At 41.4% G+C, this 121,896-nt stretch overlaps 6 protein-coding genes across 8 annotated transcripts; 1 reads left to right on the top strand and 5 right to left on the bottom strand.

Annotated features, from left to right (window-relative positions):
- Positions 1-505: 505 nt before the first annotated feature.
- chd5 (chromodomain helicase DNA binding protein 5) lies at positions 506-48,511 on the bottom strand. Its single transcript, XM_073468409.1, has 40 exons — positions 48,445-48,511; positions 38,442-38,590; positions 31,416-31,634; positions 29,822-29,940; positions 29,050-29,291; positions 28,847-28,959; positions 28,544-28,670; positions 28,062-28,228; positions 26,227-26,445; positions 25,923-26,129; positions 25,228-25,439; positions 23,755-23,886; positions 23,448-23,556; positions 23,093-23,284; positions 22,774-22,974; positions 22,515-22,652; positions 22,148-22,269; positions 21,806-21,979; positions 20,498-20,639; positions 20,141-20,272; positions 19,770-19,887; positions 19,527-19,651; positions 19,168-19,414; positions 18,512-18,684; positions 17,165-17,339; positions 14,764-14,850; positions 14,058-14,146; positions 13,018-13,151; positions 12,089-12,233; positions 11,159-11,318; positions 10,964-11,043; positions 10,551-10,746; positions 10,373-10,462; positions 10,142-10,285; positions 8,841-8,949; positions 8,502-8,634; positions 8,164-8,359; positions 6,213-6,376; positions 4,391-4,517; positions 506-3,357 (listed from the first exon to the last, which is right to left on the bottom strand). Exons 1-40 carry the CDS (start codon positions 48,509-48,511, stop codon positions 3,230-3,232), a joined length of 6,003 nt encoding a protein of 2,000 aa, XP_073324510.1. The 3' UTR covers positions 506-3,229.
- A 1,550-nt stretch (positions 48,512-50,061) lies between these two features.
- On the bottom strand, positions 50,062-53,203 carry rpl22 (ribosomal protein L22). 2 transcript variants are annotated; one of them, XM_073469191.1, is made up of 4 exons: positions 53,151-53,203; positions 52,630-52,740; positions 52,254-52,378; positions 50,062-50,245 (listed from the first exon to the last, which is right to left on the bottom strand). In XM_073469191.1, exons 1-4 carry the CDS (start codon positions 53,160-53,162, stop codon positions 50,104-50,106), a joined length of 390 nt encoding a protein of 129 aa, XP_073325292.1. In that variant the 5' UTR covers positions 53,163-53,203; the 3' UTR covers positions 50,062-50,103. The 2 variants fall into 2 exon arrangements, with proteins under 2 accessions (XP_073325292.1, XP_073325291.1); XM_073469190.1 differs by lacking the exon at positions 53,151-53,203 and adding an exon at positions 53,040-53,069.
- Positions 53,204-54,401: 1,198 nt separating this feature from the next.
- Positions 54,402-78,454, top strand: rnf207a (ring finger protein 207a). Its single transcript, XM_073469069.1, has 19 exons — positions 54,402-54,485; positions 54,628-54,656; positions 54,879-55,069; positions 62,363-62,495; positions 62,886-63,030; positions 63,243-63,324; positions 63,415-63,490; positions 63,937-64,062; positions 66,058-66,104; positions 67,843-67,915; positions 69,095-69,163; positions 69,533-69,601; positions 70,034-70,140; positions 73,160-73,337; positions 74,788-74,973; positions 75,261-75,312; positions 75,405-75,522; positions 76,443-76,535; positions 77,978-78,454. Exons 3-19 carry the CDS (start codon positions 54,879-54,881, stop codon positions 78,129-78,131), a joined length of 1,899 nt encoding a protein of 632 aa, XP_073325170.1. The 5' UTR covers positions 54,402-54,485; positions 54,628-54,656; the 3' UTR covers positions 78,132-78,454.
- On the bottom strand, positions 59,536-61,317 carry zpr1 (ZPR1 zinc finger). The gene has a single exon (XM_073468225.1). It carries the CDS (start codon positions 61,156-61,158, stop codon positions 59,821-59,823), a length of 1,338 nt encoding a protein of 445 aa, XP_073324326.1. The 5' UTR covers positions 61,159-61,317; the 3' UTR covers positions 59,536-59,820.
- Positions 78,455-87,829: 9,375 nt separating the features above from the next.
- agtrap (angiotensin II receptor-associated protein) lies at positions 87,830-101,619 on the bottom strand. Of its 2 annotated transcripts, none has more exons than XM_073467477.1 (5): positions 101,509-101,619; positions 99,994-100,028; positions 99,720-99,828; positions 95,667-95,877; positions 87,830-89,305 (listed from the first exon to the last, which is right to left on the bottom strand). In XM_073467477.1, exons 1-5 carry the CDS (start codon positions 101,533-101,535, stop codon positions 89,181-89,183), a joined length of 507 nt encoding a protein of 168 aa, XP_073323578.1. In that variant the 5' UTR covers positions 101,536-101,619; the 3' UTR covers positions 87,830-89,180. The 2 variants fall into 2 exon arrangements, with proteins under 2 accessions (XP_073323578.1, XP_073323579.1); XM_073467478.1 differs by lacking the exon at positions 87,830-89,305 and adding an exon at positions 91,642-91,791.
- Positions 101,620-108,222: 6,603 nt separating this feature from the next.
- Positions 108,223-118,243, bottom strand: draxina (dorsal inhibitory axon guidance protein a). Its single transcript, XM_073468653.1, has 6 exons — positions 117,728-118,243; positions 116,591-116,811; positions 111,895-112,015; positions 111,645-111,737; positions 111,243-111,332; positions 108,223-109,887 (listed from the first exon to the last, which is right to left on the bottom strand). The coding sequence occupies exons 1-6, from the start codon at positions 118,221-118,223 to the stop codon at positions 109,775-109,777; spliced, it is 1,134 nt and encodes a 377-aa protein (XP_073324754.1). The 5' UTR covers positions 118,224-118,243; the 3' UTR covers positions 108,223-109,774.
- Between the last annotated feature and the right edge of the window lie 3,653 nt (positions 118,244-121,896).

Genomic DNA, 121,896 nt, shown 5'->3' with positions numbered 1-121,896 from the left:
GCTGACTTGGGTTGTTAAATGCTTTGAGTGGTCAGTAAGACAAGAAAAGTGCATCAGATTCATCAGATCTGAGGATTCAGGCATTCACAGGCTTTATTTTCAAATGCTTAAAAAAGAAAGGACGATAGAAAATATAGACTCACATTCACATACATTCATACATACCGAGGGGGACAAGACAGAATGAGAGTTTCATCCATAATTTAAGTATGTTTTAATATGTTTGAATCGCACTGGGACTACTTTGTGAATGGCCTCAGTCTGCTATTTCTGCCCCCTCAGGACTACAACAGTGTTTCTATTTCTGTCTCTAATCACATTTACAGTACCGCAGGCTCATGCAGATTGTGACGCGCAGCGCCGGAAGACACACTTGAACAACAAGGTAATGTGTGAGGTCAAGAAAGTCAATTAAAGTTAATTAAATCTGAAGTCCTCCTCAGCTTAGCTCAATTATTCACATGTGCGCTTCCTCGCTCACACACAAAAACTCACACAGCGTCACTGTTGTCCAGAAGATTTATTAAAACACATTGAACAAATACACAGAATACAAATAAAAAGATGACAATTCACTTTTTCATTCAATTGCTATACAGCACAAATATCAGAACCATAACACTGCTTGGAGCTCATTGTCTGTAAATGCTAGATACACTACCGCCTCCCCCAAAGTGAACCGTCATATCAAACGCTTCACATGCTGTGCATTCACTGCAACAAAGGTGCCTTTTATCAGGGTCTTTTGGTAGCTTTTGAAGCCATGTTAATAAGCATGTACATACATTGTTAACATATTTATAATATTAGACTGAAGCCTTTTTTTTCTAACAGACATTACATTCATACTGACTTCAGTTTGATTGCATTTCATTGGAGTACTGTGTTTTTGACGTCATCTCGTGGTCGTCACTCCAGAGGGAAAAGGACATGATTTTGCACACTGCAGTTCTATGGCAACACCATCCAGCAGACATTCATCTTTTTTTTTTTCAGTTTGATACATAAATCTGTGTGAGATGGACTTATCTCTGAAAAATCTTTCAAGTATATTTACATGTTTCTGAGGTTCTATCTGTCGAGCAACCTAATACATGTCATGGTCAAGTAATTGATGGCCTGAACGGAAACACGATGAACAAAACAGCACTGATTAACACTGACGAAGAAGAGCGCGGAAAAAAGATGATGCACTTCAAGGTTTTCGTTGGATGTTTTTGAATTTTTGTTTGGAAGTTAAAGCGAGTCGTCTGAGAAATGATGGGGCGAGGAGGCTGCAGTAAGAAAATACACTCACCAACTCTGTACACCGCCTCTTCAGTTTAGATTAGTCCAATCACGATCGGCATCCCAACAATGTCAAATAAGTGCTGTGGCAATGTCAATTAATAATAATACAAACAGGTAATGCCACTGGTCTTTGGAAAAAAAAAAAAAAAAAAAAGAAACATGTCAATAACAATTTGCACTTTGAATCCAAACATTCGAGCAATGCCTTCATAGAAAAGGAAATATAGTACGCTTGAATTTATAAAAGATTGTTTTTACTCAGTGGACAGTCACTTTAGCACATAATAGTAGGAGAGGGAATGGACGAGATATGTAGCTATACCATGCTAACGTGTCCTCACACCAGGTAAAGCAATAGGCAGCAAGATACACTCTTGAAAGAACCAAAACAAAACTGGAAGTGAAGACATTATCTAATGTAATGTAATGCTGTGCAACATTGGTCCTTATAGAAGCTGATACACAGAGAGAATCCCCTCAAATGTAGGTTTAGGTTTTAGTCTTCACCTCAGTGGAGGAAAAATACACTGCATCAAAGAACAAATCATACTGGATCATCTTCTTTAATGGCACCAAAGTGACCAAATACGTCTTATTTTTATCTTAACGTAAAGAGAAGCAAACAAAAGCGCAATTTTTTTGCGACAAATACTAGACTTAAGGTGACGTTGCGCCAAAAGCACACATGTTCTTATTCAGTTCTAACAATGACAGGGAACTGGGGAAAGTCCCGAAGAGGAAAAAAAAAAAGCCACACTCCACTCAGGGCCGTGTTCTCAGTTAGGCCTGAACATTAAAGCCCTGTCTGTGGATGTAGACCAGATGAGTTCCTGTTTATAGTGCAGTCCCACTGGTCGTGGCCCCAGGGTTAAGCTCTACAGCCACTACTAACATTCAAATATAATAAGAATCACAAATATCGTACCATACACAGAAATACTCAGTCTTCTCTGAAATGTGTTAAAAATCATTTTTGCCAGCTTTTTCTTCTCTGCGTGATCTTCATGTTTCGACGCCAAAGCCAGGCCTCTGATTTCATCCATGTTTGTATACATATTTTTCACTATGATTAGACCTATGTGAGGTAAAATAAACAGCAGTCTCTGAGTATGTACAGTACAAGAAGCCAACCCCTCACAGGATACTGGTACTGCAGTAAACTGTATCTGCAGGCTTGGCAGAGATTACTTTCTCCAAATTACCAGCGGGTGGCAGTCTTTAGAGGATTCAGACAGACTGTGTCCAGCTACTGCATACATGAGAATAGTTTTTGATGCTTTTCAAATCAATAATTTATCCACTGGTTACTACGTGAATGACAAAACACATATTCATTTTAAAGTAACAATATCGGCCCTCAGGAAAACAGCCTCCTATCAAACTATGACTGAAGACTCGACTCCTTCCTTCACAGGAAACAAGCTCCAGCGTGGGCACAGTCACAGTGTACAGAGAATAGGCAGATGGGTAAAAGCAACAGGGGGCACGCAGAATGAAAAAGTCGAGGCTGGCACGAAGAAAAAAACACACATTCCAAGATTAGAACGAGCCCCAATCAAGAGCATCAGAAACTCAGTCATGCCGACTTGCTTGAGTTCCTCCTCGTAGTGCAGGGCAAAAAACAAAATATCCTCTGTCAGAAAAGCTGCTTCCTTTTTCCCTCCTCGTCCTCAGCTCTCCAGCACAGGTTAACAAAAGCAAATACCTATTGAAATACTTCTATAGAATCCTTGAAAGATTAAAAGTGCAATCGTTAAGATAGATACATCTGCATTAATCAAAAAGTTAATCGCCTTATCCGGAGACAGAGAGCTCGATTTTTGTAGATTTGAAGTCAGGAGAAAAGAGGAGGATGTGGCGGAAGGAGATGGGCAGCTGTCATCCATACAGAATCCATCCCTGGGAGTTTCTGACCTCAGGTCAGTGTTACAGAGCTGGTCTAGTCCTCAATGCAGATGACATCACTAGGTTTGCCCGACTTGAGGTCAGGCGTAGCCACGTCTCTCAAGGAGTCAAGTGACTTCTTGTCCAGATGGCTTGTAGGGGGTGGAGGGCCGTTAGTGGACACTGAGGAGGAAGAGAGTTCAGATGTTTCAGTTTTTGCTGTTAGGGTGAGAATTATGGGCTATAAAATGAATTGATGTGGTAGTTTTCAAACAGAACAAGCACAGTAGCTTCATCAAAACTGGAAGTGAGCATAATCAAACCCTCACAGTGTGTGCAACTAAAGCAGACAGGTCAAAGTTGGATTAGGACGTCAGTGATGGATGTTTACAACAAAGTGTAATAACTTTAATTTCTTTGTTTTCTCCTCCAAATTAGTCTGGCACCCCTTCAAAACATGTCTGACTGTCTGAATGCTCATGATCTTTACCCTATCTGACTTATTTGAAGGTGTGATACAGATGTGAAAACAGTCAGACAGTGTTTTACATGTTCCAGATCTCAGCAGCTAACTTGGTGAATGCAGTCTCACTATTACAAATAGAAATGATAGAAATGTAATAAAACATAATTATAATTTCATTTCATTGCACCTCACATCAATGTAATTTAGCAACCATTCACAAAAGTTAACAAAGGGGCCTCATCCATTACATAAAATGGCAAAAAATTTCCAGAAATGTCTTCTAAATATTATAAAAAGATCTAATTTGCAGTCTGTTAATCTGGTTAATATTGAAACATCTTTAGACATTTGCCTATAAAATACCAAAATGGTTCCTTCTCATCCACTTTTTTCTTAAACCTCGCCCTTCGTTTACATATTTTAGCATGTAAATGATTCATACTTACCATAAGCGTTGGAGTTGGTACAGTAGATCGCCTTTCCTTCGGAAAGGATTAAGTTGGAGTCATTGTAGCCATGTCCTGGCTGCCAGCTGAGGTGATCTACTGGACCAATTCCAAATATTTAGGTGAGTATAAATCATTTGCACACCAAAACATGCAAATATAGGACCCGGGTTTAAAAATACAGGAATTCCTCTTTAATTTCAGTTAATTCAATAGCATAATCTAAGTTGCATGAACAACCTCCAGTCCCAGATGAGTTATGTCACCTATGATACAACATCCCGCTGTAGCTGTTGGTCCTTACCGCTGACGTAGGGTCCCAGAGGCATCTGACTGTAGTTGACCATCGGCTGTCCACCCGGTCCTCTAAACCCTCCGCCAAAGCTGCTGCTGTACATCTGAGAGCAGCCAAACCCACCCTGACTAAAAGGCTGAGAAACAAACACAAGACAGGAGTTATAAAGACGTAACATAGATAGAATAATAACGAGAGAGTGATGCTGTTTATGATGTCTTCTGCACAACATTTGGCAGGTTTTTAGTAGCTCTGCAGGGAACTAAAGTAAGCAGATAAAACAAAAAAAAAACAAAGGGGAAGTCAAATTGTGGGCTGTTTCCTTGGTTACAACAAAAAGACCAAAAAACATTCAGAGCGCATGACCAATCTGCTGCTTGGCTGAAATGGTCTGTTGTATAACAGAATAAAAAACACACACATTCAACTGTGGTAAACAGGTGCAGGAGAGATGAAAGTAATGAGACAGAATACAGCCTTTGTTAAATCCTCCGGGACTGAAACATGGAGCTCAGTGGTGAAAGTAAACAACTTAAGGGAGAGGCTTTTTTTCCCCATTACACCAGGGGAAACTCCTCCATGGGGGATAGGAAGTCTGAGTCTCCACAGGTTTTTGAAGGAATAATGTGGCTGCTGAGTCGTGACTACAGAGTACTTCAAAGTTTTTGGGCCACAGGAATTTATTTCTTACATTTTTTCAGCCGACTGCACATTTTAGTGAGCCTTATTTCCTCTGCTTCCAATGCATAATTCAAGCCAAGTCTGAACTATTAACTCCTGCTGTGACCTCCGGGAGAAGGTTAGGCTGGTGCAGTGTGCTTCCACAGGGTTTTTCATCTGAGTTCACTTTTATTTGTTACAGTCAAAAAAATACTGAAATGTTACATTTAATGCAAAGTTTTTCTATAATGTTGAGTCAGTGTGCGTGAGTTAAATAACCAGAGGTGTGATGTATTACAGGAGATGGGAAAAGAATTTCTCCTTAAATTTATATGTATTAATAAAGTTATTAGTTAGTTAGTATTTGTTACGTATTTATGTTTAGTTCACGTATACGTTTGCATTAATGTAATTTATTCACACTGACTCAAGAATGATAGAAAGACTTATGTAATGAAATTAAATGGAAAATGTACATGTAATTAAAATACTTAAAGTCAAGTCTTTATTGTAAATCACTTCTTAACTCATTTTTATACAAAAGCATTCTCTCAACTCTTATTTTATGACTGTTTTATATTGTTTTATTTCACTTATGTAACTATTTTTAAGCTGTTTGTGTCATTGTTCATCTTCTATTTTTATTTTGTCCTTTGAAAGACTTTGTAACTTAGTTTTGTAAGGTGTTATATAAATAATATTCCATCTTATAATGCTATCTCAAAACAAACGAGTCCTCGGTATCTCACGCCTTATTAAACCTCAAATTCAAGGACTTTTCATGGACTTTTCAGGCCTAATTTCCTCAAATTCAAGGACCCAACAAGGCAAAGTATGAGACCCAGATCAAGGTTGATTACTGTTACAACACAGTGATGGCAGATAAATGCAGCAGACAGACATATTGGGAAGTGGCCTATTAAGTTTAGCTAAGAAAAAGACAAAACAAAAGAACTTAAATGTCTCTTCTTGCATAAAAATATAAACTGATGCACGCTTTTCACAAACTTCAAGGATTCCAAGGACCCATGAGAGCTCTACTCCTCTTATTAAGGAAATCAAACAGAAGTGGCTTATATTTGACTGTATTTGCACAAATGAATGAATGACTTGTTAAAGAGAGTTTTTCTGAATTCACTCTGACCTTCTCGACCACAGCAGCCCATCTCACCTGCTGTGGTGGAGGCTCGCTCCCTCGGCTGGTGAGGCGACTCAGGATGCTCCTCTCAGACATCTGCAGACGGGCCGACACCGGCGGGATCCTGGACAGCATGTTGGGCAGTCGTGTGACATCTGCTTTCATGTCACTCAGAAGTTCCTCGAGCTGGTTCAGCACTGTAAGAGCATGACACACAAACACACACACGTTAGCAGAAAAATGGGCTTGATTTTTATTAACACTAATATAATGCTTGCACATGTAGCATCGTTTAGTGAGGAAAAGATCAATGAGAAAAGGAGCTTGAAAATGATTTTAAAACATCACACTTCAAAAAGAGCGTGGGTAACCTTGAATCATTCAATAAAGCAATTTAATTGCGTGATCCAGGGCCTGAAATTAACAGGTGCCCTGAAGTAAATAACATTTTTCATTGACAGATGAATCAATAAGGTTCACAGAGAACAACATTTGGAGCAATAACATTTTAACAAATCATTTTCATGCAGTCTTGGGGCTTGGCTTTTCCCCAAACTTTCATCCTACTCATTACTGTCAGCATGTTGAGACAGAAAACGAAGCCACTGTGTCAAACAGGATCCACCTGTTAGGTGCTTTCATGTCATGGTTGTGGGTTTTAGTTGGTTATTTCCTGTTTTATTTTGTAGTTACGTCCTCTTGTGTCTAGTTGTCACTTTCTATTTCCTGCTGTTCCCAGTGTTCTGCTTCCCTCCCGTGTTCCCAGCCTGATTTCCCCCCACAGCTGTCTCACATTAGCCTTGTTAGCCCTGTCCTGTCCCCAGTGTCTCTCCACCTGCACCTCATCCCCTCATTAGTATAGTTTGTATTTAAGCCCGTGTTGTTCCCTCACTCTTTGTTGGTTCATCTGTATTTGTCCACACGTCTCCTGTGCTCCTTGTGTTCCTATGTTGTTCCCAGTTTTTTGTATTTCTTTTATCTGCCTTTTTGTTGCTTGTTGTTTTACTGTTCGCACTTTTGGACTTTTCTTGTTACAGTTACACAGAAACAACCCAAATACAAGACACATAGGCGGGCTTTAATGAGCTGAATGTCCAGAATCCAAAGGTGCGAACAATAAAAAGGCAGGCAAAGGAAGATACCATAGCAATACAAAAACTGAGGACAAACCACAAAACCACAGGGAACAAATCAGGAACTCAGGAAACACACAAGAACTGGGAACCAAACACAGGAGATGTGTGGAGGAAAACACACGAACCAATAAAGAGTGAAGGAACAACGCAAGCTAAACTAACGAGGGGATGAGGTGCAGGCGGAGAGACACTGGAAACAGGACAGTGCTAACGAGGCTGATGTGAGAAAGGTGTAGGGGGGAGGATCAGAACACCAGGAACACAGGTGAGCAGGAGGCAGACAGTGACAACAAGACATAAGAGAATAAAACTACAAAATAAAACCAGAAATAACACACAAAACACAACCATGACACTTCATGCACTTCATTTACTGTCTGGAAGGGTGGATGAACCTGATCCCAATTTAAATTATCTTGTTTTAAGGAAATATTATAATTAAGTGAGTGAGGCAGGTCAGCTGTGATAAAAAGATAACAGTTATCTATCTAATGGATTATATTCTAATGGTGCAGCAGATGAAACGGCACCAGTAAAATATGTTTTCTGAATACAGTCAAAGTAACATTTGGTTAATTCTGTAGAGAAATTAAACTTAATTTTTTTTTGCACCACCCTCTTTCATGAATGTTTCATGAACAACCGGATTTTACACACACACACACGCACACACACAGCACAGATGGCCTGTGGGCTGACAAATGTCTCATGAAAAATGTATGTCAGTAATTCTGCCCTGTAAAAGTCATTTGTGCAGGATTATTTTTCCGACTTCACCAGCACTCGGAAGGTGATGCAAAAATTCTGACAATAGCGACTGTGGCTATTTTTGTAGCTGGACCGCAGACCTTTGTGCAGCACGGCATTGGCGGGCTTGTTCCCGGCCAGAGATTCTTTGGACAGGTGCTGGTGGGACTCCGCCAGACATTCCACCTCAGTGAAGCGAGTGTTTAGAGCCATGGCCGGGTGACTGGGGTCCTGGGTCATATTCAGGTACGCTGCCCTCCTCAACTGCTCCTCAATCACCAGAGCCTGCTCCAACAGCTACAGAGAGACAGAGAGAGGGAGGGGAAAAAGAGAGTGACAGGCACAGGGAGATACAAATTGAGAGACAGTTTGTTTCAGTTTTGCATCCAGACATAACAAATCCTTTAATCCTTATTTAGTTAAAAAACACTCAGATTGCCTTGAAGCGGCGAGCCAGGAACTTGTTCTTCATCTCTAGGTAGTTGCCCTTATGCATCTCCGTTTTGAAGGGCTCATTCAGAATAGCATAGCGTGGGTCATTCTGAATGTCTTGCCAGCGAGCATAGCCATGTCTGAGATAGATTCCCAGTCAAGGAAAAACAAATGTGAGCACAGAACCTCATAAAATTCTTCAAATAAAAACCGGAGACAGGTTTGCGTAGTTTTATATCACTCCTCACAGTTTGTAAATATCAGTCCTTCGACTGCAGCTCCCGCCGGTCGTGAGTAGTTAAATTACTTTTCCAGAGCTTCTCGCTCCATCTGGGAAAAAGGATACGTTACGATGCCAGCCAACAGCCAGTAGTCATGGCGACGGTGCCAGATGTCATGCATCTTTCCAGAAGACAGCGCCGCTCGCTCTTCAGTTTGCCACAGGGTGTGCAGCTCTGATGGGGGAAAGTACGAGTTCAAAACAGTTTTTTTACAAAAATGTAAAAGTAATATTGAAGATGTGAGAGCACATAAAACTCACAAACAAGTTTCATGACAAAACAAATCAACTTCATAACGGCACCAGAAATAAACAACCATTAACAAGACACAAGTTGAAAGAAATGTAGGTCTACAAGCACTAGAGCTGCAACAATTAATCTGATGTGCTGTTAACTATTAAATTACTTGCTAACTGTATCGAAAATCAATTAATAAAGTGGGTTTTTTTTGTTTTATTGGACAGTACAGCTGAAGAGTAACAGGAAAGGGGGATGACATGCAGCAAAGGTCAGACTTGAACATCGTTGTGACAAGGACACAGCCTCTGTACATGGAGCACACAATCTATCAACTGAGCTACTGGGGTGAGTCAGGTCGGAGTGATTTTTGAAAGATAAAAAAACAAAAAACATTTTATTCCAGCTTCTTAAATGTCACTATTTTCTGGTTTCTTTACTCGTCTATGACAGTCTATCTTTGAAAAACAAGACTTTTCAGGACGCCATCGTGACCTAACAGCACCCTTTTTTTTACGAGATGTTATTTGGTGTTACTTTTTTCCAGTTGTCTGTGAGCTGACGACTTTAAAACAGTTTTATTTGAATGTAGACCTTCCAAGCACTGAGACAGAAAATATAACCATTTCATGCTGCCCTGACAAGTTGTTTCATTATTCACAGTGTATTCATTCGTCTCCAGATAACACCACAACAGTCATGTTTCCCTGCTGCTTCTCTCTTTCTTCGTTCGAATCTACAAATTAAGACTGAGCGTCACAATATTACAAAGCAATATTATGGAAATGAGTCAGCGGCATTTAATTGCATATTTCTTCACAATGTGAGTGTTTTAGTCGTCTTTTAGACCACTGACAAATGCGTCCTGCTGACAAGTATAATACAGTGGGACTAAATAAGCACACTGCAGCCATCTAGTGTGTCTTTAATGGATTCATAACATAATGTGCATTCAGATTTGGGTTGCATATAAAAACTATGAAACTTCTACTCACTTTCGACAATATATATACTTTCCAACAGCCATATTTCATTCCTCTAACACGTGTGAAGTATTTTGCTGTGAGTCACAGTTCTACTTTGGTTAATTCTGGCTGATTGAGGTTAAAAAAGTCACTCTTATTCTTACCTGTAAAACCTCCATCAGCGATATTAAACATGAACTTGGCTTTGTATCCATTTTTGTCCTCCTTCCTGCTCTCATCCATCTCATCCAAAGTGTCTTTGTCTCCATTCAGTCGACCCTCTAACGCATCCTCGCTCTTCATGTCATCTGCAACAGCAACATATATTGTGTGAATTGAATATCTATATAATGGACTCCAGTTATTGTAGCTTTGTCACTGCATGTGCTGTATACCTGGCTTGTTTTCCTTGTCTTCAGTTTTTGCCTGAGGAGAATCAGTATCTCCTTTTTCTGAGGACTTCTCTGTTTCTTTGCAGGGCTCCACTGTTGATCACAAAAAAGGACCCAATTTAAAACAGTACAACCTTGCAGAGAAATCAAATTTGCAGCACGAGGTTCATACATCACTCACTTTTAGGTGAGGTTTGACTAGATGACAGCTCTGTCTGTTTCAAAGCGGACTCTTTTGGGTTGGCAGATGGTTCTGTCTTTGTGGAAGGTGACTCGGTTCTGTCCCTCTCATCTCCTGTTTTCTCCTCTGAGCTGGCCTTGCTCTCCTCACTGTCAGCTGCCTTCTCAGGTACAGATGCTGGCTCCGCACTGGAGGTCTGCCGAGGGAATAACAGACAGGGCAATCGGAGGAGAAAGAAGAAAGTTGATAGAGGGCAGAGAGACAAGTTAAAAGGTGTCTAAGTTTGACAGAAGTGTCTTCTGAGGATGATGCGATGAGTGCGGTTAAAGTGTGATGAACCACGAGAAGATGGACAAGAAGATAAAGGAGAGTAGAATGAAAGTGATGGATCGTGGAAGAATAAAAGGACTCACTTCCTGCTCTGTCAGTTTCTTGTTATCTTGCTCTGTGGTCTCCTTGTCCTCAGCGGTGCCCAAGAGAGACTCAGTCTTCTCTACAATTTAGAAAACAACAACAACTCAAAAACTTTTTTTTTTCTAAGCACGAACTTCACCTTTCAGTCAGGGGGAAAAACAAAACTTGATCAGCGCAGACACTTTTGTTTTGACCTGGAGGGATGGGAGTGCCGGGCTGTGTAGCGACAGGGCTGGCTGGCACCGGGGTGTTGGGATCAGAAGATAAACTCTCAGTCAGCTTCTTCAGCTCCATGCCGATAGGAATCAGATCTGGAGAACTCAGCTTTCCATTTACATGCTCGAACTCTTGCACCTACAAAAAAAAAAAGAGAGTTGTTCGACTGTAATAAAATGAAAATCCGACTCTGTCACGATGGCTTACTTTCCTCAAATAAGGGATTAGGTAGAGCTCCAGTGTAAAATGCATGCGGCATACTGAACCAGCAGTTTAGTTAAAATGTACCCGTATCAGGTTGCACCGGCTTCAATTCAAACTTAGCCTAGTTATAATGTGAATTTTTCAATTTTCTAAATGTATTTGTCAGGGGCCATTTACAGGATATATAGTGAGGAAGGTGAGCCATTAGTCAAGGTTTCCTTACTTTCCTACATGCCTGCATTTACAACGGAAAGGATTCATAGTCGCTGAGCCCCCTAAAATGTTTTGGGTTGAGACCAATTATGCTAACGTTACAGTTTGTGATGCTACTGACTTCCTGTTTTTAATTGGACTGCGCTGCGAGTATTCTTAGCAACCAATATACACATTTCTGACATTTTAATGGTGCAACCAGATTCAGTAAATCATTTTTTTAAGGTTACTAAGAACTTAAAAGGACTTAATGCTCCAAAAAACACTTCCCACTTCTCTTTCTTTACCCAGGCGTATACATGACAAACAAAGCTAACAAAACATATACATTTGTGGTGTCGATGATGTGTATACCCACAGAGCCCCCTCTTCATCTTGTCTGCATTTGCCTCTGCCTGAACAGTTTGACCTACTTTCTCTAATCTCACAGTGCTCCAGCTGAACACTTGGTATTCTGCTTTAAAAGATGTCTCTGGATGGACAACCAGTACCTTTTTCCTGACAAGGGACATGACCCCGATCCTGGTGAGAACATGCTGACGAGACAGTCCCTCTCGTGGGACTCCGTCGGCGAAGGTCTCTGCTCCGTCCGCCCCCGGCTCACATAGATGTCTCATGAACAGAGACACATATGCCCTAATGAAAAAATAAAACACTTTACAGGACATGTGACGAGAGTTATTCCTCTGAGGATACCAGCACCGTATTTTAACTAGCACTAGAAGCACTTGTACTATTAGTAGAGGACTTTGAAAGTATATAAATGTAAATATTGATGTTTTTCCTTTTGTTTTATGTGTAAAATGAAGAAGTATTGTTACAGTAGTTATTGGTGTATGATATATATCTTGTAATCACAATCAGAGAAATAAAAACTAGTAGCTGAGGCAGAAGTAGTTGTAGAAAGAGAAATAACTGATTGTTGTACTGTAGTATTAGTAATTGTAATAGTAAGAGAAGTAATTGTAGTAGAGGTGGCATGATAGTAACTAAACTAATATTTTAATGTAGCAGTCATAGTACTAGTCATATTATTGACATTATAGTCATATTAAAAGCAAGAAAATAGCACGAACACAGTCTTAAGAGAAATGGTAGTAATAGAAGACAATAAAAAATACGTAAAAAGTATAAATCCAGCTTTAGTAGCAATGACAGCTGCAGCAGAGGTAGTATCAGTACTTGTCGGCAGTAACTGAGTGCAGTTGCTTTACTTTAGAAATAAAAACACAAGTCACAGTCTGAATATTTATATATGTAATAAATGACTCTGGTGCATTCGGAGGAGAAGTAACCCTGAAAATTGTGAGCCGTGAATAAATAGCCCAGAGCTAGCAGCCCTTGACAAATTGCACTTAGTTTGATGAAAAACCACACCACTTATCCCAGTTTAAATATAAAACAATATTAGGAGAATTACCTGAACTCGCGCTCGCTCTTCCCTCTCAGGTCCCGAACCAGCCAATGGGAGTTGAAGGCGTCCTGAGGTGGCATGCCCCAGCGCATGATGGCATTGAGGAAGGCTTTCCTCTGGCGAGCGTTGAAACCCAGGACCTTGTGATGAGAAGACAACGCTTTAGACAGGAAATAAACGTAAGTGAAAGAGAAGATTTTAAACCACCACATTCTGCATGCAATCAGGGAGACTTTATTCACTCATAAATGAATTTTAGCAGAAATACAGAACATGAAGCAGCTTGCTGTCTGTTTTATTCTGTGACCCTGACCATGAATTTATTCTAACTCTGTCCTCGCTGGCTCCGTTCCACAGAGTGGTGAGCAAGGGCACCGGATCAGCTGCAGGATCAGTTGATCAGATGCTTGCTGACATGTTGGACTTAAAGATAAACTCTTTTGGGTTCATTATGGTCCCGCTCTTTTCCCAAAACTTTCTTCTAATGAGCAAAATTTACAGAGTAGAATGATCCCCTTGATAACTTAAGTTATGCTGCAAAAATACTTTTACCAGTCGCTCCAAACAGTGTTTATACAGACGAGGGGACAAATTAAAGGCAGAACCTGAATAGAAGAGTGGAGAAACGTATTACATGCAAATGCTTCTGTGCACCAGAGCTCACTGATTATGAACGAGTATGAAAATGATGTGAATTTATAGTCACCAGCTCTTAACCCAGTTGAAAACCAGTGGAGGATTTTGGACCAAGATGTGTAAACACCATCTCCGTAAGACCAAATGATTGTCTTTGATGCTATATGTCCTTTTGTTATGTCTGTCTATGTTCGTTTTCCTTTCCCTCTGCTTAACTCAGGTCTCTCTTGCAAAATAGATCCTAACTCCAATAAAGTTACCTGATTTAATAAAGGCCGTATATCTTCTGGTGGTATTATGGTGTTCCACTGACTTGGCACGGACCATTTAAGCTGTTCATGGTGTAACAAGACACGTAATGTTAGTTTTTCCTTTAAGGACGGACCTACAGTACAAACTGTAATTCATACCTCAATGCTGCCCCCGACTCGCGCCAGTAAGGGCGGCAGAGGTTTGTCTTTCTCACTCTTCAGCTGCCGGCGAGAATGTCTGCGTCCACCTACAGAAAACATGAAGACAAATGCAGTGTCAGAAGGGCGTCCTTACAATGTCTGAGCATAGATACAGTTAGCAGAGAGAAATACAACAATTCTTTTTATATCTTTATCTATAATCTATCTTGGGAGTTGGGGGCTGATTAGTTTCTGTCAGTCAAAGTGACTATTGAGGAAACAGTCATGCGATGTGCAACTGGGGGACATGAACAGTTAGACTCTGTGAAGTTCTTTCAGATGACAGTAAGACTTGGCCTTTAGCAGATGCCCTTTTCAAGAGCGATAATGAAGAAGTGCAGTGGAGAAAGTACATCTCTAAGATGTCCAACTTTACAAGAAACCAGTGCAAAAGACACAGGACAGTACCATTACAGCAAAGTATGATACAGCACAAAATAGTCGAAGAGAAAGGAGACTGTGATTGTTGCACAGTTTTCTTTTAAAGTTTAAATATGGGGATAGAAATGTGTCTTATTTGAGAATAAAATGACGTTATATTTCTCTGCCAGGCAAAAATACTAATAAGAAAATACTCATGTAAATACATGCAACCACTGGTCTACCTAAAGAGCTCAATAGTTATGTAATAATGTAGTAATAATATGTTGTTTTTATCTTTTACCTTCTGGTCTCTCCTCGAAATCTTCGTCCTCGTCTTCGGACCCCACCGAGTACTCCGATTGATTGTCTGAAAGATCATCCTGCCATTCTGAGCCACACATCAAAGAGAAACAGTACATTGCATTCGCTTCTGTTGGTGGCCACCTGATGGCGCCATGGCACTGCAGATTACTACAGACCACTACAGCAGGGCATGCACAGATTGTAGCACTTCTGTCCTCTGGAAGAGAGGTGAGGGTTGACTACTCTGCCAGGCAATCACTTTAAACTTAGAGTGTACTCTAAGCCGTGATGGGCTGGGAAATCTTTACACTTCCACAGTCAACTGCTGTTGAACTGTGGCAGTCAGGGCCTCTGAGCCACTCGGAAAAGTACAGCTATAGGATATATATCTCTAGCAACTGCAACAGAAACTGTTGAACTGTTGAGAAGAAGTGCTTCAAAACCCACTGAGACGACTATATAAATGCACGAGATACAAGAGAGCTTTAGGCCAGTGTAACACACTCTGAGGCAGATTTAATGGAGGTCAACGGCTCTTGTTGAGACTTACAACCTAAGAGGATTTAATAAACATGGTGATTAATTTCTGCGCCGTTCTTGCCTGATCCGATACACCCAAATTATTCTGTGCTGAGATAATGTCACCTTGTTAGCTCACTAATGAAGCCGAGCACGTGAAGCTCGGGCAGCAGCTTGAGCAGCGCTTCTGTTGTTAGGGTTGTTAGCTACATGTCGGAGTCAATCACCATGTTTATGTTGCAACAGGAGCTGCTGACCTGCACTAAAGCCAGCAGAGAGGGTGTGACGCTGGCCTATACAGTTATTATCATGAGCTAAATACAGAAACGTGTCAGCTATTTCATCATAATGCCACTCACACACAACAAACTGGCCATTCATTATTTAGATTCAGCAAAGATGTGTCATGAGTTTGGTGATCTCCAGCCCCTCAACCAACCAGCCTCCTGAGCCAAGACGTTCCCAGGACCCCGTCTACTCTCTGGTAACCCTGCCAGCCACTACGCTTCTCTGCACACTCTGGAGCTTAATGACCTCAAGTGACCCCTCTCCTCACGGAGCCGTCTTCACCTGCTTCAACGGGCTGCCCCTCAACTGCACTATCATCCCTCTGATTGTTGAATAAATCACCTTATAACCTTAACCTGTAAGTCCTGATTGTCCTGTTTGGCTTTCTTAAATGGTAACTCCACCAATTTTACACATTAAAGTGTGTTTACGGGTCTTGAGGACTGACACTGCATATGTGGAAAAAGTAGTATAAATAAAGCCTTCTGTGTCTCCAGAGGAAGCTGCACTCAGATAAGCTTTAATCTGATAAATTGTCTCCAGCTCCCAGTCCGAACATATTGCACCTTTTTAACCAGAAAGGAAAAATCTTCATTTATTGATTTTCACGACTGAATATACTTAATAAACACAATTTCATACTGTTTTACTTTGCTTATATTTGTAGGACCCTTCTAAGTAGCCACCTTTCTAGCTTCAGACCTAATGCTTCCTGTGGACAGCTTGTTTATTCAATTTACGGAAAATCAAATAAATATTTGATATACATGTTTATTTGATAAATACATGTAATATTTGATTTTTATTATTGCCTTGTTATGATTATAAATGTTGTCTGAGTTTGAATTTCATCTCAACTCCAACTACAAAATGCACCTTTAACCTCTAACAGTGCTATAGGAGTGCAATGCTCGACCAGTGGACTGCTTTTCAAAACCTGGTGCCTACATTACCCACAATGCAGCCACTGAGTGACATCACTGGAGGCAATTTATCAGATCACCAAGACCTGTAAACACACTTTAATGTATACAGTTGGTGAAGTTGCCCTTTAAGCAGAACAAATACAGTGTTAATCTTTAGCCTGAGCAGTGATTGCTGAGCTAATGTGTGTTTTCATAATGGGCAACAGCTCCCACAATGCCACTCACAACATTTAGTATTGACTGTCTTGCAAACTGCTGGAAAATCATTTGGAGAAGACAAGAAACAGATCTATTCAATAAAGCCCAAACAGAGCCCTGCTGAGCGCTTTATTTTAGAAAATAATGCCTCTTTCTTCTTAGAAATATGCTTTCGACTCGCCTGCCACCTGACCACGAGCCAGCGGGTGAGCCGTTGGCTAACAAGCCAAAAAAACTCTCCTCTCATTCTGCGTCCCCTGTGCTCTGGTGTATCTCTTCTCAGATTTTACTATGAGCAGGAAAACAAAATTCTGGCACCGATATGTAAAAATTAAAAGTGGTAAAAATAGAACGTGGCTGTTGCTTCCAAGATGCAGCCAATAAGTAACTTTCCACGATAATATTAAAGGTTAATACTTTAGGAAAGTGAGCGTCCTGTTGAAAGCGTAGACACTGGAAAGAGCCTACCTTGGTCCTCCTGGGTCGTGTCGTTGTAGTTGACCTGCTTTCGGATGCGTTTGCCTTTGCCGAGGTTGCGGGCCAGATCCTCCTGCTGCTGCTCGTAGTGGTGGCGGAGGAGTTTTTCCCAGTAGTCCGGATCCACGTTCTCCTCCTGCTTGATGATCTCCCGCTCCACCTCCTCCTGCACGCGGGAATAGTCGATACAAATACTTTGATTAATGTTTGAGCATGAACACACTATACATCCGTGACAAATCTTTCTGAAATGGTATCAAACTCATGGTATTTTACATATCTGTGACTATGCTGATACAAGAGATGCACCGATTTCTGAGCTGAACATTGGTATCTGCCTATCAGCAAATAAGATTGCGTTCAATAGCAGTGGCCGATGTTTTTCTGCTGTATTGCATCAACTTTTGTGCTGGCACATTCATGAGCCTGGCTGGTGACCTCCGATTGAGCACAAGCTGTATAGAAGGCTGAAAAGGCTTCGCAGCAGTTGCTTCTCAAATGTGAAACAAGGTCATACTGAAGGCTGTTTTATAAATTTGTAAAAATCAGATTTCTACTCTTTCAAAGATAGGGTAGTGAAGGGCCGAATGACCTTAAAACGGTTGCTTCTTATAATGAGGATTTCTTTGTTTCCCCGGCACAAAAGGGGGAATAAACAACAACAAATAAATAATAAACAACAACAAAAACTCATCAGTATCAGCATTGACCCTGAATTTCACAACTGAAACAACTGCTCGTCTCTCAGTGTACAGTGTGCCTCCGTGTCTCTCCTTACTTTGCACCTTTTGTGTCAATATTTTATCGTATAATTATGTTGCAATGTACCAAAACCAAGTTACAAGGCCCAGATTCCTGGTGGACCAGCTGTGAATTTAAAAGTACCCTGTGAACACTTCTTTCAACACCCAGCTTTACACACCACGTGTCGATCCCCAAGGCCCAACAAAAATGTTTAAAGCATTTTCTACATCATTAAACATTTAGCGATCTCTGTATTTGAAAGCTTTTTTTTGAAAGTTTGCCTGATGCTCGTCGCTTTATTTGTCTACCGATGCTGTTTAAAATAATCCTGGCCCTCTAAAGTCAGCACAAATTTGAAGCCACGCAGAGAGGCGCTCGGCGTATATGTGCATCCGGTAAAAACAGGCATGAAAAACAATGCAAGGAACTTCGAAGCTAAACGTAACACTATCAGGCAAAACCACCAGTTATGCAGCAGAATCTGCAAAAAGCTGAATAACCATCTAATGAGAGCTCTTCTCTGAGGTCTCCATTTGTGCTGACCCCACTCATCCACAGTCCGTGGGCTGCAGAACATCTTTATTGCATTCTCACCTCTCCGTCCTCTTCCTTCACCACATACTGAGCCACCTTGAAGGAGCTCAGGTACTCGTTCATGTTCTGAATCTCGGTGTCTTCGGTGGCGTCCTGGCTGCGGTCCAGCAGCTTGGAGATGGCGTCGTCATCGTAGTGAATCACATTGCCCTCTTCGCCATCTTTGTTGTCGCCTGTCGATGGGAAGCTCCTAGTCAACGTCTTTCTGGAGCAGCCGTGGATTTGACCTTAAAAGGAAAAACTTATGAGTGACTAGACAGCACATATTTATATGAATACACCGATTTTTTGTCGTTTTGTCTCGTTTTTTAAACCCTTTGGAGCCTTTTCTGAGATCGGCAGCCTCTACTCGTCTCCACGCTGAGTTTTACCTTGTGAGTCGCTGACTTTTGTGGAAATATGGATCTGCAGGAGTATTTTTAAGGCACGACATGAGAATGCTTTTAAAGAAACGGTTACCGATACTCCCACCTATTCCTGCACAAACAGAGCAAGAGGAAACACCATCTCTGCATTTCAAAGTCGCAGGATAAATGGAAACTTTTTATGGAGAAACACTAGAAAATAACAAAACCGCCAACTGTGTCATAAGTTCTCATTTTTAAGTACAAAAAACCTTCCTCTAAGCGAGAGTAAAGTCTGCTGCAGAAACGTACCCATGGTTCGTGCTGCCTCCATTTCATCCTTGAAAAGCTCCTCAGTGCCAAACTTGAGGATGTCGTCCAGTTCTTGTTTGGACATGGAGCCAGTTTTGGAGCCCAGGCCGGGCCGCACCACCAGGTGGGTCAGCATCATCTTCCTCTTCGCCACCTGAGTGATTCGCTCCTCCACTGAGCCACGCGTCACGAAGCGGTAGATCATCACCTTCCTGTTTTGGCCTATACGATGGGCTCTGCTGAACGCCTGGGGGGATGGAAAGGTGGGACAGAAACAGGGGGTGACATGAGATTTTACCAAAGATCCGCTGGTTTAAAAGCTACAACAAAAGCACGCAAAGTAGAAGAAGCATCTGTACTTGGATGTCATTGTGAGGATTCCAGTCCGAGTCGTAGATGATGACAGTGTCTGCACTCGCCAGGTTGATGCCGAGACCTCCGGCTCGAGTTGAAAGCAGGAAGCAGAACTGCTGAGCGCCCGGTGCTGCGACAAAAAGCAAAGCAGAGAGTCGGTCAGTTTGTGTGTGAGAGTAAAAGCTATGTAGAAGGAAACATGCATCGATACAAACTCACACAGACAGATTCTGGATCGACAAACTCACCGTTGAAGCGGTCGATGGCCTCCTGCCTCAGGCCTCCAGTAATCCCTCCATCGATACGTTCATATTTATAACCCTCGAACTCCAGAAAATCCTCCAGCAGATCCAACATCTTTGTCATCTGTGAAAGAAAAGACAAGTTTATACAGCTAGGATCAAACCAAATGGACTCGCTCAAACTAAGAGAAGTCAGAGTTTTCACTTTAAAATGGTCTTTGATCAAGTGTCTCACATTTGAGCTGACTACCACCAACAACTGACGCTGGCACTGGAGTGGCAACAAATATGGATGACTGGTTTTTCAGTGCTTCACGGCCACCGATCAATGAAAGCGATGGCTTCAAGCCGAGACGCAATATCCATTCGAGTGTTACCTGAGAGAAAATGAGAACTCTGTGTCCTTCATCTTTGAGTTTCTTCAGCATTTTCTGAAGCAGCGTCAGTTTTCCTGAGGACTTCACCAGTAGGTTGCCATCGTATGAGCCGTTGGGTAACACAGGAGCTTCCTGCAGAGGCAAGAATCAAATCCAGACGTCAGCTGGAGAATTATATGGACACGTGGTGAGTATAATTAGTGGTTTGAAGCCACAGGACTACAAATGCTATAATTTGTGGCATACAGGTGTGGTGCCATCTCCCCACATGCACTCTTTCCATGCCATCATCATTGGATTTCATCATTTTCGACTCAACATTGAGATCAAATATTTTAATCTAAATTGCTGGCTCACCACAGCAGCCACGGGGAACAGGTAGGGATGGTTGCAGCACTTCTTCAGGTCCATCATAATGTTGAGCAGAGACACTTGGTTCCCTCCACCTTTGGAGTTCAGAGCCTCAAAGTTTCGCGTCAAAATAAACTTGTAATATTTCCTGCAGGACAAAAGATCATGAGTCAGATTGAGGAGCCAGGAGGGGAGATGAAAGTGAAAACCACAATCAGTTACTTCCACTCTTCAAAAACTTCGCCTGCCACTTTTGGCTAAAAAAACTCTTTGAAACTTGATCTTGTGATTAAAGGCCTTGAATAATTAATTCACACCATAATTTATCATATCAGTGCAGGCGATATTCCAACAGCGAGGTGGAGATTATGAGGCAGTGTCAACCGAAATGACGTTGCATTGAGACTTTAAAGCAACAAAATGTTACTTGCTGGAGAAAGATAGTGGATTGCTGAGTCTTATCCCCAGGCCTTCAGATATTGACGCTTGGGGTCAGTATTTGACAACTTAACTTTTACTCTATAGTGTTGAGTAAGTTATATGATTGTTTGGGCATTTATAACCTGTTTTATCGCTGCATAATTTAGAAACTCTACTTTATGAAGAGTAACTTAAGAAGAGCCTCCATTTTTGAACACTATACAGAATGTTTTAAGGCCCCGACACAGCAGACTGCCTGTCGGGTTTCGTCAGGGCAGTCAGTGATTGTTCGGGGCTCTAGCTGATGCGGTGTGTCCCGCTGGACGGCCCTTGTTCGGAGGCTTTTTGGCTGATTCAGTATGTAGAATTGGTTTTGGCTCGTAGGTGATAGAAATCACTCTGATTGGCTGTTCAGGCAAGGGGATCAGTGCAGAAAAGAGAAACAGAAAAAGAAAGGGAAAGTCCCTTGAGTCTGTCGCTTTAGATTCCATGATTTCACCCATTTAGTGCAGTTTATCCTTATTTTTCTCCTCCTCCTCTTCGCCAGCGACATTTGCAACTTTTTATTAGACATGTTCTCAACTAGAAGAGGCGTGGTGTCAGGTATTTTCTTTATTTAGGTATTAAGGTACTGTATTTCCTTTCACGCTGGTGCAGAACGTACCAACTTGTTGGCCGCCGGCTGTAGTCTTTGTGGTGTGTTCAAGTGCAGCTTTTTGGCTGAGATAAAGGAGACGTGTCTCTCTGTTGCAGCTAGTTTGATGTCATTTACTTTGTACTTTGTACATTTACATGTACTTTGATGTCAGTCTGGTGTGTAGGGGCCTTTAGACAGCAGTCGTACACAGTCTAAACTCCTACTTCTTCCCTTTTTTTCTAAACCCAGGTGCTTACTTCTGCATGGGGCTGAGCTCCACTCTGACAATCAACTCTGTCTTTGCAGGCATGTTCTTGAACACATCAGCTTTCAGCCTTCTGAGCATGTGAGGGCCGAGCAGGTCGTGGAGCTTCTTGATCTGGTCCTCCTTCGAAATGTCAGCAAACTCCTCCAGGAAGCCTTCCAGGTTACTGCACAGATCGCAGGTCATGAAATACAGTTTTAAACTGATATTTGATACAAACGATGCATCCAAACAGCACAAGCTCTATCCATTTATCAGTCTGAGGAGGGACCTATTTGATGCACCGGCTAGCAGATAGTGGTAAGACAGAGAAACATAGAAAGGAAGGACTTACTTGAAGCGCTCTGGGGTGAGGAAGTTAAGCAGGTGGAACAGCTCTTCCAGGTTGTTCTGAAGAGGAGTCCCAGTGAGCAGCAGCTTGTAGTAGATCTTATACCCGTTGAGAATCCTGAAAAACTGCACATTGAACAAGATATATGACACACATGCCTCCGAAAAGAATGCAATGACGCATGTAAAACTTCCTGAATGTGACGCTGTGATCATACCTTCAAAGTCACTCATTTTATTTCATGGATAAGTTCATGCACAAACATTTCCTCCTCATATCGCTCTGTGTTCCTGCTCCTTTCCTGTTTTGTTGTGTGTTGTGTCCCTGCTTCTGGAACAATCTGCCGTCAGTGCCAGAAATGCCGTCTTACCTTTGATTGGTTGTTCTTCAGTCTGTGGGCCTCGTCGACCACCAGGCAGGCCCACGTGATGGAGCCAAGGATGGCTTGATCTATAGTGATCAGCTCGTAGGACGTCAGCAGCACGTGGAACTTGATAGGAGTGTCTTTCTGCGAGTGGACGGAAGGAGGAACGTCAACAAAATATATCTTTCCCTTCACCTTCGCCTCGTCACCTTACTAGAGATAGGTAATAAAATCGTATCAACTCCCGTCCCGACACCTTGCGTACCTTCATGCGAAACACCTTGCGTCCTGATTTCACTGCGCTGTCCTCAAAGGTGAACTCGTTCTCCCTGATGATCGCCCGGCTGTCTTTGTCTCCAGTGTATGTCACCACGTAGAAGTCTGGAGCCCACATCTCAAACTCCCTCTCCCAGTTGATGATAGTGGAGAGGGGAGCACTAACCAAGAAGGGACCCTTAGAGTGACCCTGAGAGAGGAGGAAAGACTCATCAGCTGTCACATTACAGGAAGAAGATGCAGACTGCTGGTCTGGTCTCAGAGATGATGTTATGCAATATGGCCAGGGGACATTCCTCCACTCTCACCTCCTTGTAGAGCGAGTAGAGAAACACTATCGTCTGCACCGTCTTCCCGAGGCCCATCTCGTCAGCCAGGATGGTGTCTGTGCCCTGAGCCCAGGAGAACCTCAACCAGTTCAGGCCTTCCAGCTGGTACGGGTGCAGTGTTCCCCCGGTGGCGTTAATGTACCACGGCTGGTGCTCAAACTTGATGGTTGGCTGGTGAAACGAGTAAATTACATGTGCTTATCGTGCAAAATCTGATAGTTAGTGGCTTTAAACTGAAATAATAATGCAGCGTTGTACTTTCATAAAATAAAATCATGACTCAGACGACTGTTTGGACTTCTGTGACCAAAAACATCTAAATTTCCAAACTTACATCTATGATGGGAGCATCAGGAGGGACCTCCCTCTTTGGATGGTCATCTTTGAGCTTCTTTCCTTTCCTCACCACCAGAGGGCGTTGGTCCTCCCCGAGTATTTGTTCCCTGGCAAGTAATTGCAGCAGTATGATGAGCCAAACAGCTCGAACAGGGGCATCACAGATAGAGGGCAGGGCAGAGGGGAAACAGCAGCATTGGCCTTGTTTATCTTTTTAGTGCTCCAGATTCATTCTAGTCATCCTCACCATCATTTCCATAATATTAACAACAGCTGTGGCTCAGAGTAACCTGCTGTAAACCAACCTGTGGTCCCAGTAGGAAGCTTTGTGACTGTCATATTCTGGGACGTCAAAGTCATCCACCTCCCAGGTGCACTGGTCGTAGGGCATGTCTCTCCACTTGATCAGGTAATGCACATCGCCATCCTTATCAAAACTGGGGAGAATAAACATAAACAAAACACATATTACTAATAAAACCAGATGAAAGTCAGGTATTGTTCTTTCTGTAATTATATCTGCTAAAACATGGTCGATGATTGTCGATGATTGTCGATGATTTTAAAGGGACAGTTCACCCCAAAATCAAAAATAGTTCATTTTCCTCTGTAGTGCTTTCATTTATTCATCAAGATTATTTTGATAAGCAGTAGAGATGTCTGCCATCTCATGTACTGTACATTAAGAAACTAGATGGCACTCAGCTTAGGGTTCCCAAAAACTACATGTGAAAAACTCAACAGTCAGACATCATGAACTCAAGACAATCCACAGACCTTGTTGTGAGCGCTTTCATGTTGGAACTATTTTCTTTTTTACCAAACTACAACCGTCAACCGAATCACCGCACAGAAAGGAACGTGCATCTACTCATAGACAAGAGGCTGATGATGGGTGTAAACATTAATGGTGCCCTCCACTACTTTATGAAGAGTAACTTAAGAAGAGCCTTTTGAACAGTATACAGCATGTTTTAAGGCCCTGACATATCAGGCTGACGGCAAGCTGTCGGGCATTGTCAGGGTCATTTTGGTTTCGCCCAATTCAGCATGTAGAATCGGCCGCGGCTCATCGGTGGGAGAAATCACTCTGATTGGCTGTCCGGGTAAACCAATCAGTGCGTGAGAAGGGAAACGTAAAAAGGAAGGGAAAGTCCTTTGAGTCTGTCACTACAGTATCCATAATTTCACCCATATTTCGCCCCTTGTGATCTGTAACATTTTATGAGACATAACCTCAAGGAGCGACCATATTAGCAAGAGTGGTATCAAAAAAATGACGCTTAACCATAGCAGTGGTTTGTATATCAGCAGAGAGGTATTTCCTTTCAAGCAGGGGCAGAACATAAGAGCTTGTTGGCTGCCAGCTGTAGTCTTTTTGGTGCGTTCAAGTGCAGCTTTTTGGCTGAGACACATGTGACATGAGGCGACACTAGCTCTTTGACGTCAGTTTGGTGTGTCAGGGCCTGTATACTGGAGAGAAGGTAGACATCTCTGTGGCCAATATCTCTTACATCACACCAAAACAACAAAAAAAGGTAAGAGAACTATATGTATTTATGATTTTGAGGTGAACACCCAGCATCTCCCATATTCTGAAATATGCAGTGCTGTGAACAATAATCTCCACTTATAAAGTGATATTACAGAAGAAGATGTCAGCAACCATACACCAAAATGAGTGCTAGCTTAATATCACGAATTTCCAGTCTGTAAAACGACTCAGTGTCTGCGCCCTCATATAAGATGTAAGACTTTGTGTAAGTGTGAGCAGCCACCTGTGGTTGAGTATCCGGTGGATAACCATCCACTCTGGTTTAATGCCGTAGCGGTAGAAGCGCTCCTCCATCACAGCGTACTGGGGGTCTTTGCTCTTCCTCTTCTCGCTGTTGAGCTCCTCCTCCCCGGAGCCGTAGTCGTACGGCGGCGGCTCGTCCATGTCGTTCTTACGCTGGTAGTTCCGATACATGACGGTGTGATACAGCTCCAACTGCACGACCACGGAAAAGTCAGAACAATCAATGCTGCGAAGTTTCATTCAGCACCACCTCTGTCAAAGAGCTTCCCTTTGACAAGGCTGCAACATATAATCCATCAGAGGTATTGAGACTAATTTGATTAACTACTTCAAGTTAATGAAGGGAAGACTGATACAAAATAAATTAAGAACGCTTTCGTGTTTGCTTCTAACCAAGCAATCGTTAAGACGTTCAATTGAACACTAAATTAAGTGTCAGCTAGGTTTGAGTGCTCTGAATTGCTTAGTCATTGTGTTTGGATGATTTGACTCGTGAAACAATGTGTCTTCATATACACATGCGTCTTTAACACCGAAGGAACAGACATTATCACTTTGGATACAACTGCATTTGGAGATGCTCCGGTGAAAACTCTCTTGGCTCGTCATGTGTGTTCTGCAGCCAGAGAGAGCAGAAATGTTAATTAGAGACTGGACCTACTTCTGGTAACTCACCTGCAGCTCGCTGACCCAGGAGCAGTGCCAGTACGAAAGGCCAGCCCACTTCACGAAGAACTCCCTCTCCGGGTGGCCCTTGAGCGGAGGCTTGGTCAGCGGATCACTTGGCTTGCCGTCAGGGCCTGCAGGCAGTTCAGCCGGTAACGGAGGCTCTCCCCATGTCCAGTGGAGAATCTTTTGGACCTTACCTTTGAGGGGAGGACACTAAGAAAAAAAAAAAGGAAAAGAGAGGTGCTGTGATTAGGACTGCAACTAACGGTTATTGTCATGAGATAGTCTTGGGACTGAACTGTGAGCTCACCATGCAGCGAGGACACAACCACTCCCCGTTGGGTATCTCGGGGAGAGGCGGGTTGAGGCAGTGGATGTGGTAGGAAGATGGACAGGTGTCACAACACAGCAGCTCTCCTCCGTCTTTACACACTCTGCAGAACTCCATGTGGTCGTCCTCTTCCTCGCCCGGTGCCTCTTCCTCCTCCTCCTCCTCATCCTTGGCCTCCCACTGGATGCCCTCTTTCTCCTGAGGGACAGAGGCGGCAGGGAGTTAAATACTGCTGATTTAAATTCACCCATCATGCTGTTTGTAAAACAGAAACCCAAGTTTTTTTTGTCTTTTTACAGAGACAGCCACACTAACATATTGGGAGACAAAAGGATGCGTGATCACAGCTTTGTTGTGTGTTAGTTAGTTATCAACTCTGCACAGTACATTTGTGAAAAGCATGAACCTTTCAAACACTGACCAAAACTGGCTTTCGCATATGCACTGTTAATAACCAGATAGTCCAGAGTGAAAAAGGAACAGGACATTTAGTCCAGCAAAATCTGAGATCAGTGTTTCCCAATTTGGGAATAGGGAGCCGCTAAACGCTCACAAGATACATCCGAGATGTCACGAGACAAGGAGAAAGTTAATGTAGGCAGTCTCTCACAACCAGGGTGGTAATGGATTACAAGTAATCTGGATTATTATGCACTGTGCTTGCCAAGATTTAAATAAAAAATTAGATTAATTAATTATCTTGTTTGTAATTTATTTTCGAGTTTCTATCATTGAATCTAAAATATACTCTTAAATTGATCTTGAAAATGTGTTTCATGTCAGGGAGTGTTCAAGCTGAGTAATTAACTGGTAGAACAAGGTCAATTAGAGACATATTGTTCTCTTTCATTAAAAAAAATGCTTCAAGTAACAGAATAATCAAACTACAAGTGATTTTTTTAACCTAAATTAGAGATTTCTTTCTTGTTCTTTCCTTTTTTTCCGAGTGCTAAAATTAAGAATGCAAAAAGTCGAGTAAATGAAGAATTATCTGCTGATATTCAGTGTATTTCACTTATCAGTGTTGCTGAAGCGAGCTAGATCTCAAGTAATTTCATCTAAAAACCAGCATGATCTACTTAATTCACACATTTAAACACTTATCTGAGACTAATTATTTCCCAGCGGAAACTGATTTTGTGTCAGGTAAAATTATCTTGCTGCGTGAACAGATCATTTCACGAGTTTTAAGTCATTTTCTCCTCAAATTTAGTGTTAATTTATTATATTCTAACTTTAATTTCTGTCTATCCCAGTGCACATGTGCTGTTTGAACAGAATATCAAGAGTATCGCCATTAAACACGTGTGAATCTGAAGAACATGACATACAGTATGTGGTGTTACGTGTCTCCATAAATCCTCACAGAGTAACACTTTAGCAAGTTGTTAGAATACATTAAAATATAAAACTTCATAAATATCACTGTTGTAAAAAGCCGCCAAAAGTAAAGATTGCAGGTCCTACCTAAATTGACCCAATTTTCCTTTGAGCACAGTTTTATTTATTTTATTGTAAGATATAGGCCTATCTTTCCTCTGACTGCCAAAACCACATACTAAATACTTTAGGTATCAAAAGTATAAGTAAAATTATTCGTTTATTTACAGATACCCATATTTCTGATAATTGGAATCAGTGTTTTGTTGTGGTTTTTACCCAGATTGCTGGTTAAATAAATTAATTGAAACGTGCACTGATGCAGCATGTAATCTACAAAGTAACTAGTCACTAAAGTTAAAATAAATGTAATAAATACATTTACTCGGTTAAATTCCATCACTGCTGAATATATTTTAAACAAATCTGCTCACACAGTGTGGACAGCTCCATTTGCCCTCGGGGGCCTTCTCCAGCTCAGGGTCCAGACACACCAGGTGGTACGCTCTGGGACAGGTGTCACACAGGATGATCTCTCCGCCCTGCTGGCAAACCTCACAGTAGTCCTGGTGGTCCGTCTCGTAACCGTCGCCATCTTCCTCTGGAGGAGGTGAAGGAGGAACGCAAACATGAGTCCAACGGACATAAATTCACCTGAACTCAGTTGTTATTGAAAGAATAAGATTTAAACAATACTCTTCATCTGCATGAGACTGTGCGAGTGTGAGGGAAATAGCTGCCGAGAACGAGCATCTGCCTTCGGAAAACATTCCCAAAACAAATAAAACTTAAATAAAATACATTTTAATTTCCTCGCAACCCATAATCAAACAGTCTGGTTCTGTGGGATTTCACTGGGATTTTGGAGGGAGAAAAACACACTGCAGAGCATGGCGAGTGCAGACAGTAAACATACTTTTCCTTTTTTTCCGCCCACGTCGCGCCTTTTTCTTGGTGGCCGCCCCCGAGGTATCAGAAAGCACAGAGGCACTGTGGATGCTGATGTCATCAAAGTCCGACTCCTCCAGGAAGTCCTCCTCGCTCTGGAACAGCACACACACACACACACACACACACACAAACTAAAGCGCTCAGAGCAAAGAATTAAACTAAACCAGCTTTCAAAGTCTGCACAGTAAACAGTCTGGTCACTTTGATGCCATTGAAAATATCGAGTAGAGGAGAAGCTCAGAGGATGAATAAGCGAAACCAGACGTACCGAGGATGCTTTCTTCTTCTTCCCACTTTGGCCCGACTTTGATTTGGTCTTCTTCGGCTTGGGTTTCTTTTTCACCTCCTTCACAGCCTTACTTCTCTTTCTAACTCCTGGTCCTGAGACACACAGGCCGAGACATCAGACGTGCTATTCCTCGCTATCATTGCTAAAAATATGCTTTCTGTCACGGTTCACTGGGCTCTTACCCTTTCCCTCTTTGGTTTTGGCTTTTTTGATTGGCCCCAGCTGAGAGCTCGGCTGGCTGCTGCTGACAGACGTCGGTTGTGCCACGGTAACCGTTTCCACTGCGGCAGCCACAGCGGCGGCCACAGCGGTGGCAGATGCGCCTTTGAACGGGTTGTTGGCACTGAACTCTCGCCACTTGGCCCCTAACACTGTCATCATCTTTGACATGGGAATCTTCGGGTTCTTCTTGGCGATGAGAGGCCTGAGGGGGGAGAGGAGAAAACAACGGCAGCTTTATTATGTCACTCTTCATTCCTGTTGATGTAATTTCTACTTCCCTCAACACTGGAGGGAGCTGGGTCTTGATTTGCTGACACCCCAGTGCCCCTTAAGTTTTGCTCTCCCTGCTTTGCTGTGTGTATGTCATGTTTATGATTTGTCAGGCAACAGCTTGAGGTTTGGCACGCTGGCCTGTGAACGATAGTGGGTCAGAGCACTGAGTCCCAGAGCCTCCCGGCTGTCACAGGCATCCAGTAAGCAGCTGACTACTCACTGGGGGCACCGCAGGAGCTCATGCTCCACTTTGTCGGAGCAGAGGCTTAGCCGAGCCAGACAGCCCCAGGTGAGACAGACTCTTTATACCAACAGCCGAGCTTTCTAGCTCAAACAAAAAGAGCTGTGTTTGCTCGTAACGTCTCGCTCCGGTCTCACTGTGGAGTTCTTGTTGGAAGTGTCAGTTAGGGTCTCTGACAGTCCACTGAAATAGAACAGTTAACAAAATGAGATGCTTGCCTGAGGAACTGGCTGAAAGCCTTGTAGTTGGTGATGGTTTTATAGTCGTCCTCAGTAAAGCCATACTGAACGTCTTCGAGACCCCACTCCTGCATCAGCTGGCTGGATGACTTGGGCTCCTGGGGAAAAACAGGAACAAATTATTCTAAATGCTGTATCGTAGGCAACTGGACTTGTTTCACCTCATCCAAGAGGCTCCTTCAGTTCTGAGAAGCCTCTTGGATAAGAGGTGAAACAAGTCAAGCAGCCTACGATACAGCATTTAATATTACCATGACCTGGATGACTGAGAACCTTCACGGACAAGACAAATAAATGAGTTTGGTCGGGGGTGAAAGTAGTCCCCCTCCAGACAGAAAACTTGTTCCTTGACTGTGATGTTTGAGCTTCAGAAAGCACTGAAGTTTCTCCGTGCTCACCTTAAATCTTGAATCTAAATTACAGCTGGTTTGGAGGCTAATCATGATCCAGTATGCAGAGAGTGAAGACCTAAAGCCTGCAGTGCTCGTTCACTGAGAATGGATTTTGAAGTGAAGTAGGAGACGGTAAAAGTGAAACTCTGCCACAGGAACACGACTTAAATACAAGTCTTAAAGTATCTGATATAAACTGTACTTAATTATCAAAAGTACAAATAAATTAAACATACTTTTCCCTTTATGTATATACTTTATACGAGGGGTCGACTGATTATTGACCTGGGCATCAAGTAGCAGAAAAATAAAATACTCAAGTACCTCAAAATTGTGCTTAAGAGAAAAAATACTTGTGTCTCATATTGCTAGCAGCGATGGAATGTAACTAAGTACATTTACTCAAGTACTCTACTTAAATCTTAAAGAATGTGTTGCGGGATCTTCTCCTATATTCAGCTGGCAATTTGAGGGAGGTCGAGGGGGGATGCGTCCCCCTCGTTAACATGCCATCCCCACTCTCCATCCCCTCATAGCAGGGAGACTCACTGAGCCTTTATACAGTGCTGCGGTAAAGAGTTCCCTCGTCTCTAAGTCAATGGTTTATCTGAATGGGGTACGGTTGGAGGCCTGAAATAAAGATCTGTGGTTAACACAATCTTAAGAGATTTTCATGCTTTGTTCTAAGGCATAAAATATGTCAGTGTCGCAAAAACTGCGGTTGCTAACAAGTGGCTAAATGAGACCACAGATAGAAAAGAACTGGGTCCATCCCCCTGTCAAAAATGAACACATCACCTGCTGACTACCACAAATATACAGTGTGTGTTGTGAAAGGTTAATTAATCTGATCACGAATCATGAATTTGATCATCAGTAAATGATCATTTGAGGCTCCAAAACACATTTCCTTCCCCGATTTGTAATTCCATCTGTGTTTTTAGATTCAGACTTCTCCCTTGAGCCGGGCTCATTATTCATTTTCTGCTAGCTGTTCTTCTGTCAAATGTCCCTGGAGTATGTGAAAAGCACTTCAAATCCAATTTGTTATTATTATTATTAGATTATCATATCAAGAGATGATAAATTGAATGTGATTCTTTAGACCTTCTGTCGAAATTAGCTTCACCGAAAATACAGAATCCAGCAGAACACAAGGTGGACCGAAGTCTCAGACTCACCTTCAAGTTCCCATCATCATCGTCGTCGTCGTCATCTTCCTCATCTCTCTTCTTCTTCCTGGGCTTCTTCTCTTTCTTCTCCTTCGGTTTCTTCTTCTTCTTTTTGGTCGGGCCGTACGTGCTGCTCTCGCTCTCCGAGCCTATTTCTGGACGTTCACGTTCCTCCTCCACCTCTGAGGTCTCCTCGAGGTCGCTCTCCACTCTCGGCTGGATTCCTCCCTGAGGCATTTGACACGGACACATGAACGCTGTTAAATATAGGTTACGTGGTGGTCGATAGCAGAACGTAAGGAAAAGTCAGGTTCAGGTGGCCTTCACTGATCTCTCTCATCCTCCAGCAGATAAAGATGTGTCTCATTACCTCTTCAGAGAACTTTTATTTGTGAGCGTGGACATGGGAAGTACTGTAGGGGTGCTGAGGGGGCTGCAGCACTAAAACAAAGTGCTGTAAAAACCACTAATTGATTAATAAAAAATGCAGTGATGCAGGGAGTCCACAACAATATCATAAACTTTCTTTCCCTTCAATTCTGTGGTTTATCGGTCAAGTATATGAATTATACTGCAGATTGGAGCCTATATTAACAGTGACAAACAGGCCAATCTGTAGTATATATGTTAGTCTGTATATTCACCATGCTGCATTATTCTAAACAATGAAGCTGTTTATTAACATGCGTCTTTGGTGATCAGATCACAATCAGACAGCTCCAGGTCCAACCATTTGTGACCAGAGCTCACTTTTCTGCTCTATACGTAAATAAACACACAACACAGAAAAAACTTAATATATAACATATGCCGAATTAACAAGAAGGCCCGAATACTTCAGAATTTTTCATAGACAGCCTTTTACAACGTTGATAAAGTCGCCCCTCAATCAAATATTCACAAAATTGAGCAATTTCATAAGGGAGTCTGGGGAATTAGTCTCCCCTTTCTTCCCCTGGCTGTTGTTGACGTGTATAGCATGTTGGTTTTCACGTTTTCAGTCAGGATTGTACATAGATGTTGTTAGATGTTAGATATAAGTTAACCTGGTCATTCAGATAAATGCAAAATACATGCACCATTTACTATGACGTCATATAGACTGACCTCGCAGCACCCCCAACTGTAACCGACTTCCAGCATCCCTGCTTGTGAGAGAGATTTCACCCAAGCCACCTTCATGTTTCTTTGAAACAGTCAAGAGCTCCTGCCACACAGCTATTTTTGTAAATGTAAACAGGTACAATCTGACTTTGAATCTCGCTTTAGCTCTCAGCCTCAAGACGTGACTGACTCAAACTGGCATCAAAAGCCAGATTACTTAGTCACAACTGAATTCAAGGTCTGAATTTTTACCACTGGCACGACAAAGGAAATCAATCTCCAGTCGAGACAGAATTTCAAATCTAGTGATAGAAAAGGCAGCATAATTAAAATATGAAACTCAGTGATGGGGCAAACAAGCACAGCATTAATTTAGCCAGGGTGAGGGATTAGAGCTCCCACAGAGGCCACCCACGCTTACAAAAATGAGCTGTCAGTGTACGATGAAGCACTCTGGATAAAAGCTTCTTTTTGATGGTATTTACATAAATTAAATTACATCATTCCAAAGTGTCACCGCTGTGCTAATAATTATAATTCTTTCTGTCCGTGCTGGAATTCATAAATGATGACATTACGATGAGGAGTCACGTCAGGAGCACGTTCACCTTTTCCAGATGCTTCGACAACAGGAAAGAACAAGGAAACCGAAGAGCCAATCGGTACCCTGAGCCGAAATCCTGCCTGTTTAATATGAGACATCTGGAGGGCTGTATGGATTTAACAGTTAACAGGTGTTGTTTGTGTGATCAGGAGTGTTGCATATGAGCAAACTCACTGGTGCGCCAGTGACAGTGTATGTGTGTGTTCGTGAGGGGAGTGAGGAGAGTATCTGGTGTTTCTCTCTGTATGCACCTCTTACCTAATTACTTGTGTGTGTGTGTGTGTGATTGTGTGTGACTGTGTGTGTGTTTCACTTCCTCTGATCTAAAGAATCATTTTTGTCGTTCATGTTTGTGCACGTGACTGGATGTGTTTGTCTTTTTTTGTGTTTGTGTGCCTTTTCTGTCCGCGTTCGTGTGCTGTCACGCTTGTGTACGTGTATCCTCGGTAGGTAGGTGTTTGTGTGTGTGTGTGTGTGTGTGTGCGTGTGTGTGCGTGTGCACGTGTTACGGAGTGAACGAGTGCACAGCAGCTTTGTGCTCTGCTCGCTGCCTGTTGCTCAGCAGGCCTGTGTGGCTCCATGGAGAGACTTACAGGCGTTTTGCTCTGTAGCGCAGTGGAAAGGCTCACGTTGCCGCAGAGCCCGCCAACCCTACCAGCAGCCTGGCTGTGTTGCCATGGCGACCAAATTTGAGCAGTGTCTGGCTCTAGCTCTCTCTCTCTCTCTCGCTCGCTAGCTCTCTCTTCCTCATAGCTCACCCCCCCCCCCGCACGCCTTCCTTTTTCTCTCACTTTCTCTCTTTCACATCTCGCAGCCCCCCCTCCCTCATTATTTTTCTCTCACTCTCTCTCTCTCTCTCTTAACAGCTCCCCCCTTTCTTTTTCTCTCTCACTCTTTCTTTCTTTCTATCCTGCCACTCACTCCCCCCCCCCCCACCCCAACACCACCACCACCACCACCACCACCCTCACCCAACACACACACACACTCTATCACAGTGGCAGCCAATGGAACGGCGCCATCCAATCAGACACGTTTGCATAACGAGCTTGTTATGCAGAGGCCTGTGGTTGCAGAGCTGGTGCTCCAGCACCCGTCTAGACAAATCTCATTTATGCATAAGAAGAGAGAGAGAGAGAGAGAGAGAGAGAGAGAGAAAGAGTAAATTGAAGATTGTGGATGGGGGATGGGAGTGGGGGTGGAGATGGAGGAGGGAAAAGCAAAGAAGCAGAACCACTGTTCGGAGCAACTGCAAAGACAAGGTGGAATTGTGCAACAACCTCTCCGTGGCCCAGAGTTCAATGTTACACACACATCACAGGACCGAAGAGGACACTGGCAGCAGCTAAAGAGGGTGTCTCTACTTTCAGAGGGAAGAAAATCAGATAAGCGCTGATAACGTAATCAAATTAGATGCTTCCCCATAATGGCTCAGCCTCGGGGAGATCGCAGAGGATGCCACAGAAAATATCAAACGAGCAGCGGAGACGTGGATATTCAATAAAAATCCAGCTCTACAATAAAAAAAAAAAAACTGCTGTAAAAACACTTTACGGCTCCCAAACAACAGTCTTTTCTTTCTCAGAAAATCGGCAACAGCTCTCTGTTGACTCACAGTCCCTGAGAGGATACTGAACTTATAAAAACAAGACGGAGGCTCATCTCCAACCGACTGTATTTCAGCGAGATGTAAGAGCTCGCTCGCAGCTTCGTGGAGGTTTTATTGTGGCCGAGCTGCAGCCTTTTCTTTTCCCAATAAAATTAACTGCCGTCTATAAACTCAGATTCCATTGATTTAGCAGATTTTCTACAGTAAAAGGGACACAAAACGTCTCTTCATGTGTACATAGTTCATTTGTTCCACTGCAGACGAGCGACCATTTGTCCCGCCAGTGGCTCTGACCTGAGACCGGGATGTGCCACTGACAGTCTCTGACCCCAATTGACTTGTGGCCCCTGTCTGACACCAGCCTTTGGGGAGTGATTGGAAGTGAATTACAGCAGCAGCAACTCCTCAGTGGGAGGGCAAGGGAGAAATAAATAATGGGCTGGGTGGAAAGAAAGAAAGAGAAGAAGAGAAGAAGAAAAGGAAGAGAGAAAGAGAGGAAGGTTTGCAGCTCCTATGATGCAAAGGCAGTAACAAAAGCAGTGGCGTCACGATCAAGGCGAAGTGAGGTGATGCGTGTGAGAGACGAGAGGAGAGGGAAGAAAGAGGAGAATACAGAGCAGTGTGTGTGTCTGTGTGTGTGTGTGTGTGTGTGTGTGTGTGTGTGTGTGTCAGAGGGAGTCCCCCCCTCATTAGCTCAGTGAGACCCAGAGCTCAGTGTTTACCACAAGCAGCCAAAGGGCCGGGTGGCAGCCCGGCCAGCCAAGCTCCTCACAGCACTGCTGGCATCTCCAGCCAGCAGAGGGAAACATCCTGGCTATGTCACTGACACTGTTAAAGCCACGGCCAACCCAGCCGGGAACGCACTGGGAATACAGTGAATTCCTGTAAATCGCTGAATAAAACATTCTTACAGTTTATTGTCAGGAAAACGTTAAGGTGGTGATGTTGTCTTTGTTTGGCAAATTAGCCTTAAAGCTGTTTATTTTTAAATGGTGAAACAAATTGGCATGTGTAATGTAAAAGGTGTTGTTCAGCTCAGCGTCTTGGTTTTTATGGTGTTACACCGAGTTCTGCAACTCCTCAAATTCTGTGACCCGATTAGGAAGTTTTGTCTTGACAGGATGTCTTGTGACAAAGTCAGATTCGCCCTGGAGGTTGGGGCTTCAGTTCAGATGAGTTGGAGGGATGGTTGCGGGGTAATTTGTCACAGAATTTAGTGTAACGCCGGCCTACAAATCCTGCTCGCATTATCCTTATTTCCAGCCATAGTAGGGAGATGTTTCTGGTCTCTGGTCAACCCACTATACGCCACTTTAACACCACCAGACAGTACACAGACAAAGTTGTAAACTAGCTGGTGAAGACATGGGTGAAGTGGATGGAGACCAAGCTGCCCTGCTATTGTTGCTACCAAACATTATTCCAAATATCCCAAAAGAGAGCCGAAGTCACAACCCCTTCAGTTTTGCTCCATGGGACCTTATTTCAGAAAAGCTTTGTACGGTAGCTAACACTGTAGAGCTGGTCTCGTACATTAGCAGCTCACAGAACTACACTTTCACATAACTACAGTTGTCAATACGATCAGATTTATTGTGATTTTCACCTTTTTTTAGTACCTTTTTTGTGCCTAGCTGGCGGCCATGTTGTTGTTGGTGATGTGTGTTGAGTGAGACGATGTAGTTCACTGAGCAGTTAAACACAAAACTACATGATATTTTACTTTACTACTACAAACTATCTATTACTACAAACTGCGACTTTCATGACTTGAAAAATGATCTTCTAAATTGACAAACATCATATGTGTAGTTCATGGCACAATTCAAGCAGGATCAAAAGTTTATTTGTCTCTCTCCATTCACCACCATACAAAGTTTATCTGAATTAATGTCCCATGGGGTTGACTGGAAGGGGCGTGACTTGGGCTCTCTATAGTTTCACTGGACCAAAAGCTCACGTGTCAGCCTGTTATTCTGAAAACAAACGGCCAATGCCCCAGACTTCACTGGTGTAACTAATATATGTATTTTAACCGAAACCATTTGCTGAAGCTAACCGAGCAGCTTTGGTGTCTAAACCTAACCAGACTGCAACCGTTTCACAACCTTAACCCAAGGCTCAACAACAAGTAAAAATGCCAGGTTCAGTTAGTGAGTTAGTAAAGTGAGCCATCTTGATTCCTCCTGTAGAGAGTTGCGCATGTGCAGTTCTCACGAGGAAATGGGGGCAAGGAAAGATGCTGATGAACTGAAGTGCAATGGAAGTTAAAATGTTCAATATGCGAAGATGTTAGCTGTCCTCTTTGACACACCGTGTCCTTGTTTTGAATTTACTTTAAATTTTAATTTCTGTGTAGGAATACGGACGTTGTGCGGTTGAGGGAATGTAGTGCCAAAGGAAAAGACAGTTTGACGGCAACATAAAGGGCCAAAAAATGTTTAAAACATAGCGTACACTTAAATGGAAATATACAGTATGTGCTCAGGTGGGACTTATTTTACGTGGCTTAAATATATCTTGCTGCTTCCTGCCGGCTCTGTGTGCTGCCTCTCCATGACAGCGGAGAGCTGACGGTCATCTACTGCAGGTAACACACAGACAACCCCAAGTCAAAAGACCCGAACTATCTCTTTAACGTTGAACCCTGTAACCACATGTTTATTACTGTTACCATGACAATGAAGGTCACCCGACAAAATGGGCTTTTAGTGTAATGGGACGTATTCCAACCATTGCAGTTTCAAAACAAATGACCTTTGGAGCCACGGGCAGTCCCAAAGACCAAAAGAGCTACGAAAAAAGTGAATATTGGTTTTGCTAGGTGGCCAGAAAAACACACAACTCTGACTCAAACTGCTAATGATGCTTTGTGTCTTCTGGATGTAAAACAGAAAAATATCTTGCACATGTATTTCAGTTGCATGTACCTGCGTTTACATTACTTGACCTTCATCAGGCGAATATTTTTTGCCATGTTAAATAGGGAGTGGCTGTAAGTCTGCAACCTATGTGGGGAATGTGATTGGTTACTGACCTGCAGCCACTCCTTATAGATATGAGATGGCTTCTCATTGTAATAAACTATCTGCCTGATGAAGATCTAGTACAGAAACATATAAATAAAGTATTATTGCATGTCAGACCGTGTGCAGGAGTTTGCTTAATAATCACTTTTATTCAGTGGCCACTGTTGATAAAAGCATTATTTAGCTAATTTGAATTATCGGTGATCACACCATAAGTAATGAATGAAGTGACTAGTGTGAGTGCTGAGAGCAGCTCAAACCTGTTGTCTAAATGTTGGTGACTGAAGGCTCCAGAAACTCAACTGTCAAAACCGCTCTGTCACATCTCTGACTCCCACTGCTTGCTTGGCACAATCACTGTACTTCTGACCTGCAGTCCCTGCCATCAGCACCGGCGCCACAGGCACAAATCTACACTCTAAACTGGCCCTTCTTGCCCGCAGCTTACACTGGCAATGACGGAGACACTGCTGCCAACCTCCCTAAGCCTGAGACAGTCCACTGCCTCTCATTTAGATCACAGGGGCCGTCCGGCAGCCAAAACACACCTTTGATCCGATCGCAGAGACATCAAAAGAGCGATGGTTTGCGAAATAGAGAATTGCAGGGTACAGCTCGAGCCAAAACGCCTGCCAAGCTGTTGTGTCCGAGGTCATGACAGATGGCGTTGAGTGCGAATTACAGCTTACCTCCTTTTTCCTCTTCTTAACTTTGGGCATTTTCCCCTCTTTCATCTTTTTGGGCTTCTTCTTCTTTTGTTGTTTGAGGGAGTCGTCGGAGAAGAAGCTGTCGAGGGGCGTGAGGGGAACAGTGTTGCGCTCACCTTCATCATCCTCGTCTAGACACAGAAAGCAGAAACATTATCCGATTAGAAACATAAAGTAGTTCCTGTACATTGTGTGTGTCGACTCCAATTCAGCGTGTATGAGCCTGCATCTTTAAATGGACAATAGAGCTGCAACGTTGAGTCAATTAGTCCAATGAAAGTCAGCTATTTAGATGATCAATTAATGGCTTTAGTCATTTTTCAATCAAACATTTGCTGGTTCAAGCTTCTTAAATATAATATTTTTCCGTCTTTTCATTATTTCTGATAATAAATGAAGAGTTTTTTGGATATTTAACTGTTAGTTGGATAAAAGAAGCAATTAGAAGACACTTTTTTATTTATTTTTTTTATTTTATAGGCTAAACAATCAATAATCAGCAGATTGTATGATAATGTACATAACTGCTACTTGCAGCCCTATCATATTGTGCTATGTGTTCCCAAATTCTGATCAGCATTTTCTACAGTTTTTCAACATTTCATTGATGAAACAATAAATTGATTAATGAAATTAGTGAAAATAATCTGCAGATTAATTGATAATTAATTGAAAATAATCATTAGTTGCAGCCCTGATTGGCAAATGCACGGTGGCTGGTACCCTGTAGTGTTGAGACAAAACAAGCAAGTCATCACCTTTGCCTCTGCGAGGGTGATGATTTTGTTACAATTAACAACAATTAATCAATTATTTGCGTACTATTAATTTGAACGATTTATTGGTTTGAGTAATTTTTAAGAAAACAAACATCTTAATTATCTGATTCCAGCTTCTTAAATGTGAATATTTTCTGGTGTCTTTGCTCTTCTATGACAATAATCTGAATATCCTCCAAGACATTTAAGGATGTCACTATGTACTAAAAGTCATACTTGAGTAAAAGTAAAAGATGTCATGTTAAAATGTTACTTCTGCCAAAGTGAAAGTCACCCATTAGAATAGTACTTGAGTAAAAGTCTTTAAGTATCTAAATGTACTTAATTACATCCGATCACTGGCTTCAGCAAACGCTGATTGACATTTTTCACCATTTTCTGACATTTTATGTCAAACAACCACTTGATTAATTGAGAAAATAATTGTTAGTTGCAGCTCTTGTAAAAATGAGAAAACACAGCAAACTGTAAAAGTCCGTCTGGCTGTTTTGGAAAATAAAAACGATGATTCAATGCCAGACCAACAGGAGCACTTGGCAAAATAAAGCTCATAATCACACATCATTGAGTGTGGATCAACTTTACCCGTCAAAGCACAAATAGATGGAGTGCCTGCCCTGCCGGCAAATGGGAACTCCCTGGAGGACCACTGAGGTATACTGAGCATATCTTCCGCTTTTAATGCGTGCTGGGACCAAAGCGACCTGCTGCTGGTTGTCAGCTGTACTGTCTCAGAGCTGCTGTGTACAAACGTGCTGACTGCTGAGCGCAGCAGACTCCACTGATGCCACAGTGGGTCACAGAGGAGTAAGTAAGGAAGAGAGACAGTCCCACACAATACATCACAATAAAGAGACACACGGGGGAAACACACATGGGATGCAACCCTCCTGTAAAGGTCGATCTGATCTCGTTCTGTTGCTCCCTCTGCGTCTGCGACCGTCTCTCCGTCTCTTACAGTCTATCTACCCGCGTGTCTCCCTCGCTCTCTGCGTCTCATGCAGACAGACTGGAGGGCATGAAATATGCAGCACATGTATCAGAGTCAATCAGCCGACACTAGCCCTGCAGTCTACCACTCCCCTGGGTAGCTGGAGTGAGAGATTGGGGAGGAGGGATTCCTGTGTAGTAGACACACAAACCTCACCAACCACTTATCCTCTATTTAGCAAAGCTAGCAGGAGGTAACCCACGCACACACACGCACACACAGCACACACACAGCATACACACACCAGTGATTTTTTGAAAAGCTTTAATCAGTGGCCACGTCAGGCTCTTTGTGTTTCCTTTGACCGCCAAATGAAATGTGTCACCCCCTTTTTTGGCGCTAATCGGGGGTAACTTGTGATTTATGTGCCCAATATTTTTATAGAGAGGCTGATGGCAATTTTCTCTGGTAGTGATTATTTAAAAATCTGAATGCAAGCTGTGTTTATCGCACGAAAACACAGACGTCTATCTATCTATCTATCTATCTATCTATCTATCTATCTATCTATCTATCTATCTATCTATATTCTTTGTTTTCTGCTTTGTCTTCTCATTCTCTGCCTCACACACACACAGACTCACGTGCTTTATCTCTGCTTTATCTTTCTCTTTCTAAATAAAGCCTTGAGTTTGTGCGTCCAGGATCTCAAACAGGGAGCTGTTTTATGTCTCAGATGTATGTTAGCCGCCTGCCAGGCAAGTCACGATGGCAACACAGCAAAGTCTTACATCTCTCTTAGACGCACAGATGATGACACGGCTCAGATGCAGATTGAAACCGTCTTGGATTACACAGCGAGCGCGCAAGTCCATCACTCGGTTACCCTTTTTCCTTTTCTCTGAGTGAACTGTGACTGACAGGCTGACCACACATCACTGATTAGATACAGCAGAGGATGCTGGACTGTGTGTCCCTTGATCTGCTTTCTGTACAATAAATCACTGAAACTTGACAGTGGTGTTACTGATGTAGGTTTGATTATACGCATGAGTCATGCTAGTGAACGAGGATGGGCAGCTGCTGGATGGACTGCCATGAGGCTTTCATGGTCCCCGGAGGATATGTACTGGTTTTGATGACTCTCTTGACTTTCCCGCATCACCGGCGGGTCACATTTTTCACTTATCCTGTGAAATATGTCAACATCTATTGGATGGATTGGGACAACATAACCTTGAGCGTCCTGTGAGGAACTACTGGCAGCTACGGGCGTGGTTTAGGTGTGATGACCAGCAGAAGAAGCGACTATAATAGCTGTCCCTTAAGAGGTTAGGTTACCTGTATCTTTTCCTCTAGTGCCACCACGAGGTTGACATTAGTTTTGAGTGAATCATCTCAACAAATATTAAACGGATTGTCGTGAAACTTGGTCCACACGTTCATGTCCCCTGTAAGATGAGCTGTAATTACTTTGGTGATCCTCTGACTTTTTCTTCATCACCATAATTAGTAACGCTTCAGATAAAAATCACAGACGGGCTGTCTTGCCTGCGGGAAGTGGGAATGGGGTCAAAAAACCTGTGTAAACCCGCTAATTTTGGTGGAAGAGCGGCGATACGCTCGTGATCACTCTGATCTGAAGATCTGAAGGTCGATTGTGAAGCTATTCTGTAAATGTTTTCAAATAAATATAAAAAAAATAGCTAATTCTGATAAATCCATGTCAATTTCATCCATACATTTCTAGTTTAAGCACCACAGAGTAAAGCTTTTGCACACCTGTGGATCGACAGGTTAAGCACCACCCACTTTCAGGTTAAGCCACACCCACTCTGAGTACAGATGTGCATACAGATCATTTAGTTGGTGGAACAGATACATGTAATAGAGTACTCTGCCATCCCTCATGCTAACACACTAAACCTAGACGGTGAACAGACGCTAAACATGAGCATGTCATTGTATGTTAGCATGCTGAATATTAGCCTTTAGCTCAGAGCACAGCTGTGCCCTAAGTCCAGCCTCACAGGTGTAACAGACTTGTTAAAAATCAGACAAAAATACTAAGTATATAGTACACAAATAGTCTCTCAGTATTGTATCTCTTTTATAGGACGAATGAGTGCCAGCAATAGAATATATTGACAAAAGAAAGATGTCAGTGTTTTAGCTGAGAAGTGCCGACAGTAAATGGCCTGTGAAGTCCCCAAAGGGAAACCCATCAGGGGAATGATAATCTTTCTGCTCGCTGAGTGGACCGGGTTGTGCCAGGTGTTGGAAGGGGGGGAAGGTCGCTCAGTCATGTGGCACAGGGAAGTCTGGCACCAGATTCTGTTAGAAAGAGGACCAAAGCTCCTCTTGGCAAACGAGCCTTCTGTAAAGTGTGCACGGATGGCACAGACACAGTCCTGACCTTCCTGCAAGGGCTTGGCCGCCGGACTGACCCATTAGAAGGGAGATTCACGAGCGACTCCCTAGTGAGGAGGCTCGAGTTTACTGGAAAGCACATTAGCCCTTTCTCTGTTGGCCCCCGTGTGGAAATGCCCACTTAATGTTGCCCAGCATCGCCTCGCCACGAAGGAGGACGAAACAGAGCCATAGCTTCCTCTCTCCATTGATTAAGTGCTTATAACTGAGGCCTCAAACGCCTTCAGACAAAGACATCCACGGACTATTATTAGGAAACGTTACCATCAAAGTGATGGAGGGATGAAGCCTAAATAGCATCATTAAAATCATATCTATTGTAGACGATATATGCAGCGGATTGTAATGTGTGCAGTCTAAAAAACCGACTGGAACGCTGCAGCGCTCATCTGCAAACACACATTTAAAAAAAAAGCATCTTTCATGCGCAGGCTTCGTGCACGCGCAGCAGGAAAAAATGGTGTCAACTTTCACAGTGAGGGATCCAAAAATAGACCCCTTTCCAATTGGGGATAACATTTGTAGGCACACAAAAGCCCATGATAATCTTTCAATTTTAGGGAAGAACAAAACAATTAAAACAGAAAACACAATGGAACAATCTGTGACAGTGTAAGCACCCGCAGTGAGACAAAGGGAATTAGGACACTTTATGTGCCACAACAAATAAAGGCTGTGATAGGATAGCATTTCAGGGTCTGAAGTCCCCCCAGGACATGCTTCTACACTGTTGCGTTTTAATTAGATGGAAGCATCTTGATGCCGGGAAAAAAAATCTGATTCCTGTGACCTTGTCTGTCACTTTGACGCACGTTGACGGAGGTCGTAAACTGTCTGAAAACTGCTTCCTGTTTCGGCAGCGTAACAAAGGATTTGACTCTATCACGGTTACGTCTCAGAGTACCAGAGCAGATCACATGTAATATATGCATACAATCTGTTTTTATTGTTTTACTGCGTCACTGCACATCATGTTTATACATTTTACTATTTGACTCTATTGTTCTATTTTTCAATTGTATTCTATTGTATTTTAGCTGCTGCACTATTTAATGTCTTGATTCAAATAAGATTTTGTTGTACTTGTGCGATTTTTCTTTGTTCCTGTTTGTTTGTTGGTTGGTTTGTCAGCAGGGTTACGCAAAGACCACTGGATGGATTTCCACGATATTTGGATGGAGGATGGGTCGTGGTCCAGAATAGACCCCATTACCTTTAGGAGCAGATCCAGATAAAAGGAACAGATTTTTTCTTTAAAGGAGAGCTATTATGCTTTTTGTTTTTTCCTCAAAGTCTGCACCAACAGAAGCTCCTCTCTCCCACAGAAAACACTGCTCCTGAAACGCCTCATCAGTAGTCCCGCCTTTAATTTACGTGACTTAGTGACATCACACTATGTTACAGAGTCGCACATTTGCATAATTTATGCCTAGTGGCTAGTTTGGCACGTAAAGATTGATTTAGCACAGCTGCTCTGTTGTTGTTAGTGGTGCTGGCTCAGGCATGTGTGAGCTGACCAACCGGAGGAGACTGGATATTTTTTTAAAGAGACAGGAGCTCTAGATGGAGCCTTTCAGACGGAGGGGGGATACAATGCTGCAGCACCCGACAGTATGAGACAACTGATGTGTTTTGTAGCATTAAAGCATGTTAATATATTCTAGTAGTAACACAAAATACAATTATGAACCTTAAAATGAGCATAATATGTCTATATTTTTGACATTTTCGTTAATTTCACAGGGAATAATGAAAATCTCGGATCAGGGTTGATTGAACTAAAGGGGAGTGTTGGGCCTTGGTGGAGGTATACACTCTACTGAGTGCCGTTATTATATATCTGTAAGAGCACAGATGGAGGCAACCTGAGATCTAAGAATTCCAACGACTGCTTCATTGTGTTTGTGTACATGACAACCAAAGAAGATTACATTGTCAGTGATATAAGATACATTTTAAAAAGACAGCAAAGACGTGATCATCTTATAAATTATGGTGTTTTATGTTGGTGGATCAATTGATTTTCAACACATGTACCCTTCACTACAATATATCTCTCAGCACAGTGTGTCGTATCAAAGGGACTCCATAAGTCAGAAATGTACAATCCCTTTGATATGTTTACAGACGACAACATAAAAATACTAAATTATATCAAGTCAGACGCAGCGTAATTTTGACTGACACATGAAAACGTTTTGATTTTTCAGACTGGATTACCGCTCGAACATCTTCACTCACCTGCCATAATCAATTGCACCTCACCCTTTCTCATACATGTTTAACCAACTACTGGGTTATTGGGGACACACATCAGTGCTCGTGTTCTCCCTCAGGCTATGGCTGGCAGTCATAGATGATGCCTCAACCGCTCAACACACTCCTCTCCCTGTCTGTCTTTTTTCTCTCCCTGCTGTTCAACCTTCCAATGCAAGGCTGCTCGTATAAGTCTGGCTTATCGAAAAAATTGTGTATATACGGGATAAAATGTTGGTTTGTTATGCACGGCGTCGTCATGAATACTGTTCATTCCACAACGCTCAGTCCGTATTTGCGAAGAAAAAGGCAGTTTCCAAAATCTATCTCTTTTGTTGTGACAACGAATATACCAGCTTCTGAGGTTCAAGACCTTAAGCATGAAAAATGACAAAGAAACGCACCATGGCAACTGTGTTGTGTGAAAATGATTCATTAACTTTGATCGTTTTCTCACTAAATGTCTTGTACCTTTTCAGCGGACAGCCTCGGGCTGCAACTGCTGATTATTTTCTTTGTTGATTACTTTGTTGATTAACTGATTAGTTGTTTGGTTTATGAAATGCCAGAAAATGGTGATCATTGTTTCCCAAAGCCCAAGATGACGTCCTCAAAATGTCTTGTTTTGTCTACAACCCAAAGATATGCAGTTCACTGTCACGGAGGAGTAAATAAGACAGAAAATATTCACATTTAAGACGCTGGAATCAGAATTTTTAGTGATTAATCATTGCAGCTCTAGCTGAGATACAGGCGGTATATATCAATGCACAGAAAATCTGGTGAAGATAAGGGAGAAGTACATTATTGGGGTCACCACATGGATCCTTCAGACAGGTTGAGGAAGCTCATCAGTAAATTAAGCCTCCACCTCCTTAAAAACCACACTTGGAGTCTTAGTGTATGTTGAAATAGAAAATATTCACATCTAAGAAACTGGAATTATCTTAAAAATGTGCTCAAACCCATCAGTTAGTAAAATAGCTGGCGATTGTTGTAATATTTGTCAACTAATGGATGAATCATTGCAGCTGTTACCTTCTCTCAAACCAGAAAGTATCTTCATTTTCGACAAAAGACTTCAAGTATCACTCGTTAGCAATTAAAGAGAAGCGGGCCTATGGCTAGAGACAACACCGCAATGGATTTTCACACTTTCAACTCTTCTTTCACACTCAATCTATTGTTAGAACCATCCAACTTCCCCTCAATGTGATGTGAAAAGGGAGACGAGGGCAAAGTAGCATCTTTAAAGTCCTGCCCCAGACATCAAACCATCGAATCATCTGATGCTCAAAGCCAAAAGAAGAAAGAAAAATGAATCTTTTGGCCGCACTGGCCAAACAGACACCATGGCATACAGATGTCTGGCTGCTCTCGGACCCTTCATCAACTCAGCCTCTGACACAGGACCAGGAAACAGATCCTGAGCACTTTTCAGAGCTTGGCTCGACTCAGACAGATGTAGATTTCAATGAGGTCGGCCTCCGACTATGAGCATGGCGGCTATACCCTACAGCCAATACCACCACTCATTTATCGGATCACCACCAGACTAACAGAAGTCACAATGCACCAGTCAAGAAAATAATGAATCTTACACTAGGGAAAGACAATTTTAAGGAAACTTAACACTAGGGTTGGGATAAGGGCTGTAACAATATCAGAAATTCAGCTTTTACTACCTTTAACTTTATCGTTTACTGTGTTTTCACTGTTTCCTTTATGGCAAATGCATTAGACTCAAGATATGAGTGGAGAGTGAGTGTACAAAGTAGGCTTGGGCGATATCCAAAATGTTATTTTACATTATTGTTCCATATAAATATTGCGATAGACGATATCATCAGCAAGGGCGGGAGGGATTATTTTAATGTTTCAGGTTTTGTTTTTTTACATATATAATAAAGGTATTTTATTTGTTTTTTATGTTAAATAGTAGTATAGTATGAATAAATAAAGGACTGAGAGAGACTGAGATGCTATTCACTTGTTTACTTTTCCCAAAATGTTAAATAATGCAAAGGATGAATGTCAAACATGTTAGAATAGCCTGCAATGTTATGAGCAGCTACTCTGTTACTGTTACTGGTTCCTTTCCCTCTAAATTCAAGAGGAGCAGCCAGATGACGAACAAAACTGTAATAAATTCAAATTAAAAATTAAAACACAGTCAGAGCAGTCCCTCTGAGGTGAACAATCAGATTATTCAATATTTGTTATTGTGAACAATATTGCACGGGGCGGCAAATATCACAATACTCGATAATATCTAATATCAGCCCAAGCCGAGGACAAAGTTAGCATGTACACTTGAATAGTGAAAAGGCAGTGATGAACAAAAGATCCACGAGGAAGAACACACTATATTGTCATATTATCACCATGATATTAATATCTATTTTTATAATATCTCAGTTATCATCAATACCAGCATACTGTGACACCGCTAACCGGGATTTCCCAAACTAATCAGGTGCTTGATCTGCTTCACCATCACAGTTTTTAAGTCCAGAAAATCACAGGGTGCAGGGACAGATTCAACAGCCACCAGAACACAAAATGACCATCATTTGCAGGTCATTAATTAGCAAGATCTTTACACCCCCCTGCGCCTTGATTAGTCCTTAACAGTTTAAGAAGCGAAAATGTAATTTATAGTACCTTTGGTCCATTGCCAGACTGGTTGACAGATTCATTTTACAGCCAGGAGAAATATTACACAGATTTGGCTTGTGTGAAGCCTGCATGAGAAAGCATAGGCTGCATGTCAAGAATGTGGGTTACTGTTAATTTGAGTTAGTGCACGACCCACAGCTGAAGGGGGTGTTGGTGACCTAACAGTGGCCGTCAACAGCGGTGCACACGACCCCCACCTCCCTCCCTCCCCTCCCCAAAAAATAAGGCACCAGGACACACTTGATAAGCAGTGTTTACTGTAGCCTACACGTGGCTTTCACACCTCTGCGGCCATGCAGAGCCAGAAAAACATTTAAAGTTGGAGCAGCCCTCCTGATCACAAGTGGAAACAGCAGCAGCAGCAGCATCCTCCAGAACAAAAACCAACACGGATGTTGTCACTGTAGCCCATTTCTACTTAAAAGCATATGCACACGTTATCACAGCGCACGCAAACACACCACCGACCACACTGTCATCGGTTTAAAACAGCACTCCTGACACCAAACTTGTGGGGTTTTTTTGCACTTAAGGTGAAGCCATTCACTTGTACTTGTACACGCATGCAGCCTGAAAAAAAACACAAAAAAAAAAAACACCAGCCTGGAGATTCATGCAGCAGGGTTTTCATCATGCACCCCCCCTCCAAAAAAAAAAAAAAAAACCCAGGCTGGATGTGAGGACAGCCGGAGGCACATCCAAAAAAAAAATAATACCCCCGTTCCCACCTTTAAGACACTAGGTCGTGCAAAAAATAATAGCATGACTCTGCTTATTGCACCCCACCCCTCCTCCTCCTCCTCTTCCTCTCTGGTCTCAGGAACGCAGGACAAGCCCTTTTCCCCGCATTCAAGGCGTAGCGGCGCAAAAATAATCTGAAGGACACCCCGCCTCCCCCCTTTTCCCTCACCTGGCATATCGTCTTCAAAATCCATGTCGTCTTGTCCCTCGTCTTCATTACTCAGCGACCCCGGCATCTTTATCTCATAGCCCCCCAAAAACCCCCTTTTAGGCTGAGAATACTGAAAGTTAACCCTCCAGACGCCGCAGCCCAGTCTCTTTCTTCACCCAAAAAGAAATGTATTCGTCGCTCTGGTGAAATTAAAAAAAAAAAAAAAAAAAAAAAAAAAATTAAAATATATATATATATTTTGCAGCGACTCTGGGGCTTTCTCTCCAGGAGTTACAAAAAAATAAATAAATAAAACAAAAACATTTATCTTTTTTTTTTTTTTTTCCACTGATCTCTATCCAGGTCTTCCAGTCTGAAAAATAAGAAAGACAAAAATGGAACACACATGCCCAGATTGTGACGTCTGGTCTGTTGCCATGACGATGCATCCCATAATTTCACCCACAACTAGTTAGTCATGCTCTCCTTAGTTACCCACTTTAACTAGTAGTGAGGAAGAAAGGAGAGAGAGAGAGAGAGAAAAAAAAAAAATAGAAACCCCGCACAACACACACGCACACCGCGCGGTAACGCCATGTGCCGCTAACAGGCGGGTGCTCTTCTCCCGCGCCGCCGTCGCCTGCACATTTTCCCTTTCTGGAGGTCCGGAGACAGAAACTTCTGCTGCTTTCAGGCACAGCTGCTCCACTGCTCACTCACAACCTTTACTCTAAATGTGAAGCCAGGCTGAAGGGAAGGAAATATCCCTTCTGATGTGGAGAAATAGAATAATTGGAGGGGTTGTTTTTTTTTTTTAATTTACCGCTCAGAGCTTTATGTATAAACACAAAATATGTTTCTTAATTTCCCAAACTTCCACTTTTTTTTTTTTTAACCCAAGACAAAAAAAATAATGTGCATCCTGATGTCTGCATGCTGACTGCCAGTGGTCTCGCTGTTGTCAAGGTTACCGCAGCTGTAACACAGGATGCCCCACAGAGAGAACACGAGTTCACTCAATGTTATCAAAATACACAAATCAGAGAGCTCAAGTGTCCCGACTGCACATGAATGCCGCAGGGGGATCTTTTTTTTTTTTTTTTTTTTCCAATTCTTCACATTTTATCTAATAAAAATAATCAGAGGCAGCTTATTTATTTTAGCCCTTTTCTCCCTCTCTCTTTTAACATTATGTAATTATCTTTTAAATGTTGTGTTCGTGTAATTAGCTTTGCTGGCACTGATTTCTGCACACAGAGCACCAAAGCACACATTCAAAATAAAAATACCCCAAAAAAACTAAAATATCCTTCAAATGGCTGGTTTAAAGGTGCTATTTGTAGGAAAAAAAATATTTTTGAGTCTCATTCCCAACCTGTCAAATACTGACCCATTGGGATTGTAGGTCGGGCCGGCTGCCATCCCAAAGCGTCTGTATTTGAGCCTCAAAAATCAACTTTTCTTACAAATAGGACCTTTAAATGCAACATTAGCTGCACTCTTCATTTGGATTATTCTAATTATGCATCTAAAACGTAATGATATAAAAATATATGTGTATACATCACAACAAAGCAAAACACACAGTGTTATATTCATCATTCTGGTTTAAACATCAAAAAGACAACACAGACGTTCTTCTCTCTTTTGAACTTTTTATTAAAAGTGGTGTCAGGTTTAATCTTCCTCCTCCTCCTCTTCGTCCTGGTTGATCTGGAAGTAGCGCAGCTCGTAGCTCTCCTTGGTGTTGGCCACCACCCGCAGCCAGTCCCTGAGGTTGTTCTTCTTCAGATACTTCTTGGTCAGATATTTCAGATACCTGAAAGAGATGAGGATGAGGAGGGAAAACATCAGCGCTTCGCTTGTATTTATCATAGCTTATTCCTATTCACTTTGAACCTGGAGCAGAGAGTTTGCAGGACCAAACTCTTCTGATGTACTTGGACGAAACTTGTGACAGTTAAGACAAGTCTGTTAAGCTTCTAGTAGCATTAATTTAACGTTAAATACGAGACATTTTAATTACAAAACAGGGAAAAGCCAAGTGCCTTGACTCATCACTTGCACACAGCTAGTTTCAAATAATGAAAGCCGTTTCTAAATCCTCGGTTCATATAACTTCAAAGTTTGGGACAAGATTGTAGGGATGACTGTTGGTGCCTTCACAAAATATTAACCCAATGTGATTTTTGATAATCATCAGTAATGTGGATGTAATGACTAAGTGGGTAAAGACAAGTATTAGAGCAAATAAAACAGTCTGGTAAGTTCACAAAATGACATCACATTACTGTAATACAACCTTTAAAACAAGGAAAAGACAACATATCACAATATATTATTAAAAATCTAAGAATTTACAGTCTCATAACACGATAATGATATAATAGATATATTGCCCGGCCCTGGCAGATCTATCTAACACAGAAGTTACACACAATTATATTACATATGCTAAGGGCAACATCTCCCAGTGACTTCACCATCACAGTCATAATATCAGGTGCCGAGTTAAAGGATTAAAGTGGTGGAGTCACCCTCTGCTGGTCGTGATGTCCCAAGCTCAGACTGAAATCATTTTTTATGACATCATGCAGTATTAATGTTTATGTGTATACTTTAAATTCGTTTTGGGAAATATTGACAAATATAACGTTTTCTTTAATGTACACAGTTCATTGTTCATGGGAAAATTGGCAGAAAATTGTCTGAGGTGTGCAAACAAAGTAAGACGTTTATTTTTTCCAACAAAAAAAAAAAAAAGCCCCAGAAACTCCTGATAATCCACAGACTGAGCTGGGAACAAGCCTTTTCCAAAGAAGACATATTAACATGCAACTGTAGGAAAACACAAGCGTAAACAATAAAAGTTAATGATGGCTGAATTTCATTTTGCTGCTCTGGCGCCGCGGTCCTGATATCGTGCGTGCTGATATATTACTGTCACAGCTTTCTGGTACATCTGAATAAAAAAAGAGCCATCATTGATTTATGAACAACACCTGTGCTTTTCCCACTATGACGAGTCGAAATGTCAATGTGAGAAAAGGCCTGTGTATTTTCCCCACCTTTGACTATTCCTTCAATATCAAGTGGTTTTTGAGCTACGGCACAATCGGCACAATCTTCTGCAGCAAAGATCTCAGAAAACATCTTCAGATAAAACCAGAATCAACTGTGTGGCTCGGCACCACTGTGAAGGGAAGCTGCCAAAACGGTCTGGTGTTCATTACATCTCTGAAAATTGATTAAAACTCTTTAAAAAGGGAAAATAAAACCCTGGCATGGGGCGATCCATACTGCTGACCACATCGGGCCATTAATAATTCGTATCAGTCCAATCAGTCCATTCGCAAATGCACTCCTCGGTACTGTGATGTGTGTATCTCCCCTTCGTTACCTCCATATAGACTTTGCATTTAAAACTTCCACAAAGCTTCAGTCAAAAACTCATCGACACAATATTGTTCAGAGTAGCTGCTAACTGTATTTATGGAAGACCCTTTAGGGTAAGGTCACCCGGTGAGGGACATCAACATCATGACTGTGGGCTGAGCAGGATGTGAGGCACACAGAACTCGCACACGCCTTTGCAATCGGTTGTGGTTGCAACTTTACCGGTCAAACTTCACCCAAGTTGAGCTCCACACGAAGCCAGGACGCCTGATCACATTTGTGGTGAAGGCAAAACTCAAATACATTCAGTTAAGGATGTTGAATCGTACATTTCAAAGCTCAGGTCTCAACTTCTCCCGCAGTAGTGCACGATGATCGAGAAAATAGCTGAGGAAAACACATTTCTAGATGGAGATGCGTTGTGTTTTTACCTCTTTGAGAAGGGAACTTCAGAGTTCACTGCAATTTTACTCTTGCTCCTCTCAATGGACACCACGCCTCCGCCCAGGTTTCCAGCTTTGCCGTTCACCTTGATGCGCTCCTGCAGAAACTGCTCCTGCAGGTGCAGAGGACACAGCAGGTCACACAACAGCAAGTGTGGTTAAAAACTTCACTGCAAGCACTGACAGGTGACACGTTGTGGTCGACATCTTTGTTAGTCTCACTGGATTATGTGCCAATGCTCTGAAGTGACTGTAGCATCATATTTGGGATTGATCCCACTGGTATCACAGCAGTGTTTTGACACTCAGGGGTCAGTTTCTGACAGCTGCTGCACCACAAGATGTCTGAACTGGGTCTACTCACAAAGTTGGCAGCATCCATGATGCCATCCTCTACAGGGTGAGTGCAGTCCAGGGTGAACTTCAGGATCTGCTTCTTCCTCTTCCCACCCTGCTTCCTGACCACCTGCTTCTTCTAGCACAGAAACAAAAGTTGCAGAGGGTCACTCAAACTCATCCATCATAGCATATGTTACTTTAAAACAGCATAAGCAAGTATCTAATGTTTATAATATATAATACAGATAGTGTCGAAGTATCATAAGTGATTAGCTATCGTGTTTCCAAGCCACTTTAGTAAAAACATTCAGATTTCGTGCTACCCCATAGCTGCTGATGCTTCCCGTTAGCTACTGCTAGCTTTCGTTAGCATTCGTCAGCCCAACGTGGTGTTAGCTTACACAGTAAACACAGGCTAAACAAACATGCTAACACCTCCGTGGCAGCCATGTTGCGGAGCACAGATAACAATCAATCCCCCGACTGCAGACGACAAGCTAAAATACATCGTCTGTACGCAGTTTATTTGATCATGTTGCTACTCACTATCGGGGCCATGGCTGACACATTCAGCAAAAGGAAGGAGCGAAGGCTGCGCAGGAAGTTTAACACCCCGCCGAGAAATCGATCGCATCGATTTATCTGGAATCGATTAAGGAAAAAGTGTGTGTGCTGTGAATATGATAACGAGCTGAGCTAGCTTAATGCTATAGCTACGTTCGTGCTAAATATGTCTTTTTAAATAACAAACATTGTTAATATCTCTTACAGAAATATATAAATAAGGTGCCAACTATTGAAAGAGCTCAGACAGGATTTATTTACTTGCCAACTATTTAGTTTTTAATTAGCAGTAACATTAAGCTAATTAAGCTTCCCCCCAAAATTAGCCTAGCTTAGTAAGCTGATCATTTAGCAATCATGTTGTTAAATGTCTGGTTGCTTAATAAAAAAACACAGTGCACAGAAGTTCAGCTGAATATTACAAAAAAAAAATGTGTTAACAAGTCAATAAACAATTCAACAAACATGGAAAATAAAGTTTTTCCCATAATACTTGACTAATGAATGAATATTGTATTGATTTTTTAAAAGTTCAGTGTTTGATTTGGCCCCAAATGTTTCTAATGAAAAAAAGAAAATTAATTAATCTAACAATATCCGAGCACAGCAGGCATTTCTTTTTTCATCTATTTTTATTTAATACAAAATTACATAATTTATAAAGTGAACTTTCATGGAAATTAGTTGGAAATTCAAAGAAATTATTGAACAATAATAATAATAATGGATTTTATTTATAAGCATCTTTCAAGTTTACCCAAGGACATTTTACAAACCAGATAAAAACAATAATTAATAATATTTTAAAGATATTACCCATTATTTATCATAATTTGCATTGCATTAAACATGCTCACTGTTTTGCTCTTGAATTAGAGCGGCTGATGCCTCTAATTGTATTTAGAAAGTGATGTTATTGGAACATGACGGTGTCGAGCTTCATTTATGTGGCACCCTTCTGAAACAAAGTTTACAAAGTGCCTAGAAGGCATAAAAATAGTGCTTTATGTGACAAGTTCTCCTCTTTAAGTGTTGCACCAGATTGAATTACTTGCAATGCTGTAATATTCACTCCTCACCCCGCTGTTCACCCTGCCTTAGAGTCCAACAGTGTGACATTAGAAATAGGACAACTGTATTTTTAATCTGTATGGAACAGCAATATTAAATGTCCCTTTTGCACTTTGGCAACACTTGGGGGCTGGCATGAGGTGTGTGCTGTCAGCTGCCTGGCGGAGGGACCCCATCGGCCTACTATTGAAGAGTTTCTGCATTGCTGTCATTCCTGCCGTGGGTAGCTGATAGCAGCACCGAGAGGTAAGACAGTGGCTCTCTGTGCTGTCTGCGGACCAGCCTACGGCATTTACAGTAGGATTTGTAAGCTGGATATAATGTTGGTGTTGACAATGTGTTTGATGTTATTCATTTGCCATCTTTTGATTGCCTGTTGCCACTGAAGTCAGGGACGGTCATCACACGTCTGACAAGGTAAGAGAGAAAGAAAAAACAAATCCTTTTGTTTAGATTCATTAAAATCTGACTCTCTTGTCTTTTATATCATAGTCAGCTTAGCCTCTCTCATAATAACTGGACTATTTTGACAATAACACACACTGAAATGTTCTTTTTTAGTGATGTGGTGATGTGACTTTTTATCAATCAAGTGATACTCTCACAGTTTTTTTCATTGCTCACTTACTCTGTTTGCAGATGGCAGGAGGAATCTTCACAAACCTGGACAACCTTTGTAATGTGGATTGTAGTAATGTCCACCCCCTGGTGTGTCACCTGTGCCACGAGCAGTACCAGACGCCCTGTTTGTTGGACTGCTACCACATCTTCTGTGCCCGCTGTCTAAGCGGCCGGACCAATGACAGCCGTCTCAGCTGCCCCCTCTGTGGGTAAGAGACGTGAGCACTGTGACGTTGAGCGGAGTCGATGTAGATGATCAATCTTGAAAGCGATGGAAAGTCTGTGTTCTACGTTCTTTATTCTCCACACTAAGATTGCATTTAAACAGAGGCACATCTCTGACACTTCCTCAAATACATTTTTAACTTACCTTAACTTTACCTTATACTGTATATTAACAATAATGGAAAGAAAAGGTTTAAATAAAGTTCCTGAGCAAGAAAATCAGGGCTGCACAATTAATCAATATGGCCAAGTGCAACATCCAAATCACAGGAGCTGCAACTTTTTTTTGATAAATGCAAAATGTGTCACAGCATACTCATCATTAATGAAGCACTGTGATGCGACAGAGACGCCCGGCCTACATTTCATGTTCTCCAGATACAATGGAACAATCTTGTGAGGTGCAGAACTGCAAAAATCATGTCATTTTTATGTTTTCTTCAGTGAAAATGAAATGCAAAAATTAGAACAAGAGGATTTGTTTGGTTTATTGTTCAGCCATACTAGAAATGGACGTTGAACACAGTGGTTGCTTTGCCCCAAAGCATTTAATCAGAATATGAGTGGTGTAGACCTTTGAACGGGTTATCAAAGGTTTACACCACCTGCCTCGAGCTGACTGAAAATACATTCAGATGGGGACGGATCTCTTCTGATTGAGGTGTTTACATGAGGCATTTTTATCCTGATTGGGCGTTTATTCTGATTATTGGTGGGATATTAGGGTCCATGTAAGCGCAGCTAGTGATTTAGCGTCTGCTTATGATATCAAAGCCTGGATATCACACCTACAGTCCTAAGCCTTAAAGTCCAAAACAAACTAAGTATTGAGGCCAAAGGTGAAGGACTGCCTGTTTTGGTGTCCTACTCAGTTTGGATTACAACCTCACACGGCTTGTGTCATGATATAATGTGTCGATGTAACGACCAGGTGATCTCCAACGTCTCAAACATGATTAAGCTGTTTCGTTTCCAAGAGGAAAATATAATATTGCCCCCTGAGTCCCTGTGGAGGGTCAGACGTTTTATGTGAAAAGCCAAATTTTTCCCACAGGCCCCAGTTTTGGGCAGCATTGCTCAAAGGGATTCGTTCCACATAAGTTGATTAGTAGATTGGTTTGGTTCATGCAGGAGATTTGAGGGGAATCCCATTGGTTTCAGAGAGCATCAAGTCTTGTCTGTTTTGGTTTGAGGGTGCTGCTCAGCGAGTGACCCGTTGCTGGCCTGGTGTGGGTAGAGCAGGCCTGAGTGGCTGGAGCAGCTGCAGGGTCATCCCGGTCTCTGATTTAGTCCTTGGCCCCGGCGCTCAGCGGGGCCGGCAAGTTCTTCTAAGACCAGTCACACAGCAAACAAAGCATACTGGTATTTGGCAGCGGTGCCAGCAGCTTAGGGCAATCAAAAGCAGTCACATGATACCAATCCATTTCATCCCCTATTAAGGAATGACACGTGGTTAACAGTCACCTTCAAGTCTGCAGTGTTAACTTTCCCCCCATCAGAGCACACGGGGATGTACAGTATAGAACAGGATGTCTAATGCAAGTTGATTTCGCCAGGAATCTTCTCTTCTGGGTCAGACGCAGCTTGACCCAGATTCCTCTTGTGGGTGGATGAAGAAAGTCAAACAGTCATGCTGAGTTTCAAGGAAAACAAGGATGCAAAACACGAAATGCCAATATGAATGAATACAAACAAAACCATTAAAGGGACGATAAAAAGAAAACACCACATAAGAGGCACTAGAGACAAAAAGAACAAGAACAGTGAAAAGAATAAAAGGATAGAAAGACTGAAAGGAATTAAAAAATACGACTCCACACATAAAAGCAAGCCTATAAAAGTCAGTTTTACGAGGGGATTTAAAAGAAATTATTGATTCTCGGAGTCTTATCTCTGCAGGTAGGTTGTTCCCAAGCTGAGGGGCCCTGATGGCAAAAGAACAGTCGCCTTTAGATTATAGGCTCGACTTAGGGACGACCAGAAGGGCCTCACCTGAGGATCTGTGTCTGCACACAGGCTCTAACAGGGTCAGCATTTCTGCTGTGTATTGCTTAATAATGCTCGCACAGCCTTTCAAAGTGCAATTAACCTTTTAATTCTCAAGAATATTCAGACAGATCTGGACAATATCTGAGGTGTCAAACAACCTGATGAAGGTCTGAAGGTCCGAAACAAACTCGGACGTGGTCACTGTGAGCTACAGTTGCTTCACACATCACAATGGCTTTTTTATGCACTTATTACCTCCAACAAGGAGGATAAACGAGCAGATCCAGGAATTATTTCTCACATTCTTTAACATTGTGAGAAAGACATTTTTGTTAGCTTCTCAGGGATTGATGCATAGATATTGACGAAAAAATCTGGTGTATTTAGGTGGCTGGTATCTGTGAGTGAGGACAATTTGATGCAGATCCAAATAAAAATCCAGATATAGAGGATTTAAATATGTTTTATTTGATATTAGATCAGGCATGATTGAATTGAAGGGGACTGTTGGGCCTTGGTGAAGGTATGCACTCCACAGTCTGTTTGCTACTGTGATTTGATGTTGTTGTCCTGTCAGGTGCTAGATAATGCTATTCAGCTGTGGCTGGGTCTGACTTATTATCAGTGTGACTTCCTAGTTGAATAAAGATTTTCTATACATTTTTTTTTTTAAATCATCCCTGAAGAGCAGCTCCTGGGTTCTGATTCTGCTCAGTCACACGTATGTCTTCTTAAAAATAAGTGTTTCTGCTGAGGCGTGTATGTTTGAATTCATATTTAACTCAGATTAAATATACTGTGAGCTAATTATCGTGCATTAAATAGAATAAAATTAGAGACAAACTGGCTGAACCTCAGGCGACTTCCACATTCATCTGCCTCATAGCTGTTCGATATGACCCTATGTTGAGGTAGATAATGCATAGCTGTGTAAATCAAAGTAAAACCAACAGCAGTGCTTTTAATCAGGATACAAGGTGCTGAGAACTGAGGTGGGGAAACCCAGGAAATCACGAGTTTTCTATTGAAATAACCCTGTGGGCACCGAGCCACTGTGCTCTGCTGTCTGGTCTCAGGCTACAGGGGCCCGCTGCTACTATTTCTATCAGCAGCAGCAGCAGCTAACAGCTGCTCACTCAAGAACCATGTAATCTAGGAATCCACTACTCTGCTATTAGTAGAACACAATAGATCCCTGTTGCTATGAAAACCAGATAAAAACATTCACAGCAGACAGGAGAGAGGAACGTTTGTGTCACTGCAGCTGAATGAGAATGAGGCAAACAGCTTTATGTTTAAATCTAACAGGCCTGTGTAAATGAGGTTAATGTGACGGAAACTGGACCTGGCAGCTGCCCCTGTTCTTTTCTAGCTGACATTTAATGGACCTCAAGAGGGATTTTTAACTCTTTGGGTTAACAAGAACTGGCTTATCAAAATCTAGACTTAGTTAAGCTTTTGTCTAATAAACAGAAAGTTAATAGGCAACTGTTTTATTTTTCAGTCAAGCAATGTAGCTTTTGTTCTCTGGTTTCAGACTCTCAAATGTTTTGCTGTTTTCTTGTTATTTTATTCTTTTATTGTATGTTTGGGTTTTAGATTGATGGTAAGATGATACATCTCCTTCAGCCTGTGTATTTAATATATACAAAGTTGTCATTATTATAGTTTTATGTACTTTTTTTTTTTTTATTTCATAGTACTTTATATACTTCATTCTGACTTACTCTTGTCATATTATCTTTCTCTATTTAAATCTTGTTCATATCTACAGTGTAATATTTCTATAATAGAAGGAGCAACTCCCCCACAGGGATCGTTAAAATACTTCTGATTCTGAATTTGTCACATTGAGCTCTGGTACATCATACTAAAGCTGGAATGACTGATTTATTAGTTTTCAGCAATTAAATTAATTGCCAGCGATTTTGATAATCAGTTAATCAGTTTGAGTCATTTTCTGAGGAATAAAAGTTAAAATTCTCTGATTACAGCTACTTAAATGTGAATATTTTCTGGTTTCTCTAAGACATTAAACCGAATATCTTTAGGTTGTGGATAAAACAAGATATTTGAGGAATTACTTGCAGCCCCCCTAAATCTGGCTCCAGGCTTTTTCCACTACTTTCTGACAACAAAATGATCAACTGATAAAGGAAATAATTCGTTTAGTCGCAGCCCAAATATATAATTATATAAAGATGATCCTGCAGATACACACAGACTTTTGAATAATCTTAATAAGTCTTTGTTAAAAAAAATTCTGGCTATTCCTCAAGTTAATTATAAAAGATACAACCAGAAAATTCCTATCTGAAATTAATCTTTAATACAACATTAAACATTCTCTCTCAACATCTGCCAATTCAAAAGAGCAGAGCTAAACTATCAGAGATAACACTTTATTGAGATGATGTTATGCTAACAGGTGTATAAAAAGATTAATTTGTCACACAGTATGTGGTCTTCTGAGAGAAAAGAAACCTTTTAATCAGAGATAACAGAGCGCCATCTTCTGGGAAGTTGCAAGAATGCAACAATGAGGATTTAGCATCCATGTGAACAAATAAAGTTACATTTAAACAACTTAGAATCCCCGTCACCAATAATATACTGATGGAAACAACCAGTCACCCAGTTTTTAAACTTAAAATGTCTGAAAATATGACAAAATATGGAGCAATGTAATGAGACTGGGTTTCTGACAAGACATCGTCGACATATCGACTCATTTAGTCCTTTCAGCTCACTTTTCCTCCTCATATCCCTCAGTCTTCATGTCATTCAGGCCGAGGTCTTCGTTCTGCTCAAATGTGCGGGTGTACTTCTCCGTAGTCATCTCAGGATCTTCTTCTGGGGCGTACACATTCTGCAGATAGCTGTTCCCTGCCGGGTCGTCCAGGACGAAGTGCACATCCATTTCTCCAGCCATAATTTTGTCTATCTTCTCCCCAAACTCCCTCAGCTTCTGCATCCGGTCTGTAGTGCTGCTGTCACCGCAGACGAAGGGGTTTTTGGAGACGATCAGATCTTTGATGTCCTTCAGCAGCCCCTCCAGGGTGGTGAACTTCCCACCCACGGCTGCCATCCCCAGCTCGAACTCCAGCTCCGGGATAAAGATGGAGCACGTCTCGGACTTGAGCACGTCTCGGGTCATGTCCGAAGGGTCAGTGATGTGCAGGGTGATTTTGGTGCCCAGCTCTTCTGTGGCTCCACCTGATTTCACCTCATTGGTCCTGTGGCCACAGCTGTCGCAGTTTGTGGCCATGATGATGACCTCCTTGAAGTGAGGGATCTGGACGAGCTTCATGTTGGTGGAGGCTGGCGCGTTGCAATTTGGGCAGTTGGTGTCGAAGACCAAAACCTCACTTCTCATGGCCTCCAGGTCGTTGCCAGCAGGTTCCTCGTCCTCGCCCAAGTCATCCTCAGCCTTCAGTCCCAGCTTGATGTCCTGCTCCACCGTCCGCTTGAACCTGGACACGGCGAGAGCCTCGTCTTTCTGAGGGGCCACTGGATTTTCCACAAAACTGTTGCCGGATGGATCCTCAATCACAACGGTGAACTCGTTTTCAACCTCTTTTAACTTCTTGAGCTTCTGGATGAATTCATCTATTTTGTCAGCCACCTCTGGGTGAGTGGCTCGCCTGACAGGTTGTTCCTGTTCCAACCCTGCAACCGCTCGGTCCAAGAGACCCTCGATGGTGGACAGTGCACCTTTCTGAGTGAAGGGTGGGATTTCAAAATCCAGTTCAGGGATCCTGGTGGTCGCGCTGTCTGCTTTCACAACCTCACGGTTCAAGTCCTTTCTTGTCTTGACTTTCAGGGTGTAACAAATGCCCTGATCCTGAATCCGGCCTGCGGACTGGATTTCCGTGTTGGACCAGTGGCAGTGAGGGCAGCTGAACGAGCTGACGATTATCTCTTTGAAGAAAGGGATTTTGGTCAGAAGTAAACGCGTCGTACCGTTCTTGTAGCAGTTCATACACAGGCTCTCGATCTCGGTGGGCTCCCAGTCGTCGTTATCGGCGCTTATATCCGTGAACAGGCTCCCGCCGCGCACACCGTCCTCGGAGATAACAGACATTTTTTTTTGGACGTCGTAAGTGTTTTTCTCGGTGGACAAACTCTTTAATGAAGTCCCGCTTCTTGCTCTGAGGTGTGTTCTGCTGGAAGTTTCCAGATGACAGCTCGTTCAGACTTGCCCTGACGCTTTTACACACGCTTGTCCTGTCGAGCTTCACAGCCACTTCCGCCTTCCGCCTCCTCTTCTTCTACGGTGGAGGTGTCACGGACGTCTCTGCTGCCCCCCTCAGGTTCTCTGCAGTACTACAGCTGAGTCTCTGCAGCAGACAGGGCAGTCAGACAAGTTTTAAAACTAATTTAACCTGTTTGGGAGGTTATTTATTCGATATTTGCACTACACTGGAGATAAACTGCAACTTTCTTCTATTTGTTATGTTTTTGCACAATTTCTATTTATATGTATCTTTGTATATCGCCTTTACATGTGATTAGGGTTGAAACAGTATGAGACTTTCACTGTACGACAGTGATCTCAGAAAATATCACGTTTTCAAGATATCATAGTAAATGGTGTTACTTATTATGATTATTATTATGATTATTATTATTAGTCAAAGTGACCCTGAGTCAGTAAAATAATGTATTTGTTATATAATTTTACAAAATATTATGTCCTGACAGACACAAAATATGTTGTATATATTTTTAATAACACTAATATGATAGATAAGCAATGTACACGGTATGATAACCGTCAGTTTCCACAACACGTTCTACCTTGAAATTGGTATATCGCAGCAACCCTACTCATGTTGATCACTTTTGTTTTTTCTTTTTCTTGTTTTTCCTTAAACTTTGCTTGGCAACGGTCTCAGTGTTGCTGGATTACTCAGGAACTCTGAACTCTTGAAATACAGAGTATAAAATATGAACTATCCATAAATAAAAGAGATACATTTTAAAGCTCTTCCAGACATGTTCTAAGGTGTAGACAAATATTCAGATGTAATATTTTGTTTCCTGCTTGTATGTACACACCTTAAACTCAGATTTAAGGTGAGCACAGAGACACAGTATTGCATCTGCGGATGAATGAACAGCCTATTAATGTCAAACTTTGTGCATTCATCACTCTACACAGCGCAGGTCAAAAATCCAAGTGAAGTAACAAGAAAAAAAGTGCCAGTCGAACTAATTTGGTGCGTAATGTCATGATTTTCTCTGAACAATCACTCAGGCTCTCTGAATGTCTGTCTTTGCCACAGTTACCCATCCGTAGTAAAAGGGAATAGCACCCTCCCTCCAGAGGACCGTCTGCTGAAGTTTCTGGTGGACAACAACGGAGACGCTGAGGAGATGGTGCAGTGTGCCAACTGTGACCAAGAGAGTAATAACAAGGTACAACCTGACAGACAGACAGACCCACAGACATTAGAAATACATAGGACCAGGGTATGTAGTACCAGGGAACATAGGACCTTGGGAATATTGATATGCTCCCAGTATTGTATGTGGCTGATACTCAAAGATTTTGTAATTTGTTGGTTGTTATAGCATCTTTAATAAATGAGACAGTCCTGGTGGACATTGGTGTATCATACTACCACTGGGGAGCGCTAAAATCAGAACATTTAAACTACACACACATTGGCTTCATTGCAGGTATGTTTTTAATCAAATATTGCAACAGAGAACATGTGTAGCCTTAAAAAAACATAAAATAACAAAACTATCTTCCCACTCTGCCTTTCAGCTGCATTGTTTATGCTTTTTTTTCCTCTCATACAGGACACAGGGGTGATGTACTTCTGCAACACTTGTAGCCAGCCACTGTGCGGCACCTGCAGGGAGCTGACTCACAAGGCCAGAATGTTTTCCCACCACGAGATTGTATCCCTCGCCAAACGCACCAAAGCTAAACACAGGGATTGCTGTGAGTGCCACCTGTAATTAACTCCAGGTGTAAAAGCATGTTGCTCACGACAGGTGTAGTCCCTCTTTTGCTTTTTTAAGGATTTCTTAACAAAGCGGTATGAAAGGCAACTTGTGTTTGTATTCTGAAAAAAATCCAAATTTTGAAAACACAGAATACACTAGGAATACACTCCTGTGGATTGAAGTTAAAAGGCGCCTCTGTCTCCGCAGCTCTCCACGAGGAGCCCTACATCCTGTTCTCAACAGAGAATCAGTCTATGCTTTGCATCAAGTGCTTCAGAGACATGCAAGTGTGAGTGAATACGCTACACAGAATTTACGACTGTCGGCAGTCCTCTCATCTTCTCTTCTACACGTTAAATAAGCTGTTTGTTTACCACAGGGAGAGTCGGACTCACTGCATTGATATTGAAACAGCTTACATGCAGGGCTGCGAGATGCTGGATCAGGCTGTGCTGGTGAGAGACTCCTGTCTGTTCATCTACACATTTGGCATCATGAATAATTCAAGCACTCAGCAGTGGTGATGATATTGTGAGATGTGGTGCAGGTGTGCTTTGAATTTGTGCAGCTCCTCACCTGCAATTTGTATAAACAAACATATAAATGAGGATTGTTTTTAACAATGTTTTGATCACTGCTGAATCAACTGGAGTCAAATACAAATATTTAGTATAATTTCACTGCTCATTTTTGTTTTATACCATTGCTGCTTTGGGTTGTCCTGAAGCTTACATTGATCTTTGATTGTATATCTGACCAGCAAAATAGCTTCAACTCTGCTTGCTTGTTTCGACTTGAAGTTCTGATTATCGTTCTCATGACAAATGTGCAGCAGTGCCATTGACAACGTGGCCTTTAAATGACAGTGAGCCTCCTCCTCCTCCTCCTCCTCCATCTGTAGGTGGTGAAGGAGCTGCAGACTTCAGCTCGAGAGGCAATCGTTCTGCTGAGAGCGATGATAGGAGAAGTGTGCCTGAATGTGGAGGAAGAAGAGAGTGCAATCTGTACTCTGTTCAACAGCTTGCAGGTTATATAATGATCCTGATGTGATGTATTTTCACAACTGTTGTTTTTCATTTAATTAAAAGAATAACTGCTGCATGCTTACTTAAAAACCACACATTTCTTTAAATGGACAATAATTTGAAAGGGCAGAAAGAGACAAATACCTTTAGTCAGTTTAATAAGAATATAAGAAATGACCAGTCAAAATAATTTGGAAGCAGAGCATCGAGCTCTTTGCAGATTTAAATAGGAACAGGTTCAAGTTCAGTGTCAAGTGCAAAATAATGTTGATAACAAGCTGGAATTAACAGCCCACTGAGCAAAACACATCCAAAAGACGTCAATTTCACGTCTTTGTCAAACGTTCAAATGACGTCCACTGACGAGCCAGAATAAAAGTTTTTGCATTGTTTTTTTTAAAAGTCTTTTTCACTTTCACTATCGACATCCTTACAGGGTGCCCTCTTAGCTCACCTGGTAGGGTGTGCACCCCATGTATTGACATTAAAACCGAATTCCTCAATTCCACCCCGTGGCTGACTTGAAGTGAGTCTATGGACGTCATAAAAACTAAAGATTTTAACCACAAGAGGCTGTCTAAAATTACGTCTTCAAAATGTTCATTTTGAACCCTGTGAGGATCTCAGTAGACGTCAGTAGAGAATGTTAAAAAATGTTTCTAAAAAGACTGCGCCAAATTTCTGGCTCCTCAGGGGACGTCTTTTGATGTTGAACGTTTACCAACGATGTTAAATTTTTGATGTGTTTTGCTCAGTAGGAGGCATGCTGCTTTATTAAAGCTATTATTAAATCTTCAAAATAGAACAGAATAGATAAACTTTATTGTCCGTCCCAACAGTGACAGAAATTCTCCTTTGACAAGGCTCAACAATACACGATTCATGATTCACATTTAAAACACACACAAGATAGAAATAGACGTTTGTCTAGGCTTAGAGCTATTGGAATTACAGAATATAAACTGAGCACACTATGAACTGAGAAATCACACTTCAAACCGATATTAAACCAATATAAAAGCACGTTCCTAAAATATTTAGAGCCCAGTTGAATCGTTGTGGTTCAATAATGAGATCAGGTCATTTACACATTTCTGGACTGGAAAAATTCAAAATCAGAGGTTATTAAAAACGTATTATTCCCTGTCATACGACACTGTGAGGATATCAACTAAATTAAAGATTGGATTGATTGATTATTCTTCTTTTAGGGCCAAAACTAAGTCAACTCCACAGAATTGGAGAAAAGAGACGGCACATCAAATATACAAGTATATTATAAATATTTTTAAAAAGCATTAAAAACGCATGTCACCTTTAAAATATGTATCATGTTTTTCTGGTAACATCCAGTAACACACATGTACTATGGACTATGGACAGCTACCAACTACAAGCTATACCCAAAACATATCTCTGTCTCTAATGTTATTCAGATCTCTTGGCGTTGAACACATAAAAACTCTCCTTGTGGTCAAATAAAGGTTTAATAATGATCCTAAAAATTCATGTCCTCTTCTCATCTCGGGGCTCCAACATGCTTGATGGAGGTTTTTTTAACGTGAGGAAGATCTGAATGGGATCAAAACATTGTCCATTTTAATAAATGTGTGGTTTGTGGAGTCAGCGTGCAGGCGTTACTCTTTTCATAAACCATTGCAAGAATCACCATCATCATTTTTAAACAGCAAGCGAAGAAGCATCTCCAAATACATTTTGGACTTTTATCTAACTGACCCTAGCAAATGATTAGATTCACTACATCAGCACCATTTACACTGTTTGGCCACTGGATGTCTCTGTTAACCTAATTGTGAGAAGAGAGCGTACTTTGTTTGCATAATGAACAATCAGAGAGAGCAGACGCCGCACTGTGGTATTCACACTAGTTTTTTCTCCCCACAATCTTGAAAATTCATTAGATATAAGAGAGCTCAAGGCCATTTTCACAGCAGTGTAAGGAATAAAAGGGGTGTGTTTTCTCTGTTCTCTGACAGGAAAAACTAGCAGAGAGGAAGAAGATTCTGCTGAAAGCAGCTCAGAGGTAAAATTGAATATATAAAGATTAACAGTTATTATGTGAAAATGCTCTTTTGTTGCCACAAAAGCTGGCGCCACAATATTTACCACACTGAACGCTATTATCCTGCTGTCACCAGGTCACTTGATAGTTCTCCCATGTTATTATGCTGCATTGTGCTCAGGGTGATGAACAGCAGCACCCTGTTTGCTCTGGAATAATCTGACTTCTCACTAAACACATTTTCATGGGTGGTTTTCACTTCCACAAAGCACGGTACTGAATTAAAACCGCTTCAGTAGGATTAAGACTTCAAGCCAGTGGTTGCAGCTTGTGCCTGGATCCAATCAATGAAAAGGAAGCCAAGTGAAAGTATTAATAGACAAATATACAGGATGTTAAATGACAGACGTTCTCAAGTCCTGAGTAACAACAACATTAAGAGCTGCAGGAAAACCTGGTGCAGTCAGTAGATTTCCTCCAATTTAAATAAAACCCGAGCACAGATAGCACATTTAGCACCTGCTATTGAAAAAGGAGTAACTTGTGTCCATTGCAGCACCCTAATGTGGTTTTGAGCCATTTTCAACACAGCATACTGTCTTGAGAATAGGATCAAAACTTTTTTTTTTTTTTATTTGGGACATCAAGGGTTGGATTATTTTCATTGTCGACTAATCAAAGGACTATTTTCTCGATCTATAGATTAGTTGTTGGTCTATGAGATGTCAGAAGATGCTGAAAAATGTCGATCAGTGTTTCCCAAAGCCCAGGATAACGTCCTCAGATGTCTCGTTTGATCCACAACCCAAAGAAATTCAGTTTACTGTCACAGAGGACAGTTTTTTTTTTGCTTTAAAAGTTACTGAAATTGATTAATTGATGGCAATTAATTTAACAGTTGACAACTAATCAGTTTAATCGATTATTCTTCGCAGCTCTAGTGGCAGCCTGCCATGACACTTAGTAGCTGCTTGGTTGTGCAGAAACAAGACAGTAAAGTGACAAAAATAATTAAGAGGTTACTTTGCAAAAAAGCAAAATAATGACAGCCTCCCAAACCATTAATTCAGCATTAACTCATAAGTTCTCAGCCTCTAGAATGATTAAAAATCTTACGTCCCCTCAGCAATCATTAAAGTTTGATTTAATGCCATCCAAGGTCTGCAGCTAATTAGTCTCCACGATCAAATTATTGCACATCAATTACATTTTACCGAAGATTAATGGCTTATATGTGGTACTTGAATACAAACAGAAATAAAATGTATTTTATCTCTTCCTCTGCTTTATCCGTGAATCTGCAAACTACCATTTCCAAAACAGCGAGAGCTCTGAATGACCATTTCTGTTGTAAGTGTGCTCTCCATGTGTGCGTATTCGTGATTGAATGAGAACAATTCTGTGCATGTGAGTGAGTGTATCGAGTTGCACTCTGTGGGGATCTTTAATGAGATTTTTTGTGCCCACTGTCCTCCATCTCTCCCTCTCTCTCTCTCTATCTCGAACTGCCTGGAAGCGGTCCAGTGGCTGGGTTCCCGGAAGGGTGTTAAAGGCTATTTATGTCGGGCTTTGTGTGTCCGGACCTGCGTCTGTGTGTTTGTTACAAACAGAGAAGACAGATAGATTAGCTTCTGGAAATATGGAGTATGTTGTTTGTGGTTGCACCTCCCCGAGCTGAATCCTCTGAGTATTTCGGCATGCGGGGATGTGAAGGTGTAGCGTTACATGTTTGTGTGTTTGCCTATGTGTGTGTTTGCAGTCAACACGAGGAGAAGGAGAAAGCACTGAAGGAGCAGCTCTCACACCTTACTGCCCTCCTACCAACCCTCCAGGTAGAGTGAAGTAAAGACCTGATAATAAATCACAATAACCAGCAAGAAAAAACACTGCTGCTGACATATTCTGCTCATAATACCTTCAAAAAAATACACAGATCCTTTACTGAAGCAAAGACCTTCATTCAGAATCTCTAGTTAGTAATAGTACAAAAGTATTATCAACAAATATGTACTTAAAAGGGCTCTGTGGTACTTCAGTGTTGTGCTGGAAGCTGGTTAGTTCATGTTAGAGGAATCCAAATGTTGGCCACTGTTACTCTCCCTAAGTGGGTTGGAGAGAGGCACTGAGACGAGCCACATGAGAACGTGCGTAAAGTCACATCCAGTGGACTGTCGCAGAAAATCTGACCTGAGCCCTTCACAAAGAAATCCACAGTCCAGCAGCATTAAACAACTTAAACAAAACCCCCACAGGCTTGTACAGACAACCAAGAACAGACGGGGAAGGTCTCATTTTTCATGTCATGTTACAATCGGCTCACATGTGGCCAATAAAAAAGTGATTAGTACGTGTCAATAGCTACGAATTGTTAACTAGAGCCCCTTTACAGCATCATGTAAAGTATCAGTCAAATGTAACTGAGATAAATATATAAACAATATAAGTTAGTTTTAACTACTTTATGTGCACAAAGGGGCACGAGATGAATCTGAGAGATCATGAGAACAAACAGAGTTCTGATACAAATATATATATATATATTTTAAACTTTCATTTAATCTTTTTAATTGGTTTTAAAGATTTTTAGTTTAAAGGTGAAATAACTGTGTGGTGGAGCTGTGAACAACTCTCCTGCCATCTGAAGCAAAACAAGTAGCCAATAATGTTGGGAACAGCTGCTTTAATCTTAACCAGTGAATTGTATTTTTTAAGATTAATATGTGTTTCTGAAGTAACTCCAGATGTCAGATAGATGTGGTGGAGCAACAAAAACAATCCTATCTATAAAGTGAAGTATAATGTAGCATAAAATGAAAAGGCTCAAGTAAAACTACTTAGTTACTTTCTACCTCAGCCTGTACCTCTATACTTTTAGGAATAGACTATAAAGGACTGTGCTGTTAGTCGTGGGATGTTTCTAATACCATTTAATCTCAATTTCTTGTCTGTCGGTGTCTCATGTTCCATGCCGCTTGTTTGAAATCTGACCTTTTAATCTCTGATGGTTTTAGGTTCACCTCTTCACCTGTTCAGCCTTCCTCAGCTCAGCCAACAAGTTTGAGTTTTTGGACATGGGCTACGTGAGTACAGCCTCATCAACTACAAACTGTGTTTTAGATCTATATTTTTGGATAATATGACATATGTGGGTAAAAAAGGAGTGACCAGACGAGGAAAAGGAGAATTTAAAGAAATTATCAGACAAAATAGAGATAAAAGGATGATTCATGTGTGTGATATATATCGGTGAATGACACTTAATCAGTGATTGTAGCAGCGCCGTGCCCTCTCTCTAAGAACAAAGTTTACTCTGAGGAAGTTTTCTTGGCAAGAGAGAAGTTAACAGTATTAGCTGAACTGCATTGGCCTTTCGACGGAGGCTGTCCATAATATCTCAGCGAGGTGAAGCAGGTCACTGAATCACACCCCGGATGTTCTTGCTTACACAGCAACTCATGGAGAGGCTGAAGAGGATTGTAAAGCTCCCTCATCGACTGAGACCGGTGCAGAGCAGCAAAGTGAGTAGAAGCAAGCCTTCATGCAGAGCTGGAAAAGGTTACAGTCAGAATGTAATCCACTGCAGTACTGATTAGTGGTTTCACTTGTTCCCAGTGCTGTTCCACCGGTTTTTCTTCGGTGGCCCTAAAGCCCAGAACTAATTTTTCTTGTGAGAAAGTTGAGTTCAGTGCCTTCTCATAAGAGCTTTATTAAGGGAGGTCACACATTAGTTAACATTAATATGATGAAACGGCACATCCAAGTTATGTTTTGTTGATGTTTCTCTGCTCATTTAGTTTGGGTTTATTTTCAATGTTTAAAAAATCAAACTCACTCTTTCTCTCTCTCTATCTTTTCTTTGAAACACTAAGGATAAGATAGCAGACACGTGCACATTATTGAAACTCTTTTGATATGATGATAAGACTAAATGACTTTCCTCCTTTCATTAGATCAACACAGACTACAGGAGTGAGTTCGCTCGCTGTCTGGAGCCCTTGCTGCTGCTGCTCGGCCCGCGCTGCCCTCCGTCTGTTTCCGGTTCGAGTGTTGCAACGAGGTGAGATCATCTCTCTGAATGTAAAGTTTTATTTTTACAACGTGCGTTCACCGCCTGAAATATCACCATGGCATTATTCGGATTCTTCCAACAAATCAAAAAAAAAAAGTCTGGGCAGAAAATTTCACACTTGCGAAGGATCCAAACTCAAAATCCCCAAATGGTTTGCGAGTACAGATGGCAGACAGCGATGACTGCAGTGAGAGGAAAGGAGGCGCCATGCTGAGTCGCACTATGGCAGTTATTCTGTCTGTGTCTGTGAGCTCTGTGCGCTGATATGTTTACGTAACTCACCTTGTCGCATGAGGGGCTGGGAAGGAGGCTGTCGATCCTGTTTTAGAAAGCTCTGCTTTTGTTGTGGCCGGGCCAGGAACACAGCAGATAACATGACGAGTCACTAGTGTAACATTTAATGTGTTTGCTCTTTGTCAACGCCGTATAGTCTTAGAGAACTACATCAACCAGCAGGAAATACAACCTTTATTTAAACACACATCACTGCTCGGTACAGAGAGTTTTGTCCTGACTGATTTGTTTCCACATCAGAGTCTCCCAACTGTTCACAGGTCCTTAAGCCCACCCACTAATGCCAACATACTGACAACTCTCTTTTCCAACTTGCTCAACGCCCTGCCAGTGCAAGATGCAAAGTGGGCAGGGATTGGTGGGCGGCCGGCTGGCACTATTTTTATCGTAATTTCACAGAACTCTCCAGGATTCATCTGGAAGTTGGCATGCAGGAGCGGTCGGTCGGGCCGCTTTGTTCCAGGCCGCTGATGTCACAGCTTTAGCACGGGCACAGTCTTTAATTGGCGTTTGGTGACGGGAGGACAGAAGCCGGGCGTGCAGAGGATGACATGTGTATGGCAGAGAGAGAGGGGTACATGTTGTAGACAGGTCCTCTGTTGCATCAACACTGGGCGAGAAGGCAGGAGTAAGAGCCTACCAGACTCCAGGTAAATTTATCTGTATTTTATATCAAGTCATTGCAGTTTATTGTCTTGGATCGAGTGTCATGAGAACATAAGTGCAGTGTGAACTCAGTTAATTCAGCTTTAGTTGTTGAATGTCTTGAATGTTTATGGTGATGGGTGGAGTGAGTGTGTTTTACAGACTGAATTGTGAGGGATCAGTTAAACGCTGGCTTTCTACTCCCTTTAGTGACTTTCAGTTGATGCCATTGACACCGTCGTTACAAAAAGTGCTCGACTCCGCAATTTTTCAAGTCCACTCGATCCTTCAGTCCACAGGCGGAGGAGGAAATGGGCTTTTACTCACCGTATGGTAGTTCAAAATGCAGCCCACATGGTGTAGTCTGCTACTCAGTGCGACTGGATGTGTTGTTGTGTCTGATATATCCTCAATTGCTGTCTGAAAGCTCCTTCCCCCCACTTGTTAGCCGCAAATCGAGCAGGAATTGGTGGACGGCCAGTTGGCTGGAACTACTATAATCATAATTTCACAGAACAGAAGTGAAGTTGTGCGGCCATGTTGTTTAGTACTACTTTAGCACTGGCTGTTTCTTTAATTGGCTGTGCTGGGACACAGCGTGGATGCTCACAGGACTACAGTCGTATGGAAATGTGAGGTCAATGAAGTCACACGTAGGCAAGTGGAGAATGGCTTCAGGGCAGTTATGCTATGTGAGGCATGAAGCCAAGACTGCGGTCCCACCAGAGCCCAGATAAATGTATGTTTATCTTGTTGTGTGGCTATGTGCTGTACATACATACCTTCACACGTTGGTTGAAGGTGTTGGTGAGGAGATGTGAGTGTTCTGAGTGACAGCAAGTGTACCGATTCACTTCGGGCACATGATATTTATAACAGAATATAACCTTCTTCTAATCAGGTCGTGTCGTTGCGATCGAGATCTCTTTGACGAGAGAGAACGGAGAAAAGAAAACAAACGAGACAAATACATGAGCAGACGATCAAACGCACGTGTAACACGTGTTTGTTCGGAATAATTTAGTTTCTCTCAAAAAGCTTCATGTGGTTACATTTAAACATGAACATACACTTTAAAGTCTGACTCAAGGAAGCTGATGACCTTAAAATTACCAAGTAAAGTAGATCCGTAATTTTAAGTTAAGTTAACTATTTAGCTCGTACAACTTAAATCTAATAGTCTAGTTTTCTTGGTTATTCTGAGGTAAACGGTTTTCTGACTTTTTAAGGTGTATTAAAAGATGAAGCCAGACGACCAGGAGTTGCAGCTTTGTCCAACATTTTCCAGCAAAGCTGTATTTATTGAAGAAAAAGACACTTAAGGAAAGAAATGTCAAGCAGCTGAAAGGCACTAAGTGTCCATTTTATTTGAAAGAATGATTTGTGCAAACATTTGACCCCCTTACTCACACTTTAACGGAGAGATGGAAACTACCATCGAGGTGTGCTTGAGTGAAGCACTTACCTCCTCTGGGGCAGTACAAGTGGCTGTGCTGAGAAAGAACCAGACATTAATGTGTGCAGCGTATGAGAATCGGTTTTATTGGCTCACTAAACAATACAGAACACGATCAAATGATTGTGAAAGCAGGAATATGTATTTTTAGATTAAATAATAAATAGTAAAAGTGTGCAAAGCAGTTAATATCTTAACAGATTACAATGTAAAAGTAGTGACGAGGTTTTAATAATGGAAATTCTGGACCAGGGGGACGTTCTGCATAAAATAAGCACACGATTCCCGACTGATTACAATGACAGAAAGCTCTGTCAGCGAGGACCTGGTGAAAAAAAATAGATTTAAAATTCTACGAATATTGCATTGGGTTCTGAGGGTTTTGAACATGCTGCACACGTACTACATTATAATATCTACACAGAGAGTACAGAGCTGGCTGTTCTGGATCAGTATCATTTTCAGTTTATCTCGTACGAGGCTTCAATCCCCCTGTGGTTTAAGTGGCAGGTGTTATCTGGACATTTAGTTCTGTTGGAGAAAAATGTCATTAAGCTCAGTTATTAATGAGAGAAAAAAAGGCAGTGTTTTTTTTGTTTCTCATCACCTCAGGCACCAGTCCCCCCTCTCCGTGTGCTGCCGCTCCCCGTCTCTCAGTGAGATGCCCCAGGGCTCTGTGTTCGGGCGAAGGCCCACCTGTCACCGCAACATCTGCACCAAGGTCCTCCTGGCTGAGGGGACAGAAACCCCGTTCACCGAGCACTGCCGCAACTATGAGAACACCTACAGGGTGAGTGCTGCGAGTGACTAATGATGTAGATTTACAGATCAACAGGACAACATTTCAACAAGACTTAAAAGAGTCTCTGGTGATGTTAGCAGGTCTGTGAGGCTGCATTTAGGATGTGATTTAAAGTAGGGTGACCATATTTTAAACCTCCACACAGTTGTACCACATAAATAATTTAATGGGGGACAATTATTTCTGCTGGCATACCTACTGAGCATGCCTCTCAACACCATTAACCTCCTGAAGCTTTTTTAGAAAAGACTGACTTTCATTTTGACACAACAGCTAACTGTTAGCATACTGAAAGGTTCTGTAGTTCTGCCTATCCCTTACCCAAACCCTCTCTACTACCCCATTCCCATCTCTCTTCAGTTATATTATCAAATAAAGCCATGAAAAGGCAAAAAAAACCTTTAAAAAAAAGAAAAGAAGAGCCACAAGCTACATAGCATATAAGTTTCCCCATGACTCATAGGCCAGTAACAGCCTTGACAATGACACACTGGCTAATTCACACACATGCAGATAAATCAGTGTTAAATTCAGACAGGTGGTGCATATATCATATAAGTCCATGTAAGCACCGAAAATTAGTAAAATATCATCAACTTTATTTAAATCAAGGTAAAAAACGGAACAATTTGGTAGTGAATGTTTACATTTTATGGTTTAACATAAAATAATTCAGACACCTAGCTTGAAACTAGGACAGTCTTGGAAAAACCGTGACCTCAGCTTACATCAGCATGCTAACATTCAAACAGTGACGATGCTAACATGTATGTTCACCATGTTGATGCCTAATTGAAATTGTTGTGAACATTTTCAAATTAGCACACAATTTAGCAAGAACTTGGTCATAAAGTACTGGACAAATTAAAGTTTTAACTTAATGATAGCGCCTGATGAAAAGTTATTACAGTTTACGAATGTTTGAAACAGATTCCCTTGTCATTTTGATTTAGAGTCACTGTTTCATACGTCCTTGGTGTAAACTTCTAAACTTTATATACACACATTGAAAAGAAATTACTGAGCCGTAGTTGTATAGTTGTATTTCCTTCAAGCAATTAACTCCAGAACACAGCTTTTTGCCACTTTATGGCTATTTTACATTGGATTGATGACACTCGTGGGACATAGAGAAGCTGCTTCAGTGTGTGAGATAAAGAGCCACTGAGCTCAAACTCTATGCACTTTTTTTTTTAACCTCAGTTCATGTCGAGTTCTGTGAAGCTGACACCACCTCTGATCCTCAAACAATGTAAAGACAGCTGCATGATTTCTTCTGAGGATTCCTCCTCGACCTGTCTAGTAGGCAACAAGGTTTTCACGCTCAGATGCGCTTCACCTGGCATCCGCAAACCCGTCAAATCTCTGCCGTTTTAAAGACATCAAAAACACCTCCTCAGTGTCGTATCTGATGCGCTGTATATGTGTGTGTTTGTAGACTTTCCAGACAGAGATTCAGAATCTGAAGGACCAGGTCCAGGAGCTGCACCGAGATCTGACCAAGCACCACTCCATCATCAACACAGATAAAATGGGAGAGATCCTGGACAGGTCGCTGCACATCGACAGCCAGATAGCCGCTCAGTACTCCACTGTGGAAACTATGAGAGTCATGTTTGAAGAGGTGTGTCAAATGATACTACCTTGATGGTTTGACCTTTAGCGTGTACCTGCCTCTGCCAGGAAGTTCTGACAAAAAGAAGTTTTTACATTTGGCCTCAGTCAGCACCTCAAGCTGCATACTAACAAGCTAGTTTTCAGCCATTTAGACTCCAAACAGAGACAACAAAAAAAAACATGGCATCACATATATATATTTTGGTTTAAAATACCTGATGTGGTCGCCACAAACGTGGCAGGAAAATGTCCTTGTAATGTTATTATTTAATGAGAATCATCTTTTCCTCGCAGGTCTGGGATGAGACTTTTCAGAGGGTCACTAATGAGCAGGAGATCTATGAAGGTAACAACAGTAATTCATATTTTTCTTCTCAAACATTTGTCTCTTTCTCTCGTTCTTATTCTAATCTCATTTTCTCTGTTTCCTGATTCCAGCTCAGCTTCACGATCTGATGCAGCTGAAGCAGGAGAACTCTTACCTAACGACCATCGCCCGACAGATCAGCCCCTACATCCTGTCCATAGCCAAAGTCAAAGAGAGACTCGAGCCCAGGTGTTGTAATCAGGGGATATGTTCTGCCCATATTGTCCATCTGCTGCCATATTGGTTGAAATGAAGCTCTTGTAGCCTGAAGTAGCTTTGAAATGAAGTACCACTTAATGAAGCGTGGGAGTGTATGTATGGTACTGAGCTGGATAAAGTAGATAACAACAACAAAACTGTTATTTTAATTATTAAGTGAGTTTTTGCAGATGTGTAGCTTCACTAAACAAAGTTAGTTCGTCTTTTTCGCGCTTTTCAAGCTGCTTTGTTTTCTTTTTACACAATAATCTGACTAAACTAGAGGTTAGAAAGGATCCATCTGATTATTTTCAAATCCTTCTGTCAACAAATGCCATAAAGAGACAAAGAACAACAGTAAATTATTTAGTATTCTCTGTGTTTATTCCCTCGTGCCACAGAGCTTCGCTGTTGTCAAAAAACTATTTAAAAACACCTCCCTGAGCCTCATTGTTGCGCTGGATGACATGTTCCTTCATTAACATGAACACGGGCACCGTGATTTATCTCCACTCAATTCCACAAACACCGTTCTGCTGCAGTAAACACTCACTGGAGCAGCAAATTTGTATTAATCCGCAGCTGAAAGTAGTCCCCAACGAATGCACTATTTACTCCTGTTTGTGTAATGTTTGTTAAAATCTACAGTGAGAAGATGTTTTCAGATTTTTTTCTACAAATAAAACTAAATATTTATGACCCGTTTTTAAAAGTTGACATCTTCAGTAGGAACCAGTTGGTTTGGAGCTGAGTGCAAAAGACAGTGTAGACGAAAAACTAACACATTGTTGGTTTTGTTCTCTGTGTGAGATTTGTTTTCAAGAAAGAAAATACACAATAACATCCATGTTGTCCTTTAAAAGCACTGACAACTCAAGATTTGTAACAAATTACAAAAATGCATTTTCTAGGTTTCAGGAGCCCAAAGAGCACAAAGACGACCGCACAGAGACAATGCTGAAAATCTATGAAGACAGCACAATCGCTAAAGACAGTCAAGACAGGTATTGACACATACTGTGCACAGCTGTCGTTTTTATACGTATATATATATAAAGCCTTGTGTTAATTTTTCAGTCATGGATGTCACAGTTGCAAAATGGTGAGGACCCAAATTCAGATACAGAAGCAGGCGAGTTGAAAAAGGAGGCGAGCTTTAATGAGAACTGATAGTCATAAACCAAAAATACTAAATCCAGAAATCGAAAAGGCAAGCAGCAAAGGCAGGCAGAATAAAGTCCAAAAAGCAATAAAGGCAATAAAACTGAAATCAATGAGTGAAAAACTAAACAAACTACGCAGACACGAGGAGCACGGGAAGCCACAGGTAGACACAAGAGGAGCACAGGACCAGACGACAGGTGAGACAAGCAGACGAACCAACAAAGAGTGAGGAGAAAACACCGGCTGTGTGTTACGGAGTGAACCACCACGTTCAATCCATATGATGATGATAATGATAATAATAAAAACGTTATTTTTAAGGATTGAACGTGGTTATTTTTAACAGACTTTTAACAAAAGTGCTTCACAAAGTGATAAAATTCAACATAACAATAATATTAAAATATAAATAAATAAAATGATTTAAAATTTAAATTCACACAGAGATACAAACTTTTTAAATAAAAGGAGATTTAAAAGCAGCGGTAGATTTAGCAAATCATGTATCAGTCGGTCGATGTTATCAGGCAATATTGGCTGATTGCAGATATATCAGTATTGGCTATTGGTTATTATAAAAACAACAAACAGAAAACAATGCTTGGGATAAATTGGGATTATTCAATTCCTAGTGAAGTTTACTGAAATGACTGGTGTCATTTTAGACAATAAAGTTTATGTTTAACTGTAAAATATCTTTCCTCTGTTACACATCTTAGTCACATAACTACATTTGAGGAATCAGTGCTAAAAATGTGTACATATCAACCAGTATATTGATATTTTTTTACTTCCTTATATCGATATCGGCACCAAAAATCGAGTAGCGGTTAGGCTCTAGTTTTTTGGGGCCTGGACTGTAAGAGCCAGATCACCCTCAGTCACCAGTCGGTCTCTGGGAAAGATCAGAAAACCAACATCAGCGGATCTAAGAGGGCGTCAAGGCTCATAAAGCTGTTTCTTGATATAATTAGGGGCCTGGTCACAAAAAGCCTAGAAGGTCGTCAATAAAATGTAAAAAAAAATAACCCATCAATGTGAAAATGAATGGAAAGTCAATGCAGGGAGGCCAGAATTTAAGTTATATGTGACGGTTATTTTTATGTGAAAGACACAAAAGAATCTGTCAAAAAAAGTCAACCAGTCATATAAAATGTCTGAACGTTTCTCACATAACAGCCTAGGTCAGGTAGTAGCTGCCATTCAGATAGAAACATTTATTAAACATGTTTCCCTGTGTTGGACTCTTGACTGAAGCACCTCATTTATTGTGTCTTGGCAGTAACAACCAGACTTGTGTGACAGACCAGGACAGAGACAAGAACAACCGCCCGCTGATCCTCGACTCGGGGGAGAGCTCTGTCAAGACCAACCGTCCTGGCAGGCAGAGAGTTCCCACAGAGACGACGTCCAGCCACAATGAGATGCCTTCATAAACACCGTGTCGTCCCCCCCTGTCCACTCCCTGTGCCTTAAATCAACCGTAACAAGCCCCGGGATGGTGTGTGACTTCATCTGTCTAGAAACTGTACATAACGTTTTCTCAGCGGTGAGGAGCTGTCAGCAGCTTCAAGGTGAGCCCCTTTGATAGACAGTGGATGTACAGACACGGAGGACTCACTGCTATCAGTCAGAGCCGGGCGAGGACATACAGCAACAACAACATCGTAATGAATTTGTTTTATTTAAGTGTCACGGACGACTTCAATGAGAAAACAAGAGTGAATCGCATCTCACTTTCCTGGATTTGTTCCTGCTGTTGTTGTCAGTACTTTGGCTGTTAAAGTGATAAGTATGCTGAGAGTGTGAATTATCGCTTTGTCTTGTGTGGAATTGCTTTTTTTTTTTTAGTATCCATTCTTTGCATAAAACATTTTTTTTCTGGAAGCTGATGATGGATGACTGCCCAGGTCCGATCCCCCCCCCCACCCCACCCCACCCCACCCCAGAAGATTGTTGAACCGACGTGACAGCACAGATGGAGCACAGCAAATGCAATGATGTGTGTGTCATCCTGGGTGTCAGTGTAGGTCACATGTTGATGTGTGTCATGTGTAGCATCTCATGCATCAGTCTCCTCTAAAAATGAGGCAGTCTTTTCCTGTCTGTGGTGGGGATTTTTTTTTTCCCCCCTCCCTGCAGTTTCCACATCTCCGTGCAAAAAGTGAATTACAGAGGTGTGTGACTGTAACTGGCCTCGGCTTAACCTCCATCTCCCGCTAGTTTCTTTCCCCGACTCCACACTCATCCTCGATATCTCAGCCGACCAAGGCGCCGCAGGAAATACATTCCTCTCGGTTTGCCATCTTGACTCCGTGGCGTGTCAATGTCAGCAGCATGCTTTAAGGCGTTTGCCCTGCAGGAAATCCGCAGGTAACTTTCCCCTCTCGCTTACTTCCATTCTCCTCCTTTACCGCTATATATACTTAATTACTCGTGTATATATGCAGGTGTCATGTTAAAGGGGCATTTTGTAAGATATGGCCAGAATGTTGGGTTTAAAACATTCAACAAATAAACTACCATTATCAATAAAGTGTGGAAAAGTGTTGTCATTATGTCAAAGACATCTATGTGCTGTCTTGTGGCCATGTCTACAGAAGTTAGCATGCTAACCAGCTATGAACTTAACTGCTGGCTCCACAGCTAACTGAGCTCTGAGCTAATTAGCTAATGCTAGCAAGCTACAGCCAAGGATAGTGAGCAGAGAGCAGCTTTGAATTTGAATTTCATATTCTCCAAATTACACCTGTAACACTGATAAGAAGTGGAACATAAAGGTATTTACCTTTCAGCTGCAAAGGTAGGGGGATCTAAAGGGAGCTGCCATACATCACCTGGAATAATTTGAATTTGAAATGATTTCAGGAGATAGCGTTGCTGACTTTAAAGGCTTCTTTCGAAGGACTTTTTGCCAAGAAAAACAACATCTTTGAGAGGAGCTCGGCACACAGGAGCAACTCAAGGTGAAACCTCCCCACCTGCTACCCGCACAGAGACGGGAGCGGCCCATATTCTTGGAACAGGTAAGGATGATAATGAGGAGCGAGACTGATGGCTGCAGCGCTCAGAAGGAGAAGGTTATTTACATTACGCAGTCAGAGCTAAAGTGGGTTTGTTCAGAGCTGCTGCTTTACAGGAAGTATTGGGGTCACGGCGGCCTTAAGGAACAGTCCTGCTCTGCAGAGGAGTCAGAGGTGCAGATTCATTAAAAATACATTTGTGACAGCAGAGTAACAAATGGCCGTGCCTGTGCTCTGGTCCTGTACTCCCTCCCCGTGGTCATTCATCATCTGCACTCATCGAACTACCTGCTTCATGTTCACTGTTCATTATTCTCCCTCAGTCTCCGCTGGGCTCCCTCACCTCCTGCACGAGGAGGGGGAAGAAACCCGAAGGTTATTTCAGTCTGAGAAAAAAAAAAAAGATTTTAGAGGCATTCAGGAAACATTTGGAGGTAAAAATTCATAGAGAGCCAACAATTAAGACAGGACACACCTTTGCTCCCTTCACTTAACAGCAGCTCACAGCAGGGGACGTTTAAGAAGAGGATGTGCTGAAGGAAGACGTCTGCCTCCGAGGCTTCGATTTCTGAATACTTAAAGTCTTAAACATACAACTGAGGAAAACATTAAAGATGGAAGAGTAAAGATAAGATAAAAATGAAAGTTTAATTATCTCTATGGAAAATTGGGTCACTGAAGAAATGAAAGAGTGTGACATAAAGAAGAATACAATTAGAGCAAATAGAGCAGATTTAGAAACCGCAAATGGTTATTTAATGAGAGTGGAAACACAGTTAGGAGTCTTAATTATGCTGCATGAAGAACTGAGGATTGGTTCCATAAGGATCCTACTGACCAAAGACTGAATTATAGGTGAATATATCTTTATAGATTATTAGGTTTGGTTTATGGCTTCAAATAAGATGAAAGCATACGGGGGATTACAGAAAGGACGATTAATGACTTAACTGGACTTGTGGAAACGAAATTCAAAGAAAAAAACTGGATTATTTTCTGTTACGAGAACAGAATATCCAAAAGTTTATAAGCCCGGACAGCAAATTACCTTAATATATAGGGCTGACACTAAATATTGTATCCATCGCAAATTCATCTGCCTATTATTTTCACAATTAATTGTTTAGTTGATCAGATATCAGACAATTGTGAAAAATGCTTATCACGTCTTCAAATTGCTTTGTTTGTCCTACCAACAGAACAAACCCAAAGATTCTTCATTTACTGTCATAAATGACAAAGAAAAGCAGTAAATCCTCACATTTAACAAACTGGAACCAGCTAATGTTTGACATTTTTGCTTAAAAGATTATTTAAACTATCATTTATCAAAATAATTGCAGAATAAATACAAATAAGCCTGATTATGTGTATTTCAGCAGTATTCTGCCATATTTATAAAGGTCATTTAGTGTTTTTATGTGTAAATATCCTTAATTAAACATTAAAAAGCCAAAAGAAGAAATATCTCATGTAAAATTAAAGCAATATACCGTATTTTGATGATGGAAAATGTATTATTATTTTGTGTTATTTGACAGATTCTCCTTGTATTTTTCAAATACAGAAAAATATCCATGAAATTAGAAAAATAGACTGAATTTAAATATTTATTTATTATATTCATATTTCTAATGTAAAATTACATAAAAATCTGCAACTGATTAATTAAAAAAAAATATTCCCATATAAAAATACTTTCACAAAGTTTTTTTTAATTGAAAATGTTACATTCAGTTTTAATATTGTAATTCTGATAATTAAATTAGTGACAATAAAACAATAATAGGTTCTGTAGTTAGTTTTTGAAGTATTGTGTAGTTACATATGTATCTTGTGAAAAGGTGAAGACCCAAACGCAGAAACAAACGGGAGGCAGGCAGGATTCAGAACTGAATATGAGCTTTATTAACCAAGAAAACCAAAAATCCAACAAAAACCGAGAAGTAGCAACTAAGAACAAAGTACAACTGAGTAAAAACAAGAGGAACAAAGAGCCAGAAACATATTACGGGGTAAAACGGGGAGATGCTGGAGTGAACAGGCTCAGGTGAAACACACAGGACGAACTGACAAAGACAAGACACAACTAACGAGGGGATGAGGTGCAGGTGGAGAGAGGTGGAGCAACTCTGAGGGAAGAAAACTGAGACATAAGCTGAAGACACTGGAGGGAGGGAAAGGCTAAAGAGGGAGATGCACAGCAGGCGAGGACAGCAAGAAAACATCACACAATAGGAGGAAATGAAGAGTAACACAGGACACAAGAGGGCAAAACTTCAAAATAAAACAGGAAATCACAGAAACACAACCAGAATCATGACAACTGTAACAGTAGTCCACCATATTTAATGTAGTTTTTATGTGTAAATGTCCTTTGAATGTTTTTTTTAACTGTTTTTTTTTGACAGTGGGGGAAAAGCTAGCCTGGCTCTCATGAAATAAGACCTCCAGAGTTCTGTAAGTAACATTATAAACTGTTTAAGTTAACTTCACTAATGCTTTTCAAAGTCAGTCTGACTCTCTCTTAGCCTCCTCACAGGAAAAAAAAACCCCAGGAGAAAACAAGCAGCATTTTCTACAATGTTTACTTTCTTTTATTTCATTTCAAATATAAAAAAAACCCAATCACTCCCTTTCTTAACGGCGAGGGATTTGCCGCCCCCCGTCCCTGCTGGCCGCTGTGGACTGGAGGGTAATTGGAATCAATTTTGAGGCCGTTATCGCCGGTGACAGATGCACGAGGCCGAAGTGTGAAAAGGTCAAGGGTTGGGAGAGCCCTCCCAGGGGGACTCGAGATGCTTGAGGCATAAAAATGTCATTCCTGAATCAATTTCATATATGAACACCGGTGTAACCTCTGAGGTTGCAGCTGTTTCTCGTAGTTTTGTTGACCGCTGAGCAGCTCCGGGCAGCAGGTGAGGGTTACGTGAGATGTTGGAAGATATGGAGGCGATAACTTCGTCGCTTTCTTTGCTGAGATCTTTATTATTTCTTCTGTACACACCTAAACTCAATTAGAGACGTGTGAGTTAAAGCATGTCAATATTCTTTATCACTCGCTGCCCCCACGCTGTATAATTAACCCAGGAGTCAGAGCCGACGGTGTTTCACTTGACCCCGGCAGCTCTGAGGGGTCGTATTTTTTATCCCCGTCCTCTTGGCCTACATGTGGAAGTGTGTCAAGGAGAAAAACATGCTATTTGCATTTTTCCTTCATATTTGTTTTTCTAAAGGTGATTGAAGTACGCAGAAGGAGTCTGGACTGAGCCTGAAAGTCTAGTTTACACTGAGTTTTTGTTTTCTGAGAATCAAAAATAAAACCAAGAGGATCAGTGAGAGGGAACAAGGGAAAATATCAAACATGTAACATAATAGAAATATTCAAAGAAAGACTAATGCAATACAACTGTCCTACCTCCTGACCCCTGCACACAACCCAACGTACAAAGTACAACACCGCCTTTAAAAGCACAGTATGTAATTTCTGCTGCTACATTAAAACAACAACAAATTTGGAGCAATGTAACCCAAAGTAAACGTAATAATACATGCTGGCAGAGCTGTTGTTTTGGACTGCCAACACGTCTTTTTATAAAGTAAACTGTACAGGTGTACCTAATAAAGTGGCCTCTAGCTGTAAATATTCCATAACAATGAGTATAATAATCCGTCTTTAATAAAAATGGTATTTTTATTTTGAAGTTGACCTGTTGAAACCTGCTGCAAACCTGCAAAATGTCGATGTAATTATCATTGTTTACCTCAGGCTCCTCAGTCACTTGTCATATGTTCATTAAACAGAGTATTTTTTTATATATATTACAGTATTAAAGAGCAAAAGTTGTTATTTTCATAAACAACAAAGATTCCTTTAAAAACAATCTCTCGGCCAATTTGATTTCAGAAATATTGTTCACGTCAAGACGCTGTAAATAAGACGTTTCTCATTGTGTTGGAAGTCTGCAGTCCTGAAAACCACAGATTCATTCTTTCAAAACGTCTCTCGGGGACGGTCGCTAATGTAATAACGGGGCTGACAAATTGAGTTCCTTTTATTGCATCGACCAACAATGGCAGCGAGCGAGCCCGTCCTTGACTAGCAGGAATCACAGGTGTGAGCCTGAGGACGTGTCAAACCTGCATGCATGCAGGACTCAGGAGAGGCAGCCCAGCAGCTCCTTATTAATCAACAGCTTGTTGGGCTGCCGGCCATACCTCCCCCCCCCTCCGTCTTCACCTCCTCCCCCGTCGCCTCCTTCCTCCACCCCCACCATCCTCTTCCTCCTCCTCTTTTTTTTTTTTAACAGCCACAGCCTCTCAGTCTGGTCAGGAGCTCAGCACAAATGAGCCATTAACACATGTTACTCATTAATTAAGACCTCGCCCTGATGCTGTCACAAAAAGAGGGAAGGATGGACGGGAGGAAGGAAGGAAGGAAGAAAGAAAGAATGAGGAAGGAAGGGTGGATGGAAGGAAGAAAGAAATAAAGGAAAGGAGGAAGGAAGGAAGAAAGAAAGAAAGAAAGAAAGAAAGAAAGAAAGAAAGAAAGAAAGAAAAAGGGGAAGGGTGAAGGGAAGGAAGAAAGAAAGAAAGAAAGAAAGAAAGAAAGAAAGAAAGAAAGAAAGTGTTTATTTTGAGTGTTTGAACAGAAAATTCTGAAAAACGACTTTAACATCTTGCCGAGGTTTGAATAACCAAATTATCATGAAATTCCTGGCCGAGGACGGCAACAGATAAACTAGTTTCTTTTGCAATCTGTGCACTTGTCTGATTCGTTCGGTTTTATGGACAGCTATTGGCTGACATTCCTTTTGGCTGACCTACAGTCTGGAAAAAAGAAATCAATATACTGCAGATGAAAAGACTGAGCTCTGATTTCCTTCTTTTTGGTTAAGTTGTGTTAACTTGAGAGAAAGTTTGTATTTCATCTTTGTTCCTTATGTACTTTTTGAGAGTTAAGTGTCAGTTGGATAGTCCTATATTCAGAACCACATCTTTGTAGGGCTCTAAGGTCTCCTTAAAATTATAATCGGGCTTACAAATGTTGAAACGCTGCGGCCCCTTGTCAAAAATATCCAGTGGCTTCATACAAATGTTGAAACAAAGTCTTGAACTGTGGTCACTGGCTTGGCTGCCTTCTCGCCTGTAATATGACACGTCCTGTTGAAATGTTAATACGGTCGGTAGCCTCCACGTGCAAAGGTGAATCATGAGTGGTTTGCAGAAACGTTAACTGCCAACATTTAATCCTGGTGACTTTGCTGGTATATCAGCTCCAAATATCTGTTATCGGTCTCCTTGATTACCAATAACTGGTATCTGTATCAGCCCTAGTCTTTCACTGAAAGTATACCGAGTCAGTTATCTACACCCCAAACTTCTTTTTACTCAGAAATACATGAATATGCATTTTCTTTAATATGAATACTGCAATCTTTCATCGTTCTCCCTCAAGAATGAGCAGACACTTGTTGCTTTTAGAAGAAAATGGATGTGAGTTTTTATGGACGTTGTTCCTTCTGTCTCTCAGTGCAACATGGCAGCTCTGGTGTTTCTTTGCTCCAGATGGACCGTCATAAAATGTGGCGTTTACTGCCTCACATTTAGAAAGTTAAATGCTCCGATGGGGGGGGGGGTGCTGTACTCTTAGATGTCGCACCATGCAGCTGTGGTGGTTCGGGCGAACGTTAGCGTGTGTTTATGCATATGGATGCTGCCGTTGCTGCAGCAGTAATATAGTTTCCATTCATGCTTTCTTAAGAGTCACTGCGATATACAAACAAATGACTTTGAAGGCTCTTCCCTCAAGGGCTTCGCGTCTCCACCGCCTACACACTTGAGGACAATAGACCATTCAAGCTAAGCACAGTTGCTGCCTCGCCATAATGAAAAGCCATCAGGGACAGAAGCCTTGACTACAAGTTTACATTCTGCACATACTACTTCAATACTTGTGTGATGTATTGAGGAACTCTAGTTTTCACCCGCGGCGTGGATGAAATATGAAAATCAGGTGTTTTTACATTCCAGGTGCATCCAGCATTATCGCTGTAATTACTCGTTATATTTGCAGTGCTAGAGGCAGCACACAGAAGGCAAATCTCTTTTACTTTTGCAACGCTTTTCCATATTTTTTAATATTTCTGTGTTATTTTGAGTCGAGTGCTGCTCTGCTGTGTGTTTTAACCGGTGGTTGAGGTGAGTTTTAACGAGTTTTTTTGGCTCTGGGAATATGCACAGCGAGAACAGGAAGAGCAGGAAGATAAATGTGTTGTCTGGTCGGATAAATAAAAGCAGGGCAATAAAGAGATCTCTGAGAGGAGCGGTGAGAGTAAACAGAGAAGAAATGCATGAGAGGAGAGGAGAGAGAAACGTCATTGCTTCACGTTACTGTGCATACAGATGCAAATGTAATGTAAATGCTCAGTGTAATGTGGTTTATATGTGTTATAACCCATCATTCAACAGATGTCGACAGTGATTTTCTGTATTTTTAAGAAAAAACGCAGCTTGCCACATCAAATTTCAAATCAGAAGCAACCTTGACATAAAAAAAAAGGGGGCAGACGACAACAAACACTCCCATGTGTGACCATTTGGAAAAATCAGTGGAAGAAAATTAAAGCAGAGCTGCAGGATTCTCACTAAAACATTCATCTTAAAGAAAACTCAACATCATTAGTATTAACAGTCTTCTTTAATCTTTAAAGTGATCGAGCCTCAAGAGACAAACTGAAGCAACTACGGCTGCCTTACTTTAGAGGACGCCCACCTCTTCAGCCCCGTCCTTAAACCCAACGAAACAGCATGAGATAAGATAATTGAATTTATTTAAACTCTATGCAATTATCTTTCCACAATAACATATGATCGGGGATGTAATAAATCATATTTAGCTTAATTAAAGACCTCTCGATTGCTGATTCATACCTACAGTGTCCCTGACCCAAAAAAAATCCTTTTCATTATAAACAGAGCTACAAAAAGCGTTGTTGCCTTTCTGCAGGTGTTTCAATCCATTAGCATCTGCAAGCAGCGAGCAAAACATGTTTATTTATTGTCTAACGTCAGAGACAAGTGCAACAAATTGCCGTTGGAAAGTCTGACTTCTTGTCTGTGGTGGTAATGTTCTGCCAAGTTAGCAGACAAAGCTGTACGTGGGCGTCATTGCAATGATATTGACTCACTCTGGGTGTTTGAACCAGCGTTGCTTTGGTTTGATCACAAGAGAGGGGCTGAGGCTACTGTGTTTCAGTAACTGGATTAAAGGACAAGTTCACCCAAAAATGAAAATTCAGTCTTTATCTATTCACCCGCATGCTGATGGACAGCATAAAATGGCTCCATACAGCTCGACCGGCGTAATCCAAGTCTCCAGAAGCCCCTGAGATCCCAAAATGACTTGCAAAGACGTTATATACACCCTCGACTTGAGACTCGAGCTTGTGCATCCACTTCAGACGGGGTGCGTGCTAACGCTTTTAGCTTAGCGGTTACAGAAGAAGATTTCGCCTTAAAAAAACAGTGTAAATAACTTATTTTCAAATCAATTTGGGATTTCTGGTCTTGCAGAGACTTTGATTACTCCAGATGAGCTGTATGGAGCCATTTTATGTCCCCATCTACTCCAGAGAAATGTTTTGTGGACTACCAAACTTCACAAGACTTTCCATCAGCATGAGGGGGGAGTAGATAATGACTGAGTTTCTCATTTTTAGTAGAACTGCTCCTTTAAGGTATATTTACATGAGGTAAGTAAGCAAATCTTATGATCTCAACTCAAGAGCCGCTGCAGCAGTGATCATTTCACATCACCATGTGACCAACACGGTTACCACATCTCCGTTTCCGTCACGTGGGTCATCATTTCAAAACAGGAACTCAAAACCTGAAACACTTTCAAAATAGAACTGACCATAAAAATAAAAGTCCAAATGATCCTTCGCTCAATGGTTATCACTATTATAATGTAATCTGCACACTTAAGCTGAGAGTGCACACTTTATTCAGCATTCAGTGAATGACATGCGACATTACACTGAAGCTGTTAAATGTGAAGGTTTAAACCCTTCATTCAACATGTGTGATGTTAAAAAACTCAACAGCTGTCAGAGGCTGCACAGCATGTGGTCAGTGATTTAATCAAACATGTTTTATTACAAAAGAGTCTTCATGGCAGTCTAGAGGCCCTCCACTCATACATATAACAATAACGATACCAATAAAACATTTAAAACGGTTTGAAATGAGAACATTCTGGTTTTTTGATCATTACAAAAAATCTTTATATTTCTCTTTTTTCCGAACAGTTTTTATGTATTTTTCATAGTTACATTGAAGACACGTTAATGTTTTTGCATAGATCAAATGAACAGTGCTCATCTGTGTGCTGCACTGGGCTGTGAACAGGTCAGACAAGACACGCCTTTAAATTCAATTTGGTCGTCACGTCTTCAACTCAGTGTAAAAACATTCACAGCTCTTATTGGCTGATAAAGTACAAAAGGCACAAGGTAGCTTCGAAGGCAAACACTGAGCAACACAGTCGCCAGGAGAAATATTAGCAATGTTTCCGCACACCACGGATATGTTGAAACTTAACATTTATCTTTATCTGTTTTTATGCTCAATTTTCTATTCTATGTTGTGACAGCGCTGTGCTTATGCTCCGGTTGGGTTGAAGTACAAAATTCACCTGGTTAGGTTTAGGAAAAGATCATGTTTTGGCTTAAAACACTCGGTTTTTGTCCGACACACGGCTGAAAATCGGGCCGAGGTCGCCTTAAAAATATCAAGTAGCGTGACTCTTACAACTGTCGAAACGCAGTCTTGTACGGTTGTCACTGGTTCGGCAATATGACGCTTACAAATGCGAATGTATCAGTGTTTTGCAGAAACGTTACCTGCCAACGTTTTAACCTGGCGACTGAGCTGCATCGCACACTCATTTCAGTCCTCTTGTGTATAAAAAAAAAACTGTCCTGTGCTTCAAGAATCGCTGCACCGTAAACCAAAGACTAATTGGAAAACAATTACTGCAGACGAAGAAATGTAACAGTTTACAGAAAAATGACACGCTGGGACAAAAAGTAAACTTACAAAACTGCTGCAGACACAAAAGTTCATTCAACACCTCTCTTCTAAAAATAGCAGGCGTAAACAACAGCAACACAGCATGGAGGCGGCAGGGCAGTGCTTCCTCTGGATTTATTCAGCAGTGATGTGCCGCCTCAGCAAATAACATTACCACCTTTGAAGGAAAAAATTAAATGGGTTTATTTTTCATTGCAAAACTCAGAGCTAATGATCTACCAAAATAAAAGTATTCGATTTGTTCCGATAAAGGCCGACTGTGCGAAACACAGGAATCGATTGTGAAAATTGCCCCTCAGCACCGAACTGCTGCATAAAAAAAAAAAAACCAGAGGAGAACACCACACTGTTCACTGCCTGGTCCTCTCAGTATGTGCGACCTGGTTGTTTGGCATCCTGGGCCTGGTTGAAGGGGTTCGCTGGGCTGGTCGACTCGTCCTGCTGGTCGATGGACTGGTAGGCATCTCTGTTTCGTGATACAGAGGGGAAACCTGCAGACACAAGCCAAAAAAGTCTTCAACACACACACACACACACATGCACACAACCCCTGCTATGCAAATGTATTATTCATCATCGTATCTGAAACACCGCGACTAATCAAGGACGTCGCAATATACATATTAAAAGTGTTTGCAGAAGGAAAGAAGCTTCTACACGACTTATTTTGTCTTGATTTTCAAAAGGTTCGGACTCATTTCTCCTCACACACGCAGATTCATGACGCAGTCGGGCAGATTTGTTATCTTGACTTGAGCATCTGGCCCCCTCTGGATAAATATAGATTGTTGGAAACTGTGCCAACACACAGTATTTAAAGCACACATTGGCTCTGATGGACGCTGGGCTGAGAAAACAGCAAATTAAATCCCAAAAAAGTCGAGTGGTGACATGGAGAGTATTGGTGCTGCATGCATTAATATACAAACCTTCCATTGACTGATTGTCCACATGATGTGAAAACTTTTCTCTGGCTTATCAGTCAAGTGTTTGAACTACACTGCAGACTAGAGTCTCTGTTCACAGTGACAAACAGGCAGATCCGTGTTATATATGCTCCTCTCCTCTACGAAACAATGTTTTTCACGAAAAGGAAAGAAATAACATCATGTATAACATTTGCCGAATTTACAAGAAGGCCCAAATAATTAAGAATTTGTCAGCATAGAAAGCATTTCGCAAAGTTTAAGTTTCTCCTGACTCAAAAACTCACAGAATTGAGAGATTTTAAAAGGGAGTCTGGGGAATTTCTCTCCCTCGTCATCTCCTTGCTGTTGATATGAGCAGAACCAAACAGAATCTGCAGATTTGTTTCTTTACTTGTAAAGTGATAGAGAATATTCATTTAAGATAACAAATATTGTTTTTGAGCCAAAAAAAGCAAACATAATATATTATAACAACCTTAAATTATCTCAAGCAGGTTGAAATATATATTTTGTACTTGGTTCCTCAGCAGTAAATTTGATCTCAACGCTAACTGGAAACGACACATGACTGTCCCACATGTGCACAACAGCAGATATCGTGTGGGCCTGGATATAAATTATCCTGGCCATTCAAATTAATACAAAAAACATGAACAGCACACACTACTATTTACTACGATGTCAGTATATTAATTCAAAGCAATTGCTGCTGGTTTTAACCTGTTATTTCTACTTTTCTTGTGTGTGTGTGTGTGTGTGTGTGTGTGTGTGTGTGTGTGTGTGTGTGTGTGTGTGTGTGTGTGTGTGTGTGAGTATTATTTATCCTGTCTTTGTCCAGCACTTTGGGCTGCCTCTTTGCATGAAAGGTGCTATATAAATAAAGTTATTATTATTATTACCATCATTATTTTATAGGCTGACCTCTCAGCATCCCTGAAATTACTTCCATTGAAATTACTCACTTAATTACATCCACTACTGTCTGACTCGCTGCTTGTATTGTGGCTAAATGAAGGTAAAGCCACCAATGATCCGAGAATAACTCTAAAAAAAATCTTCCGACACGGAATCCACTCAAAACCCAGCTAGGTGCATTATATTTCATGTGCTTTATAATTTTTAATGAATTCCATGAAGCCAGTACACCGGTATAATCCACCTGAAAAGTCTGATAGGACTCCCTGTGATGCTCACAAACAAACATCCCCGACTCCGGTGCGTCCAGAATACCAATAACATGTTTTCTGGAAGTTCAAAGACCTGCACACTCTTACCTCTGCACGGCCCCGAGTGTTATTACTGTGACAAACATGCACATAGTAATGCTCATCAAAGAAGCCATTACCTTCATCGCAGAGAGTTTTGGTGGGAAAAAAAAAAAACGTGACTTTTATTATTTTATTTTATTCAAAAGCATAAAAACACATTAATCACTCTAAAAAAGAAAAACTGCTTCGTGTTGCTCACATAACTTCAATAACCTGTCTTGATCTTAATGTGCATTTCAAACAGGTCACATTCATCGTCTATTACGAGCGAACATTAATCTTGACTTTAATTAGGCTGGTTCGAGATTGTGCACCATCATGCGGCTCTGCTTTAAATGTATGCAAACAGAATACACTAACACAAATGAGGTGTCAGGAGAGTAAAAGTATGAATAAAACATAGATGCAAAGTTGCAGAATCATATGAGCCCATATAAAACAACAGACATGAATACAAACATACTTTACTGACGAACACAGAGTCATGCAGACATGGGAAGAAGACAACAGACAGATACATTAATATAAATACCTCGAAAGACAAAGATGGACACAAAACATCAACAAGGAAACAATATCAAGAGAAAGAAGTTCCTTTTTTTGTCCTGCAGCCTGATTTGTAATCGTACTTCCTGTGTGGGAGAGGATGGAAGAGGATGATTGGAGAAGAGAGATGAGAAAAAAAAAAAAGGGGAAGAGGCCGGGGTCAATAGCGGCGGCCAATAAAGGCACTGTCAGCACTGTCCGTAGTGCATCGACTGTCCACAGAGGTCTCAAAGTCTGAGAGGTCAAAGGTCAGCAGTGGAGAAGAGAAGAGAAGAGAAGAGAAGAGAAGAGAAGAGAAGAGAAGAGAAGAGAAGAGAAGACAAATGGTCAGATCATAGCAGAGAAACACGAGACAACACGAGGTTTCACTTAGAAAAAAAACAGGGGGGTTAGAAATGTGAGGTTAGAAATGATGACATGCAGGAAAGGACAGGGAAATTTAGGTTGTGACACGAGGATGACACGCTAAGTAACTGCGTAATCACAAGACAGCTGAGAACATTCAGGAGAAATGCAGGCGAGGCAATTACCGTGCCTGTTACTATACCTGTCGAGCTTCACATTCTTGCCGATCAAAATTATTGTTAATTTTCAGCACAGTTGGTCCATGATTTAAACAGATCTTTATCTCTATCTGGCGACTGGAAGGTTTTTGGGCTAAAATGAACCGTCTCTGGCAGACGTGTACAGCTACAGATAGTCAGCTGACTAACGTTTACTCCGTGTATTGCATGAAGTATGACTGACTTTTAATCTTCTCCAGCTGACATGTGTCAAAATGAGAATACCAGCAAATGAGTCTTAAATATGCGTTTGATGCATGTTTGTCCATTCAGCAATGATAGTTTGCTTCAGACGGGTAGTTTTCCTATTTTTTTAAAGTTGAAGTAATGGTCCTGGAGCAACATTAATTAAGATACTGTGGGAGCAACAGCAACACTGTGATATCAGATGATAGCTAAACCAGTGCCATGTAATGATGCTTGGTATTGCAAGGTAGCATTAAAGTAAAGTTTGATAACAGGCAAAAACTCTTGTTCCTACGCTGTTTGGATGCTGACAATAAAAAACACAACTGAAGTGAAAACCCCATCTTGGGTAATTAGTTCAGTTTGGCTTCGGTAAGTGTGAACGTTCCCCTGAACTCTAATATAAAGAGTCACGAAACAAAATAATGTATTTAGCTAATGACAAGCTAACTTGGTGGCAAATGTTACTACTGTAGGTAGCCCAGTAAGCTAACACTGTTTATCCATTCCTTATAATTTTGCTCTTCTGCTTTTTATTTTGGAAAGGCAGACAGGAAGACGACCCTAAAACAGATATACAAACTCAATTACTGCTTCAGCACGTGACATCCGAGGCTAACAGACCTGACTACATGCATTTTGATGATTTGATGATGATGAAGCGGTGATTGGACAACGATCAGGAGAGGTGTTATTTAGCAAACTGTCTGTATGACGGCTCTGTTCCACAGCCTGTGTTGTAAAAATAAAACTAAACACACAACCCCTGAGTGATTGAAACCAGCTTCAAGAGGGCCGCCAATCAGAATTCAGTGTGCTCCCTCCTGTATGCCCGAATCAACAGTTCACTCACATGCACCTGATGGCCTGGTTCACCGAGGGCTCGGTGCAGCAGGGAACCATGTTAATGCGAGCCACGCAATCAGACTGCAATTAAAATACACATTGTCTGAAACCAACATTAGCTGCATTCATCAGTCACGAACGCAGCCAATCACAGCCTAATGGATGTACCTGCTGTGTGAATGTGACGTTAAACGTAAAACCCACGGAGAGAGCAGACTCATCAGTATTCAATCATCCTCCAAACAGTCAGATCAGGAGAGGTGATGTCAAGTGTTGGTGGCAATGTAGGAGAAATGTCATTACTTTCCCTCAGTGTGCAGAGTGATAAATTACTGTTTTAGCTGCTGATGTTAGAGTTAATAATACATTACATCCTCCTTCTCCTGGTTTATTTTTAACATTTTGATTGTTCTTTTTTGATGAGTCCAGGCAAGAAAAGCCATCGAACCGTCAAATTCCTACACTAGTTTTGGTTAATCCAAACAGATGAAGCCACGAATAAACACCAGAGTCCAGCGGATGTCGCAGCTCAGTGGGATTCCTGCTTGAAAAGCTCTCAGCAGTGCAAGTCCAAGTCCAAAAAAAAAAAATCAATGGCCACACACGGATAATCAAAGAACACATCTCGAGTATCTCCTGACCAGTCAATGGAAGAAGTGTACTTTTCATTTGTTGGCCCACAAGGAGCGAGAGGAATATACTCGACGGTCAATAACGTCACGAAATCTCTATTTCGGTGCACAAACACGCTGCTCTGATGCAGATTCCATCTTCTTTCACATCAATCCTGTGCTACTTTTTCCATCACGGCAGATTATTAGCTTTTTTCAGCCTACATGGGTTTAATATGTTCCTGCACGCAGTGTAAAGCAGAGTCGGGGATGGCACACAACCGTTATAAACAACTCGTGGAGAAGTGATTTCCTTGCCAGGCCGAACTGCGGCTCAGATATTTTGCTGCATTTGAAATGTCTTGTGACTGTAACTAATGAGTTTGACTGTGGGATCATCTGCCAGTGGTTTAAGCACAGAGTCTTCACAGTATGTGCTAGACTTGGTGGGCCTTTCATGACAAACTGCATAAAACAACACAGGGAGGATCTCAAAGCACCACTGGACACATGCATCACACTGTGCCCACAGCTTTGGTCACACTCGGGGCCGTGGAGCTCTTTTTCTGTGGGAAGACGGAGGATACCTCACATATTCAGGTCATTTCTCACCGGTTCTGAAATTATACTCGCTCATTGAAAACTTGATTTGTTATGTGATGAGTCAATTTCTGTGTCATCTGTTTCTCAAATGGGAATTTACTTAGTCGAGTATGAATTACAGTATGCTTGCAAACAGCATCGGTTTCCACTGTAAGAATTTAATTTTGCCGGTGGTTCTTTATAAACAAGCCATATAAGGAGGTGTGACGTTCAAGATTATGCATCGTTTTGCAGCCCGGGGCGCCCCGGTAGCTCAGTTGGTGCAGTAGAGCTCACACCCCATGTACAGAGGCTTTGTCATGGCTGCAGCAGCCCAGGGTTCGAGTCCAACCTGCGGCCCTTCGCTGCGTGTCATCCCCCTTTCTCTTTCATCCCATCCCCTGTCATCTCTCAAGCCTTCATATCAAAAAAGCCATGAAAGGCCAAAAAAAGTTTGCAGCCTAAACAATATTATAGCCCACTAATGTTGATTGTTCATTTTCCGACCTTGGCAGGACAATAAAGTTGTTACGTTTTATGTTGCAATGTCACGCTCTTTCATTAAATTGCAGACAAATATTAGGAAAACTTTACTTTTATATGTTGTGAGATGTGTCGGAGGCTGAGGAGGTCCTCAGGAAGAGCGCCAGGCTTTGAAGCTAATTAAACATAGTGGCCAAGCTGTGTAATTACAACGTCACGTGATGCACTGGGGCTCAAAAATACTTGTTTCCATGAGCTACGAAAGACGGGGATGTAAAACTGTGGAAACAAATGTCTGAGCATCATAACCACTGAGAACTGTCGTGATTTCATCTATACGGTCCAATCACATTCAGAACGTCTACAAGTGCTGCCCGATTAAATCATTTTATCTTTATTCAAGTTAGCCGCGGACTAAAAAACTATTTTCCGGCCTCACCTGGAAAATAAAGTTGTAAAGTTACGCGTTTACATTGCAACATCGCTCTCTTGCATTTAAATGTGTGCACAGTGTTACTTTTATATGTGGGGACATGTGTCGGTGGGAGGAAACAGGTGATAATCTACATCTGGACATATATTTATAAATATATTTCATGAACTTACTAAAAAGCACAAAGTGGACAGGACACAGTGTTTGTAAAAACTGTCTCACAAAAATTAAATACCTGGTAACAGAACAAATCTGAGGAACCACATTAGCCAGATACAGCGAGTCCAGGTATTGAAAAGGTAGCCATGTGCAGTAATATGGAAAATTGAGGATGTGATATTGATATTCCTCATGAGTCTGCAAACTCCTCATGTTACTGTCCTCGACTCATCGTGAAGCACTTACCAAAGTTAACGTTGTAATCTCCTCCTCGCTCGCGGTACATTTGGTAGACAAAGAAGCAGGACACCGGTTTGAGCAGCAGGTTGAGGATGGCCATCCCTGCGCTGAAGCGAAACACGTCCCTCCGTGCTTCTGTTGCGAAGTCATTTACCGGGTAAAAGATCCCAAAATGGACGATGTCGGTCAATATCGTCACGACCATCCCCATCAGAAACTACGGGAAAACAACAACAGTCACACTTTAACTGCACATGTCAGCGAGGAAAGTGTTTTTCATGCTCTTAAAAGTACCAAAAAATCTGATAATTATGCCGCAGGGAAATCTTCTTTGCACCGAAAACGTGTGTGGAAAATAAGCTCATTCCCATTCTGAAAAGAGAGCTTTGTGAGGGGAAATGAGATAAAAATGTAAGTGGTGCCTGGAGGTCAGAATGAAAAGAAAAGCAATCAGTTTAGAAGAAAATAAGTTACAAAACACTGAATGTAGAAAATTCTCAATTGCCTAAAGTTATCTGGGCCAGTCAAAACCATATTTTGGGATGCAAAATAATTCTCCAGCAGCCAAAGACAAAAAGGTACACTGAAATAACTTCAGACACCTCAAGGGAAGTAAAGCTGAACAGTTGAAATAAATTAAATTTGTTGGATCTTAATTGCTGCAAACATTTAATCTAGTTTTATTTATCCATCTTTTAATTTCTTCTTTACGCCCTTTTGTGTAAAAGGTCCACATTTCTGATGTTTAAATCCACATTTCTGATGTTACAAATCTTTAAACCTAATACAGTTTCTTTTCACTTGTTATACTAACACGCACACATAATGTAGATTAACCCAACTCAACTCTAGTTACCATATTCCTCCATTAAACCCACCTCTGCACAGGACCACATACTTACCTTTATATGCATCTGCAGTGCTTGAATAAGCAAAAGATCATTTGTCCTACAAACATTTGTTTAAAAAATATCTTGAAAAGCTCATAAAAAGTATTAAACGTTAGTGTAGACACCTGAAGAAACTCTGTGTTAATAAAAGATAAAGCATGTAGTAGGCGACGGAGCACGTGAGGAAACAGGACAATCTCTGAGATCTTGTACAACTGAGTGAGTGACTTTCATGATGTATGGTGATTATATATATTTATTTATTTATCAACTTTCTTTTCCCACTTTGGCCACCTCCGTCTCTCCAGAGGGACCCTGGATGTGAGCAACAGTGACACAAAGTACACAAGGTAAAAGGCTCCCCTATGGTTACTTCCTGATGGCAGTGACAGTCCGAATCCATTACTGTCAAAACTGTCATTGAAAGAGACACTGGACAGTTTTTATTTTTATTTTCTTGAGGAGTCCGTCCTTGACCCTCAACTTCACAGCCAGTATGGGGCCACTCCCACAAAGACAGACAGACTATGGATTATTAGATTAAACTGACAGTCTGACTTCTGATAGACGTCTAAACTCATCCATCACATGAAGCCTTCTAGTTCTTAACTATGTTGAGGAGGACTTGTAGGAATCCTTGTAGGAAATTAAAGCAACTTAATTTCCCTCTTACCTGTAGCGCAATTAATCCATCTAGATTATTTTGGTATGAGTTGCAGAGTTCGGAGATTTTGGCTGCCTTCTCTCAAATATAACTGAGCTAGACGGTCAAAAGGGCCAAGAAAATATATTTGAAAAACTCAAGAGTCATGTCTCTTTACAGAAACCATGACCCAGTTACACAAGATAATCCAAATATATTGTTGTGAGCAGACTGAGGAACTATTTTCTTTTTATCAAATTACACCCAGTGCTCTCAAAAGTAACTAGAAGTCATATGAAGTGAAACATTTTGTGTCAAAATATTACTTTAGTAAGAGTAAAAGTCACCCAAATCTACGTAAATGTGCTAAAGTATCAAAAGTAAATCATACATACATATTTACACGTACAGATATATTATGGGTTGAATGATTATTGGATCTGATACTCAGTAATTTGTTGATTATCAGGTTTTTCTTATTTATATTATCTGATTACAGATAAAATACATCAACAAGTAAAAAGTACAATATTTACCTCCAAAGTATAAAGTAGCAGAAAATAGAAATACTCAAGAAAAGTACAAATACCTCAAAGTTGTACTTAAGTACAGCAGGCTACTTGAGTATATTTACTTTGGTTACATTCCATCACTGATTCATCCACTCAGGGATGAAAGTCTCCTGCTGACATTAATATCGTCTTACACGACTGAGCTGTGACGTTCACTAGCACAGTTAGCTTCATTGGTTAGCCTCTCGCCCATGAGTGGATGCACACTTCCTTCTGTGCAGTGATACGGTTCACAGGAGAGAAAATAGGTCCTACATGAAACTGCTCACAACAAGGTCAGTGGATTATCTTGAGAAAATATGTATGTATAATGTGTGTCTGTATAATAACTGTCCCATTAAAGACTTTCTGCACATATTCAACAGTTACAAGGACTTAAATTCTTGCATTCTTCCTGCATCACAAGAGTACGGACCTGCAGCAGAGCCGAGAGGCTGTGGCTTCCTAACGTGACGGAGCTCAGTACTTCTGCCAACCCATCAGTCAGGCACATTTGGACAAATGAAAATGACTGACTCACTGCTGCATGTTTCCAACAGCTCACTACACTCCCTAAAAACTATTTTCCGTCTGATTACTCGCCCCACAACAGTGTTAGCAAAGCGTTTGTTGTAATTTGGTGCCACTGATCAGCAGCTGACATCAGAGGGAAAAGGGGGACCAGCTGCTGGGGGACCCATGGAGGACAGCAAAAACCATGTTCAACATGGTCTGAACCTAAATACTCACCATTAATTTAAAAAATAAATAAATAAGCATTTAATTTAGTGCTGCCTTGAGTGAAATCGAGCCTGTGTCATAATGAAAACCTCTGTATCAGTCATTTTCTTTTGTACGCAAAGTCAAAACATCAAAAGTGCACCACGGGCAGCCACATGACCTGAGAAATGTACTGATCTGAATTGATTCGTTAATTATTGGTTAATTAGTTGATGAGTGAATTATCTTGCCATGTCAGGGGCTGCATGTGAAAAGCTTTTGACCCAAATAATAATGTAATGACCAACTTTTTTCAGTCAGCTCAGAAAGCTGCTCCCAGCCAGGCTGAAGAAGCGAACGATAGCCTATAAGCTAACGTAGTTGGAGAGTACTTAGGTAGATTGTTCAGGTGTCTGTACTTAACTTGATTATTATTTTTCAGACAACTTTTTACTTTTCCTCCCTACATCTGAACACAAATATCTGTACTTTCTTCTCCTTACATTTTAAAAACAGGCTCGTTAATTTAGTTTCAATGCATTTGAAGGGAATTACGTTAGTGTCAGTGTCTCGTATCTGCAGACACCCTGCAGCCCTCTGCCTGGATTTACTTGTTTTCTCTGTTTGTTTCTGTGCTCAGGACACTTTACCAACCAAAACTGTCAGTATTCAACTTCCTGGACTATATTTGTGGTGTGTTTAGGAACAGCTGGGACAAATCTAGTAGTCTTTGAATTATGTTAATATGACGTGAGCTTCAGTTAGCTTTGCAAAGAAATGGCTGGTTGAAATAACCTTCAGAGGGATACTTTTTACTTTGAGTACATTTCAGAGCCTGTACTTTATTACTTTTACTTGAGTAAAGAAGTTGAATCAGCACTTCTACGTTGACCAGAGTCCAACATTATGTGGCAAGATGTAGCTAGCATCAGTGAAGGAGCCACCACCACCTGTGAGATAGAGGATGATGATAATGGTGACCTGACCCTCTGCATTAAGACACCACAGACCAGCGTAAAACACCTTTATGCAACTGGTCCTGTAAGCCGATGCACCATGAAAGCCTCAGCTACTGTACTTTGTGCTGAATTAAGGGAAGGCCTGCTTCTCAAAGGGACGCTCACAGATTGTCCTAGATTCCACAGACAAATAGGTTAGCACGGATACGCGTCGCTGTGCCTATAGTTAGACTCCTGTACGTGTCACATGATGTGAAGATCGCAGCCTGCATGAAGGAATCGAGGCAAAGACTCACCATGAGCACGGCGTCGATCGAGTCCCTCTGTGCGATGGCCCAGAGCCCGACAGCTAAAACGCTGAAGTTCCCCCACGCGAAGGAGGGAGGCAGCCACACCATGCTGCCCCTGTTCATACAAGACAGAGTCACATTTAAAGCATTAGGTTTGACTCTATGAGTTCGGGATGTGGAGCTTAAAGCCTGAATCGAGACTGTGAGACTGTTTGTGCGTCAGAAGAGGAGAGAAATTCCTCAGGTTTGTGAAAAGAGAAAAACCTGTGCTCGCACTCACCATATTGTAAACAGCCAGTGCACCAGGACGATGGCCTGTGAACGAGGATAACAGACAAGTGTTGAGAAGAAATGCAGGAGTGTTAAAAGAGACACTACGTAGTTTTGGAGAAGAAATTCAATCCCAGACTTTTAATATGAGGTAATAATACAAACTCAGGAATATTTACTTTTTCTATGACTGAATAAACAAGCTGCTCTCAGAGGAAAATAAGGTCCCAGAACACTGTTTGAAGCTAGAAAGGTGGCAGGGTCCGCCACATATAAACAAAGTAAAACAGCATGAAATTGTGTTGTCTTTAAAAGGTCAGTTTGTTTATTCAGTCATGAAAACAAAGACTATTGTTTATCTATTTAAAAAAAAAAAAAAATCAGTCAACGAAGATCTTTCTCCTCCGATTAAACCTTCTTCCCCTGAACTACACGGTGCACTTTTAAGGATTATTTTAATACTTTCCCTGAGGTCTGCAGCTGGAAGGATTAGTCACTTGTAAGGAAAATAATCACCAACGATTTTGACAATCCATCAGTCATTTATCAGCTAACATCTCCAAACATCCAGAGGCAGCAGCGTCTCCGCTGTGACGATCTCTGTTTTATATCATTGTAAACAGAATCTTGTTTTACAGTTTTAATAAAGACACTATTTCACTATTGTCTAACATTTTCTAGACCAAAACATGAATGAACAGTTAAAAATGATGCTGAAAATAACTTCTAGATGCTTTAATTCAATCTACGTGAGCTCAGAAGAATCAAAGCCAGAAACTCCAGAACTAAATGTGAAACATGTGATGTGAAGCTGCAGCAGCATGATTGATTTCATGCCTCCACAGATAACTGCTCTGACATATTTGTTCCCAAATTATGAATCATGCTGCCTCCTCACTCACTTGTCACGTCACATGTTTCAGTCAAAGTTACTGAGCTTTAAATAAGAGCTGCTTTTGAACCTTTGTAGGCTTTAAACAACAGAAAAGAGGCACAGTTTCAATTAAAACCTCCTTTTTAAAGGTTACAATGACACGCAAACTTCAGTTCACTTCGCCTCTGACAGCCTTTACTTGTTATGTTTCATGTGACTAATGACACTTTTCTTCCTATTTATAGTGTTAAATTTACTCTTTATATTTTGCTAACGGCTGCAGAAGCTGTGCACAAATATATCTTTCATTACCATGTTTGTGTTTCTAACATCCAATAATGCATTTACTCCATCACTGAAAACACAGCAGCGCACTCTATGATCTTAAACACACTTTAACGTATATTTGGAGGCCATACATCTTTAAGTACGTTGAGCTTTTCATCCACAACTTAACCCAAGAATAACCAACGTTTCACTACTTCCCTGTGATCTGTGCCTCAAGCTGAGGCAGGTTGTTACCACACAGAGGATTTACCAAGAGAGAATTGAGCAACAAAGTTGACATCATCACACAATTTAACACCAGTCTTTGTTAAACACTGCACAAAAGCACATTCAACATTATAATTAAGCAAACACTAAACTCACCTTTAGATTGATGGCAGGGATTTCCATGACAGGCTGTTTGGTGCAAGCTGCTCTTCAACTTGTTGAGAGGGCCACATGAAAGAAGACTTCAAGTTTCCTCTTGCACAAACTTTTAACCAAAACTCCTCCTCCTCCAGTCAGCTCAGCCTGCAAACATGAACCATGTGACAGCAGCCTGACTGCCACCCATGTGACTCTCTCCCTCCTCACCCATCCCTCCCCCCCTCCTGCCCAGTGTTTCAAGAGGGAAGAAACCACATGAGCGTCAACGTTGGTCACAGTTTTGTGATTTTTTTAGTTCCAGTTTTCAGAGAGCGTGGTGTCGCTTTAGTGGATCGCTATGAATGATCGGGAATGTAGCGTGTCAGAACATTTGAAATATGAAAGTAAAACTGCCTGCTCGGCTTTTCATTTGATATATATTTTATATTTATCTTTAAAAGTTGAGTAGAGATTTGTGTTTTTTATTATTTTTACTTGTTAGTTGAACAATTAAATACAGCACATCATTGTCAGAGCCGGTATGGTGAGTTAGGAGGGACTTTTAGGGGAAACTTTTGAAAGGCGTACTAATATTTTGAATTATTTTGTGTTTATATTCAAGACCTTTCATCTATGCAGTCAAAATTTCAATCAAAATTTGCAATTTACATAAAAATATTTGAAATTGGTAAGCATCTTCATAAAGAAAGATTAAGCCTTTAAAGACTTCAAACTTTCATGAAGATGTGTTGCACGGTGTGTTTTCTCTACAGCGACAGACTTGATAATGATTATGATTATCCAGTTTAGATGAGACCACGATGAAATTAACGTTACTGTTCAATGTTTTCTGAAGGACTATGAGATAAAAGGCTATAGGAGAGCGTACAGGCCAGGTTTTTTCACATGAAGAAGTCGGTGTGTTTACCAGGGAAACTACAGCTCACGATCTGCTGCATCAGCAACGACTCTGGCTGTTTTTGAGTCGTACAAACCAACCGCAAGAAAAATTCAGACACAACCAGAGCTACACATAAGACAGCCTCTATGCTTGACTCAAACGTTTCACTCATTGTCATACCCAACTTATGAAGGCAGCACATTCGAGGCAAACAGTAGGACAACCTGATGACAATGTAGCTGCCAATGCTCGGCCATCTTGTAACTTTGTTTCTCGTAGCGTGATCATAATATAATAGCCACTGACCGCCACCCAAGCCTCTCTGTGAGGCGGTACTTAGATACAGCGGTGCTTTGAGTGAAACTAACTAGATTGAGCTAACTAGATAATGAACACAAAGATGTTGCTTACAGCTTTACTTCCTGGTTATACAACTGACTGAATATAGACTGGTCCCCAGCGAGAGTTCCCGCTCGGCCCATGGACTTTACATTGTGATGATGTCACAGATTTTTAAGCTACTTTTCTGGGCTCAAGGAAAGTTTTGCAAATATAGAACCTCCATGTATCAAAAATGAATAATAGTAAGAGTCATCATTACCCTTGTTTGCAGTTCTTGGTGTCCTATGTATATAATATTTACCATGTTGTGGGGATCATGAATGTCTGTACATAAAGTCATGGCAATCCATCCAATACTTGTTGAGATATTTCAGTGGGCCAACTGAGATATAAACATTTCATCCCTTGAGCCGTGCTGCTAGCATGCTAAAAACATCTATGTTTGACCTCTTGACCACCTTTTTTTTTTTTGCTTTGGTGTTCTGCCTATTAATCAAACAGTCATTGAGGCAGATACACAACATTTCTTCAAAGTGGCCTCAGTAGACATGAACTATAGCCCTGTAAGTATCAATAAAAACTGGTGAAGTTCAGTCTCCCAACAGAAAGTGTGTGGCATGAATGATTAATGTATAATGTAATCTGTTCCCTGCAACTTCCCCTTTAGGCCACTGTTGTGAGTAAGAACACTTTCTCACTGTTTCTGGAGTATAAGTGACCTCTGAGCAGAAATAAGGTTAGTTTAGGTTCGAGTGAGTAAAGACGTTTATAACACATACAGATTGAATAGGACTGATTCAGATTTAGCTCACAGTTGATTAAATTAGACGTTGAAGTAACCATTGTCAGCCCGATGCTCTGCGGTCGTGCCGTATCTGTCAGCTCGTCTGTGGCATTTCGAAAATGCAGATAGATGTTCGCCCATCCATCCTTCAAACGCTTTGTTCCACTGAGGATACAGTATCTGTCTTTACAGCTGCTGCTCACTGCAGCATGAAATTAATATAGATTCATAGATTCATGATCCCCAGAGGATGACTGCTATTGATTTCAAGTGACCCCGCTGCTCCGACTTTTCTGTCTTGTGCCAGAGTCAAGACGAAATTCAACATGTCAAACAATATTCAGTGTCCTCTGATCTTATCTTTTATTGTCTTGTGGTCACGTATCTCTTCTTCATGGGAGACACACAACTGCAGCTGCACATCTATGACTGGAAGAAAGAGATCAGAGTTTGTGGTAAATGCCAATTAAAGAATACGTCCAATTTATGACCTCTTGGATCTTATTTTCCATCATCTCTATTGGTAACATTTCACTCAGAAGATGCTTGAGGTCTGGAAACAGACCAACAACCCACAAATTATGTCCACAGGGGCAAAAAACACAAGCAATCAGATGATCAGATAGATCTTAGGAACGGAAAGCTTTACTGATAATAATGATGAACGAACAAGGAAAATAGGACACATGGTGTAGTAATGTATTATATCTGTGATCTTTTTTTTTTTGTGACCAGCAGCTCTATGGGTCGCTCTGTTGTTTGGCTGGTCCACAAACATTTCCTCAACCGTTCACCGCATTGAACTAAAATAAAGAGTTGTAACCATGGTTTATGGAAGGCAAAATTTATTCTGGAGATCAGGTTGGCAAAATTCCACACATTGATGAAGACCTTGAGATGCATTTGAAACTTCGAGTTATTTCCGAGATCAAGCCTGGAGTTGCACACTCAAAGTCCTTGTTCTTGTGCCCATAAATAATATAAACAGTATTACAGATAAACATATCTTCTTTTCACTTTTGGCCCTTCATCTCTTACTTTTCTAAATTCCCAAAAATCATGAAATATTTACATTTGCCCTCCTCGCTGTTGCTTCTCTAAAATGACCTCAGTCTCTGGGTTTAAACAGACTGAACACACTGTAAACACAGAGGACGAGCGCAGCGGCCAAGTCTTTAAAATGCTAATGTGGGACGTCTTCTTTGTGATTTCTTTTCTGCGAGTCTGACTCATTCCTGCGTGCCTCTGTCCTCTTATACCTTGAAGGAGACGAGCCATTGTGTGCTTCGGGCACGGCAGATGGCCCCTGTAGCTCCCGCATCCAGCGTGAACCCTGACCTCCTGGTGACCTCTGACCTCTGTGAATGCACACTACACATGATTTCTCTCTCTGATTGAAGTATTTATGCTTTCAAACACTTCAGAGCCAAATTTAGGAGTCTAATGCTCTGTGCCGAATGTGCTTTTTTATGTATGTGCGTGTCAAAATGAGATTGCAGTGAGACAAATGTGTGACATGTTATTTAATTTGAGGTGTAATGTCTTTAAGCATCTGAGGAAAAAGCAATTACTGCTGCAGATAATGTGATTGCAAGTAGAAGTCCCTTTTTACATCCTAACCTGCTGTGACAGACTTGACAGGTGGATGATAGAGCGAATAAATGTGATGCCAGAGCACAGATTGTGTTAAAGGACAAGTTCACCCCCCCAAAATTAAAATTCAGACATTATGTCATCCTCATGCTGATGGAAAGGTGAAGTTTCATAGTCAATGAACATTTCTGGAGCTTCACAGTAAAACAGCAATGCAGCGTTTACCTAAACAACTAAAGTAGAGAGGGGTTTGTTTTAAAACGTGAAGAAACAGCTGGGGGAAGAAAAAACAGGCCGCCTGGCATAATCCAAGTCTCCAGAAGCTCTGAGATCCAAAACTGATCTGAAAAGATGCTATTTACACCCTTCACATGTCGCCAAGCTTGTGCACAACCCAACTGCCAGAAAGAAATGTCAGTTAAGTAAGTAAAAGCACAGATAAGTTACAACTTTCTTTATGTCGCAACCTAACGTTTGTTCAGGTTGAATTGTCTATTCCTCTCTTCTCTTGTCACATTGCTTATCCTCTGATTAGTTTTAGGCACAAAAAACACTTGGTTAGGGTTAGAAAAACATCACAGTTTGGCTTAAAATGCCTGTTTTGGTTGGCACGATCACGGTTGAAGATGATCCGTCTTCCTGGTTTTGACGCCACAACAGCGGCTGGAAATGTCTGCAGGTCTCCCCACAAAAACACTCACTTTTGACGTGATAAAAACAGCTGAAAATGTCTCCAGGCGTCCTTAAAAACATCCACCGCTGTGACTTGAACTGTGGTCGACGTTGACTTCTAAAACGATATCCCGGCGCCACGACTGCATGGCGGCATGCTTTTAGTTTAGCAGCTGCAGTGAAGAAGGTGGAAGAAAATGTCTAATCACAGCGACACTGTTTTCCTGTGAAGCTCCAGAAATGTTTTGTGGACTACGAAACTCCACTTTCAGTCAGCATGTGGGTGAGAAGATAATAACTACATTTTCATGGTTTCATCCTCTTAAATTTTTATAAATGTCGCTTTTCTTCTTCATTAATGACGGTAAGTGAAGAGTCTTTGGGTTTTGGACTGTTGGTTGGACAAAAGAAGCAATTTGAAGACGTCACTTTGGACATTTTATAGACAATTATTATTCAGTGTATCGTGCACATTATCATCAGATTAATCAGTAATGTAAATGATGAGTATTTGCAGCCCTTCTTCTTGTGAAACGCTTTATGTTCTGTTTTATTGTCTGTGAAGCTGCAGAGAGCCTCCTGCAGCTGTGTTTACTGGTATGTAAATTGCTCTCATTGTCGTACCTGTGTCCTTCTGAGAGTGTCTTGATCTTGAAAACTTGGGCTCAGACAGAAACTTTGGTAATTAATTACTCGAAGAAAGCCCTAAGAAAGGTAAGAAGTGCCTTTGTGTTTGTGATGTGAAGCTGCAGCTCTGCCGGGATGTGGCTGCGTGTAATCTATCACTCGGCTGGCTGTTGGCCAGGTTTCAACAGGGCACTCCACCAGAGCACTCTGTCAGAGGTAAGTATTAAAAATACATCACTACTGCTTTTATTCCAGGGCCGTAAATCAGGATGGCACAATCACAGTCCGACTGAGCCGGTGGTTAGGAAAGAAAAATGAGTCTCACTTTCTCCATCTAATCAAATATTGATACGGATAGATTTCCAGCGGCCTTGTGTGTTCGGGACAGAGACGTGCTGAATGTTATTGCTTGTACTTGCTCTAATGTGTCGTAAGCTTTTGCATTAAAAGGTTCTGACACAGTTCAGGGTGGTTTGGAGATAATGAGCTTCAAAGATTGTGGCTTTCATTTTTATCATATGGAGATAGATGGCTTCTTAATACTGACTCCCAAATCCTCATTTCTCAAGAAAAGATTACGTGTTTGGAATAAATTTATGTGACAAAAGCAGTTCGAGGAAAACGTCACATGGGAGCTCATAAAAGCAAAGTGATGGTTTTTATTCTTCTGAGGCAGAAAGTGAAGGAAGGAAACAAGATATTAAACCAGCCGTGGAAAGTAACTTAAGTACATTTACTTAAGTACTGTACTTAGGTACAAATTTAAGGTTTTTATGCAATTTGATTATGCTTATACTTACTTAGTATATATCACTTTTACTGAAGTAATATTTTAAAAGCAGACCTTTTACTGAGAGCAGAACTCTTGATGCTCATTTACGTCCTCAGTCCAGCCACATGCTCTGACCCAGTGGTAGAGATTAACCCATTACAGTTACTTCAGAGCTGTACTGAACGACAAAATGTAATGCTTCTTTATACTTCTACTCCACTACATTGCAGGGGTAGTACTTTGTACTCAACTACATAAAGAGAGTGGTGTAGCGATGACGTGTTTTTGTAGGTTAACCTGAAAGATATCATCGCCCTGGTTCCCTCGACAAAAAGCCTGCAGGATTTTTTAATTGGATCAAGTTTATGATAGTTACACGTTTTGGATCAAAGTTGCATTGTGGGTGATGTAGGCTCCAGGTCTTGAAAAGCAGTCCACTGTTCTTACATTGAACTATAACACTGTTGGACTCATGACTGACCATTTAAAAACAAATTATCCAAATCGATACCGTAGAACCAGAGAAATCACCTTTTTTATTTCACAGTCTTCTTTCTTTTTAAAACCTAGCGCCTACATTACCCACAATGCATCTTAGCCACTGAGTGACATCGCTGGAGGCAATTTATCAGATTACATGCAGCTTCCTCTGGAGCCACAAGAGGCTTTATAACACTTTTTCACACATAACGTAGTACTCATAAAACACCTGCAAACAAACTTTAATGTGCAAAATTGGTGGAGTTACCCTTTAAATGTACTTCAGGGAACTTTTAACTTGTCGTGAAACAGTCTGCAGACCATCAGTGATGAGATCATTGAGTCTATTTATGAATAGTTATTGTTATCTCTGAGCACTTCGTCCACCATCACTGCGTCTGTCGAGTACTCATGAGTACTCTGTCCAATCCAATACGACAACGGACACAATATCCTAGTAAGTGTTTAATCATGAAAACAAAAAAAGACAGAAAAACACAATATATAGACAAACATGTTTTTAAGTACAGTATAAATAAAACATATATTAAGACATGTAAAAGGGAGGTCAGACAAGCATCTTTGTTTATCACTCTACTGTTAAATACAAGAGAAGTGGTGTCAATGTAACAAAAAGTTGTTGGCAATTCAAACACACTCATATTTACAATACAGGACGGCAGACTGGGTCCAAAAAGCATTTACAAATGATTTTTAGGGATAAAATGTAGCAGAGAACTCACACAGAAACTATTTCAAAGTAATTTTAGTATTTTAAGAGAAGCTTACGTGACTCATTTGTATGATCCTGAAGTCTCCCATCAGGGACTCCGAGCAGTAATTCAAAACTAAAAATGATTTGTAAACATTGTTTGACTCAGATCGGCAGAGACGGAGACAATCAGATGCAGGAAAAAAAAACAGTGAGAGACATCAGAAAGAGGGTTTTCCACAACTCATTAAAAAATGAAACCAAATCATCAACAGGCCCCATAATGGTGGTAAACATAAACACATAAACAATGACAAGTTTACAAATTTCACTCAGTCATGTTTTCTGTGGAGGACTGAAAGTACCAAAACTAAAAATAAAGAAATAATGGACCAATAAATACGCTAATATTCATGAATGCACCAAAAATAGTAATAAAGTACATTTTGACGTTATTTAAATTATAAAATGTGACATAAATTATTGTTCTGCTTTAATTTGGCAGTAAGTAAATAAGGTAGCAACTAGAATGGCACTCAGTAGAGCGCATACCTCAGCCAAGGCCAAACAGTCCCCTTTAAGAAAAATGTTGAAAAACATCCTGTAGCGCAAAGTTAAAGAAAGTGAGAAAAAACATTCCTGGATCCGTCCCTTTATCCAGATCCACACCAAAAGTTAATGGGGTCTATTCTCGGCCGAGACTCATCGTCCATCCAAGTTTCGTGGAAATCCATTCAGTAGTTTTTGTGTAATCCTGGTCACAAACCAACCAATAAACTAGCGGGTGAAAGCATAATCTCCTGGGCGGTTTGAATCAAATAGAAATATAAATGTATGTAACATTTTATAAATGAATTCATGCGTACATTTATTTTTAATATTATGTTTGGTGCATTTCATGGCATTTTAATTTATTTACTGAATCTTAATTTATTCATTTATTTATTTTTATTTTTAGATTTTAGCACTTCCAGTCCTCCACAGTCCCCTGCAAAGTGACAAAAAAAAGCTCTTTTTCTAAAAAATAGGTCATCGTGGACTGACCCCTCTGCGTGTTTTCTTTAAAAATGATCCTGTAGTGAGGCTGGAGTTACCAAAACTGAATTAAAAACGGATGTATGGATTTTAACTGAACCTAGTAAGTGCTTAAAGATGTTCCCTGCTCATCCAACAATGCAACATTCAAACAAAAATCCAGTTAAGTCACCTGTTAGTTTGTTTTAACAGACTAGATGCTGTTATTTACACTGTTGGATCGATTTTAAAACCAGCAAGTCGCCACCTTTCAGCACTTGATCTGTTACTGGTGTCATGTGATGTCTTGGCTGATACTATCTACTCTGTCATGGGGTCATTTTTCCTGTTCATCCTCCTTCAACCTCCTCCATCTTGTCCTCCTTCTCAGATGGTGATGAAGCCTCCCTGGTCACTGCTGACCGACTCCGGTACCACGCAGCGACCCCTCCTCCTGGTCACACGTCGCTTCCGGTGGAATTTTGCGTAACACCGAAACCCTGAAACATCACAAATAAGCTGTTATCTGAACAGATTCAACAGATAGCTGTGAATGTGCTGTGAAATACAGGAAGTCCAATGACTCAGATAAACTGTAAGTCTTTAAGTTTTTACAGGCTGTTTGGATCATATAAACAGCGACATCTGCAGTGTTATAGACGCCAAGAGTAAAAAAATCAACTCTAAACCCATCTGAGGGATTTTTGCCACGTTTATGTATTTTAATAAAAAACAAACCCTGAAGTGAAATCTGCCTCTGGAGCTCATGAACGATCTATCAACTCAGCGTTTATTAACTCAAAACAATTTTACATGAAAATCAACATTTATTAACACTGGGACGTTTTCTGTTTACCACCACGTCAGTCTGCCACTAATTGGCCACTCCAGGGACCCTTACCCATCGCCAGTCAATGACTTTGTAAAAACCTTAATTATAAACACTGAGACTTGGGGAAATGTGTCTGAAACACGAGTGCACATGAAGAGACAAACTGCTGCTGTAAACTCTTACACAGATGCTGAAAGTGCCACCGAGTGGAGCACTGCTTTTAAAAGGTGAAGTTGTGGAGTCTGATGGAGAGGTAAATGCACTACGCATGTCCTTCATAAGGAAACAAGACCATCAGCTTAAAGTTTGGCTATTTCCACAGTCACCATGTTTGAGTCCCCGTGAAAATCAGCCAAAACAATTCAGGGTATGCAGACAAAAAGAGCCCATGTTTTCATTTGCCCAGGCAAAGTTTTGCAGTGAGTATGTTAGCCAATTAAAAGAAAGCCAAAGGGAAAGGAAAAACTTGAATGAAGAACAAAATAAAAAGGCTAAAAGGGACAGTGATAGAGCACTAAGAAAAGTACAAGTCATCCTCTGTCGACCTCCGATAAAAGGAAGAGGACAACTGGATCTGAAAGGATTCAAACCCGATCATGAACTGACTGTCTCGAGGTATTTCTCTTCCAAAACAAATACACCTGCTAGCCAGATTAAGGTCTTTATGAGTTGAGGTGATGGAAACTCTACCGCCTCTGTCCAGAGGGGCCGCCAAAATCAGCTGAAAATTAAAGTTTGTTGCAGCTGCTTTAATATGAAGACTGGAAACAGAGGGAAACAGCTAGCTTAGCTTTCTCAGAAGGTTACAAAATGAACTAATTAGCAGCTCATCTTGCTTGTTTAATATATATATATATATAAACCACAGTGTAAAAATGTTTGCTGCAGATAAGACAGTGGTATCAATACGCTCAAGTCTATTTTCCAAAATGTTGCACTTTTCCTTCAAGCCGTGCCCCTTGTCATGTGATACTGTGCTGTCGTGACACTGTTTCAACACTGTAGCACAGTTTCTTCACTCACCTTCCTCACACATGCAGTCGTCGTAGCATTTGTTGTTGAGGCCTCTGTTGTGAGGTTTGCACTCGTGTTGTCTCAGATCACAACAAGAACCTTTAACAGAAGAAGCACATTACTTTCAACAGATATTTCAATTGAGATGATATATAAGAAATACTGAAAAATAAAAAATAAAGTAGTATTAGTGATCATTTCTACAAGGAATGTCGTGCTCATTGTCATCTCTGAAAACGGATTTTCTGAATCAGCTTCTTTCTACGTTTTTCCACAGTTTCTAGTTATTGCACATAATAAGTTTGTTATACAATCTTGCGTTGTATAATGATAATTGAATCTTATGACGTAAATCTTTTGTATTTTGTAGCCTCACAGCGTCGTATGGTGACATGTGGGATGCAGACTGACCTGGGAGACAGTCCAGGTGGTGGTCACACGGCTCGATGGCGTCGGCGTCTACAGTCACGTTTCCACTGCTGAGGTTCTTACTCCGCCTCTTGTCTACCGCAGCAGGAAAGAAACACAGTTTTGTCAACTTAAACATATTCAAATATTTTAATATAATAGGGATAATTTGATTTTGATATGGATTATTTCCACGTATCCTGTTTTCAAATCAAAATCGGTTGCAAATTTACAATTAAAGCTAATTACCGACCTTTCTTCCTGGACGACGGCCAGGTGTCCACAGGTTTCATGTCCTCGTAGTCTGTCCAATCAAAGAGCGCCATGTCCAACGTTGGCATCACCTCTCCCTGTCCTTTCCCTCTTCCAGACCTCTGAGAAAGAAAACATAACATTGAAGCGAGTCTTTACATTTTACGACTAACCCTACATCTCAGCGGGAGCATTTGCATACGTTCTATGTGAGAAATCCTCACAGAGCAGCTCAAACATGCTGATATGCAGATCTGTAAACACCTAATCCCAGCTTCAATTATGTCTCAGCATGCTGTGTAAGGTCTGCCTCCATGGTAATATGTGAAATATCTGCTTTATTTATGTATTCAAATACAATTGTGATCAGAATATGAAGATGTGCATTAAAAACTAATCCTAGGTTTGACTCAATCCAGCGTATAAGCTGCTGTAGAGAGATCAATTCTGTCGCCTCAGATGAATGTTCAGTTACTGCAATTACAACCACAGCTGCAGCAGATGACTGCGGTTTGATTTGTCGACAGTGTTTTTCTATCAGCATTGCGAGTAAACACGTTCGGGGGGGTTCACACGTCGGACTCGTGTTGCGACGAGCAGAGGCAGCGGCAGTCCGAGCCGCTTCATTGATTCATAAAATGCCCTCGCAGAGTCGACAGAGATAGCAGCAGAGCTTTAAAAACCCATCGATTGGTGACAGAGAGCATGACTGCCCACAGTCTGGAATACAAATATTTACCACCAACATTTGTGCTGTTAATGCACACACAACGTACAGACGTATGGATTTAAACATGCGGTTCATTACACACAACCGCAGGCTTTATTTCTAATGCAGCCTGCGAGTCAACAGCGGTCCTGGGTGGACATTTTATTATTCCTGTACTGTATTTTAGTCAGATAATTAAACACATGCAATGTTTATTTCAAGTAAACCAGTGACTTTGATTAAAAGTGTCAAATTATTCTAAGGCTGTTTGACTTCTAAAACAATATGACTGTTAAAAAAACAGCTTGAACAGCTTGTGATTATTTAGTTGAAGCAACTTTTAGTTTCATTTTATTTGTGTTGTCTGTTTTTTCGTGGTGTTTTTCGCTCTGCTTTTCCCTCCACACCTGCACGGCATCACCTTCGTTGGCTCAGCCCTTCTGCCATCGTTCTTCCCAGCCTATCAGCTCCTTCCTTTCTCATTACCCTCACCTGTGCTTCTCCACCTGCACCGCATCCCCTCGTTAGTTGAGTCTGTGTTGAGTCTGTGTTGTGTTGTCCCCCTTCCTGATTTTCTGTTCTGTTCGCCTGATCCTGATCCTGCTCCTGTAGTTTATTTTGGATAAACGTTCTGCAGCTGATCTGCCAACCTACTTTCTCCTGTGTTTCCACCTTGTCTGTTCTCATTGTGACACAACTAAAAGTCCTTGATTAAAGGGGCACCGTGGTAGGGTCCGCCAAACAGTATGAAACTGTGTTGTCCTTTAAGGTCGGGTTGTTTTTTCAGTTTCTTCAGCCATGAAAACAAAGAGAGTTTGTTATTTTAGTTTGTTTAGGCATAAAAACAATCAGTCGGTGAAGATCTTTGTCTTCTGATTCAAATGTCATCCCAAAAACTACAGAGTGCTCCTTTAATGTTCAAGAAAGATCTTGGTCACGGTTGAAACAAAACAACAAGGGCTAATCGTTTAATTAGAAATTACTAATCATTATTCACTGATCACTGATGTGACGTTCTGTACCAAATAAACGTTCTTACATCTGGAGAACAAGATTCAAACGTCAGGACGTCTCTGCAGCGCTACTGTACTTCATCGCCTTTATCAAAAAAAGGTTGTATATCTTAATTTCTTGGGATTACGATACTACTTTGACTAATTGTGCAGCAAAAATGTGAAAATGCTCATCACCATCATCCTCAAATTGCTTCAAACCCAAAAGATTTTTCATTTACCGTCATAAATCACAAAGAAAAGCAATTCTTCCTTCAAACGACTAATCAATTAATCAATATATAGCTCACCTCTAAAACAATCATTGACTGTCGGTGGGATACAGGATGCAAACTGTAGCCTCTGATGTTAAAGTCAGTTTGTACTTTTGATCAGAGCCACATGAGAACAAATCTAAAGCTAATAAAGACATGTTTTGTTTTTCCCAGAGAATAAACACCTTCTATTTTAGAAACTCCTCCACCTTTTTTCTGTTCAAACAGACCTTTTTGCCAAATCGTCAGCAGACCACACTTGATATCAGATCATCAAGAAAGCATACTGTCAAAAAAATTAGCTGAGTACTTTCATGCTCCCAAAGGGATAATCCCTTTAAACTTCACTGACACCATGATCTGTACTCTTAAACTACCCTCAAGCAAAGATATGTTCTTTTCACCCTCTGGCAGCGATAATACGACTCTAAGAATAGAAAAATTATCAGTACAGGAAACTGCTCTTCCTTTCTAACACTTACATACTGTGGGGTATGTTTAACAATGCAGGGTGAGGCTGCTATTTCGAGCTTTAGACTTTAAGTCATTACAAATATATTGCATTGTGATTGCAAGAACTGACTTCTCCAACACTTAACCTCCAGCACTGATGTGTAATGACTCCATTTTGTTTGTAGTAGTCACGCTTTTTCCATATTTTCATTGTCTTGTATGTTTCAGTGTAGTTCCAATAACAAGAAAATAAAAATTTGATGAGCAGTTTAAATCTCTGCAGCCCCCTTAAGAGTTAAAGTCAGTAGCTGGGTATCTTTGGACTGATCCATAAAATCATATAAAGGTATGAGTATCATAAGCTCAAATATTCTGCCTCAGTAAAATAATGTCTCTCAGATAAGTATGTGATGACACTGCTGTAAAACAAAACTCCCCCCGTGGATTCAGCAGCCATAACTTTCCACGATAAAAGCCATAAAAACGTTGCCACCGTCTCTTTTACTCACACAGAGGAAACAAAACAGAAATGTTAGACAGTCTAATGAAGTCAGCAGGACTTTGAAAGGTCTCCAGAGGAATATTTGGTCCCTGAAAGACATCCATCAAAAAATGAGAATCAACATCCTCATGGAAACAGATCCATACTTGTTTCCCATCGCCCTCAGGAAATGAGCCTATATGGAAATATCAATTAGATTAATTGCAGGGGGATACCTGCTCGTGCTCCGCTGCTCATTAAACCATCAGCAGAAGATCGAACATTAATTAAGAAGCCCTGCCGCACGGTCGTGCCACTGAACCAAGGATTAGGGAAGGCTTTTTTTTCCTTCTGTGGTGCGATAATATCTGACTGCTCTGAAAAGCAAAGACTCACGACTGCTGGACTCTCAGACATCGAAGACCAAACAGACTGACAGTCCAATCTACAGTCGTCAAACATAGAGACGGACCAGGGAAGTCAAACAGAGCCACCGTGAATTTAAAATCTCAAGCAGGTGCTAAAGAAGTGCAAGAGTGTGATATCAATGACTGTATGAACACCGGACAGAGCAAAGAGGAGCCTATTATTAAGTGCCTTAATCCTGCAAACTTTCAAATGTCCTCCACCGGTTTCAAAAAGAAATCCAATTGTATGTAAGCCTATGAGAAAATGACCCTACTTCTCGCTTGATTTATTCCCTCAGTAAACAGTTTCCTAATGAGTTCATGTTCTCGATTGCAAGTTTCAAGTCGACTTCAATACAACAGATTCTTTCGAGGTATACTCTGCAGGATTTCCCCTCAATAAACAATGTAAATGACCCACTAGATGTGTGTTATAGTGTCTGTATCTGTATTTTCTTATTTTATTTTATTTTGTTGTCAAACACCGACACTTTAACCCAAAGCATCAATATCTGACGACTCAAAAATCGACAATCTTTCTTCAGAATCACTCGATGCATCAGCAACAGACAAATCCTGCATAGTGTGCCTTTAAAACAAACATCCAGCGACGTCTGTACTGCGTCGTCTTGAGCTGCAGTCCTCAACAAAACAACACGTCAATCAAACAATGTGGGTGATCCTGTAACTTCGGCCTTTTATTTCCCACCAACGCCCTACAAGCTGTTGGGTGTTTGTAGCGGCAGCTGTGACAAAACGCTTTGACAAAGTGGGCACTGGCTCAACATCTATTGATATCAGGTGCCAATCTTGTCTTAAAGAGTCTCATTTGTACCGGTTCCAGCATAAAAGGAGGTTGGGGAAAACACGTGCGAGTCTCTTTTTTTTCTCTTAAATGCTGTTTATGCATACTGTTGAAGCATCACGCTGGGGGAGTGTGACAGGTGGTGAGTGGTGCCCCACGCACTCCTGCAGGTTTTTTCAGCGCATGTGCCCACGAGCACAAAAAAGACTCTCCAAGCTCGCATACATTTTGCCCTGCCATGGTTTCTAATAAAGGAAGGTAGTTATAGAAAATGTGAACTGTGTGGTTCTGATCCCGGAGGCGTCGTTTTATTATACAGAAACGCGGCCATATTTATCATACACACGCTGTGACCAAGAGCCAGTGAGTCTGGCCTGCTGGAGGATATTTTTCACAAGCGGCACTTTCAGGTTCACGCCGCAGAGAGTGTCATTTCCAAGATGAGCTATGAGGTTTGCGGCGGCATAACGGCAGTAATGGGGCCCATTTTCGCTCTACTTCCCCCGCACACTGGGATCACACTGAGCCACAACAGACGCAGCCTTTAATAAGCACTTGGGTTTCGTTGGGGTTACCTGGGGTTTGGTGGAGGCCGGGGGCAGCGTTGGGGGATGCTCGTTCATCACCGTGGTAACCATGGAGGAGCCGGAGCCAAAGACGGCAGCGATGGGGGAGGGGGCTTCGCTGGGCGGGGTCACGCTGAAGGAGGGGGAGGCGGCGGAGGAGGAGGAGGGAGGATCGTCGAACAGATCTCTGTCCCTAAACGCAGAGCTGAGCTCGGGTTCAGGCAGAAACCCTGGACAGACAGGACGGACAAAAAGAGAAGATATTACAGTTTGTGGGAGGCAGTTTCACATACTTTCAGACCATTTTTATTATCATATCTGTGTACAAAAAGTTGGAAAAGCTGGAGCAGATAATAAATAATCAACACCCACAAGGCTTAATGACAACCATCTGTCATTTAGTTAGTTCTGATTCTCTCCAGATTGATCTTTATAATAATTTGGCTCAGGTGGCGCCCAAATTGACTTGGATGTGTTATGACTACATAATGCACCATTTTCTAACAAACTTGGAACCAGTTTACTTTTCATATTTTAACAAAAAACCCTTCCAATCTACGGTTTCAGCTTTTTCAACAACAATAATTCCCAGAAACAAGGTCTCGTTTATTCTGAATAATCGACAGACCTCACTGTCAACAGGTGTCACACAGACCATTTATACTGTAGAGACTAGTTACACTTCAATTTAGTTACTCTTCACACTGAGGATGGTAAATTATCTGGAGTCACCAAGCAGGACGTTGTCTATGGATAGAGATGTTGCTGTAAAAGGTGCTTCGTGGAACTTAGTTTATATTAGCAGACTCCTTTCCTAAAATAACGTTAGCTACTGTTGCTCTCTGTTAACGGAGCAGAGAGCGGCACTAAATCATGTTTCCATCACTGCCAGTCGGAGCTGGAGCCGATAAACACCTGTGACTACTGCAGAGTCATTTGATCTTGGAGTGAATGAAAATTGTACCCATTCCCACTGAAGACAAAAGCCAGGTGTTCGTGGGTGTCTGTGGATCCAGTGTGAAAGGGATACTACTGTTATATGTCACAACGTCTTCTGTAAAAAAATCCCTTTAGCTCCTTGTTGCTGCAGTGGATAATTAGTCAGACAGGGGTCTATATTTTGTATGTTTGGATCACTGGACTCACCTTTTCCATGCCGCCCCTTTTCGTGCCGACTCCCTTGTCTCCTGTGCTCAAAGTGGTGTCCGTGCCCATTCCCGTGTCCATGCCCCCTCCCTTTGCGTGTCCCCAGAAGGTCGTTGTCCCGGGCCTGCTGCGGACTCTTCATACTCATTCGAGCTCTGTCTCTGTCCCTGCCCGGGCCCATCTCCAGTCTCACCGGGCTCAAACTCTCCAGGCCCGTCCCATCGTCCTCAGGCCTGGCCAGGGGGTGCAGGGGCCTGTGGGAGAGCAGCCCGGCTCCTCCTTTGGCACCGCGGGCACCCTGGCCCCCGTGACCTCCGCGCTCCCTGCTGTAGCGGTGGCCCTGGAGGCCCTGCAGAGGGTGCTGCAGGGTGTTGCTGCCACCAGCTGAGGTCTGTCCCTGTCTCCTCTTGCCGTGAGGGGCTCCGGGCTCGGCGCTGTGCGACAGGACCAGGGTGGCAAACAGGAACGCCAGCAGAAGACTCCAGGAGAGAGCCATTGTCTGTAAAGCACAACTCCACCTGCTGGGAGGAGAAAATACATCTCAGTACTGCTCACATTCAGATTCAAATCACTGACGCTGAAACTTAATGTAGATTTAAGCGGCACTAGTGATTGTTCATACAGGACCTACAGAACAATCCGGTGGTTTCGGAGGATTATATCGAGTACATCATCATAATTGATGCTGATGCAGAAGCCCTGATCTAAACCCGCAAGTCCTCCATTTTTGTGATCTGTCCTGCTGTTTTCCTTCTTCCATCACCCGTCCTACGAATTCAGACGACATCCCTCTCGGCCTCTTCAGTGGGCCCATTTATCTGGACTTGGTGGGTTTGAGGAGACGATAAAGAGACGGACAGACACTTTTTAGAAATGACTTCCCAGCCTTCATTCCTGCACCCCTTACTCAGTATGAGAAACTGCACTGCGCACATCCTTCATCACCTCCTATTCAGTGGTCTCGAGAGCCGTCCGACCGTACCTTTCATTACAAAAGTCAACATATCTGTGAGGTGTGACTGAACTGAAATATGAGGTTCTGTGTGTCCGCATTAAAGGCCCGGCAGCTTGTCCAAACGTGAAGAAAATGACGGTGTGGAGTGGAAGCACTTCACCTTTTTTTATTTATATATTAAAGTGTGAAGTCAGGCGAAATTCAAATTGTGATTTAATGTCACTAAAGGTTTATTTGTTCAGTCATTCAGCTGTACGTGTATTTTGAGCGGTTATAAAAAGGAAACAAGAGTTTGAAACGAGTCCAGTTGCCTGCGATACAGCACCTACAATGACCATGACCTGGATGTTTCTAAGTGCTGTATCGTAGGCAGCTGGACTTGTTTCAGTTTGTTGAAGATGTTTCACCTCTCATCCAAGAGGCTTCCTCAGTTCTGACTAACTGGAGGCCACTGTGTGGGAGTGTCCTTACAGGTCATTGACCCAGCCGGCCTTCATGTGGGTTGCTAGGGCTAGGTGAGCCCAGGTGTAAGTGGTTGTTAAGCTGTCTGGGGAGGGAACTCAGTACTGCATTGTAGTTGGGTGATAAGAAGTGTCATAGGCCACCTCCTCTTCCTCTTCCTGGGCTCACCTAGCCCTAGCAACCCACACAAAGGCCGGTTAGGTCAACAATGAGGTCGGCGGCTCCCATGATCCCACGCTACTTCACAACCACAGTGAAAACACGTCTAACACCTAAATGACAACATATGTTAGTTTTTTTTTTGTCTGATCAAAATCTAAATGATTTCAAGCAAATATCATTCATATAAGGATTCAAATATTCAGATTCTGGCCGACACTAAGTAGATTTTAGTGTTGGCAAAGGGGGAAACAGTAAGAAAACAAAGCAAACTCAACGGATAGAAAACTCCATGATGATCATATAGATACAATACTATTCCACTAAAACTCTATATTTGATATAAAATCAATAAAGTGTCCAATTTTTTGCCGTCTTCATTCCTTGCACTACACACCAGATAAGTGAACACCAGTTCTCCTTGTGTCATGTCAGATGACAGGTCATGCTGTTGTTTCTAAATAGGATCTGGTTTGTTTGGTCGTCCACTTTCAAACGCTGCGACAATCCATCGACACACACTCACATTATGGCGCTGTGGCAGGCGACTCCTTTGTGTTAAAAGACAAACGGCGGCGCGGAGCATACAGAAAATCAATGAGGGAGAAGTATTGAGCTGCTGGTGATGGTGTGTGTGTGTTGTGTTTTGTTGTGTGTGTCGTTGGGGGAGGTTGATAAGATCTCTGCTCTTTCATCACGCTGACACGCACCAAGTTTAAAACACCCACCCTTGGGTTTACACTGGGTTATTTAGTTGTTTCTAAAAACAGGACCAAGGTTGTGTGTATTTGTGTGCGTGTGTGGTGGTGGAGAGGATGCTGCCGATGTCGGGGGAAATTTGCAGTGCGAGCGCAGGCGGCGCCCCGGGGGGATTTAGAGGCAGACTGCGTCGGCTGGCCTCTGGGAGTTCGACCAGCTGTGCAGTTTGCAAACAAGAGTGTGAGGCTGGCTGCTGAGGTGAGACCTTTATCTCCAAACAGGCCTTCAGAGTGTCGGGGGGGGGGAGGGCAGTCGGCCGTGTCACACACAAACTGTTTAGCTGGGATTACACTCTGTCTGCTTGACACATGAGGTGCTGCTGCTGCAGAGTGGTCTGGACCTCGTACGACCAAAGGGGTCATTTAATAAGAAAACAATCCGAAGTGGACTCTGGGTGAGGCAGTGGAGATAGAGGGTCACGTCACATGAGGCTTTGATAGATATCTATTGAAGGAACGGTTCAACACTTTGGAAGATACGCTAGTTTGCTTGCTTCCCGAGAGTTAGATGATCTTAAGTTTGTACAGTAAACATGGACCCAAATGCAAGATACACAGTGGCAGGAAGGTCCAAAGTCCAAAAATCCAAAATGCAGGCAAAGGAAAGTCCAAGAAAAAACTAAAGAGAAAAACAAAACTGAGGACAAACCAGAAACCATGGAGGACAATAAGGGAAGACAGAGGACATACGACGACTGGGGAATACAGGCACAGGAACACTAGGATGAAAACAGACAAGCCAACGCAGAGTAAAGGAAAACCACAGACTGAAATACACAAGAGCCAATGAAGACACGAAACACAGGAGTACACAGAAAAAGGGCTGGGAAACAGACAAAGACAGGAAGTGGAAAGTAAAACATGACACATGAAGATTAACCATCTCCAAAAAACGAGACTGTGAAATGTTTCGATGGTCCAGCAGCTTCAGAAACCTCCTCACCACGACATTCAGTGGTAGTGTAACTTTCTGAAACACACAAACCAACATTGTCACCCACTTTATGCAGCGACTGATCAGGTGTGAGGAGGAGGAGAAAGTGAAGCTGGGTTTGAACTTCCCTCCTCGCTCTTTTTTTTCATTTGTTACACAGCTATTTCTGTCACTTCTCGTGTGAACAAGCGAGTGCAATGCTGTGAATGTCTTCTAGGAGAGACTGTCTGAAAACAAAGTCCTGCACAAAACCTCCCGTAAAACCACAACGTGTCATTTTCATGTTTTGTTATTTCGTGGAAATTAAACAAACAAGAATAAAATGTGTTGATTTGAGAGCTTTAGAGGTGCTTTTGGACAGAGCCAATGCCAAAATGTGAGGATTTGCTACTTTTCTTTGTCATTTATGACAGTAAATGCAGAGTTTTTTGGTTTTGGACTGTTGGTTGAACATAAAGAGCGATCTGAACATGTCACTTTGGGCTCTGGTAGATTGTGATTAGCATTTTTCACAATGTTTTGGCATTTTATAGACTAAAGGATTCATTGATTTATCGTGAAAATAATCAGCAGATTAATGATCAAATAATGAGGTGGATCTTTGGTGGGATATTCCTTGAATGTGAACGAGATCCGGGAGATTTTTTTTTTCTCTTTTCTCAAGAGATAACAAAACAGACCCAACCATTTCTTGCTTGTACCTGCTTATCTCAATAAGGATTAACACTCTAAGTGTCTGCAGCAACAGAGCCGGAGAAGAATCAACCGAGGTGGAGATAATAGCAGCGACAGCACATCGACATGACCCTTTGAAAAATTAATTTTCCAGACATAAAAGAAAGATGCGACACGTCCATAGAAACAGAAGGCACCATGCGTCAACCCCATCAAATCTAAAGCC

This window comes from Pagrus major, chromosome 6 (genome assembly GCF_040436345.1).
Source record: "Pagrus major chromosome 6, Pma_NU_1.0".
Taxonomy (NCBI): domain Eukaryota; kingdom Metazoa; phylum Chordata; class Actinopteri; order Spariformes; family Sparidae; genus Pagrus; species Pagrus major.
Note: the sequence above shows the minus strand (reverse complement) of the source record. Positions and strands in the feature narration are given on the sequence as shown.

What these genes read in the sequence shown, in the direction of transcription:
- rpl22 (XM_073469190.1), bottom strand. An exon ending in TCATGGATGCTGCCAACTTT is followed by an intron (nt 52,379 to 52,629) that starts GTGAGTAGACCC and finishes CTGCACCTGCAG; the next exon opens with GAGCAGTTTCTGCAGGAGCG. An exon ending in GAAGTTCCCTTCTCAAAGAG is followed by an intron (nt 50,246 to 52,253) that starts GTAAAAACACAA and finishes CATCTCTTTCAG; the next exon opens with GTATCTGAAATATCTGACCA.
- draxina (XM_073468653.1), bottom strand. Translation starts at nt 118,223, where the DNA reads ATGGCTCTCTCCTGGAGTCTTCTGCTGGCGTTCCTGTTTGCCACCCTG. An exon ending in CGGCCTCCACCAAACCCCAG is followed by an intron (nt 112,016 to 116,590) that starts GTAACCCCAACG and finishes TTTCTTTCTCAG; the next exon opens with AGGTCTGGAAGAGGGAAAGG. An exon ending in GCCGTCGTCCAGGAAGAAAG is followed by an intron (nt 111,738 to 111,894) that starts GTCGGTAATTAG and finishes CTGCTGCGGTAG; the next exon opens with ACAAGAGGCGGAGTAAGAAC.
- agtrap (XM_073467477.1), bottom strand. Translation starts at nt 101,535, where the DNA reads ATGGAAATCCCTGCCATCAATCTAAAG. An exon ending in CACTGGCTGTTTACAATATG is followed by an intron (nt 99,829 to 99,993) that starts GTGAGTGCGAGC and finishes TTGTATGAACAG; the next exon opens with GGGCAGCATGGTGTGGCTGC. An exon ending in AGATTACAACGTTAACTTTG is followed by an intron (nt 89,306 to 95,666) that starts GTAAGTGCTTCA and finishes TTGTGTCTGCAG; the next exon opens with GTTTCCCCTCTGTATCACGA.
- chd5 (XM_073468409.1), bottom strand. Translation starts at nt 48,511, where the DNA reads ATGCCGGGGTCGCTGAGTAATGAAGACGAGGGACAAGACGACATGGAT. An exon ending in TGGGCGGAAAAAAAGGAAAA is followed by an intron (nt 28,229 to 28,543) that starts GTATGTTTACTG and finishes CACCTCCTCCAG; the next exon opens with AGGAAGATGGCGACGGTTAC. An exon ending in ATCCTCACAATGACATCCAA is followed by an intron (nt 19,415 to 19,526) that starts GTACAGATGCTT and finishes CCATCCCCCCAG; the next exon opens with GCGTTCAGCAGAGCCCATCG.
- zpr1 (XM_073468225.1), bottom strand. Translation starts at nt 61,158, where the DNA reads ATGTCTGTTATCTCCGAGGACGGTGTGCGCGGCGGGAGCCTGTTCACG.
- rnf207a (XM_073469069.1), top strand. Translation starts at nt 54,879, where the DNA reads ATGGCAGGAGGAATCTTCACAAACCTGGACAACCTTTGTAATGTGGAT. An exon ending in TGCTTCAGAGACATGCAAGT is followed by an intron (nt 63,325 to 63,414) that starts GTGAGTGAATAC and finishes TGTTTACCACAG; the next exon opens with GGAGAGTCGGACTCACTGCA. An exon ending in AGTTTTTGGACATGGGCTAC is followed by an intron (nt 69,164 to 69,532) that starts GTGAGTACAGCC and finishes TTGCTTACACAG; the next exon opens with CAACTCATGGAGAGGCTGAA.